Source organism: Somniosus microcephalus, chromosome 15 (assembly GCF_052327205.1).
Source record: "Somniosus microcephalus isolate GS21.2 chromosome 15, FLI_Smic_1.0, whole genome shotgun sequence".
Lineage (NCBI taxonomy): Eukaryota > Metazoa > Chordata > Chondrichthyes > Squaliformes > Somniosidae > Somniosus > Somniosus microcephalus.
This window is the reverse complement of record NC_141001.1, coordinates 71,751,048-71,895,226: the sequence shown is the minus strand read 5'-3', so window position 1 is coordinate 71,895,226 and position 144,179 is coordinate 71,751,048. Positions and strand designations below refer to the sequence as shown.

The window sequence follows — 144,179 nt, the reverse complement described above, 5'->3', positions numbered from 1 at the left end:
AACCATTACTTTAGCACCCCGATGGTCTGCTCGATGACGTTCCTCATGGCAGCGTATCCTGGCAAAGCCACGTGCGCGCTCCTCCTGCTTCTATGTTTAGAGAAAAGACAATGAAGCCCCCTCTTCGCGAGTACAGAGCCTCTGTGACCTCTCCGATGCGGCGATGGACGGCAAACTGTAATATGTTTGTTATGTTGCCTGTTCCAGCCTGGAAGGATCCACTAGCGAAAAAAGTTCAAGGCCACGGTCACCTTGAGGGCCATTGGCAAAGCTGTCATCGCCTTGCTCTGAGGCTTCAGGTTTGTTTCCAAGAGGTGGCAGAGTTCTGTGACCACCTCCTTGGTGAAGCGGAGCCACCGAACACACTGCTCCTGGCTTAGGTGCAGGTAGGAGAAGTGCTCCCTGAAGACCCTAGGTGTGTAAGGCCTCCTGCTGAGAGCCCATCTCCCCCTCCTCCTCCTCCCTCTGCGAGCAGCTTGTCTTCCTTGCTGCCTCTGCTCCATCTCCCTGTCATGCTGCAGAACTCACAGGCCTTCCAGTAGCAGCCAATGCCTTCTCAACGTCCAGCAGCACTCCCTTCACACTTTAACAACTTTTTAAATGTCTTCCAGCATCCCAGTACACCTACAAACTCTGCAAGAGCCAGTACAAAAACAATAATCAACTTACCTGCAAGTTGGATGTATCCCTTTAAATAGCTCTGGGATGGGGAGTCCCTCATGCAAACGAACGCGCGTTCAGCTGTGCGTGTATAGGAGAGGACATTGAATGGAACAGCGATGTTGAAAATGGCAGGTCGTGCATCAAGTCAGCGATACATGCTGACTGATGTCATGATCTGCCTACTCTGCATACCGCCGGCACACGCACGTACTACCCGCACTATCGCCCTCACCAAGATGGCGAACAGCGCAGGCCGTGCCAGAAGTGGTGGACGCCATTTTTTTTTAAACGGCCATAACTACCAGCCCTATGGTGCCGAATTTCATGGCCCTGGAGTACTGTGAACAGTTCTGGTCTCCATATTATAAAACGCACAAGGTGCAAAAAGATTTACTAGATTGATATCAGAACTGAGAGGTTATACCTATCAGGAAAGATTGAACAGGCTGTGGCTCTTTTCTCTAGAAAAGTGAAGACTGAGTGGTGACCTGATAGTGGTCTTTAAGATTATGAAAGGGTTTGATAGGGAGGACAGAGAGAAGAAGTTTCCACTTGTGGGTGAGACCAAAATTAGGGGCCAAAAATAAAGATAGTCACTAATAAATCCAATAGGGAATTCAGAAGAAACTTCTTTACCCAGAGAGTGGTTAGAATGTGGAGCATAAGAAATAGGAGCAGGAGTAGGCCATTCGGCCCCTTGAGCCTACTCCGCCATTCAATAAGATCATGGCTGATCTTCTACCTCATCTCCACTTCCCTGCATGATCCCCATATTCCTTGATTCCCTTAATATCCAAAAATCTATCGATCTCTGATTTAATATACTCAACGACTGAGCCTCCACATCCCTCTGGGGTAGAGAATTCCAAAGATTCACCACCCTCTGAGTGAAGAAATTTCTCCTCAGCTCAGTCCTAAATGGCCGACTCATTATTCTGAGACTGTGACCCCTGGTTTTAGACTCCCCAGCCAGGGGAAACATCCTCCCTGCATCTACCCTGTCAAGCCCTGTAAGAATTTTGTATCTTTCAATGAGGTCATCTCTCATTCTTCTAAAAGCCAGAGACTATAGGCCTAGTCTACTCAATCTCTCCTCATAGGACAACCCCCCCCATTCCAGGAATCAGTCTGGTGAACCTTTGTTGCACTCCCTCTATGGCAAGTATATCCTTCCTTAGGAAAGGAGAACAAAACTGTACACAATACTCCAGGAGTAGTCTCACCAGGGCCCTATATAATTGCAGTAAGACATCTTTGCTCTTATACTCAAATCCTCTTGTAATAAAGGCCAACATACCATTTGCTTTCTTATTTGCTTGCTGTACCTGCAAGTTAACTTTCAGTGATTCGTGTACAATGACACCCAGGTCCCTCTGAACACCAACATTTCCCAATCTCTCACTATTTAAAAAATACTCTGCTTTTCTATTTTTCCTACCAAAGTGGATAACTTCACATTTCTTCACATTAGCCATGTTCTTGCCCACTCACTTAGCCTGTCTATATCCCCTTGAAGCCTCTTTGCATCCTCCTCACAACTTATATTCCCACCTAGCTTTGTATCATCAGCAAACTTGGATATATTACATTTGGTCCCCTCATTCAAATCATTGATATAGATTGTGAATAGCTGAGGCTCAAGCACTGATCCTTGTGGTATCCCACTAGTTACAGCCTGCCAACCCGAAAATGACCCGTTTATTCCTACTCTCTGTTTTCAGTCCATTAACCAATCCTCAATCCATGCTAGTATATTACTCCCAATCCCATGAGCCCTAATTTTGTTTAGTAACCACTTGTTTGGCACCTTATCGAATATCTTCTGAAAATCCAAATACACCACATCCACTGGTTCCACCTTATCTATTTTGCTAGTTACAACCTAAGAAGACTCTAACAGATTCGTCAAACATGATTTCCCTTTCACAAATCCGTGTTGACCCTGCCCAATCCTATTATTATTTTCTAAGTGCCCTGTTACTACTCCTGCTCTCTACACCTTTTTCTAATGAATTATTAAATATGTGTAGTAATGCCTCTGCTATCTCTTCCCTAGATGCTTTGAAAATGCGTGGATGCAATCCATCCGGACCAGGGGTTTTATCCTCTTTGAGTTTGATTAGTTTATTTAATATATTCCCTTTTTTTATTTTAAATGCACTTATCTCATTACTAATCTCATCATCCAATGTCCTGTCCACCTGTTCTATCTTCCTGGCAAATACTGAAGCAAAATAATTATTTATTATTTCTGCCATCTCTCTATCGTTACCTGTGGTATTATCCTGTCTATCCCTTAATGTCCCTATTCCCATCCCAACCTTCCTTTTTTTATTGATGTGTTTATAAAATATTTTACTATTTTGTTTTATGTTCCTTGATAATTTAATTTCATAGTTCCTCTTTGCCTCCCTAATTGTTTTTTGACTTCTCTCCTAATCTTTTCGTATTCTCCCTTATCATGCACGCCCCTGCTGTCTACACTTAATGTATGCCTCTTTCCTTACCCTCAATTGTTCCCTTATGGTTTTATTCACCCATGGAGTCTCATTAGTGTTTAGTTTGTTCTTTCCTTTTAGCGGAATATATTTTTCCTGCACTCTGTTGAACACCATTTTAAATGTTTCCCATTGCTGTTCTACATCGTTTTGTGCCAATATTATTGCCTTTTTTTCCCCCAAGTCCTATTCTCAGCCCCTCAAATCCCCTCAAAATCATTACTAGACCCAATAGCGCATCCTCCCTTGTTGGGCTTTTTACATATTGGGTTAGAAAGGAGTCCTGTACACATTGTAGGAACTCCATTCCCATATCCCCTTTACCTACCTCTTCTGTCCAATTAATATCAGGGTAGTTGAAATCCCCCATGATTATTATTCTATGTTTTTTACTCATTTCCCTAATTTGTCTGCATATTTATTTCTCCATCTCCCTTCCACTATTAGGTGGTCTGTAGACTACACCTATTAGTGTGATTGATCCTTTATTATTTTTTATCTCTATCCATATGAATTCAATTTTTCTTACATGCGACTCTGCGTCACTTCTTTCTACTGCCATTATGTTATCCCTAATAAGTACAGCTACTCCACCTCCCCTTTCCCCGCACCCCCCCATCTTTGCTAAATATGTTATACCCTGCAATGTTTTATTCCCAGTCCAGATTTTACTGTAGCCATGTCTCAGTAATCCCTACTATGTCTGGTTCCTCGCAACGCATGATTGCCTACACCCCTGCTACCCGTCTCCCTAACAGTCACACCCTTCCTTTCCTGAACCTATGCTTTCCTCTGGGGTGTGACTGTATTATGGATAAAACTGTCCAGAAATTCCTCCCCCTTCCTTATGTGTCGGAGTGTCTCCAAGTCACACTCCAGCTCAATGACTCTGAGCCGGAGTGATTCGAGATGGAGACATCTCTTGCAGACGTGTTTGTTCAGGACAGTCTCGCTGTCCACAAACGCCCACATACTGCAGTCCAGACACACAACTTGCCCTGACATATCTTAGTCTAGCCTTATTTTATTTATTTAATTAGTTAAAGTCTTTACTAAATGATTATTTATAGATACATTAATTAGTTTAACTAGTTAAGCTATAAATGTAATACAGTATGTTATAGTTTCCTGCTACAAGTTTAAACCACTGTCTTAGTTTAGAGAGAAAAAAATACCTTAATACTCACCAACCAATCACCTACCTGCTGTCCTGTGACATCACACCTTTTTTTTGGAATTCGTGGAAGTTTGGCTGCCGCAGATGCCGCCTCCGATTAGGTCCGCGCTGTTCCTCCGCTCTCTCCTTTATCTCCTTTATCTCCCCCCCGCCGCCTCCGATTAGGTCCGCGCTGTTCCTCCGCTCTCTCCTTTATCTCCCCCCGCCGCCTCCGATTGGGTCCGTGCTGTTCCTCCGCTCTCTCCTTTATCTCCCCCCGCCGCCTCCGATTGGGTCCACGTTGTTCCTCCGCTTGTTGCGTTTGCAAAGATAATCCAGAGGCCGTATGCAGAGCTCAGTTCATGTTGCTTTTAATGGCTGATCCAAAAACACTCTCCAGGCAAAAGCAATCGAATACCTATATCCAATGTCAGACACAATACAACGATAACAGCACTATCAAACTCCATGTGCTCAGGCCAAGGCAATCGAGTACCTATCACCAATGTCAGACATAACATTTCCTCCCCCCTCACAGAATTTCAAACATGAAATGTAGTGACAAAGACCTGTAGGTGGCCAGGGCGAGAACGTGTACGAACAGGCCGAGGTGCGGACTGGTGAAGAGCAGGCCGAAGTGGGGACTGGTGAGGGGCAGGCTGAGGCACAATATCTGCTTGAGGGTTGGCTGGCTGAGCCACATGTGCATCCCGCCACTCTGGGGGTAAGGCTTGGGGATTAGGTCCGTATAATCCCGCATCAGGGGGTGCTGGCACCTTCCGAAGGCGGCTGGCATGCCACCGAGAGCCGTCAGTGAGGCAGAAAGTGGCTGGTCCAAGTTGGCGGCTGATTTGGAGAGGGGAGGACCAGAATGAGGCCATCTTATTGTTGCGGTGAGGCCTGCGGACTCTGACCCAATCGGAGGCTGAGATGTTGGGTGCCTTGGCCCTCTTCGACTGGTCAAAGTGGAGTTTCATCTTCTCCTGCTGTCTAGAGACTGTGGCTTGAGCCCGTGGAGCAGGGGTCTGAGCTAGCGAGGGGCGGAGCCTGCCAAGGGGCAGCATGAGCTCACAGCCTAGCATGAGGGATGCGGGTGAGACCCCTGTAGTGGAATGCTGGGAGGCTCTGTAGTGCAGCAGTGTGTGGAGGAGGGCCTTGTCAAATGCACACCTCTGGGATAGGTGTGCTCTGAGGCCATTTTTCAGTGCCTGGTTAAAATGCTCCACCCCCCCCCATTTGACTCGGGGTGGTAGTATGCTGTATGTGACTGATGCCCTTGCTCTCAAGGTAAGAGGAGAGTTCCAAAGAGACAATTTGGGGGCCATTGTCTGTGGTGAAGGCCTTTGGATGCCCCCAGCGGGAGAAGAGGGACTCAAGGATATCGATGATGACCCGAGAGGTGACGGAGCCCATGGCAGTGACCTCTGGCCATTTTGAGTGCAGGTCATAGGTCACCACTAGGAACCGTTGATGGTGGGGGACACCATGGATCTCCCTGCAGACGTCCAGCTGCAGGTGCTCCCAGGGCTGAGAGGGCCAGGCAAGGGGTTGCAGGGGTGGAGGAGCTTGGTGGCCAGTCTTGCCACTTACAAGGCAGGCTGCACAGTCCTTGACCAGGGCCTCGATTTCCCTGTCGATACCCGGCCACCACACTAGGTCTCGGCATCGTTGTTTGAGCTTCACTATGCCCAAGTGGCCCTCGTGCGCCATGGATAAAACACGCGCACGAAGGGCACTTGGGACCACAGTGCAGAGCCCACGTGCAACACAGGAGTCATTCCAGCAGGAGAGCTCCTCTTTAACTCTGGAGTAGGCAGACAGTTCCTCAGGCACCTTGCGAGGCCAGCCATCTCTGATGAAGGTGCACAGCTGGGAGAGGGCCGGATCCTGGTCAGAGGCGTCTTTGAGCTCCTGGAGAGAGACTGTGGTTTGGAGAGGCGTGTGCAGCTTCTGGACGATATCCTGTTCCACATGTTCAGACCTGACGAGTGGGGCTGGGGCAGAGACAGTGTGGGAGAGCAGATCTGCAACAACATTGTCACGTCCTGGTGTGAACTGGAGACTGTATTGGCGGAGGCGGTCAGACCAGCGGTGTAGACGCAGTAGTCTGTGGCCCGTGCCGGATGTCGACAGCAGGGCAGTGAGAGCCTGGTGATCGCTTCACAGGGTGAAGGCACGGCCATACATGTACAGATGCCACCGCTCAAATGCCCAGACGCACGCCAGCGCCTCACGCTCGCCTACTGAGTACTTCTGTTCAGTGGGGCTAAGGGCTCGGGAGGCAAAGGCGAATGGTTTCTCCACTCCATTCTGTATCTGCGATAACACTGCCCCCATAGCTGCAGCAGACGCGTCGCAGGTGACGAGGGTGGGGCTGGCGACGTCAAAGTGAGCCAACACTGGAGGCGACGTGAGCTGCGATTTGAGGAGGCGAACAGCTTCCATACACGCTTGTGACCACACCCAGGGCTCATCCTTTCGCAGGAGCTGGCGCAGTGGGGCTGTGGTGGCTGAGTACTGGGGCAAAAACTTCAGGTAGTACCCAGTCATGCCAAGGAAGGAGGCAACCTGTGCTGCAGAGCTGGGTTCTGGGATGCTGTGAGTGGCATCCACGTTTGACTGGAGTGGGGATATACCGTCAGCCGACAACTGAAACCCCACAAATTCGATCTCTGAAACAGCAAAGACACACTTTTCTCCATTCAGTGTGAACTTGTGTTTTGCTAGAGCCGTGAAAACTCTGTGAAGGCGTTCGTCGTGAGTGGAGGTCGAGGGCCCATGCACGATGATGTCATCCAGGTAGATGGCTACCCCAGGAATGCCCGCGAGCACAGAGGACATCACCTTTTGGAAGCAGCTGGGTGCAGAGCTAAGTCCAAACGGCATCCTGGTGTACCGAAAGACGCCAGCATGTGTCACAAAAGAAGTGAGGTCCCTGCTGCTGGGGTGGAGGGGAACCTGTAGATAGCCCTGTCCAAGGTCCAGTTTCGAGAACAGGATGGAACCATAGAACTGCGCTGTGAGTTCCTCTGACGTGGGCAGTGGATATTTGTCAGGGATTACGGCCTTATTCACTGCTCGAAGATCGACACAGACGCGTAGACCACCTGACTTTTTTGTTGCGATCACCAGGTTGGAGACCCATGGGGAGGCATCAACTGGTTCGATGATGCCAGCTTCCAGTAGCTGCTTTAGTTCAGCTGTGACCCCGTCACGGAGAGCAAGCGGGATGCGGTGCAGTGGCTGAATGACAGGGGTAACGGTGGAGTCAACCATGGGCTGGTGGGTGAAGGCAGTCAGGCAGCCCAGACCCTCGAAGAGTGCTGGCCATGTTTGGCGCCACGGTGAGGCGACGTGCAGAATCGCAGACCCGCCGGTCCAAGAGAGAAAAACCCAGGTCAGTGAAAAGATCCAGTCCCATCAGGTTAGCTCCTTGGCGTGCCACATGAAAACAAAAATCTGGCAAAACTTTTGTTCCATAGCGTACAGTGAGGTTGACTGAGCCCACTAGTCCAATTTTCGAATTACCATACCCGCAAAGGTCAGTGGAGGGCGCAGAGAGTGGCAGGGAGCTGAAAAAACGTTTGAATGTGTCCATATTCAGCAGTGAGATGCTGGCGCCGGTATCCAACAACAGTGGGATGCACACATCATTCAGGTTAATTGTGCATGACTTGAAAGCCACTACTGGCCCAGAGCTCACGTTGTGAATTATAGTGCTTGAGGACTGAGAGTGTTCATTTGTAGCAACCGGGGCAGAGCGGCAGACATTGGCAAAATGATTTTGCTTTCCACAATTGCGACAGGCTTGGCCGCGCATGGGGCAATTCTGCGCTCTGGTAGCATGTGAATGAGAGCCACAGTTTCCACACTGTTGCCGCGGTAGTGCGCGTTGCTGCCGTCACGCGAGCATTACAGTGTCAGGGCTGTTGGGGCTGAGGGCGCCGTCACTGGGTGTGTGTGCTAATTTCGCTGCAGATTCGGCTGCAGACTCCACTTGAAAGGCAATGTTAACTGCCTGTGACAACGACAGATCATCGGACTCGAGTAACAGTCTTTCACGCACTCTCACATTGTTGGTGTGCTCTATTAGTTGATCACGCACCATCTCGTCTTGTAGTGCACCGAACTTGCACGAGCTAGCTACCCCCTCAAATTCGCCACGTATTGATGCACAGACTCGCCGGGAAGTTGGTGACGCTGTCTAAAAATGACTCGCCGCAGGAGGGCACTTTGTGGGGCAGTGAAGTGTGTGCTTAACAGAGCCACAGCCACATCATATGTTTGAATTGAGTCTGCTGTGCCTAATGTCCCAAGAACACGCTGGCCCTCCGCTCCCAAGCAATGGGATAACAGTGCCTTTTTCCGTGCTGTACTCACATTTTCTAGTCCGAGAGCGGTGAGGTAGGTTTCAAAGGACTGTAACCAGTGAACCCATGTGTAGTGTATGTAACGTTCCACCTTTAAGAGAACTATTTTAAGGGTTGCACTACTTTATCTTGGCTACTGTATACTGTAATACCGGTGGTGACCACACCGGTATATAAGTGCTGTGTAAGGATTTATTGGGCAGATTCGCCCTGACCTTCGAATAGTAAAGTCCTGTTAAAGTTACTCTTGTAGTCTGTGTATTAATTCACCATATAACCCACAGACTTTACACCATGGGATCGGGGGCTCAACGGGTAGTGCGAGGAAGGGAGGAGGTGGTGGAAGAGAGATTTCAGCCATCCTCGTCGCCAAATGTTGCGTTTGCAAAGATAATCCAGAGGCCGTATGCAGAGCTCAGTTCATGTTGCTTTTAATGGCTGATCCAAAAACACTCTCCAGGCAAAAGCAATCAAATACCTATATCCAATGTCAGACACAATACAACAATAACAGCACTATCAAACTCCATGTGCTCAGGCCAAGGCAATCGAGTACCTATCACTAATGTCAGACATAACACCGCTCTCTCCTTTATCTCCCCCCGCCGCCTCCGATTGGGTCCGTGCTGTTCCTCCGCTCTCTCCTTTATGTCCCCCCGCCGCCTCCGATTGGGTCCGCGCTGTTCCTCCGCTCTCTTCTTTATCTCCCCCCGCCGCCTCCGATTGGGTCCGCGCTGTTCCTCCGCTCTCTCCTTTATCTCCCCCCACCGTCTCCGATTGGGTCCGCGCTGTTCCTCCGCTCTCTCCTTTATGTCCCCCCGCCGCCTCCGATTGGGTCCGTGCTGTTCCTCCGCTCTCTCCTTTATCTCCCCCCGCCGTCTCCGATTGGGTCCGCGCTGTTCCTCCGCTCTCTCCTTTATGTCCCCCCGCCGCCTCCGATTGGGTCCGTGCTGTTCCTCCGCTCTCTCCTTTATGTCCCCCCGCCGCCTCCGATTGGGTCCGCGCTGTTCCTCCGATCTCTCCTTTATCTCCCCCCGCTGTCTCCGATTAGGTCCGCGCTGTTCCTCCACTCTCTCCTTTATGTCCCCCCGCCACCTCCAATTAGGTCCGTGCTGCTCCTCCGCTCTCTCCTTTATGTCCCCCCGCCACTTCTGATTGGGTCCGCGCCGTTCCTCCGCTCTCTCCTTTATGTCCCCCCCGCCGCCTCCGATTGGGTCCGTGCTGTTCCTCCGCGCTCTCCTTTATGTCCCCCCCGCCGCCTCCGATTAGGTCTGTGCTGTTCCTCCGCTCTCTCCTTTATGTCCCCCCGCTGTCTCCGATTAGGTCCGCGCTGTTCCTCCGCTCTCTCCTTTATCTCCCCCCGCTGTCTCCGATTGGGTCCGCGCTGTTCCTCCGCTCTCTCCTTTATGTCCTGCGCTGCCTCCGATTAGGGAAAGCTAGATAAGCAGATGAGCGAGAAAGGAATAGAGAATATGTTGATGGGGTTAGATGTAGAAGGGTGGGAGGAGGCTCGTGTGGAGCACAAACTCCGGCATGGATCTATTGGGCCGAATGGCCTGTTTCTGTGCTGTAAATACTTCGTAATACTTTGTAAGATCAACTAAATCATCAAAGACCAGTGATTGGATTTGTAACCTGTATGATTTAACTGCACATTTACACATTGAGTGATTGGATGAACTAGTAGTCACTTCAGACATAAAAATCAGCACCGCCTTGGGCTCTGATGCAATGTTGTCATCCAAGTCACTCCTGACTCATAAACTTTAGAATGCCTCACAGTTCCCGAAAACCAGCTGTATTGAAATGTAAATTATTCCCACTAACATCTATTGTCCCTCAATATTACTCACATGAAAAAACCCATCCTTTGTCCCAATTGCAGCTAACTAAAAAATATCTTAGTCTGTCAAAGCAACAGCAAAATCACTCTGAGCTAGTTCATTATCGGAAGAGAATGTTGGATTATGCAGTGGTTAAACTGGAATTTGATGAGCTATGCCACTCCCAGCCTCATAATCTTTGACTGCATAACTTTTAGTTGCCAACTCACATGACTTTGACCCAGTGACTCATGAGTGATCATATAGCCACACAAGGTCAGGACAAGTAGCATCTCATTAAGGTGAACCTGTGATTAGCCTGCTTTTAATAATGTTGGTAGATTAGACCATAGGCTGCTCTCCTGCAAGCAATCTCCAGGACACCACTGCTGTGATGAAGAAAAATATAGATTAAATTGGAAGATGGAAATATTTATATGTTGTGTAAGTTTTAATCACCGTAATAGTTTACACATAGAAAAGGACATAGCTGTCCACCACAGCTTCTTATAAAACGACTAAATTTTTATACAGAACTGCTGCTTATTTTGTACAAAAGTAATTAACAGCTACTGTGAAGTCCACAAGTTAGTAAAAATATTATTCAATGTTAATTACTGCTTTACTGGCAGCCATTAACTTGATTTAACAAAAATGTCAATGCTCAAACATGTAAGAAGCTTTCATTAGCCCATGAATCACATTCCAATTACACGATGTAAGCACAGGTCGCCAAATCTGCAAATAAAAGCTGTTGACATTTTTGAGCTTTGGTTGAATTTTAAGGCCCATGTTGGCTGATATTTTCCATGTTTTACATACATCTTGCAAGCAGGGACCTCAGATTTTACTTTACACTCAAAACCTTAATCTTATCGAATCATAGAATGATACAGCACAGAAAGAGGCCATTCTGTCCATCATGCTTGTGCTGGCTCTTTGATGGAGCTATCCAATTAGTCCCAATACCCTGCTCTTTCCCCATAGCCCTGTACATTTTTCCCTTCAAGTATTTATCCAATTCCCTTTTGAAAGTTACTATTGAATCTGCTTCCACCACCCTTTCAAGCAGTGCATTCCAGATCACTACAACTCGCTGTGTAAAATAATTTTTCCTCACGTCACCTCTGATTTTTTTGGCAATCACCTTAAATCTGTGTCCTCTGGTTACCGACCCTTCTGTCACTGGAAACAGTTTCTCCTTATTTTCTCTATCAAAACTATTCATGATTTTGAACACCTCTATCAAATCTCCTCTTTACCTTCTCTACTCTAAGGAGAACAACCAGTCCCTCCACATAACTGAAGTCCCTCATTCCTGATCTTTAGGTGTTGAACTGTCTATGAGGACTCTGAATGGCCTCCATCCCAGGAAACGAGACTGGAGTTGGGGAGACAGGGATACGTTCTACTCCGACCCTATACAAGTGGTAAGAGGGAAATCCAGCCCTTGGTGTCTCCCTCACTTACCTTCTCAGTTAGTGCCTGTAGGGCCAGCTATTGTTATTCCTCACAGGTCCAGGATTGTTGCTGATTCTCAGCTCACATTAGAGTTAGTCTGCCTTTTCGTGGGATATGTGGAACATTCTTTGTTCCAGTCCTACTCAGTTCCCCTCCCTCACCTCTTTTTCCGGTACATTGATGACTGTATCGGTGCTGTTTCCTGCTCTCGCCCTGAACTAGAAAATTTCATTCACTTTGCTTTCAATTTCCACCCTTCCCTCACCTTCACATGATTCATCTCCAATTCTTCCCTTCCCTTCCTCAACTTCTCTGTCTCCATCTCTGGGGATAGGCTATTGACAAACATTCATTACAAGCCCACTGACTCCCACAGCTACCTGGACTACACTTCCTCCCACCCCGCCTCCTGTAAGGACTCTAGTCCATTCTCCCAGTTTCTTCGTCTCCGCCGCATCTGCTCCGACGATGCCACCTTCCACACCAGTGCTTCCGACATGTCTTCCTTTTTCCGCAACCGAGGATTCCCCTCTACCGTGGTCGACACGGCCCTCGACCGTGTCCGTTCTATCTCCCGCACTTCTGCTCTCACCCGTTCCCCATCCTCCCGGAACCACGATAGGGTTCCCCTTGTCCTCACCTTTCACCCCACCAGCCTCCACATTCAACGGATCATCCTCCGCCATTTCCGCCACCTCCAGCGTGATCTCACCACCAGCCACATCATCCCCTCACCTCCCCTTTCAGCATTCCGAAGGGACTGCTCCCTCCGCGACACCCTGGTCCACTCCTCTATCACCCTCAACACCCCTTCCCCTTCGCCCAGCACCTTCCCGTGCAAGTGCAGGAGATGCAATACATGCCCTTTTACCTCCTCCCTTCCCACTGTCCAGGGCCCCAAACACTCCTTCCAGGTGAAACAGAGATTTACTTGTACTTCTTGCAATCTAGTATACTGTATTCGCTGCTCACGATGCGGTCTCCTCTACATTGGGGAGACCAAATGCAGATTGGGTGACCGCTTTGCGGAACACCTCCGTTCAGTCTGTAAGGGTGATCCTGAGCTTCCGGTCGCCCGTCACTTTAATTCACCGCTCCACTCCCACTCGGACATCACCGTCCTCGGCCTCTTACATTGTTCCACTGAAGCTCAACGTAATCTCGAGGAACAGCACCTCATCTTTCGATTAGGCACTTTACATCGATTTCAACAATTTCAGACCATAACCTCTGCCCCTATCTTTTTTTCCCATTTTTTTCTCTCTCTCACATGGCAGCTGTCTTTCATTCTGCCATTGCCATTTACACTTCATCGAGAGCCATCTTTTGTTTCTTAACTTGTCTCATTACCATCTCCTTTTGCCTTGCACCATCGTCCCTTTTGTCTCTTAATCTTTCCTGCCTTTCATCCTATCACAGACCTTCCTCTTTGTTCTTTCCTCCCCTCCCCCCTTTCCCTGCCCCTGCACTTGCTTAAAAATCTGTTTCATCGCCAGCCTTTTCCAGTTCTGACGAAGCGTCATCGACCTGAAACATTAACTCTGTTTCTCCCTCCACAGATGCTGCCTGACCTGCTGAGTATTTCCAGCATTTTCTGTTTTTTATCTGGAGAACTCCCCTGCTCTTCTTTGAATAATGTCGTAGGATCTTTTACGTCCACCTGAAAGGGCAGACCTCACTGCACTGAAGTGCCAGTCTGGATCATGTGCAGAAATCGACTGCAGCATTCACGGTTATTCGTAATCCATTTTGTCAAAGGTGCATTCGGCTAGGTTTGTAAACCCTCCAGGATTGTCCTGGAATCTCCAGGAATTGAAGATTAATCTCCGGGAATCTGCTGCTCGCAACCCAGGAGAAAATCACAGGAGCGTTAAAGAAATTTTCTTTGAAGACTTTTGTTTCTTTGTTATAAAAAGAGAAGAGTTGGTATAAAAGGCTGTTTGACAATCAAGAATCATCCAAGTGAGTCAGGGGGAGTCTGTTTACTTTCCAATTGGTGTGGGAAGGCAGTGTGTCATGAGGATGGACGTGTTGGGTGACCAATGACGGGAGCGTGGGGGCGGGGTTGCGGGAGGTGAGAAGTCCTGTAATGAAACCGAAAGGAATACATTCAACCAGAGTTGGCAACCCAATTTGCATATGCAGTGGGCCCAATGCCAGTTTCAGGTGCACACCCTGGAGGTCTACTGAGCAGCCCTAACCACTGCTCCAGCTCCTCCTGGCCCCACACAAATCATTTTTCGGGCCTCTCGGGCTCTAATGTCAGTAAAGCCGGTCAGAGCACACACAGTGCACGCTCCAAACAGTGCTATCTTAAAATGGCAATTGGGTTCCTATGAGTGTCAAAAATGTACCTGAAACAGGTAGGCCTCTGTAAAAGTGGGAGCATCTATTGACCCAACATCTGAGGAACCATACCCAGCAAGAGTCAACACCTTGACAAGAGAAAGGGAGACAAATGGAGGGACAAATTAAAGGTTCCGCTAACCCAGTTTAGATTGCTGAAATCCATAGCTCTCATAAAAATAAGTAACCACAGCTTGAACTGAATTCAAAGCAATCATCTTTTATTTGCTTGCTTATCTTCTCCAGCCTTTGAACATGCTGTCCACGCCAGTGAGTCAGAACTAAAATCCACGAATATTTTTTAAATTGAGGACAGGTGACATATTCTGCATTTTTTCTGTGATCTCTCTACATGGAAAATTAGAGGAAATTAAAATCGTTCCTTCTGTTTATGTTGGAATATTCTTATAGTGGCTTTAATAAATTATGGTTATCATGTGGTTTTAACAGATTATTTTGCTCTAATTAGCAAGCTTTGACGACTCATAAATCACTAGTACCATCAATGATATAGTATTCCAATAATCTATTTATGTTACATCAATTATCAGTTAAACTAATATCATATTATATTTTTTAAATGTGAACCTTAATTAAACTATTTTCATGGGAGCAGTGAGGTTAATTTTCTTAATTGAATTTTTTGAAGATAAAGAAAATGCTGTGGATGTGGACTTATAAAAAGCATTTGATAAGGTGCAACAATAGAAACTTATGGCAAATTAAAGGGGATGGTGTGCAGAGTCACATTTCATTAAAAAATGACACAAGTAGAGAAGGCCATAAAAATGTTTTGTACCCAGAGCGATAAGCTGTGATGAAATAACTCTGTGTTCTGGCATTTGTATTGTTGTTGTTGTTGTTGTTGTACTTGTTAATGTCTGGAATATTCCACCGGTGTAACCACTAATGCTCCTCCCTAGCCCCGCCCCTCTTCTGGAATGTTCTACCAAGGGCTAGGTCGGTGATGACTGTGTTAAGTTGATGCCATGTTCTTACTTAATAAAAGCCTTTAGTCTTAAGCTTTAACCTCATGGATTCAGGCAGTTATTTGGCACATCAATTTTATTAAGTAACAACTTTTGGAAGATGGATCGATTTTTGAAACCAGAGCGTCTGGATATCGATCCCCATTCGGCAGACGCATCGAAGAAATTTACGCATTGGCTTCGATGTTTTGAACACTTCACCGCATCGGTCGATTCGACGGTTAACAAGTTGGGTCTTCTAACCAACTTGGTAAGTCATCAAACTTACTCGATAATTGAAGATATTACTACATATGAAGAGGCCCTCGCAGCCCTTAAGGCCCAATACCTTAAGTCAGTTAACGAAGTATACGCCAGGTATCTTTTGTCTACTTGCAGGCAATTACCTGAGGAATCTCTGGACGATTTCCTGCAAGACCTTAAGGCTTTGGCTAAGGATTGCAACTACAAGGCTGTCTCTGCCATAGTATATCAGGAAGAAGCCATCCGCGATTCTTTCATATCTGGCCTCCGATCTAATTATATTAGACAGAGACTCCTCGAGAACGGCTCGTTAGTTTTAAAAACGGTCGTCGCTACTGCTCGATCGTTAGATGTAGCCCAGAAGAATTTAGAAGTGTATGCATCAGCCCATGCGTCTCTCTCAGCCTCGTGTGTTCCGAGTATGGAGGCATCCATAACACCAATGGAGCCTCCACTTTATCCTATTGTTGCGGCTGTACCCCATGGGTCTAAGTGTTATTTTTGTGGCCAATCTAAACACCCCAGGCAAAGATGCCCAGCCAGAGAGGCTACCTGTTTTAAATGTAAGAAACGGGGACATTTTAGTAAAGCATGTAAGGGTAATCCTGTACCCGATGTCTTCTCTGCTGCCGCCCATCGTTTTACTCTAGCCTCGGCTACGGTTGACCAGACCATACCGTGTTCCTTGTCGAAATCTATGATGGACATCAAGATTAATGGTCGTCCTACTGGGTGTTTGATAGACTGTGGCAGTACTGAAAGTTTTATACACCCCAACCTTGTTAACTCCTGTTCATTGAAGGTGTATCCTACTCGAAGTGAAATTGTGATGGCGTCCAAGTCACTTACTTCGGAGGTAACTGGATATTGTAAAGTCACATTAACCATTAAGGATACGGAGTATAAGGACTTTAAACTCCTCATATTACCTCAGTTGTGTGTGAACTTAATTTTAGGCTTGGACTTCCAGTGTCAGCATGAGAGCGTTACCCTTAAGTATGGTGGATCTCAGCCTCCACTCACAGTCTGCGGCCTTTCTACTTTAAAAGTAAGTCCGCCTTCTTTGTTCCCGAACCTTGCTCCTAATTGTAGACCTATAGCGACTAAGAGTCGACGGTATAGTTCAGAAGATAAAACATTTATAAAAGAGGAAGTGGACAGGCTTCAACGGGAGGGAATCATCGAAAACAGTAATAGCCCATGGCATGCCCAGGTGGTGGTGGTTAAAACTAATGAAAAGAAAAGACTTGTGGCCGATTATAGCCAGACTATAAACTTGTATACCCAATTAGACGCCTATCCTTTGCCTCGTATTTCTGAGATGGTGAACCAGATAGCTCAGTACCGCGTGTTCTCCACCATTGATTTAAAGTCTGCCTACCATCAACTCCCCATTAAAATAGAAGACCGACCTTATACGGCCTTCGAAGCTGATGGGCGCCTGTACCAATTCCTTAGGGTGCCCTTTGGAGTGACTTATGGGGTATCCGTCTTCCAACGGGAGATGGATCGTATGGTGGATGAATACGCGTTGGAAGCAACATTCCCGTACCTGGACAATGTTACTATCTGTGGGCGTGACCAACGGGAGCATGATCAAAATCTCGCGAAGTTCCTAGAGACTGCAAAGAGGTTAAACCTGACCTACAATGAAAACAAGTGTACCTTCAATACTACACATTTGTGTATTCTTGGTTGCGTTGTGGAGAATGGGGTAATTGGGCCAGATCCTGAAAGATTACGCCCACTTAAGGAATTACCTTTACCTCACACTGTAAAAGCTTTAAGAAGGTGTCTGGGATTCTTCTCATACTATGCCCAGTGGGTGGCTAACTACTCAGATAAAGTCCGACCTCTTATTAAGTCGACGTCTTTTCCGCTATCGGCGGAAGCTCAGGAGACTTTCTTTAATATCAAACGGGACATTGAGAAGGCAGTGGTATGTGCCATGGATGAGAAGATCCCTTTTCAAGTGGAAAGTGATGCATCTGATTTTGCATTGGCAGCAACTCTTAACCAAACAGGTAGACAAGTAGCTTTCTTCTCTCATACATTGCAAGGACCAGAAGTTCGACATTCTTCAGTGGAAAAGGAGGCACAGGCGATTATCGAAGCAGTCAGGTATTGGAGACATTATCTCGCTGGCCAACGTTTTACGCTCATTACTGACCAGCGGTCCGTGGCCTTTATGTTCAACACTAAGCAGAGAGGCAAGATCAAAAATGATAAGATTTTAAGATGGCGAATAGAACTGTCAACATATGACTATGATATTCAGTACAGGCCTGGAGTATTTAATGAGCCATCGGATGCTTTGTCACGAGGAGTATGTGCTAGTCTAGGTATAGATAAGCTTCAAAGTCTCCACGACGCACTCTGCCACCCTGGGGTTACCAGAATGAACCACTTCATTAAGTCCCACAATCTACCCTACTCTATTGAGGAGGTCCGGACTGTTAACCCCTCGCTTCTGTGAGGAGGATCAACCCCAAACTTGGGGAATCAAGGTTCGCTGCTTTTGGAGACTCAACACGCCGGTCAGTCTATTGTCACTTTCTCAGTAATACACAAAGTCAGAAACTGTAAAATAAGTAAAGTTTTATTCCGGTAACCGGTACTGGACTTCACTCTGAGAAACCCCTTGTGTTTGCACACAAGGAAGTCTCCTCTAGAGTGCGCCCTTAGACTCACGGGGCTACAATATTTATACATTTTCATAAATTGCAAGTCATCATGAGAATACAGAAAACTAGGCGATCACACGCTGTACAAGTCATTTGTTTCTTTTTACAGAGTTCTGTTTAAGATTCACTTTTGCTTTCAACAAAATTCGACCATGAGACTGTCTCCAACAGTTATCTAAACATTCTGTTCCTGTCCTTTCTTATCTATGTGTACTGCATTCCCACAGTCCTGCATCAGTTTTTACATTTAAACTATTCACTGCATGTCAAGTAGTCCATCATGCCTTGCGAATCATTGGTACAGCAATATTGAATTAACACCTAGCTTAACAGGACAATGACCAGAACCTGTCGTGTTTGTGCTGAATGCAAACCCCGCTTCTATAAGCCGTCTGAGCCAGCTCATCTTATTAAAGCAACTCGACCATTTGAGCGTTTGAGTCTCGATTTTAAAGGTCCCCTTCCATCAAGCGACCGTATTGTCTATTTTCTTAATATTATAGACGAGTACTCTCGGTTCCCTTTTGTTATCCCCTGTCCGGATGTGACTAGTGCTGTTGTAATTAAATGCCTCTGCCAACTGTTTTCCTTGTTTGGCATGCCTAACTATATACATAGTGATAGGGGTTCTTCCTTTATGAGCGAAGAATTGCGACAGTTTTTGCTATCGAAAGGGATTGCAACGAGTAGAGCTACCAGCTATAACTCTCGTGGTAATGGGCAGGTCGAGAAAGAAAATGCGACAGTGTGGAAGGCTATCATACTGTCTCTGAAGTCGCAAGGCCTGCCGACCTCTTGCTGGCAGGATGTCCTGCCAGACGTGCTGCATTCCATAAGGTCTCTTTTGTGTACAGCGACGAATGCCACCCCTCATGAAAGGATGTTTAGTTTTCCAAGAAAAGCTACTAACGGAGTAATGTTACCCACATGGTTGACGACCACGGGCCCTGTGTTGTTGCGCAGACATTTGAGAGGCCACAAGACTGATCCACTGGTGGAGGAAGTACAACTCCTCCATGCTAATCCCCAGTATGCGTATATTCAATGGGTGAGAGGATACGGTCTCTATTAAAGATCTTGCACCTGCTGGAGCTCGAAAAGAGTTCGACTCTGCGAGTAGAGTTTTCAATCGTGGTATTGGACCTTCAGAGACACAAACCCTCAGTGTGGAAAATACTGATGATTCTGGGAATTCGAATGAACCGGAGTTAGTACTCCGGGAAGAGCCTCAGCAAGAGTTACGTTGTTCCCAGAAGATTATCAGACCTCCTGACAGACTGAATCTATAGCAGGGGGTGAATGTGATGAAATAACTCTGTGTTCTGGCATTTGTATTGTTGTTGTTGTTGTTGTTGTACTTGTTAATGTCTGGAATGTTCCACTGGTGTAACCACTAATGCTCCTCCCTAGCCCCGCCCCTCTTCTGGAATGTTCTACCAAGGGCTGGGTCGGTGATGACTGTGTTAACTTGATGCCATGTTCTTACTTAATAAAAGCCTTTAGTCTTAAGCTTTAACCTCATGGATTCAGGCAGTTATTTGGCACATCGTAAGACCTGAAATTCTGATTGGGGGCCAAGGCAGAATCCTGGCAGAGCTCTAGAACACTGGCTGTATATTGGGCATGGGCTACCCTGCTCCAGAGCAACTCTAAATGCCAGGCCCACTCCTTGTACCCAGCATTACTAGGGTGCAGATGATGGGAAATACGTTGGACGATGTATTTTGGATCTCATTAGAATGTGCCTGCCGATGGTCGAGTGGACATGTGCAATGTCTGCTATCACCTCTGGTGGAAATTCCTTGAAGTGCGGGGTGGAGCTGGCATAATTCCAGCAGAAAATCCTGCCCAGGGTACCGAGCTGGTGGAAGACTATACAGGCTCATTTTGCTACAAAAAAAAGCCATTACTGTTGGCCTTCCTGATCCCATTAATACAAATGACAACACCCCAGCTGCCAGCATCCCTGCCAGGCTATGCATTGAAGTCTCCCATGATGTGATTAGTTTGCATGCAAATGGTGATGAAATAATCATAGCATCCAGATCTCTGCTGCTTCACCTTTTGTTTGCCATTGTTGTTACATAGGCACAAATGAAAGTGGTGCTTTTGTTTCAGTGGTAGTCTCGCAGGCATCAGATGTACATTGATGGCTTTTGGCAGGCAATCCTAACTTTGTAGTAATGTCATTGCAAATCGCAACTCCTACCCCAGCACCTCATTTGCTTGGCCACACCACAAAGTATTGCCAGCACCATCGCCACCATTTGTCCCTCTAAAGTAAACCTGGTTCTCCTCAGTGCAATAATATCAATATCATAGTGAGTCAACTCTTGTACTACCAGAGTAGTTCTCTATTCGTGCTTTTCTGCATCTGAAACACAGTAGTGTACACATACTGTCAGTTAATGAGTGAAATTTTCCAACAATTTGAACTTACATAATAAAAAAAGTGCTCAAAATGCAATTAAGCATTGGATAATGATAGGTTGCAGGGCATTCAATTTGCTTATCAACTGAAGATTTTTCAAGATGGCCACGATGATCTTGGAAGGTTTAAACTTTTTTCACCTTTAAATGGTAAGTCTGTTCTAATCTTAATGATAACATTAAAGTAACCAGGAGATGGCAGCAGCAAGCCTGCTAAATTATATTCTTAAAACACAGAAAAGGCATCAAACGAGGAATACTGGTTAGGCCCCAACTCGAGTATTGTGTCTAATTCTGGCCGCCACACTTTAGGAAGGATGTCAAGGCCTTAAAGAGTGTGCAGAGGAGAATTACTAGAATGGTACCAGGGATGTGGGATCAGTTACATGGAGAGACTAGAGAAGCTGGGGTTGTTCTCCTTAGAGCAGAGAAGGTTGAGGAGAGATTTAATAGGGAAATCAGGAAGGGTTTTGATAAAGTAAATAAAGAGAAACTGTTTCTAGTGGCAGCAGGGTCAGTAATCAGAGGACACAGATTTAAGATAATTGGCAAAATAACCAGAGGCGAGATGAGAATCTTTTTTTAAAATGAGAGGAGTTGTGATCTGGAATGCACCACTTGAAAGGGGTGGAAGCAGATTCAATAATAACTTTCAAAAGGGAATTGGATAAATACTTGAAGGGGAAAATTTTGCAGGGCTATGGGGAAAGGGCAGGGGTGTGGGACTAACTGGATAGCTCTACCAAAGAGCCGGCACAGGCACAATGGGTCGAATGGCCTCCTTCTGTGCTGTATCATTCTATGATCCTAATAAAATGTTGTTTGGTCTCAAAAATAGCTGGGCCCCAAAATCTGATGATTTGATAAGGTATAAACCCTGCAAAACTATTGGTGGGGGTGGGGGGTTGGAATTTGAGGAGACGACAGGATCCATCAGTTTTACACCATTTAAATTCTACCCCAAGTTCCATCAGAAGGGAGGGTATAAAACGTGTCCTCGATAGCAAGGGTGCAGCCACACAAATGATGGGCTTAGGCAAAAATAGCATCATCAATCCTAACTTCTGTCATATCTGCCCTAGGACCCACCCATCTTAACTTATTCAACTATTAAAAAGAGAGAACCAAGAACCGCAGCTAATGAAGGCTGATGCTGGAATCTTTAAAGATGAATTGTTGGTTCGAGACTCGTAACTTTACTTTTGATAGAAATACAAAAGCCAAATACTGCAGATGCTGGAAACTTTAGCTAGGTCTTTTGTCAATTTTTTTTCTATTCATTTTGGAGGCTCCAAGAAAAATGGACAGCTCTTATGCTATTGCCAATTGTGCATGGGGAAAGAGTTAAAGCTGCTTGCTCTGGCAAACAATGTCAGTCACCTGATTAATAACCTGTGGATTGAGTGACATTGCAGATCTATTTATTCTAGGACAGCCTGGAGTCAAAAGCAAAAACAAAAATGTTCAGGGTTGAACTGAAGTTATGCCTGCCCTGGAGTTATCTAAGTCATCTTGAAGCATGCAGCACAGCTTTGTCACCATTTCCTTACTAAATCTCAGTACTGCATGTGCAAGCATTGTCTGTCTGATTTTTTATTCATTCTTGCGATGCCCACATCCCAGGAATGAATAAAAAAAAGTCCACATAAATCCACCCTTGATTGATGCAGTTGACAAGGTAATGGCCAGTTACAGCCCTTCTCCTGTAAAGCAAGTTGGCTTACCTTGCCTGCATGCATGCATTCATCATCTTTCAAGTAAAACAAAAAGGATTTCCATAGGGACATTGATTTTTTAAGGGGTATGGTGATAACAAAGACTGACCCCTAAGCTGTGCCAATAAAACTCCTCGATCTACACATTTGAATGAGAAAAAAGGTTAAAAACTCACCCAGTTGAAAAAAAAACTGGGGCTTAATTTCCTGTCTACTGCAATGGTGACAGATGTTGCTGGGGTTGTCGGCTCATTTCCTGGGATCAGAAGCATTCAAATATTTTGGCCATGTGCCAGGACCATTTAGAGCACTGTTGGGTTACCCACCCTCAGGTAGGCAGCAAAAGGAAATTGCTGCTCCATTATTTGTCTGTAGACCCTCGATTTTGGACTTTCGCTTAATTAACTGTCCTTCAGCCTTTGTAAAGGCTGCTAATGGGCTGAGATGCCTTTTGAGAATCTCCAAGGTTTTTAGAATTTTTGTCCCCCCATTATGGCACTCCCTTTTAAATTGTCACAATCCTTTTAAATTTGACTTGCATCCAATTTTCATGCCCTCTTAGACCCATCTACATCTGCACATTATGAATAATTATGCAGAGTAGGACTAATTGAACAGCTCTTTCAAAGTGCTGGCACAGGCACGATGTGCCAAATGTGCATTGATTCTTAAGTTATAGCTATGCAAAATAAAGTCCTCACCCTCTCGCTGTTTCAACCACCCTGATACGAGTTTACACTGGGTGAGCTGAAGGTACTAATCTTTCAAGGTAGTAGCTCAAGATCTACAGCAACCATGGTATTGAAAGGTTGATCAATTTTTGTATGTTTCCCTCTCATATTTAATGCAGATTCAATATTTTCAGAGACATCCTATGGTATGCTATTATGGAATAGTTCCCTAGGGATTCTCTCCCCACAGGTACTTGAAAAGCAGACAATAGCCACTACAGGTATATGCATTCAAACTAAACCACAGCTTAAATTCGCACTAAGTAGTTCCTGCAAGAAGCTCAGTTGGGCCACTACACATCCTAAGAGTTTAAGTCCTGATCAAACTCCACATTGTGAGCCTTTTTTCTATATGGAAATGTTCTACCCAGATGGCATTATCTGGAAGCCTCACCAATGGTTGTGAATGCAACAATGGGGTAGAATTTCAATTTGCTACCTGGGCAAAAAATCAATGAAAATCAGGCAGTTAGGTGGGAAAATGAGAATCTACTCCAATAGTTGAAGGGGCAGCATCTGAGATTAGTTTGAACCAGCCCAGTTGACAAGCTGACTAGAGGCAAATATTTTCATGCTTCCCCAAGATAACAGGTCCATTTGACAGTGAAAATAGTCACCAGGAGGAACAAAAGATCTGAAAGCTATAGTTTACACAAATAGTAAAACTATATTATGGCTTTTCTAGCCTGGATTTGAAAATGAACTATGACTATCATTTTTGTTTTATTTTTTTTACATTTCCTATTTCACAGGGACTCGGCAACAAGGTCTGAACTGCTGTACCAGATGCTGTATATATATAATATATATATATATATATATATAAATAATATATGCCACACTGAATTGTGGGAATCACAATTTAAAAAAAGCAGTAAAGAACGAGATTGTATCCACTTTAGAGATGTTAGTTTAAATGCGCTGCACAGTACCAAATGGAACCATTTGCTTTCAGTAATGTTCATTACTTTTACAGGAATCCATGGCCATCTTTGAGACAGTAAAGTGCACACTCTTCAACTTGTATTTCCTTATGCCATTAGGAAAAAAGCTTTATTAAAAGATTTGATGTCAGTACATAAACTGTGCATACAATGACATTTTACAAAAATACAACTGATTTGGCATTAACATAATAAACATAATGCACCACATCACTGCATTAAAAAATTAAAATCATTCATCACATTTTTACAGCAATAAACAAATCAATACCTCAACATACAAGGTAAATTCTGATTGCTTATACTGCAATTCCACGAGTGCAATTACTCTGTCTTACCAAAAAGGCCAGCATTAGGGTGGCCACATACCTTCCCCAGCACCTGACCAGTAAAGCAGAAGTACTACACAAAAGTAACATTGTTGGCTATTGTCAAAAACAGTGCAACTGTTACACCAAGATTTATTCAGTGCCACCAAATGAAATGATGAACTAAAATTTTACATTTCAATCTTAGTTTTATTAGCATAGTTTGACTTGGAAAGAGCATTTTAAACAAACAAGTTATTACAAAACTTTTTTTTTTTTTTTTAAATGCAATTTAGAATTTTACTGGACAGTGGCTTTTATGATGTCTGCATCTTAGTAAGAAATTCAACTGGTACGATGAGTTAAAACCTAATCATCACCTACTTCAAAAAAAAATGTACAAACGTGTATGTACATATTAACTTGTATGTTAGTGGCAGCCGCATTAATATTTTGCTCAAGATACTTCAATAAGTAGCGTCAATGCAGACACATCATCACAAACCTTCTTAATTAATTTGGAAAGTACCTCGTTCCAATCAGTTTTGGCTTTGGTCTTAACTTCAGAGCTCAACCATACTATTTACAAAATATACCAGGTTTAACAAGACAAAGGAAATGGCTCAGGTGTTAGCTTATTTGCCTCCATGTGGGCACATCAATTGAGTTACAGACAATAAGCAATAGAATACAAAATTTTGAATAAATATTAGTCACTGTTGCTCTACCTCATGCGCAGCAAACTGACAACAGTAGTACTCAAAGTTCACAACGCAGTTGGCCTGGAAACTAAAAATTGCCAATGAAACTGCAGAATAGGTCATCCCAGAAAATGTTACAGTGACATGTTGGGGCTGAAATTTCAGTTTCGGAAAGAGCGCAGAACACGTGGTAGCGAATTGGCAGCCCGTTATACATTCTGCCTGATTTGTTTTGACTTAACGGAAAGGAAAGTCAGGCGGGGTATACAATATATTTGCTGAAGTTGAATTTCACCCCTGTTGCCTCTAGTTTTGAAGCAGAAGAGTATTTATGCCAATTCATTTCAGGGATTTGGCTGCAAATACTACAGGTTCCAAACGCTCAACCCATTACCAACTATTGAAAGTGTAAGCGCATATTACCTTGTTTATTTTACATTTATTATTTAGTATGAGGGAACAACAGTTAATGCAACTGTATTTTTTCTAAAGCAGAGGCTTAACTATGTAATGACATACAAACAAATCAGAAAGAAAAAGTCATAAAAACCACTACAACTTGATATCCTAAACTATGATTTTTTTTTACGTCAGCTGGCTGTCTGACATGTCAGAAACCATCGTCACACTTAACATTCTCCAAATCAATCTACTGAGAAATGTACATTAGTGGAATTTCTGTTTGCCAGATGTGGAGTGCACACTTTCTCCCCATAGCAACATACCCCATAAGATCAAAAAAATGTAGGCACAGGTTGGCACCAGCTAAGAACTAGAGATTACCCAAGTGTGTGTGGGAATCTCCTGGAGTTTAACTGGCTAAAACTGTGCAGATACCAGCACAGATCACCGAAAAACATTCTACAGCTTAAACAGCGAGGACCATCTTATTGCAAGGTTATCTGGAGACAACTGGGAAGATTCCAGTCCCCAGTGACAGGTCTATCCCTCTAGGTCCCATCAGTCAGCCAAGCTAACTGGTCAATCATCAACAGGGCCTTGGGTACTGCAGCCTGTCTGGCTTGGGTATCAGTCTGCTGTATTACAGCTTGGTTCCAATCTTCCTTCACTAGGTGTGTCATCATTACCAAATCAAAATTATATTGTATTGTCTATCCAAGCTTTTTAACTTCAGTAGTTATACTGTTTTCCACATTGTACTACATAAAGCAATTTATCTGTCTTTTAATCTAAATTTATAGGCAAGTATTTCAGAATTTAAATCAACATTTCTCTCACTTGTATTGTTACTTCACCTAAAAGTTGCTTTGCCAAAAAACAAAGCACCGTGTAAAAAGTATTTAAATAAGACATTTCCAGCTGGAGGAATATCTTGATGTACACTACCTAATACTTTGTTCACTGAACATCTACTTAACAAATGAAGCTACTCCAGTCAGAGAATTAATTAGCAATTTTGTACTGGATTAATGGTACATTACTGCATTTTCAAAGTTCTATTCTTAAAGCAATTTCTAAAAAGGTAAACATATCATAACTTTTGCAGTCCATGAATTTATATTATTTGTTTTTAACTCTACAAATCCGTATTCTAAACTTCTACCACATGAAACAAATCCACACACAGTCATCTCTGCTGGTCACTGCTGTGGTTTTCCATAGTTGGCCCTGGCACTTTTACTTATTGTCCTGTCTTTGTCTTTAGTTCACACCAATGGCTCCTCACACAGGGTTTCCAATCATCAAACATCCAGCTGCTTCTTCTGTTCAAAGTACGTTTCAAATCTTGCTAAAGCATAATCCTGTGGAAGGAATCCAGTACAATTAACAATTACAAATATTTCAGAATGGAAATTTATGTTTTGTTTATACTCTGCCTCATATTATTCAGAAAATGTTTTATTCCAAGAATCATAGAAATTTACGGACAGAAGTTGGGCGGCCGAAAAAGAGCTATCCAGACTAATCCCACTTTCCAGCTCTTGGTCCGTAGCCTTGTAGGTTATAGCACTTCAAGTACATATCCAAGTACTTTTTAAATGCAATGAGGGTTTCTGCCTCTACCACCCTTTCAGGCAGTGAGTTCCAGATCTACACCACCTTCTGGGTGAAAAAAGTTCTCCTCAACTGCCCTCTAAACCTTCTACCAATTACTTTAATTCTATGCCCCCTGGTTATTGATCTTGGCTAGGGGAAATAGGTCCTTCCTATCCACTCTATCTAGGCCCCTCATAATTTTATACACCTTAATCAAGTCCCCACTCAGCCTCCTCTGTTGCAAAGAAAACAACCCTAGCCTATCCAATCTTTTCTCATAGCTAAAATTCTCCGGTCCTGGCAACATTCTCGTAAATCTCCTCTGTACCCCCTCTAGTGCAATCACATCTTTCCTGTAACGTGGTGACCAAAACTGTACACAGTACTCTAGCTGTGGCCTAGTGTTTTATACAGTTCAAGCGTAACCTCCCTGCTCTTATATTCTATGCCTCGGCTAATAAAGGAAAGTATCCCATATGCCTTCTTAACCACCTTATCTACCTGTCCTGCTACCTTCAGGGATCTATGGACATGCGCTTCAAGGTCCCTCTGTTTCTCTACACTACTCAGTATCCTACCATTTATAGTGTATTCCCTTGCTTTGTTAGCCCTCGCCAAATGCATTAGCTCACACTTCTCAGCATTGAATTCCATTTGCCACTTTTCTGCCCACCTGACCAGTCCATTGCAATCTTCCTGCAGTCTACAGCTTTCTTCCTCACCATCAACCACATTTTTGTATCATCTGCAAACTTCTTAATCATGCCCCCTACATTAAAGTCTAAATCACTGATATATACCACAAAAAAGCAGGGGACCTAGTACTGAGCCCTGCGGAACCCCACTGGAAACAGTCTTCCAGTCACAAAAACATCCGTCGACCATTACCCTTTGCTTTCTGCCACTGAGCCAATTTTGGATCCAACTTGCCACTTTCTCTTGGATCCCATAGGCTTTTACTTTTCTGACCAGTCTGCCATGTGGACCTTGTCATAAGCCTTGCTAAAAATCCATGTAGACTACATCAAATGCGCTACCCTAATCAACCCTCCTTGTTACCACCTCAAAAAATTCAATCAAGTTAGTTAGACATAACCTTCCCTTAACAAATCCTGATTAATCAATGACTTTCTAAATGACAATTAATACTGTCACTCAGAATTTTTTCCAATAATTTGCCCACCACCGAGGTTAGGTGGACTGGTTTGTAATTACTTGATCTATACCGTTCTTCCCTTTTAAACAATGGTACAACGTTAGCAGTCCTCCGGCACCACACCTGTAGCCAGAGAGGGCTGGAAAATGATGGTCAGAGCCATCACTATGTCCTCCCTTGTTTCTCTTAACAGCCTGGGATACATTTCATCCAGGCCTGGTGATTTATCTACTTTCAAAGTTGCTAAACCCCTTAATACTGCCTCTTTCACTATGTTTATCTCAGCTAATATTTCACACTCCTCCTCCTTAAATATAATGTCTGCATCGTTCCTCTCTTTTGTGAAAACAGACGCAAAATATTCATAAAGAATCATACCCACGTCTTCCGCCTCCACACACAAGTTACCTTTTTGGTCTCGAATAGGCCCTACTGTTTGTTTAGTTATCCTCTTGCTCTGTATGCATTTATAAAACATCTTCGGTTTTTCCTTGATTTTATTTGCCAATATTTTTTCATGCCTTCTCTTTGCTGTCCTAATTTCCTTTTTAATTTCACCCTTGCACTTTCTATACGCCTCTAGACTTTCTGCAGTATTTAGAAATTGGTATCCGACACAAGCTTCCCTTTTCTGCCTTATCCTACCCTGTATGCCCCTTGAAATCCAGGGGGCTCTAGATTTAGGAATACCACCCTTTTTCTTAGTGGGAACATATTTTGCTCTGAACAGAAGGCAGTTGAGGCCAATTCATTAAATATATTCAAGAAGGAGTTAGATATATTTCTTAAGGCTAAAGGGATCAAGGGATATGGGGAGAAGGCAGGGACAGGGTACTGAGTTTGGACGATCAGCCATGATCTCATTGAATGGCGGAGCAGGCTCGAGGGGCCGAATGGCCTACTCCTGCTCCTATCTTCTATGTTTCTATGAGCCTTCACTATCTCCTTCTTGAATGCCTCCCACTGCTCTTGACACCGATTTACCTTCAAGTAGCTATTTTAAGTCCACTTTTGCTAAATCACATCTCAGCTTAGTAAAATTGGCATTTCCCCAGTTGAGAACTTTTACTCCTGATCTATCTTTGTCCTTTTCCATAACTATGCTAAATCTAACTAAAATTTGATCCCTACCACCGAAATGCTCTCCCACTGATACCCCGTCCACCTGCCCAGCTTAATTCCCTAAATCCAAGTCCAGAACTGCCCTCTCTCTTGTTGAGCTTGCTATGTACTGGCTAAAAAAGTTCTCCTGAATGCATTTCAAGAATTCTGCACCCTCTGTACCTTTTACACTGATTCTATCTCAGTTAATATTCAGGTAATTGAAATCCCCTACTATTACTGCCCTATTGTTTTTGTACTTCTCAGCAATTTGCCTACATAGAAGAGAACGGTAGCATAGTGGTTATATGTTAATAGGCTAGTAATCCAGAGGCCTGGACTAATGATCCGGAGACTTGAGTTCAAATCCCACCATGGCAGCTGGGAAATTTAAATTCAGTTAATTAAAAAAAAAGCTAGTATCAGTAATGGTGACCATGAAACTATCGGATTGTCGTAAAAACCCATCTGGTTCACTGATTTCCTTCCCTGAAGGACATCTGCCGTCCTTACCCGGTCTGGCCTATATGTGACTCCAGACCCACAGCAATGTGGTTGACTCTTAACTGCCCCCTGAAATGGCCTAGCAAGCCACTCAGTTGTAAAAAACCACTACGAGAAATAGTAATAAAACCAGACGGACCACCCGGCATTGACCTCGGCACCGGCTACAGACACGACAACGGCACACCCAGCCCAGTCCTCCTCAATAACATCTGGGGACTTGTGCCAAAATTGGGAGGGCTGTCACACAGACTAGTCAAGCAACAGCCTGACATACTCATACTCTCAGAATCATACCTTTCAGCCAATGTCCCAAGCTCCCCCATCACCATCCCTGGGTATGTCCTGTCCCACCGGCCAGGGGTGGCGACACAGTAGTATACAGTCCTCAACATTGATTCCGGACCCCATGGAATCTCATGACTTCAGGTCAAGCATGATCAGGTTACCTCCTGCAGATTACCACCTACCGCCCTCCCTCAGCTGATGAATCAGTACTCCTCCATGTTGAACACCACTTGGAAGAAGCACTGAGAGTAGCAAGGGCACAGAATGTACTCTGGGTGGGGGACTTCAATGTCCATCACCAAGAGTGGCTCAGTGGCACCGCTACAGACCGAGCCCTGAAGGACATAGCTGCCAGTCTGGGCCTGCGACAGGTGGTGAGAGAGCTATAACACTGGCATCTATCTGACAATGTGGAAAACTGTTATGTCCTGTCCACAAAAAGCAGGACAAATCCAATCTGGCCAATCACTGCCCCATCAGTCTACTCTCAATCATCAGCCAAGTGATGGAAGATGTCGTCGACAGTGCTATCAAGCAGCACTTACTCGCCAATAACCTACTCACTGATGCCCAGTTTGGGTTCTGCCAGGACTACTCGGCTCCAGACCTCATTACAGCCTTGGGTCTTTGGACAAAAGAGCTGAATTCCAGAGGTGAGATGGGAGTGACTGCCCTTGACATCGAGGCAGCATTTGACCAAATGTGGCATCAAGGAGCCCTAGTAAAACTGAAGTCAATGGGAATCAGGGGGGAAACTCTCCACTAGCTGGAGTCATACCTTGCACAAAGGAAAATGGTTGTGGTGGTTGGACGTCAATCATCACAGCCCCAGGACATCGCTGCAGGAGTTCCTCAGGGCAGTGTCCTAGGCGCAATCATCTTCAGCTGCTTCATCAATGACCTTCCCTCCATCATAAGGTCAGAAGTGGAGATGTTTGCTGATGATTGCAGTGTTCAATGCCATTCACAACTCCTCAGATAATGAAGCAGTCCGTGCCCGCATGCAGCAAGACCTGGATGACATTCAGGCTTGGGCTGATAAGTGGCAGGTAACATTCGCACCACACAAATGCCAGGCAATGACCATCTCCAACAAGCAAGCGTCTAACCACCGCCCCTTGACATTCAACGGTATTACCATCACCGAATCCCCCACCATCAACATCCTGGGGGGGTCACCAATGACCAGAAACTTAGCTGGACCAGGCACATAAATACTGTGGCAACAAGAGCGGGTTAGAGGCTGGGTATTCTGCAGTGAGTGTCTCACCTCCTGACTCCCCAAGGCCTTTCCACCATCTAAATGGCACAAGTAAGGAGTGTGATGGAATACTTTCCACTTGCCTGGATGAGTGCAGCTCCAAAAACACTCAAGAAGCTCAACACCATCCAGGACAAAGCAGCCCGCTTGATTGGCACCCTATCCACCACCTTAAACATTCACTCCCTCCACCACTAACGTACCGTGGCTGCAGTGTGTACCATCTACAAGATGCACTGCATCTTGTAGAAGCCAAGGCTTCTTCGACAGCACCTCCCAAACCCGTGACCTCTACCATCTAGAAAGAAAGACAAGTGCAGCAGGCGCATGGGAATACCACCACCTCCAAGTTCCCCTCCAAGTCACACACCACCCTGACTTGGAAATATATCGCTGTTCCTTCATAGTTGCTGGGTCAAAATCCTGGAACTCCCTCCCCAACAGCAGCACTGTGGGAGTACCTTCATCACATGGACTGCAGTGGTTCAAGGCGGCAGCTCACCACCACCTTCTCACGGGCAACTAGGGATGGGCAATAAATGCTGGCCTTGCCAGCGACGCCCACATCCCATGAACGAATAAAACAAATTTGCTCTTCTATTCCCCACTGACTATTTGGGGGTCTATAGTACACTCCCAGCAGTGTGATTGCCCCTTTTTTGTTCTTCAGTTCAACCCATATGGTCTCATTTGATGATCCTTCTAACATATCATCCCTCCGCACAGCTGTAACTGTTTCTTTAAAACCAAAATTGCGATCCCCGCTCCTTTTTTATCCCTCTCTCTATCTCGTCTGAAAACCCTGTAGCCAGCAATGTTGGGCTGCCATTCCTGCCATGTTTCAGCAATAGCCATGATGATATACTTCCACGGGTCTCTGTGCCCTCAGCTCATCTGCTTTATTTACTAGACTCCTTGCATTGAAGTATATACCATTAAGCACTGCCAAACACCTTTGCTGTCTCTTTTCTAGCCTTTGTTGCCTCTGCCTTCCAAATTCACTTACTAATTTACGGACTTCCATTTCCAGCTTTGTTTCTCTCCCCCTTCTGAATCTACCCTCAGGTTCCCATCCCCCTGCCAAGAACAAAAACTACTACTTGCTTGTATATAAGTATATAAAAGTAAATGAAAGCCACATGCATCTTCTTTTCACCAAAAGATGACTGTTAACCGTTATATTTCACTCACCAAATATCCAAATTCAATTGCTGAAATTCGAGCCTGAATAATGGACCACAGACCCCAAAAGAAATGTGATGCGAGTGCATATCTGCAAATTTTAAATACATATATCAACACATGTGCACAGCTGAATTAACAAATCACAAAGGAACAGCTTTACTTAACACGGCAACATAGGAAAGTACAGGACCGGAAAGGATCATGACAGGCCATTTCACTGGTCCCAAAGTTCAAAAAATACCATGCCATACACTCTCCCATTACCCTTGCTTGTATTTTTTTGTCACCAAAAAACTATCCTAATTTGTCAACACTATCCATCGCCACAAGCTTATTTCAAAAGCAGATATGCATTTAAATATTTTTTAAAAAACAATGTGCCATAAGTATCCCAGATACAACTTATTGGCTAATTAAGTGATTAATGGTTAAATGTATTGCAATAAAAAATAAAATCCCAATTCTTACTAGTAATATTTTAGTTGTTAAAATATCACTTAAAAGCTTGCTAGAATCACTTTCTATTCTGCAGGAGGAATGATGGAAGCTTGTAAAATGCAGCAATTGCTATGTTGCTTTTGCTGCCTATTGCTTTATCTCCATATAGCCTACATTCCTTGTGCGTTAAGCAAAGCATAGGACAGATATTTAAAAAATTATTTGGAAGCAACAGAATTTAAAGAAATTTTTACTCAGGAGAAAATAGCTAAATTCATATACTTTGACACAGAGGATGCTTTGAATGACGGATAACAGTGTGCCAGAGGACTGGAGATTACAGTGGGTTCGAGTACTGTCCTTACAGCACTAGAAGCTGGGTTTGAATCCAACTGGATCTAATGGGATGAAAATCAACTTTGTCTCTGTTGACTATAACAGTCTTAAGCGACCTCAAGACAGTTCCAAATTGATTGGTACATGGCACAAAGCTGGTCATAATTCAGCACAGATGATCACCAATTAATTTAAAAATCAGAACCCTGAAAGGGATATGGAGTGTGGGAAATGGATTCTCTTCTGAAGCCGACTTAACATCTATTGTTGGAGGAGGAGCTTTATTGTGTATCTGGCCATATGGTACCCAAGCAAGGAGTGCTTGAGGTCCGGTTAATTAGATAAATTTCCACATCTAACATTAATCAGGCAGTGCATTATTGGCACTCACCCAATCATTAGTGCATTGATCCTGCTCGACGTTGTGGGGGCAATTACACTTGCATACTGTGGTTGCGCTCCAAGCACATGTTGGGCCTGGTATTGGTAACACATAATTGCACGTTGTGGCTGCTTACAAGGGGTCCAGCCTCCTAAAAATAACTAGCTACATATGAGATATTAATTTCAGTAATATTTAATGGATATTTCAGCCTCTGCAAAGATTATTTGGGTAACAAGAATAACTCTCAAAAACCAGTGGCTGGCACAATAAATGTTGGGGCAGGAACCAGAGTCTGTGGCAGGGCAACACTCAAATCCCCTGTTTGATGGCTGGCAAAGTAGAGATAATGCAGATTGAGGTGGTAGCAAGGAGGGAAGTCCCGCTTGCTACTCAGGGAACCTGCTCAATAGTACGGCATTGAAGCATACTTGGAAGGAAGGGGAGAAAAAGGCCGAAAGGGTGCAACTGACTCAAATGGTACTGGCATGTTGCAATGCTGTCCTATAGTCATTTCGCCTGCACCTGCAAACTTAAATGGCTGGGTATCAGCAGGCAGCCAGAGTCAACTTTTAGTGCTGTCTGACCTGCCTAGCATTTTCCATTCATCCTCCTCCTCTTCCTCTTCCAAAAAAGTGAGCAAACAGGCATTCCCATTTGCAAACCCATTATACCATTACTGTAGACATACAAGTGCAGATTTTAATTCAGGGCAGGAGTTGTGTGGCTGCAGTGGGAGAGGCGAGGTGGACGGCAAACTTTCTGGACTTCTACAGCTTGATGACTAAACACTATCATTAAGTAGCTTGAAATCTGGTGCAACAACTCTCTCCTCATAGTTCTGATCAGTTATGTGCACTTTATGCTCAGTAATTTGGCGTAACCAATCAGAAAATCTACAGAAATGTTCAATTTCCCTAATACTGGCACCTAGATCAGCATAAAAATTCCGAATAAGTGGGTAGTAGGTTCACTTTAACAGGAATGTTATTGCATCCAGTTATTTGTTAAGTGAATTGATTCATTTGAATGTTTTCTCATTTTGAAATTTGGTTTTACCATACAAGTTCATAATAAGCAGGTTGTACTTTTTAACCATATACGTGTGGTTACTTGCAGTGGATAAGTAAAGGTTATTTTTAAGCAAAGTATCACCAATTATAATAATTACCTATTTATTTCTTCTAGCATTTGGTCCTCCATTTTTGCCATCTGTTTGTCATCTAAGTCGTCAAATTCATTCTGGCACTCAGCATTGTAAACTCTGATAAAACGGAGCTGTCATGGAATGCAACATTATCATTAAGATTTTTTCTGATGATAAATTAGTCTGGTACACTTTATTATATGGTCTGCAACAAGGTTATCCAAATTAAACAAAGCCCATGCAACTCAGTTCTATCTGTATATTTTTTTTATTTGTTGGTTGGACCCCATTGATAGATAAATTCCGTATCAGATCTAACCCTTAGATCTGTTAATAACTGCAGCTTGATATATGTGCAAATTAGGCAGAATAGAAAAGATTAATCCCAAGCGCTATTTTGTGTTAAACCACAACTGCAAGGTAAAGGGATGTAGGTACAGACTGGCAAAAAGCAAGTTCAGGACTGATGTTAGGAAGCATTTCTTCAGACAAAGTGTAATTACTACCCAGAATGATTTTCCAAGTGGAAAGATAGAGGTAAAAACGCAAGTTGAATATTTAAGAAACAACTGGATGTTTTGATGCATGGAATTGTAGGTTTTAATGGGGGATGAAGTAGATGACGTCAATGCCTCCCTCATCTTTACTTAGCTTTCTGATTTGTGTGCAATAAAACATCCAATCTGCACTGCTTTGTATTAAGCATAGAAATTTCTGCAGCATTTTTGGATCATGTAAATAAAAGCTTTCTTTAGTGACATTTTATGGACCTCCATCAACAAAATGGTCTAATACAATGAGACTTATTTTCCATCACTGAAGTGCCAGGAGCTTCACTCACCCAAATTGGGAAGGGTTAACCCGGTTGGATCTTTCGGGGTCAAAATTCACTTAACTGTGCAAGGTGAGCTCCCACCTACAGACCCAATCCAGGTCAACTGCTACTTAATTCCCAATTTGCGTGGCTGAAAAGGGAGAGGGCAGAAAATAGCGTGCCTCATTATTTGACCCGAATTCTTTTGCAGTCTTTTCAAAAAGCGTATAGAGCAAAAGAATCGAATGGCAAAAAAAGTGGAAGATAGAATGAATGTAGAGACAGGAAACGGTGTTTGTGAGCAAGTGATGTTATGGTGCAGCACTAAGGAGGATGCTCAGATAGCCACATGGCTGAATTCAATGACTTTTACTGACCATGTACTCTGGAAAATAAAATAGTAGTGACATTCGACAGCCAGGTCATGCTTCTGTTGCTCTTTAGACATCTCATTTTCCATTCTAATGCTAAAATCATCTGTTTGGTGTGTTTTCATAGAAGGTTGCCATTAACCTTCACATGAAAACCAGCATTGAGGGGTAGACCACCTAACCTCCCGGTAACCGCCTCAACTGACAGGTGGAGCAGGTCCTCTGAATAATTGGTGTGGAGGGTATTGAGGAAGTGGGCGAAGGAGTGCTTGGTGGCTTTACGCCAGCCAAAAAGGTTAAGTACTCACTTTGACTTGGAGGTCTCCAGTGTTTGTTTAATATGGGTGCTCAATGAATAAAAAGCTGTTCTGCAATGGGCCATGCAGAATTCATTGTGGGACCAATTTGCATTAACTAAAATTATTTTATAGCAGTAATGAGAATAGTTCATATATGTAGCATGACCTCAAAAACTTATAAAAACTTCTTCAACTTTGGAATCAGGAATCCAGTGCTAAGTGTGCTGGAACCCACCGCCCCAATTCCATAAACATTCCCTACATGGAAACCCATCCCCACCTGCAACCTCAGATGTGCAATGCCAGGCGATTCATCCAGAGTTGCTTTGTGTACCTTCTCATAAATGAGTGAGCATGAGAATGTTCAGCTCATTTCAATATTTAAATGTTGTTCCCAGCACTTTGTTCATAGCGTGCAGAGATGTCATGGGGCAGGATTTCCTGCATCAGCAGCCTGCAAAGATCTGATGGCCCCTTTGCGGTTGCAGATGGTGATGATGTCACCATGTCGACCATTTGAGGCCAAACTGCTACGGTGCAGCTAAATTTGGTGGCCTTAGCAGGGAGTCAAGGCCACTTACATAAAAATGTCTCCCTTTGCCTCCCTTCCAGTGCTGATTTTTACTGATTGGTTGGCAGCTTTCTCATGCAGGCCAGATGTATTACGGAGGGCAGAGCCCATTTGATGAGACTTACACATAGTAGGTGCATAAGCTCCTGGTGCTCCACACACCTCCTGTGATCAATACATTTAGTGGGGAGTAGGCTTCAGATGGGTCCCAGAATATGCAATGTAATCCATTAACTATCTTAAAACTCCATTTGAAGAGATCTTACATTTACCTATTAAACTGTTAAATGTGACAATCTAGAAATAAAGTACAAGGGCCGAGAGTTTATGATCATAATACCTACAGTAACCCAATAAAATGAATGATTTACCATCAGTATTATGATTGAAAACTTTAGGCTAAGATGTAGAATAATTGCAGATTGTGCTTTGGAATAAAATGAAAATAAATCCTTTGATTTTATGCACTTCTAAATTGGATTAAGGACTCGCTTGAAATGTTAGTACTCAAAGAACATACCTGCTGCATTTTGGTGGGGTATTTCTTGATATCAGCTTTGAAAAATGGATACTCGTCACAATTGTAGTCATACATCCATTCACAGAAGTGATTCCCAAAATCAAACCCTCTATAATACAAAAAAAAAATGGCAACTGGAGTGCTTTATTTATTCAGCATCACATCCATTACTGCATGCAGCAAAAGATCCAAGAACTGTCACAGCTGAATATTTATGGTGATCCAGCATTGATGTTATCTCTTGTGAGCATTTCCTGGTTTCTATAAGTGAGGTTACCTTTTACTACAATACTGACGTTATACATAGTTCACATTCCTCCCCATCAGAAAACCCATTTAACGTACTTCTCTAATGTACTTTGTGATATTCTGGTTTGGAACCAAGTGGCGAGTGGTGTTCCACAAAGTGTGTGTTCTTATTTACTTTATATACCTAATGGACTCATGAATTGAGGGCACAATTATCAAAATTTGCAGAAGACATCAAATTGGTTGGGGGTGTGGTCTAGAAAACAGTGAAACACTGCAGGAGGAAAAAGATATTCTAGCTGCCGGGCAGATAGGTATAGTTCAAGGTAGAAAAATGTAAAGTAAATCATTTTGCATGTAATGATAGGGAAAGAAAGTGCACCTTAAATGGCTAGATTTTAAATGGAGTAGAGGGACTGTGGTGTAGATAACGAGGTCATTAAAAGGTGGTAGTGTAAGTGAATAAGACCACATAGAGCCAAATAGAACATTTAGTTTTGTATTTAAAGGCATAGAATGTATAGGCACAGTGGTGATGTTGAATTTGTGCAAGGCCTCAGGCCAAAATTAATTGTATGCAGTTTTGGGCACACAATATTAGAAAGGATATAAAAGCAATGGAAAAGATGTAGAACAGCTTTGCTAGGATGGTACCAGCAATGAGAGTTACAGTTATAGAGAGAGACTCATGCAGTTTAGTTTTCTTTTCACAGGAGCCGAGAAGGTTAAACAACAGCTTGCATTTATATAGCACCTTTAACATAGTAAAACATGTCAAGGCACTTCACAGGAGCATTATCAAACAAAATTTGACACCAAGCCACAGAGATGGAGGAGATTAGAGAGATAGGGAGGGGCGAGGCCATCGAGGGATATGAACACAAGGGGCTCGATTTTAACTCAGCCGTCAGGCGGGCTTTAAGGCGCGTGGGGGGTTAAAAATCGCAAAACCCGAGGGTCGGGACCCCCCCACCCCCGCCTGGTTCCCGACACCTAGCCATTTTAACCCAGGCGTGTCCGATGGCCCCGAATCAGTCCCGCCTGCAACAGGCGGAACTGGTCTTTAGGGCCCTTAAACAGCACTCATTGGCCTTTATAATCCCATTTTAACGGGCCCTTGCTGGTTTAACCCTTTTCCCACGTAAAACACGCCTGGTGGGGATCACGCCTGTGAAACCTGGCGTGAACACTATTGGATTGCTGACTATCAGCTGCAGGTCAACCATTAAAGGAGATTTGATCAGCCATGATTTGCAGGTGGCAGGACTTTGTTGTTTCAGGCCTGGGGCAACTTTTACCAGGCTTAACCACATCTGTGGAAGGTTGGAGCCTCACACACTTCTCCAGTGTGACCTCCTACGAAACTCCTCTCGCCAGCCTCACTCAGCGCTTCCTCAACTGAGGCATCTACCAGAAGCATGGGAGGCCTTTTTTTCCTTCCCTTCTTGGCATTATGATCATCTTCCAACATTCAATGGAATCTGGAACAGTACCCATGGATTGGAGGGTAGCTAATGTTACCCCACTATTCAAAAAAGGTGGTAGAGAGAAAACGGGGAATTACAGACTGGCAAGCCTGACATCGGTAGTGGGAAAAATGCTAGAGTCCATTTTAAAAGATGTAATAGCAGAGCACTTGGAAAACAGTGACAGGATCGGACAAAGTCAACAGGGATTTACAAAAGGTAAATCATGCTTGACTAATCTACTGGAATTTTTTGAGGATGTAACTGGTAAAATAGATAAGGGAGAACCAGTGGATGTGGTGTATTCGGACTTTCAGAAGGCTTGCGATAAGGTCCCGCGTAAGAGATTAGCGTGTAAAGTTAAGGCACATGGGATTGGGGGCAAGGTATTGACTTGGATAGAGAACTGGTTGGCAGACAGAAAGCAAAGAGTTGGAATAAACGGGTCTTTTTCCGAGTGGCAGGCAGTGACTAGTGGGGTACCGCAGGGATCGGTCCTTGGACCCCAGCTATTCACAGTACATATTAATGATCTAGACAAGGGAACTAGATGTAATATCTCCAAGTTTGCAGACGACACAAAGCTGGGTGGGTGTGTGTGCTGTGAGGAGGATGCCGAGAAACTCCAGAATGATTTGGACAGGTTGGGTGATTGGGCAGAAGCATGGCAGATGCAATATAACGTGGATAAATGCGAGGTTATCCACTTTGGTGGCAAAAACAAGGCGGCAGATTATTATCTGAATGGCAATAGATTGGGAGAAGGGGAAGTGCAACGAGACCTGGGTGTCCTTGTGCACCAGTCGCTGAAGGTAAGCATGCAGGTGCAGCAGGCGGTTAAGAAGGCAAATGGTATGTTGGCCTTCGTAGCGAGAGAGTTTGAGTACAGGAACAAGGATGTCTTGCTGCAGTTGTACAGGGCCTTGGTGAGACCACATCTCGAGTATTGTGTGCAGTTTTGGTCGCCTTATCTGAAGAAGGATGTTCTTGCCATGGAAGGAGTTCAGCGAAGATTCACCAGGCTGATACCTGGGATGGCAGGAATGACATATGAGGAGAGATTGGGTCGATTGGGCCTATACTCGCTGGAGTTTAGAAGAATGAGAGGGGAGCTCATTGAAACTTATAAAATTCTGACAGGACTGGACAGACTAGATGCAGGAAGGATGTTCCCGATGGTCGGGGAGTCCAGAACCAGGGGTCACAGTCTAAGGATAAGGGGTAAGCCATTTAGGACAGAAATGAGGAGGAATTTCTTCACCCAGAGAGTAGTGAACCTGTGGAATTCTCTACCACAGAAGGCAGTAGAGGCCAATTTATTAAATATATTCAAGAAGGAGTTGGATATATTTCTTAAGGCTAACGGGATCAAGGGGTATGGGGAGAAAGCAGGGTCAGGGTACTGAATTTGGATGATCAGCCATGATCGCATTGAATGGCGGAGCAGGCTCGAGGGGCCGAATGGCTTACTCCTGCTCCTACTCCTATCTTCTATGTTTCTATTAGAGGACCTCCAGCCCCATTCGCGAAATGACACACACCACAACTGCAGAAGTTGCCATCAGAACTTTTATGCAAAACAAACAACTGATGGCATTTTTACAGAATACACAACATTTCACCCAAGTGACAACCCTTGACTACTTGTGCTTTATTTTCCTCTTATGCGTGCTCCTACGTAGTGATTCCCCTGTGGCTTCAGCAGATGTGAAGGCCCCTTGCTCACTTTCCTGCTGATCCTGTCTCGACACCTTTGCGGGGCATCCTCTGGGGTGGCGAGCCGGTGAGTGCTCGTCAGCAGTCTGCTGCTCTTGCGGCTCTGCAGGAGTGGAGATGTCTATCTCAGTTGGGTATGGACTCCAGCGGGGCTCTGACCAAGGGCTCTGCAGTGGCATGGAAGTGTGAGCGCTTGGAGAGGAACCCCACTTCCTTCAGGTCTGCCACCAACCTTCCTCACATGGGTCAGGTCCCCCTCAGTGCCTGCAAGTGGCTGGAGAGCACCTTGCTGCACATCAGGGGGGTCATGGGGACCCATATCTGCAATGGCAGTCCTACTCAGAAGGACTTCCATGAAGGTCTGGTTTCTCTGTTCAATAGATGCCCATCGCTCCTCAAGAGATGTCATTCTATTCTGAACACTCACCATGTTTTCCATACCCTGGCGACTAACCTACTCCATAGCCGTAGCCCTCCTCTCCTCTACCGTAGCCAGCTTTACCACGGAGGCAGCAATCATTTCCACGTAGGTAGTCATCCTTTCCGTGTTGATGCGTTCATGCGCCAATGACTCCACAAAGGCTCTGCTCATGCTCGCTATGGACTCCTCCATTCGCTCCACACTCGCAACAACCCTGGAGACAAAACCTGTCAGAGACTCCTGCATCTGTGCATGGAGTTCCATCACCTCTGATCTTACGGATGGACGCAGAGGCTCGACATGCAGCTGAGCCGAGCTGGCAGAGTCCTGCGCCCTCCGACGAGGACTCTCCACTGCTGTCCCCGTCTCCACAATCTGCTGATGCTCACTTGTGAGCTGTGATACACCAGGTGACAACTCTACTCTATGTCCCGAAGGTCCCACTGAGGTGAGTGTCTGCGCTGGTGCGGGGTGCGCTTATTTCTGCTGACGCTGCGCCCTCAGAGGTTGCAGATTCCTCTGAGGAGTCTGGCTGCTCAGTCTCTTCCTCCTGCACAGTGGGGACGGGGGCTCTCGATGGTCCTGTGGGAGAGTCAAGGAAAGTGATGCCAAGGTTACATGCACATTGCAATTTGCAGATGATCCTAAGTCCATATGATGTAGCTTCAGAATCATTATCAGCGACTCATGCAATGCCAATGAGATGGAAAAGTATTCTGTCACCAGCTTGCGGGGATGCACCTGTCTCGCCTTCCCCAACTCCTGCAGCTAGGTCAGCCCCCAAAATCTCCAGGACGCCTTCCTCCCAGGGGGTGAGCTGGGCTCATGAGGGCAGCCCTCCTCCTGTCCTGGCTCGCTCTCTGCTGTTGTGAGCTCTCTTTTCCTGCAATGACGGAGACAAGTGGAGGTTGAGTGAGAATGAAGGAGTGAATGCAGAGATTGCATAGCATAGATACTTCGAAGGAGACAAAGATGGAGTGAGGTTGCAAGACCAAGGGCCCTCCCTGTGTGTTGTCAGTTGTGTACAAAGCATCAGAGTGAGAGGGAGTGTGAGGGCTGGATGGTGGAATAGTTATGTGAATGTGAGCAGAGAGAGAGAGAGAGGGGGAATGGGTAAGGGTGCATGGATGTGAGTATCAAGTGGGATGTGGAGGAAGAGATTGCTAAAGCTGAGTGCTGATGAGGAAAGGCAATGGGGATCAGATTGAGGGTGATGGAAACTTCATACAGTACTTACTTTTCCAGTGCGATGAAGGTCATGGAATCTTTTTCTGCACTGCATCCAGGTGCGCCGTGTGAGCCCCAAGGAGTTGACTTCCCCAGCCACCTGTAGCCACATAGCCTTGGTCTGACTGGGTGGCCTCTTCCTCCCTGAAGAAGGGAACAGGACCTCCCTGTGGACCCTAGCACCATCCAGCAATGCCTGGAGTGAAGCCTCATCAAATTTGGGGGAAGCACTTGCCCTCCCACTGGCCGTTGCTCCTGCAGGCTCCTGTGCCATCTCAATGGTGAAGTTTGGAAGCCTGCAGAAGAAGCAAGGCTTGCTGTGGACCTTAAAAGCAGCAGCAATGAAGTCATATTCTGCGACTTTCTGACTGGAAATACTCAATTGCCAAGGGTTCCCACACGTTGGAAATCAATTGGCCAATTGAGTGAAAATTGCATCAATCTCACAGACCCATTTAGATTTGTGTGAGAAACACCAAATTCGGGGAACCCGACAATTCCCCGCACCCGAGTTAAAATTGAGCCCAAGGACTTTAAAATAGAGGTGTTGACAGACTGGAAGCCAATGTCAACAAGCACAGGGGTGATGGGTGAGCGGGACTTGGCGCTCGTTAGGATATGGGCAGAGGTGTGGATCGGCTCAAGTTTAAGGAAGGTGGTAGGTGGGAGTCCGACCAGGAGTGCACTGTAATTGTCTAGTCTAGAGGTAATAAAGGCATGGATGAGGGCTTCAGCAGCAGAGGAGCTGAGGCAGAGGTGGAGATGAGCAATATTAGGGAGGTAGAAGTACAGTCTTGGTAATGTTAAGGATATGGGGTCAGCAGCTCAGCTCAATCAAACAGGATGGCGAGGTTGCGAACAGCCTGGTTCAGCCTGAGACACTGGCCAGGGAGGGCAAGAGATGATACGATAGAACTTAAGATTAAGAAAGGTTATGATCAGGTAACTAGCAATAGATCATTTCCACTGGTCAGCAAGATAGCAATAAGAGGGCATAAGCTTAAGATGAAGCACCAAAAGAATTAATGGGGAAGTTTCCACAGCGGTAGTTAGAATGTAGAATGCTGCGTCACGGAGCAGAGCCAATAAATTCTTTTAAAAGGAAATGCTTGAAAAAAAAAGGATTATTAAAAGGTATGGGAAGCAAGCAGGTGAGTCAGATTAGAGTAGGCGGCTCATGTGGAGAAAAATAAACATTGGCATAGACCCGATAGACCTACTGGCTTGTTTTCTGGCTACATTTCATGACTCCCTGAAGGATACGCTTACAAAAACGGTCTATTATAAAGACAACAGCAGCACACCTTCTAAATGGTGCAAGGCAGGGGTGTCCAAATAGGCCTGTGGGCCACACGTAGCCCCAAGTCATGGTAATCTGGCCTTTAGAGCCTAGGCAACACTATATGTGCTTTTATTTTTATTTGGTTGTTTGTCCTGTATGAATTTTGTGGGCCTATAGGTTTGAAAAGGGCCTTGGTACTGTTGCCTTGTTGATAAATCCTAAATCAGAACACTATTACCTGTTAACATAAGCAAGTTGAGATGTATGCAAGTTAATGGGAAATTTGATTTAAACATTATGGCCTAGAAATTCAGTTTGCACAGTTTTGGGGCGCTAAAGTCGGGCGTTCGGTAAATTTAGCGCCCACCGGAAACTGCAGGCAACCGCGCCGAAATTCAGTGGATTTGGCCAAGAGTTTTGGCGAGCGCTGAAACCGGCGTTGCAATGCTCGGTTCCGGCGCTAAACCGGCGCTGCGGCCTGATAACGCCGATGCCGGGCGCAGCGCAGGTGCGGTCATGTGTTGCTTGACAGCAGACACCCTGACGCCGGCCTGCTCTTAAAGGGGGAAGGGTCAACTTTGACTGCTGCCACGCCCTGCACACTGGAGCCCTGCTGCTAGGCCTCAACAGTGCTGGTGGGACAAAATAGCGCCAGAACAGATGGAGATGGCCCGTGAAAGAGCCCAGCGCTTCTCAGACCATGCACTGAGGGTGCTGATTGATGCTGTCCAGGAGAGAAGACCCATCTTGTGCCCGGACAATGGCAGAAAGGCTCCCAGGAGAGTGTTCAGGAAAGCCTGGAGGAGCATCGCACGCAGGGTCTCCTCAAACTCAGATGTGCCCAGGACTGCGGACCAGTGCCGCAAAAAGTTCAATGACCTCTGTCGGCTGGTGAAGGTGAGTACCCTTTCCACTGTCCTCCTCATCCTTGCATGTGAGCCTCACACTATGGGCAAAGGGACCTCAAAGGCATAATGGGCAGCCCTCCTCACGCAGCAATGCCACTGGCATGATCATCATCAGCACTTTCTGCACTGACCACACTGGCCAGGCTATTCCACCATGGGAGGCAATACACACAGCAAAAGGGCACCACACTGTACTTAGAGTCCGTCCTTTCTCTTGCAGGCCAAGCTGGCAAGAAATGCGCGCAGCCGGTGGACGGCCCCACTACCAGGCTCTAAGTGCTCTGGAGGAGAGCGTCGCTGGACTCCTGCGTCCCCGGGTGACTGGCCCTGTAGCCATCGGGGATGCGGACCCTGTGCTGGAAGCCACTGGTAAGGAGATGACCGCTTGCAGCTCTCTCGTTGCCCTAGTGCTTCCGATCTAAATCCTTTCCCACTGACGGACAAATGCGCATAATGCCACCGCTCAGGCGTCCCTCGCTGACGCCCTGTCCTCACTTTAAAGCTACTCTTGTGCCTTCCTGCTTTCAGCTGCTGAGGAGGAGGTGGTCCCTGAGGCGCCGGGTGCCAGGCCCTTGGAGGAGGAGGACGTCCAGGACGAGGAGGAAGCTGGGCCATCGGGCGAGCCCTCAGCCGTGCCAGGGGATGGCAATGAAGGGGGGACGTCTGGCATGCAGGAGAGCCAGGGGGAGGTGTTGCAGGGGAGGGCAGATCCTGCTTGCAGTGGGGTCCAGGCAGGCGGCAGGGGTCGGCCAGCTTCTCCCCAGCTGCAGAGTCCTCTCTCCAGTCCGGAGAGTGGCCTCGGCCAGGAGGTGCGCCTCCTGCAAGAGATCTCGGTGGCGTCTGACCGGCGCCACCATGAGTTCATGGGGGTTGTGCAGCAGATGCCGCACGCCATCGAGTCCCTGGCTCAGAGTGTGGCAGCATTCGGCCAATCACAGGCCAGGGGGGTGGAGCAACTGGCCGCAGCGCACGCCAGGGGGGTCGAACTACTCGCGGCACTGCAGGAGGAGAGTCGCCAGAGAAGTGGTTCCTTCGACACACTGTCACAGCAGCTGGAGGCACATACCCGGGCAGTGCGGTCACTGACTTCTGCCACACTCGCTTTGACGCAGAGGCATCGCACCCGCCGCCCTGCTGCAACACAGCGGGCTGGCCTCCAGCACATAGCTGCGCCAGCTGAACTGCCAGGCCGGACGACTGCCACTGTGTCTGCTGAGCCTCGCGCGCCTGGCAGCAGCCAGCTTGCCCCCCTTGGAGCATCCGACACTGCCACTCCCCCAGCCAGGGTGAGAGGAGCTGCTGCTGCCACTGATGCTGGCCAGCCACAGCCGAAGCAGTCAGCAGCCGGCCCCTCCCGGGTCGTGTGTCGTGTTGGCCGACCCCCAAGGGCATCTGTCGCGACGCATGGGGGCCCTCATGAGCCTTCCCCCAGCCTTGAGGCCGCCACAGGGCCCACGTTGAGGCGGAGCAGCAGGCCGGGCAGGGGCAGGCTCTCTAAGGACTCGCCCTCTCGGCACAGCCGCTAGAGTGTGGTCTCTGCGGCATTGGGGGGGATTGTGTTTTGGGGGCTGATTTTTGTGGATGGCCGAAATTGAAGGCATTTTTTGTTTTTATGGGGGTCTTTCTGTTGGCGAGGGGGGCCCTTTCTTTGTTACGGCCAATGTTGAAGGCCATGTGGATGGCCAACTTTTGTTAGTCCTCCCCAGGTTGGGGGAGTGACATATGTTTGTGACTGTTTTTTGGGTGTGTTCTGTGTTTTTGAGTTTCATGTGGGAAGGGGACTCAGTTTGTTAAATAAAGGTTTTTATTTATTCAGCTTGTCCAGGTGTCATGTTTCAAGTGTTTGCTGCGTTAACCGGCTGACGGCTTCCGGAGTGGCTGCCTTCAGGTGCGCTCATTCCCACAGGCCATTCCCTCACAGCGGGCCTAGAAGTGTCGAGCAATAAGCCCCCGGCGTACGGCCCTTGGGCCTTCTGGCCCCCTCCTGGCCTGCTCCTCCTCCTCCTGATGGTCCTCCTGCTCGTCCTCCTCAGGTGGTGGTGCAATGTCAGGTGGCAGTGCCTGCGTCCGGCGGATAGCCAGGTTGTGCAGCATGCAGCACACGACGACGAACTGGGACACTCTATCCGGCGAATACTGTAGAGAGCCGCCGGAGCGATCCAGGCAGCGGAAGCGTTGCTTGAGGACGCCTATGGTTTGCTCTATGACGTTCCTTGTTGCTTGATGGCTTTCGTTGTATGAGTCCTCCGCTGGGGTCCTGGGCGCGCGGAGCGGGGTCATGAGCCATGTGCACAAAGGGTAGCCCTTGTCCCCGATAAGCCATCCCCTTGGTGGAGGCTGTGCCTGGAACATGTCAGCCACAGTAGTCTGGCGCAGGATAAAAGCATCGTGGCTGCTTCCTGGGAAGCGGGCATTTACAGCTAGGATGCGCTGCCTGTGGTCACACACCAGCTGCACATTGAGGGAATGGTAGCCCTTGCGGTTGCGGTAAACCTCGGGATTGTCTATAGGTGCCCGCATAGCCACATGCGTGCAGTCAATGGCGCCCTGCACCATGGGGAAGCCCGCGATCCTGCCAAATCCCACTGCACGCTGCTGCTGCCTCTGTTGGGTCATGGGGAAGGAGATGAACTGGTGTCTCCTCGCGAACAGTGCATCGGTGACCTGCCGGATGCAGCGATGTACGGCGAACTGGGAGATGTTCGCATGTCCCCAGCAGCGGCTTGGAACGAGCCGCTTGCATAAAAGCTGAGAGCCACCGTGACCTTCACTTCCACCGAGAGAGACGTCCTGGACATGAGCTGTGGCTGCAAATCTGCGTGAAGCAGCTGGCAGATCTCTCCAACCACCTCCCTTCTGAAGCGCAGCCTCTTTACACAAAGTGCCGCAGACATGGTGACATAGGACACCTGCTGCCGGTATTGCCTGGGTGCGTAAGGCCTACGTTGGCGACGCCTGATGGCCCTTCTGTGTCTACGCATGGCTGCCCGTCTCTCACAGCGTCTGCGAGCCCTCCGCACATAATGCTGCAACTCAATGTTGGCCCCCCATGCAGCCCCCATAATCAAGGTCGCAACAGTGAAATCAGCAAGAGTCAAATGTCAAAGCACTGGCCAGAAGCCAGAAAGACCTCTCCTATCTTGTCCCAAATCTGGAATCTCTGTCCCTTGGTCTCTGTGTAGAAATCCAAAGCAGTGAAGTCATTGCAGCAAAATGGCTGGGCTTTATAGGTCAGTGGAGGTGCCCTTTAATTTGCGCTCCCCGAGGCCCACTGCAACGTTCCATTTTACAATTCCTAATAGCGCCACGCCCACATTGGGCGGGCGCCACTCAATTTCCGGGTTGGGGCGCTAAAACAGCGTTGCGCAAGGATATGACGTCATAAGCTGCGCGCGCACCCGAGCGGGCGCTAACACTTTGCGCCAGCGCTAAATCTCAAATGAATTTGGGCGTCGGCGCAGATCGGTCTGCATTCCGGCGCGAAGGCTTTATCGACGGAAATATAGCCCTTTTTTGGCGTTAGCGCCTGGCGCAGCCAACTGAATTTCTAGGCCTATATTTGGCCCTTAATGCTCCATGCCGAAGCAGCCTTCATAATAGAAAACTGCTACACTTCTGGTATAAGGAATTAAGTCCGTTTGTTAACCCTCAGAGTCATGGTATTTCATTTTTCCCACATGCGCATCTTTCTTTGAGAAAACAAAAAAAGATTAGATTCACAAAAAAAATTATTAGATGCACAAATTATTATATTGCCTCTGAATTTGAAATTTAAATTGAAAGAATCATTTCCACTTAGAATGGTGTTGTCATACACTACTAATAGTTGAAAATAGGGGGATACTACAACCTAGATTTTTTACAACATAACTAAAAATTGTGGTGTTGCTTAATAACTTCATACGGTATGACCAAAGGCTCCACGGTTTGTCTTCGCTCAGGAATACCAGCCCCATTAATAAGCACACCTGTTCTGTTTGGAGCATAGCAACTTTGTGCTCGTTTACTTGTGTAATTGGAAAAAGATTTCTTCAAGTGTGACAGGTTGTAGAAAAGGTACAAAAAAATTAAATATTAATAAAATGTTTTTTTTTTTTAAAGGTTACAGTATACTAGCTTCCAATTAAGTCTTATATAGGTACATATCAATTAGCAGCTAGCATTTCAACAATTTTAATTTTATACAGTAGGGCTTAAATAGTTTGCAAGTGACAGGGGAACCTACTTCAAATTAATTCAACTTCCACATGCAAATCATATCTAATTTAACAGAACTATATAATTAAGTTTTACTTTTTCCATAGAGATAGAACTTACAGTTTGAGATCAATGGAAATGTCTGTTTTCTAATTATCCTCATTTGTGTATACAATTACAACCCAATTTTCATCAAAATAAAAGAAAACTGCAAATACTGTCAAATTTGATACAAAAACAGAAAATGCTGGAAACACAGCTGGTCTGTCAGCAACTGATGTTTTGGGTATGTAACCTTCATATTAGACCGATACTCAAGAAATATCAGAAGGCATTTTAGTAAGGTTGGAAAAACAGGGAAAGGGGGAGGAGCGGTGAAGAGAACAAATTGAAACATCAATCACAGACAGACAGCTAATGCATTAAACGACTTGCAACCTGCCAATATGTAACATAAAACATGCATCAGATAATGCAGGCATATAGAAAGGACAAAAGAATGCACAAATAGTGAGCGGATATCTTGTGTCTTTTCAACCGGTCACCCAGCTCCCCACTATTTGCACATTCTTTTTTCTTTCTAGAGGAACATAAGAAAATAAGAAATAGGAGCAGGAGTAGGCCATACGGTTCCTTGAGCCTACTCCTCCATTCAATAAGATCATGGCTGATCTTCGACCTCAACTCCACTTTCCTGCCCGATCCCGAGATTTCCTTAGTGCCCAAAAATCTATCGATCTCAGCCTTGAATATACTTAACGACTGAGCATCCACAGTCCTCTGGGGTAGAGAATTCCAAAGATTCACAACCCTTTGAGTGAAGAAATTTCCCCTCGTCTCAGTCCTAAATGGCCGACCTATTATCTTGAGACCATGGCCCTTAGTTCTAGCCTCTCCAGCCAGGGGAAACAACATCTCAACATCTACCCTGTCAATCCCTCCTCAGAATCTTGTAAGTTTCAATGAGATCACCTTTCATTCTTCTGAACTCCCGAGAATATAGGCCCATTCGACTCAATCTCTCTTCATAAGACAGCGCTCTCATCCCAGGAATCAATCTAGTGAACCTTCATTGCACCCCACTCTCAGGCAAGTATATCCTTCCTTAGGTAAGGAGACCAAAACTGTATACAGTACTGCAAGGTGTGGTCTCATCAAAGCCCTATATAATTGCAGCAAGATTTTCTTACTCTTATACACCAACTCCCTTGCAATAAATATATGCCTGTATCATCTCACTGATCTTTTATATCACCTGCTTTCTATCAGCAGTTTGCAGATCATTTAAGGCTCTTTGCAATTGGTGTACTTATTGATTTCTTCCCTTCACCCTTTTGCTCCTTTTCCTCCATTTTTCTAACCTCACTAAAATGTTTGTTATCTCTTGGCCTTCAGTATGCTGAAACATTGTAACCAATCTACTGCAGACTGATCTGGTGTGTATCTTCAGCATTTTCTGTTTCTTTTTCCAATCAACCCGAATAGATTATTGCCAGTAGCCTATTAACTGTAGTCCCCTATTAACTGTAGTCCCCAAATTTCATAAAAATAAGGCACATGTTTGAGTTAGTCATGTAAAGTCAAAGGGGAAAAATTGGGTGCCCCTAATTTTAGCGGCCCTCTGCCGGAAATTCAGTAGTAGCGCCCCAAGCAGGAGGTGGGGCGCTACTACTGAAGCTCACGGCGGCACGTAGTTATGAGTCATTGCAGGCCTCCTCCCCTGATTAAAGGAGGGGCCGAGCGTTGCGCGCACTGGGGCCCTGCTGGACCACCAGGGAGCGGGGTGCTGTGAAAACAGCCCGGCGCAAAGGGAAAGGGGGCAGGTGCTGGCAGTCGGCCAAGATAAAATTGGCCGCCCAACACCTGCCCTTTAAGTAGCGCCGCCGCCACAAAAACGCCCCCTGATCCGGTCGGACATATCATCCGGCGATAGGTCAGGGGGCGCAAGGGAAGTTTGCGGCCGGGGCACAAGCGGGGTGCCGGTCACCGGCGGCGGCGCAGCACCGCGGGGCGCTACCAGTTACCGTTAACCTCCTGCTGAATTTCACGGGAGGAGTTAGCAGCGGCGCACCCGGGTATTTGCGACCAGTTAGCACCCCCCCGGGGGCTCCAACGAGAGCTGCAAATCAACCCAATTTTCCCCCCCAAAGTGTTTCTGCCAAAGTGGACACCATCTCTGAAACCACAACATTTCCTGCAGTATTACTCTCAGCCCAATTACCTGAAGTGATGAAAAGCCCAGTCAATCATTTGGGACTTAATAACCAGGAGACTGAATTCTAAATCCAAGATCCAAAAATAAACGCCATAAATACTCAAATTTCATGGATTAATGGGATCGGCAGAAAAGGTTGAGCAAATCATTCTAAAAGTTAAGATTTCATAAGACGATATGAATGTTGCATCTGGTTATCTGCTCAACTGTCCAGTGACGGTTGGTTATCAAACACTGTAGAAAGGCTCCAAGTAGCCAATCATATATTTAGAGTTACAGCTTCCTTCCATTAATCTCATCTGCATTTAAAACAGTACTGCAATTACCTGAAGTTGTAGCTGCTGTATTCAAAGTCAATGAGCATCAGCTTCTGATCATCAGAGTTCTCAGTGTTTTTCAATAGCAGGAGATTACCTGGGATGAAAAGTAAAAGTCAACTCGTGTATTAGGTACAGGATGCACTGCTCAACAATCTACCATGACCCAATCTGTACTTCCATTTTCCACACCAGTTATCCTTATGGTGCGGAGATATGAATTTAAAGTGAGGAATTTACACTTTGGCCTAATTGGGCACTACAAATATTTTCAAATTAAAATAACTACCAAAAGAGATTAAACATTATGGTGCAGCAAATGAAACAACTTTGAACTTAATGCATAAAATACAAACTATCTTACCTTCCTGACAGTCATTGTGACAGAAAACAATTGGTGAAGGAGTTGCTTGAAGCAAAGACCTGAGCAGAATGAAAGAATGACATTTAATAACATGGTAAAGGTTGCGCTTCCAATGTTGGATTCTCAAAAAAAGATACCACTTCCTTGGAAGACTTGCTGTTCTGTCTGAAAATAACGATACTTCTCCTTGGCCAGTGGAGAGAGTGTAATGGCATACCAGTTAATTTGAGGGATTGGTAGTAAAACACGTACAAATCTTGCTATTTAAAAGTTGTGCTTGCAAGAAGTATTTTTGCAATTTAAAACATTCAAGCCATCTCCCCCATAAGGTAGATTAAGATGGGTTATTCAAGGGAAGAGCAATTAGGGATGGGCAATGAATGCTGGTCTTGCCAGCGACGCCCACATCCCATGAACGAATTTAAAAAAAAATTCTGCCAGCGGTAGCTGCAGCATACTCAGTAAATAGCAACATTGCACATGTATAAACAGAGCTTTCATTACTAATTTATTTGATCTGGAATAAAATATTGCTCAGACCTTCCCGGTTCTGTCCAGTTTGAGTGTTTTTCCATATATTTGAAGCAGCATTAGGAATTTTATTCATGGCCTAAGTATTTTACTGGTACAGCTACTAGAGCATACTCTAATTTCGTGAGCATGCACTGCTGGTGTGATGCCTCAACTGCTGGGGGTGCAGATCAGGAAATCGCAGGGACATCCCCACAATTGTCTCTCCATTCACGGATGAAAAATATTGAGGAATTCGTCTGCGATTATTCTTAGTGAGCAAGGCTCGATGCCAGTAACACACATTCAAAAAATGTACCCTACCCTACTAAGCCAGGTGACGCCTAATGTTGCACAGTTTCAGTTGGGATAGGCTAACCCCAGAAGGTAAGAGTTACACAGCTTCTGAAATTTAACCAAGATACTATAAAACACTCACCTCTGCAGATAAGTACCGGAGAGCTTCTGAAAAGAAGGCAGCCTATCTCTGGAGTGAATACTTGTTTATGTGGGAGCACTACCCTCTGTGTGCCAAGCAACAGCATAGGCATCATTAGTTTTGTTCTCCCCAAGAAACAGCCTCTACTGACCTAACTAAAGGAAAGCTTCAAAATTCAACCTAATAGTCACAATATTAGATGTTTTTAAGTTTTCTTCTTTGCAGTTAACTATATATGTTAGTTTTTTTTTTAAACTGGAATAATTATTCACATTGTCTTCTGGAAGATTTGGCCTGAAAGCCAGAATTTCCTACAAAATCATTAAAATACTCCATGTCACTCTTGGGAACTTGTTAAATTTTCAAAAATCCAAATGATGGTGACGTTTAAAAGGAGGCAGTTATGCAGCTGTGAATAGTGATGAAGGATAGATTGAATCCAAGTTCCAACATCTAGGTGCTATGCCAATACACCCTGTGTACTGTCTCTGCTATTTGTAGAATGTAGGTGTGATATTATTTATATAATAAATATAAAACCATATTGTTGGGGGAAACCAAACAATGAGGCCACTTGGTACAGCTGATCTGCAAAATTCAAAGAATGAACTGAATAAACTAGATTTAAGTCAGTGGGCACATAAAATCTAGCCTTATTGTAGCATTTTGGTATTTTGTATTCATTTGTTTTATGATATTTCTACAAGATGCAATTCAGTTTATAAAAGGTTTATTCTCAGGGACACAGCATGTTTTGACTTAACATTTAAAGTCAGCAGACATGGGACTAGCATGACTTGATGCACAATTGAGCTTTCCAAAGTGAGAGAGGCATCCATTTTTGCAAGTTACTTTAGCTTTGAGACCATTAGGATTGTTAGTTTTAATTCTCAGTACTTCTCACAATTGATATAGATTGGTTTTTATTCAAAACGTCTGGTAGGGGTCTTATCTGATCACATACACAGGCGCTGCTAGCACCTACATCAACTGGGAGACAGGCCATTCAAAGTGGCAACTTTAATTGACAGCTCAGCAGACCAATATGGTCGGCATGCAGAGTCAAGAGAAGGGTCAGGGGCTGATTTTGTGTCTCAATCTGTCTCTCTAGGACACAGAGTGGGTGAAATTGGTCTTTGGCAAAAATCGCTAAACAGGAGATAGCAAAATTGGCAGCCCGTTTTACACCATGCCCACTTTTACTTTTCATTTTTGTTCCATAAAATTAGGAGAACACATGTAGCAACACATGCGAGATTACCAGCCACTACACACAATAAGGATCCTGTTACAATCACTGCGTCACACTACTTTTTTAACTAGATATTGGTCTGTAAAAGTGTACTACAGATCATAGGAGATACAAGATCTGCTGATGAGAGTGACTGCAGACACGGAACCTATATAGTGTCAGACCTGTTAAATTTGTGTTTATAACAGTCAAGCTCCACTCAACATGAATTTATCAGTTTCCTTTGTTAAAATATGAAAGTTGGTACAATATTTTAGATTTTAAAAGCACAAATGTAAATGTTACTAATTCATTAAAGCCCTACCTCAGCTTCTCAAGTTCCTGTGGCAGGTTGTAACTGAGAAGTTTGTGGAATGCTACAATGTGAGCCTCTCTTGTGAAGCTGATTCGCATCACTTGCTGTAAGTACCTGTCATTAACGATAAACAATAAATAAGCACAACATTGAGATAAAAAACTATAGATGAGACATACAAATGCTTTGTTTCTACACAAGTAATTTTTTGCTTGAATTGCAGAAAACAATATAAGCATTGAGCTTCCCAGTATATAATTCTAAAATATAAATCCATAATTCTCAAGACATGCTTTAATAGAGTGAGGCTTTCAAGAATTTTGAAGGTTTATGGAGTGCAAAATATCATTTGTCTCAAACAGGAATACATGAATAACTCGAGTGTTGTTTTTGGATGTGGATTGTGCCCCTGGGGTTAGAATTCCTCTGGTTGCTATTTGTGAGAAAGCCACATGGAACAATGAACCACTGATTTCAGGAGAGGAGGGCATGGGAAGAAAATCAAAGAAAATTGGTGAAGGGAAAGTAAATCTGAAGGCAAGTACTGTAAAATCTAATGTCTAAAGCCGTATCTTAAAGACGCTTTTGTGACTGACAATCCTAGGATACAACTTATGCATAACATTTCCACGAATGTCAATGGCAATACATTCCAACCACTTATTGTAGACGCGATGGTGTTAAAACAATTTGCCTGCTATAAGTGGTGGACGATAAAACTATAATTTCTAAACTTATATAAAAGCGGATATATACACAGATGGGTTCACTGGGTGAGTGCCCAAAGTACATAAAATCAACAAAACATAAATGAAATAAAAACAAATAAACCTGTTCATGACAAAGTATCTACTTTGGGTGTGCGATACCTCTTGCAATTTGAATACATGACTGGTATTTGACCTAGTTAGCAGTACAATTAAGATATGTGACTTCAAGAAAGGCGTGGAATTAACTGATCCATTGATGTCAAAATGCTTGTTCTTTTTGCTGCAAGTACAGATGATTATTGTATACAGAGCACCCCTTTTATTGCGATTTCTGTGAAATAAATAAATGGTTCTTTTGGTTTGTTTAATTCTCCCTCCCCTCCCAGAGTGGAAATGTCAGGATATTTGGGAGGATTTCAATTGACAAGGAAATCTTGTCAGTGTCTTCAAAGTTAATTTATTCCTTTCAACCTGTAAAGATCAGAGCCATTAAACAGTAGGTACAGAAGATTAAGTAACCGCACTTTAACAAGGTGCGAAGATCTTATTGAACTGTCGAAAGTAGCCAGCGCCGTTGTAAAATGGTGATTGTTAATTGCCGGTTATAAATGTGGGCGGTATAAGTGGTGGGGACTGTACTTACCTAATTGCCGGTTATAAATGTGGGCGGTATAAGTGGTGGGGACTGTATTTACCTGGTTACTTTCTACTTTTAATTCTCTAAAATTTATACACATACATTTAACCATGTCAATTTAAATTTTCCTTCAAAAATGTGATTTCTTTATCCGTAAAACATAGTCATACTTAAATATTTTGTACAGGTTATGCAGAAGTTAAATGTGCTAGTTAAGTACTCACTTCTCCATAGTACAAAACAACCATTTTGGTTCTTTGTTAAATGGCATCGTCATTCTATGGAATGTGGCCAACTTTTTTGCTATTTCTGCTGAAATACTTGGAATAGCCAATTCTCTGGTCTCCAATTTCCGACTCTAAAAGGAAAGGGATACAATATTCATGTAATAAGTCAAATACTTACAATATGCTGAATTCTAGCTGTTATGTTACAATATACAGCATTTATATACAGTAAATGTCTATGTATGCAAACTGACAGCGTACAGTCTGAAAACATTCCTTACTTTCACGTTCACACTTTTTCCATACATTTAAATGCAAAACGCTTTTTGTAATTAACACTAGTCACTACTTCCGTTAACTGTACTCTCATACCTACATGTATATCGTAGATAAAAGACTGGGAGGTGTGATCTCAAACCTGGAGAAAAGGGCAAGCAGTCTTTACCATTCCTGCATGTTCATTTAAACATCAGGTACCTCTGGCACATATACTCATTATTATATACTGCCTGATGAATGTTACTAGATATTGTCTGCAATCAATTTGTTGGTATGCACCAAACTGGTACCAAGTCAGGAGACTAAGCAACCCTGAATCAATTAAAAGGCCAAATAGCTGAACATAATCATTCCCGAATAAAAACAGAAAATGCTGGAAATACTCAGCAGGTCAGTCAGCATCTGTGGAGAGAGAAACAGAGTTAATGTTCCAGTTCTGTCGAAAAGTCATCATCCTGAAACATTAATGTTTCTCTCTTCACAGATGCTGCCTGACCTGCGGAGTATTTCCAGCATTTTCTGTTTTTATTTCAGATCTCCAGCATCCGCAGTATTTTACTTTTTTTTAATGATCATTCCCAACTAATGTTGCTATTTGGAAACATTTGCAGCACACTGGCAAACCCATGAAATTCTAGTTATTTGCACTAAGGAGATCTAATTGAATTGGGCTTCTTATGCAAATCCCATGAAATTTAACTCAGCAAATATCTAAATATCTTGTTGACTACAAATTATTTTCTAATTAAAAGGTGTTCACAAGCTTTTAACTATTTATTTTAGGATGTACATGTTTATATTCATTGTACTGCTCCATAGTTCAGCACAAAAAACAAAATTTGTTACTTCGAGATTGGAAGCAATTTCTGTTTTGCGGTGGGCGGGGATTTCTTCCTCTGTGCAGGCAGGTGTTACTGCCTTAGTAAAATCTAACTGTTTTTTGTTTAATTGTGCTCCATTAAGATTGTTCTTTTGGAAGAGATGCAGAATTTTTACTGCGCAACATCTAATAATAGCAACACTAACAGCACACAAATAATGGCTGGTTGCCAAAATATTCCCCCCCCCCACAAGCAGCAGTAGCCTAGTGAAAGCTCAAAGGCAACAGAACACAATCAATGATTCACACTATCAGAGATAATCAGACTTACTGCAATGAACTGTTCCAAACGACCCTGAGGAAAGATTCCATATAGCTTCGGACCAAGTGATCGTTCTGCCAAGATAGCAAACATAACACTTTCCAACACCATGGCTTCGGTTCCCTATGTAAGAGACAAGTGAATACCACATAATTTAATTTTTAATCACCTAAAAATATACTCCTTTTAGTGAACATTGAGATATTTTGAAATGAGTTGTGGATCTAACTAAACCCTTTAATTCTCTTATTAAAAAATGACATTAAAACTAAATGTGGGAGCTTTTATGCTCACGAAGATGATGCAACATGGGCTGGAATGGCAGGGTATGACCTCTTTCTGTAACACCTGAACACTGTATTTGATCCCAATCTCAAGAACAGACTGTCCTACCACCACATCACTGGGACATTACCACTGATCAAGTTCTCTGAATGATGACCATCCTTTGAGGGGGAAGCTAGACTCTTATGAAGTCGAAGTGACTCCAAGGTAACATGGCTGGTGATGGGCAATTGGGACCAAGTTGATGCTGTGTGTCAGATTTGGCAATCCAATAGCCGAGCCAGGCAGGTCCTCAGCACTCCAACGCATTGCTGATGATTGACCGGTTAGCTTGGTTTATTGATAAGATGTGAGAAATAGACCAATGATAGGGCATTGGAATAAGAACATAAGAAATAGGAGCAGGAGTAGGCCAATCGGCCCCTCGAGCCTGCTCCGCCATTCAATAAGATCATGGTTGATCTGATCCTAACCACCAATCCACTATCACAGAACCATCTCCTGAATCTAACAGAATTAGACACGAAATAGGAGCAGGATCAGGCTATACGGCCCCTGGGCCCGCTCCACTACCCACAGGGCCATGTCCGATCCGAACCTAGACTCATGTCCAAATTCCTGCCCGCTCCCCATAACCCTTAATTCCCTTAAGTCCCCAGCCATCGCTTTTAGGCTGGTCCTAACTGGACAAGCAGCAAGACGTTTACCAGTACTCCCCAATTGTAAAATGTGTGGTTTTAGTTAGTTAAACTTCAACAATATTCATGCACACATGGCAATTCCTAAACCTTGGCACTTGCTAACCTGTGTCTAATTTTAGGTTACTAGAGAACTTCCCTATGGTGATAAAGTGTGCACAACATATCAGCCAAACAGAAACTCTAGTTACATGAATTTCACAATGGTTTGATTTGAAGACTCAAACATCAGACACACAGAATACCACAACTCCCTTTCTTGTAGGCTGGAATCCTCCTTGTTACACACTTAAATGCATCAGAAGAAATGGAAGCCATTGCAAGTTTATGAGAGGGGAGTTATGTCTAACAATCATTCAGTTTGAGGAAGTAATAATTAATGAATGATAACAAAGCAGCCATTATATAACTGACTTTTTTCCACAAGGTCCCCAACAAAAGAAATGATAAAAGCTAAAATGAAATCTCAAGGCATAAAAGGAAGTGGCAAAATGCATACAAGAATGGCTTCATAGAAACCAGATAGTAATTATAAATAATAGCTATTGAAATTGGCAAGTTGTGATAAGCAGAGTCCCACAGAGATCATTCAGTGTGTCTTGGCTATTCTCATTTTTTCTCAATGGCCTTTAAGAGAACATAGTAAACAGAACGTTTAAATTTTAGCCAGCATTAAATATATGATTTTATTTAAATGGTCTACAAAATTGAAATGACTGCATGATGAAGTTATACAAAAGCTTAAACGAGTTAATGCTCCAGTAAAATAGCGGAGAAGGGAAATTGATACATGCACATCGCGGAAAATGTAATTTCAAACCATAAGTATCTAGGTAGACATCAGATACAATTCCAAATAAAAATATGGGGAACTTGCAATTCATTAACAAAACCATATTTAGAGTAAGACTGCTGGGAATTTCCTTGGAGCTGCACCCTCTCTGCCGCTGTAACATTGATGCAAGTTCGGCAAAAACACTGCTTAGTCTACCATTATGTTGCCCATTTACAATTATACAACTCCTTTTGTAGGTCCCGGACAGTTTCCTCCAACATGACTACCAGCCTAGTTTAGCATAGAGTTAAACAGAATAAGCTAGATTGGGCTGAATGGGATTGTCTTCTCACGAGGAGTAATTTGTCATTGTAATGTCGTTGCTAAATCTTAGCATTTCCCACAATTCAAGGTCACAAATATGATTTAAGTTGTAGCCACATGTGCCATTTTATTTAACTTAAACCTTATGTCATTAACATTTCTGGAACTATGAAGTCATTAAGTTTAGTGTAGCTCCAGTTATCCGATTTTAAGCCATTCACAAATACGAAAAGGTACATCTGCTTTCAAACACAATTTAAAAATTAACAGGGTACAAATTCCTTCTGGCAAATTGTTCCAAAATGCACATGCATGGACACACCATTACACATTGTACTGTGCTCCTTCAAATAATTTTCCAATGGGTCAACCTGACATTTGGCACTGGTTTGAAGTAAACAGTATCCCACAAACAAGGGTATTACGGAATGGGACCCATAGCAATTGGTCATGTTCCTTTTCTCAATAAGGTAAGTTTGGACCTGATAAAGGGTATCGATCATAATGCAGACCTCAGGGCTGATTCCTTGATTTTAGGTAAAAGCATCCAGGATCGTGGCTTTTGGATGTGCTCCCATGTTGCCAGACTGATGTGCAGACCTCTGTGCATTAGGCAAGATAATGCAACTTAAATATTTTAAATGCTCTCTGCATTTCCCAGGTACGCAGGGAGCGCTACGGCAATATTTGAAAAGTAAGGGCTAGAAATTCATTATAGCCCAGGAATGGGCAGTATCTTCAGAAAAGTTTGAGAATTAGCATCAGGCGCTAATGCTTTAGACTGAACGCAAAATTCATTCTCATTCGAAATGATCGGGGTACTAAATCAAGTCTTAAGGGCTTAGCTCAGTGGCGTTACTCAAAGGGTGGAACAGTATCGGGTGCAGTCTAATCGCAACTCATCATTGGCACAGGCTGTTCCCAGTACTTAAAGAGGAGGTTCATTGATACTGCAGCACCTCATTCTCAGCATTGCTGGTTGTGCAGCCGCCTCAGCAAGGAGGAGGAGTCAGGACTGAAGCAGGTGTGCTGATGGCAGATCCACCTCAGTCGAGTGGTCAGGGTGATTGAATGCTTCAACAAATGCTACAAACCACCAAGCTTCACACACTGCCGAAAGGACTACACCTAGTGTTCACCCAACAATCTCTACCTACCAACACTCTCACCCACATCTCACACCTTGCACACAATGACAGCTATTCAACTATGGCAGGTACAAAGGTCATTAGTTATTCGAATGAATGTGATGTGTGATACGTTTATGCATAAATTTAGTAATGGAGTTTGCAATATTTTGTGGTCTCTCTCATTTCAACTTTGCGCCCAGGAGGACGCTGTGATATGGCATGACACTGGGATGGTATGATGGGCATGTGGTGAGCAAAAGGGATCTGGGGTTTAAGTCATCCTGGTGTGAGGCTGGAGGTCTGTTTGGATGAGGTGGCAGAGTTCTGTGACCACCACCTTGGTGATGCGGAGCCATCTAATATGCTGCTCCTCATTTAATTGAAGGCAGAAGGAGCGCTGTCGGACTACCCTCAGAGGGCAAGGCCTCCTGGTGAGAGCCCTGATGTCCCTCCTCATCCCTCTACGCACATGTTCCCGTATTTCTGGCTGCCTACACTCCCCTCCGCCGTTAATCCTGTAATAACTTGCACAGCAGTGGGCAGGGCTATCCACGTGTTAGATCTCGTCTGCAGATCAGGCTCCAGTAGACAGCATAACTCGGTCACCATGTCTCTTGTGAAGCAGAGAAGGCCAATTGGTGTGCCAGAGTCCAAAAACATAGCTCCTGGGCCAAATGCAAGTGGGCGCCAGGTGCCTGAGGTGCAAGCCTTTTTCTTGCCTCTGCCTGTACTCTTTCAAAATCTACGATAGCCATTAACAGGCTGAATGGATTCGCAGGCTGAATGGAATGCCAATACTGAGCACTGTGGTTGGAACCGAGGTGGACAGCTAGTGGCAGCAACAATACTGAGGCTGGAGCTCTGTACAAAGGGAGCCTTGTATTACAAAAATTCAGCAGCAAACAGCTGAAATAACTTGTGAAACTAATAATGCAGAAACAGCTGTGTGGCAGGTCGAAAAAAAGCAAAGAACAACTCTCCCCAAAACAGTCGATTCTACCTTTAAGATTGGGTGATCCCAAGCGAATAGTATGGAAATCGTCACGCACCCATTTCAAACAAGCGAGCAGTACACATAGGGGTTTAGAGGCCAGGAATTGGCTTTTTCAATTTCTCTTAAAATGCAATAGGGTAGATTTTCCTGTCCTTGCATCTGAGAGTACTGAATCACTTGGGCACAGCACAAGGATTAAAAATTGGGGGGGAGGGCCACACACCCATGAAGAAACCAGCACAATTTTCTGTCCATTTAAATGAATGGATGGGAAATTGGCTGGCTCCCTCATGGACATGTGATCCTCCCCACCCGATTTTTCTCTTATGCACTGCACCTAGGCGATTCAGTATGTCCAAGCGAGGAACAGGAAAATCTGCACCAATTTTTTTAAAATTCAATAATGAGAATATATAGATCATGTTCTGTCTAATCTCAAATTCTGAGTGGCAAATTTTTTATGGTACATCAGTTTTTCCATAGTTAGCAAGCTTTACAGATCATTACATCCCTGCAGGCAGTGGGAGAGCCACAAATAGCATACCAATGTGCCATTCTTGTCATTATAATCTCAGACAGCATTTGAGACACATACTAGCACATCTAGGGAAACAGCACTAAAAATACCATGTTACAGCAGGGAATGCATAGAGCAAGTGCAAAGGCACAACGCTACCTTCTGAAAACCGAATCCAAATTACTTGCTAACTGAATCGTGTGTGTGTGTGTGTGTGTGTGTGTGTGTGTGTGTGTGTACTGGCATTACATAAAACAATTCATAAAAGGTTAAAACTGGGAATTTTACTATTATTAACAGCTGCTGAAGGATTATACATTGCTAACAAAACGTCAATTCTTTTCCAATAATTTGCAGTTTGCCATCCACTGCCAATTTTCCCCCCTTGATCCGTTTAACTGTGCCTACTTCTTTTCACATAGTCTACTCGCAGACAATGTTTTTCCACTGCGGTTTACTGAAGCAGACTAAATGAGATTCTACGCAAACATTATTCACTCCCCATGGTTTCACAGGCTCTTGACGCAAATGGGACCTGAACTGTTCCACAGAATATTGCTACCCTGAAGCACTTAAACTGACCAATTCTTAATTGAAATAATTCAAGGTTTTACCCTAGCCATAACACAGATATGACATAGTCTCACAGCAAGAGCATATAGTCTGTACAGATTCCAGAGACGTGTCTGAACACTGAATTCCAACATCTGTTGCCAAGCTTTGAATATGGCCTTGTTGAAAAATACAATAAAAACATTGTTAGCATGATAGGTCCGAACTATAGAAATCTTAACATCTCAGATGGACACCTTTAGCGCAGAGGGATTGCAAGTGACCCAGTTTTTTAACTGCCAGTCAAAAATTGCCATAGTAATTCAGACCTCTTATAAAGAATTTCTGGTAAAGACATTTATTTTTTAATGTAATCTATGGTTTAACAGCAAATATGAATTGCTGATAGTTGTCTAAAGAAAATTAGTACAGATCTTTTGCTGATTCTTCCGCACATGAATAATATTCTCTGTGGAGGCTGGTTAGGGCAGGCACCACACAGGGGAGTAAAATATGCATACTTTATATTTGAGGGGTTTCAAATAGCCACAGCATATTTTCTGTGTCAACATATTCTACAGAAGAGATTTTAAAATATAAGCAATTGATGTTTGAACAAACAGCGAGCTTCGAATTGAATCCAACAATTATAATCCTTCTGTTTTATCACAAAGTTTCTTTCAGAAGCCAGACTAAGAACATAGACTCTGGACTGCAATGCTGTATAAAATGGAGTTCATTGTAGACTCCTGTTCCAGTCAGCAAATAGTACAAATCTTTCTGCCATGAGAAACGAAGATCAGATATTGCTCATCATCTCGTACGCAATGCGCACTGCAGTTATTATTTACAAATGGATAATAAAACATCACAAGAGCATGAAAGCTCGTCAGTTGTTTTAAAAATATGCCAATCTACTCTAAAGATACCCACTTTCCCCATCATCCTAAGAGTTAGTGAATGTCACCAGAAGGCAGGGCAGCACTATCCCAGTATCTCCTGATTATGAATCTGGTTTACTCCCTGTTGCAAATAACCTACATGTACACATCCTGCTTCGAACAAAAAGAAATGGCTATTCAGACTGAGTGCTGCTAACTACATTGTGATCACATAAGAGATAGATTGGTAACTAATGGACAATCAGAATTCTCCACCTGTAAAGACAGACACCATTTCTATAAAGCTATTTATACAGTATTACTAAAGTATAAACCTTTAATATAAACATTAGGTTATATTACTGGTTAATGCCTCCACTGAACCACTAGTTATATTTTTCTGTAAAAGACCTCAAGGTGTATACTATTTACATGAGCGAGTTCAAACATTTGTTTTCTTTTTACTTTCGCCACCACCCCCCCCCCCCCCCCCACAAACACACCAAATTTAGTCCCCTTCACACATCACCATGCACGTCATGTGGCAGTGTTTCCATGTCTGCACTGGCACGTCTGATTGAATTTCAACTCTGTACAACAGATGTGATTTTTTATTTGTTTAAATAAAGTGTACATTAGGGACTGATATCCTTTGTAAAATTAACTGCTTAGGTCAGCAAGACCATAACTCATTGGTATCTGTGGCATTCTACCATAAAATGGTCCCTCCCACTTGTTGGACAAATGTCAATGTTTTTGGATTTCTGTTTCCTAAAAAAAAAAGTTCTTCGAATTACGATGATGGTACTGGTACAAAAGATCTTGCTAGCTCTTACACACAATGTTTCAATATTATGGAATAGCTGTGGTTTTAAGTATTTCAATTTTAGTAAAGTTCAACCTATCAGGTCAAACTCAGCCAGAGCAACCAACAAACAATTGCAAAGGATGTGAATAGTCAGAGAATGCAGAGTCAGGGGACAAATAGCAGAATGGATAGCTAGCTGGCTTCAAGACAGAAAGCCGAGAGTAGGGGTAAAAGGTAGCTATTCACAGTGGTAGAGGTGGGTAGTGGTGTTCCACAAGGATCAGTGCTGGGACCACTGCTATGCACAACTTATATTAACGATTTAGGCTTTCGAATCAAAAGCACAATTTCTAAATTTGCAGATGGTCTCCAAATTTTTTTTTGGGGGGGGGGGTGGGTACTCAATATTGAGGAGGACTGCAATAAATTACAGCAGGACAATAATAAACTTGCAGAATGGGCATATAATTGGCAAATGAAGTTCAACACAGATAAATGTGAGTTATTACATTTTGGTAGGAAGAATAGGGAGCTCACATTACTTGAAGGGAATAACAACAGGAAATGCTGGAAAAACTCAGCAGCCAGGCAACATCCATGGAGAGAGAAATAGAGTCAACGTTTCGGGTCGAAACCCTTCTGCAGAGCTTGGAGGGTGAGAGTCTAGGTGGGGTAGAGGAACAAAGGGATCTCGGAGTACAAATACACTAAAAGTTGCAACACAGGTTCGCAAGGCCATAAAAAAAAAGCACTGGGGTTTATTTCTAGAGGCACAGATTTGAAAAGTAGGGAAGTTATGCTAAACCTGTATCGAACCTTGGTTAGCCCACACTTGAAGTACTGCCTACAGTTCCGGTCGTCATATTATAAAAAGGATATAGAGGCACTGTAGAGGGTGCAGAGAAGATTTACAAGGGTGATACCAGAAATGCGAGGGTATACATATCAGGAAAGGATGAACAGGCTGGGTCGCTATCCTTGAAAAAAGGCTGAGGGGTGACCCAAGAAGTCTTTAAAATTATGAAAGGATTTGATTAGAGTGGATAGAGAGAGAATATTTCCACTTGTTGGGAAGAGCATAACTAGAGGCCATCAACAGAAGATAGTCACCAAGGAATCCAATAGGGAATTCAGAAGAAACTTCTTTCCCAAAGAGTGGTGAGAATGTGGAACTCGCTACCACAGGGAGTGGTTGAAGCAACAAGTATAGACGCATTTAAGGGGAGGCTGGACAAGCATATGAGGGAGAAGGGAATAGAGGGTTATGCTGATAGATTTAGATGAGGAAAGGCGGGAGGCTCGAGTGGAGCATAAATGCTAGCATGGACTGGTTGGGCTGAATGGCCTGTTTCTGTGCCGTATATCCGATGTAATCCTGTTAGCAATCCACATATTTTCCGTCCAGGATTTCATAAATCTGCTGATTCAATAAGTTGGTCAGCCTTAATACAATCAAAACAGCCTTTTCATAGTCCTTATTTCAGTTGTTCCTTCTTTATAAGAATGCGTAGTACTGTTCTCTATTCTGCCATTGCTCATTCTGCTTACATCACTGAACATTTAGAATCACCTTTGAGATTTCATCCACAACCATTTTGCTCAGCCCAAGTTTCTTTCAGATTGAGTTTTTTCCCTAAGTCTCTGGAACCTAGTAATCTTTGTACATTTTCTATCCTAATGCACCTTGTTCATAATTATGCCAAAATCCCAGCTTTGGAATGTGACTTGCAAACAATTCAACTCTCCTAGCCTCCTCTTCTGCCATTGTGCAGATAAAAATTAGAAAGCTGCTCACAACTTTTGGTTCAGAAACATCTGAATTGAAAATATACTGTGTCGGGGCTGAACTGCTATTATAGTATTCAAGATGGCTCCTGGGCTTGCAGCTCCTTTCTAAGCTCCTCTTCATTTCAACTGTGGTCATGCATTGCTGTCTTTTGCCCTTTCTTCCAGTGCTTAAGATACCCTGCCTCTGATAGTGAAGGCATTTCAGCCCAAACTACAAGTTTAAAGCTACCCCTGCAGAGTCCACTGCCCATCCCCCAGTATGTCTTTGTTCTCGCTGAGCTCTTTCAACTGTCAGAACTCTGCTGAAACTTGACTTCCAGCACTGGATTCCTCACGAACAGGACTTCATTAACTACGCAGTTTGACTCAGCAGCTGTGGCGCTGCTCTGCTTTTCAGTTGCTTCAAGTTTTATGCTGCTGACTTCTTTTGTCAAATGGTTTCCGATCTCCTTGACATCTAGACGGAGGGCTGGATTTTCCCTGCAGAGGCAGGATGGCGGCGGGAGAGCTGGTTGGCGGGTTCCGGTCCCGCTCCAGCCGCTCTCTGAAAATGATTGTAACATTTGCATATTGATTTATCATTGGCCTGCAGGCATCTGTAAGGACTGCTATTGTTTAGAAGACCCAGGGGCCCAGACTCCATCTTGTCCACACGGTGCTGGATGATTGAGAAAGCTTACAGACCTGATGCTTCATTAAAATAGTTTAAACTGTAATACTCCGTTGTCCTGCAATTTATTATTTTTGTACAAAGTGTGCAAAACAAGACATGGTGTCAGAACAGGGATTTGAAATGGACATCGTTGGAGCTCCCTTACCTCGAATGAATTGGGGATCTTTGAACTTACATAGAGAATGGTGCAAGTTCAAGCAACACGTGGAGTTAATGTTTTCGGGTCCACTGAAAAGAGAGGAAGAAAAATGCAGCTACCTACTCCTGTGGATCGAAGAAAAAGGGAGAGGATGAAGCAAAGGTACTGAAAAGTTATTTTGACCGTTTTGAAGCATATGTGATGCCCAAGACAAATACGATATTCGCTAGGTACAAGTTTCAGGAGAAAGTACAAGGAGCTAGTGAGTCGTTTGAACAGTTCGTGACGGAGTTAAAACTGCTGGTAAAAGACTGTGCATATGCAGATAAAGATGTGATGGTCAGAGACCGCATAGAGTCAGCTAAAGTGAGAGAGAAACTTTTGAATGTTGGGTCCGGGCTAACGCTGGACAAAGCTATAGACATAGCTAGATCGCACGAGATAGCCCAAGCACAGTTGAAAACCATAACCGGTGCCACAAGCAGCTCGAGTGAACAGACAGTGCACGCAGTTAATAGATACACAAAGAACACTGCCCAGAGAGCGTGTTTCAGAACAGAAAGAACAGCGAGAGTTCTAAAAATGGGCAACAGGCATAAAACGCTTCAAAAACTGTGGATATTGTGGAAACAACTGGCATAGAGAAAAGGTGCAATGCCCCGCCAAAGGAAGGCAACGTACTAAATGTGGTAAACGGAACCACTTCGCTAAATTTGCAAGACTGTTTTTGGAAAATCAGTACACAGTGAGTGACAGCCAAATGCCAGATAGAGAGCCAAATGCTGTTTATTGATTCTGTGTCACAGAAAAAACAGATTTCAGAGACTGAGCAAGCTTTTGCCGATATTGAGATAGGAAAACAGGGCAAAGAGCTTAAGTTTAAACGAGACACTGGATCTCAGGTTAAATGTAATTCCTCTGAGTATCACAGCTTGAAGGATGAGTGTGAGCTACAGCCCACCTCACGCAGACTGACCAGCTATGGGAGTGAGCAGCTCATTGTAAAAGGCACATGTGAGATGTAAAAGGCACATGTGAGATGTAAAAGGCACATGTGATGAAATGCAAGTACAAAGAAACGACATGATGTTGAACTTTTACATTGTTGACACTCAAGCACCTCCAGTGCTAGGTCTAAAGGTATGTTTAGACATGGACCTCGTCAAGCTAGTGCTATCATTGACAGCACCAGTTGAGAAGCAGACAGTCATGGAGGAGTTTGCTGACGTTTTCAAAGGAATCGGACTATTCCCAGGTGAATGCACTATTCACCTTGACCCAGCAGCAACCCCTGTGGTTTGCCCACCGAGAAGGATACCCCTTGCTCTACGTAGTCGCCTGAAGGAGGAGCTGCAGAGCATGGAGAATACAGAAATCATCGTCCGGGAAACAGAACCGACAGAGTGGGTCAACGTGTTAGTAGTGGTTGAGAAACCACGTACAGGCAAGCTCAGAGTCTGTCTCGACCCCAGAGATTTGAACAAGGCTATCAAACGCCCTCACTACCCTCTACCAACGCTAGATGACATCACACCCAAGCTAGTGGGAGCACGTTACTTCAGTGTAATGGAATATCAAGCTCACGGAAGAGTCATCTAAGCTAACAACGTTCAACACACCATTTGGACGCTACCGATTTCTGCGTTTACCATTTGGTATCTCAGCTCAGGATGAATTCCAGCAGAAGATCGATGAAACCTATGAAGGCCTCGACGTAGTCGCAATCGTAGACGACATCCTCATCTATGGCAGGAATAGAGAGGAACATGACAGGAACCTCCATATGCTGCTACAAAGATCACAGGAGAAAGGTATCCGGCTCAACCCCGAGAAAAGCATAATCGGATACACCGAGATCAGTTATTTCGGGCATCGCCTCTCAACTGATGGCATTAAGCCGGATCCAGAGAAAATCTCCGCCATCAAGAAGATGGAGCCGCCGAAGAACCGCGCAGAGCTAGAGACAGTACTAGGCATGGTTAACTGCTTAGCCAAGTTTGCCCCGAGCCTCTCCGAAATCAACGCACCCATGTGTCAGTTGCTCAAACAATCCAATGAGTTCCTGTGGGACAAACAACATGACACATGGAAAGACCTAATCACCAGAGAACCAGAACCAGTTCTTGCCTACTTCGACCCCAACAAAGAGCTCAGACTACAAGTGGATGCGTCAAAGTACGGACTAGGCGCAGTATTACTGCAAAAAGGAAAGCCCATCGGCTACACTTCCAGATCTCTCCGACAGTGAAATCAACTATGCTCAAATCGAGAAAGAGCTATATGCAATTCTGTTTGGATGTAAGCGTTTCCACCAGTACGTCTATGGCCGACAAGTCATTGTGGAATCCGACCACAAGCCCCTCGAGTCAATCATGAGGAAACCACTAGCCGCAGCCCCACCAAGGCCACAGAGAATGATCCTTCAGCTGCAGAAGTATGGCTTCACAATCATTCACCGTCCAGGCAAAGACATTCCTGTCGTAGACACGCTCTCCAGAAAGTCTCTTAGCTACCAGGACAGCAGCCTCAGTGAAGGCATGGATGTGCAGGTGCACATGGTGTACAACAGCTTACCTGTGAGTGACTCAAAACTGAAGGAGATGCGAGCAGAAACAGAGAAAGATGCACAACTCACACTGCTGAGCAAAGTCATACATGAAGGATGGCCTGAGGAAAGGAGGAAATGCCCTCAGAGCATATCTGAATTCTAGAACCACAGAGACGAAATGTCACAGATCAACGGAATTGTCTTCAAAGGGGAGAAAATCATCATTCCTGCCAGTCTCAAAGAGATGTTCACAAAACTTCATGCTGGACATATGGGCATGGAAAAATGCAAACAAAGAGCACGTGACATTATGTTTTGGCCCGGAATGTGCAAACACATTGAGGACGTTGTCGGAAAATGTTCCATTTGTCCAGAATGCCGCCCATCAAATGTCAAAGAGCCCATGATACCTCACCGTATCCCAGACAGGCCCTGGCAGGTCGTCAGCTGCAAGCAAGTGCATGCAAAACGTGTACAGAGACAGCAACACCAAAAGAGATACTATGACAGGTCAGCTAGACTACTGCCGCCGCTGCACAATGGAGAATCCGTCACAATCCAGGAGCATGACTACTGGAAGCCAGCAGTCGTCATCCAGCCAGCTGACACTGAGCGATTGTATCACGTCCGTACCCCAGAAGGACAGGTGTACTGCCACAATCGCAGGCATCTCCTGAACACCAAGGAACAACACCGCCATTCCGACGAGAGGTCAAGCCTAGAGTTATCCTTGACTTGTGAACTGTCAAAAGGGTGTAAGCGGATCGCTGCCCTAAAAAAAAAACTGTACATAGTTATTGAAATGTTGAGATGTTTTCAGTGCTTGAGAACATTATGTAGAAGGTTTAAAAGTAATGCATAACATTTTTCTTTTAAAAGGGGATGTAACATTTGCATATTGATTTATCATTGGCCCGCAGGCATCTGTAAGGAATACCTAGTATATTCACGTGATCACATGCCGAGTTGTCATTGGCCTGCAGGCATCTGTAAGGACTGCTATTGTTTAGAAGACCCAGGGGCCCGGACTCCATCTTGTCCACATGGTGCTGGATGATTGAGAAAGCTTACAGACCTGATGCTTCATTAAAATAGTTTAAACTGTAATACTCCGTTGTCCTGCAATTTATTATTTTTGTACAAAGTGTGCAAAACAAGACAATGATTTTCCTTAGATTGGCCTAATTAAGCCCACCCTGCGGGGTTCCTGGCCAATTAACAGGAAGTGGTTCTGATGTTGTCATTTGATGATGCGTCAGCCGGTTTCCTTAAAGGGACCACGGCCACATTGATTTTGACAGTTGTGCAGTCAGTGTTCTGCACCCAGGCTCACTCATGACTCCCTCCATATGCTTATGGAGGGAGTCACAGCACGCAGGGAGATTCTCTTACTTTCCCATGGACGGAAGAGACCTCCCCAGAAGATCAACGCAGTCTGGTTGCACATTGCAGAGGAGGACACAAGCAGGGATTTCGTCAGGAGTCCCTGGCTGCAGTGGTGCCAACCTTTCAATGATCTCAGTAGATCACAAAACATTACTGCAAAGCCACACTCAAACTCACACTGCTGTGTCACTCATCACATCCCAGCACTGCCTTCCATACCCTACTCCTGCACATCTTTACTCACACCAACTTACCTTGCACCTCCACCCATCCCTCTCTATCTACATTATCACTTCCCCATCTCACTAGCCACCCCTCACACTCGCCCTCATCCTACTGCAAGTATACCAACTAACACACAAGGGTAGGCACTTGAGAAGTTTAGCCAATGTTCATGTAAAGTTTCTGTTAGTGTGTTGTCATACATTGAAATCTATATTTTTAAACACGTCACGTTATAGATCTGTGCGCACCTTGAGAAGTGTCTTAGTAAATTCCAGTGAATGTTGAGACATAACTCTCTTGCCCCCCTTCCCCCTGCTATTGTGATGAGTGCGAAAAGAATGGCTTGGACATTATAGGGATGCTTTATGGTGCTGGTGTCAACCTGGCTCATCACGTGGCAGCCAGGGTGTATAGCGTCAAGTGAAGTAAATCTGGCCATGGTGATGCCATCGCTAGCCTCCCGGGTAGCAATGTTGTCGGGTGCTGATGCCGTGTCCTGTGCAGCATCAGGTTGGTGGTGTTGTTGGTGTGCCTGGTGATGTTGGTGTTGGGACTGATAGTGGAAGGATTCAGAAGACCAAGGTGTGATTTTATCAAGGACACCGATGTTGCTGGAATAGATGGTAGCTGCAGTTGAGATGACAGAAGCGATCGGTCAATAGTGAGAGGTTGTTCCAATGAGGTGCCACTGGATATTCAGATGGCTCTAAACATTTGCAAGCTAAAGAAATCTCTATATGTCTTACAAATGCAGTAACCAACAGTTTCTGAGCTCTTAAACTGAACAGCTGCAACCTGGTATCCTTTGTACCACTTCTGCAGCTGTCAGGTTCAGATAAATCAAAGCAGACTCAACTCACGCCAGTGTGAGCTGGCGTGTTCCCTGAGCAGCGGGTAACTCATGGGGGAAGCATGTAAAATGACATGGTAGGCTCAAAGTAGCATTAAATTGGCTGTTAACAAGCCAGTTAATGAGCTAAATTGTCTCCCCCGTCACTTGGTGTCGGGTCAGTTCTGTGCAGACAGACCAGATACCTGGGAAACTTGCGTGGTGGCGGGTTGACAGTGGGTTTCCTACCCGGTCAATCTTTGCTATTTTGACAGCGGACCCACCTCCAAACCTGCACTCTGAGCGCCGGCAAAATTCAGCCCCAAGTTTCTGCTTTGAACTACACTGGATTACACCACTACGTTTCTGCACTGGATTACACTAATACTTACCTGCTGTGTCTCTCTCTGCTGCAAAGAGATTTTTACCTTTTAAACTGCGGCTGTGTCTCTGCTGAACTGGTTTTTCAGCTCTGCTGGCTTCGATCTAAACTGCAGCTGTGTCTCTGCTGAACTGGTTTTTCAGCTCTGCTGGCTTCGATCTAAACTGCGGCTGTGTCTCTGCTGAACTGGTTTTTCAGCTCTGCTGGCTTCTATCTAGCAGCTGCTGCTTCACTTGCTGTCCGGTGACTCGTTCTACCGGTTTTCAGCTTTGCTGGACGTTGGCTTGTGGTTTTATTCCCCCCCCCCACCCCACCACTTTCATCTACGGTGACCTCCAACTTGTGTCAATTTAGCCATCATCTCTCTGCAGCGCTACCAACTCATTCCTGCGGCAACAAGCTCCATCCTCAAACTCTCTGCCCTTCAAATAGCTTCTGGACTTCCATTCGCCTGCTTTGGACAGCGGTTCATCGACCGTGCCGGCCCCATCCTGCTTACGTCAGCTTTGTCCTTCCATGGGAGCTCTGACTCTGATCCTGGTCTCCCTATTATTGTCTCCAACTTATTCTGTTACCAGGAAATATGTATCCCATTAATTACTACATCTAACCAGGCCTACTTAACCTGAGCTTTTCCCATGTCCATTTGTGTGCGCACTTTGGCTGCTGCTCCAGACCCAAGCCATTAACTTTTCCACTTCCCCCCCCCCCCCCCCCCACCTTTTCCTTTTCTCTCTATCCCTCCCTGATCGCTCTCTCCTGTCGTCATGCCTCCTTTCATCTCTCCTCTCGGATATTCTGCCCTCAAAAATCCCTACCCCAATCCTTCATTACTCTTCGACCTTCCTACTCTCCTGCCGACATCCCAGGCTTGACTCCCTCTTAGATAAGCCTACAGCTTCCCTCTGTGCCTCTCTTGGCATCCTACCAAGGGCCCATCGAGGCACATGTCGCTGCCTCCTTACGAGCAGCAACCCCAACTATCCCATTCTACTCTCGCCGACCTTCCCGCCCAGCGCGCCCACTGGGGGCAAATCTTGCCAATCTCCTCCCCATCCAACTCACCCCCTCCAGCGCTGAGCCTGTGGACGCTGGCAGTGGGTCAGCCATCACCGACCCTCTCCACACTTCCCTCCAGAATATCCGTTCACTTGCGAACAAGGCCCTTGCCATCCATGAGCTTATCGTGGATGAATGCATGGACATCATGGCCCTGTCGGAAACTTGGTTGAGGGGTGATGACACCTCACCCTTAAATGAAGCTTGGCTATACCTTCACCTCTTGTCCCGTTCAGGCCGCCGTAGCGGCGGTGTGGCTCTCATCACCAAATCACACCTTGGTCTGTCCCCCTACATCTCTGACACTTTCTCCTCCTTTGAGCACCTTACCTTATTCCACCCCTCTAAAATTCTCGGTCTCTACCGCCCAACCAAGTACCATAAAAATATTACTAAGATATCTTCACTGCTTTCCTCCCTCAGCCTCTGCACCAAACGACTTCTCATCCTCAGTGATTTCAACCTCCATCTCAGTTCATCATGCTCTCTCTCCTGCATTAACTAGCCTTCAAGCCTCCCTTAATCTCTCCCTCCATGTAAACTCCCCAACCTATATTCACAGTCACCCCCTCGACCTTGTCATCTCATGGCCTCGCTACTCCAATCATGTCAATCGTAGATAAGGCCATCTCTGACCACTTCCTCGTGTCGCTCTCCACCCACACCCACTGCACCCCACCCCCCCGTACCCCAATTTCCTTCCATGTCCGCCCCTGGAAAAAAAACTTTCCCAACTCTCTTACAACTGCACTTATGAAATCCCAACTATCCAGCCTTTGGTCCTCCATTCACCATGACATATCTGCAGCTACCGATCTGCTCAACCACACCCTTACCACCACCTTTGATGCCCTAGTCCCTATTAAAACAATTACTCGCTTACCCTGGCTGTTCCCCCTGGTACGGCCCTCATCTGTGCTCCCTTAAGTCCAAGGGACGCAGACTTCAATGGACATGGCGGACAACTGGTTTAGCCATTCACCGCCAGATCTGGCTGGACCACATAAAGCATTATCTGGTCCTACTCGTCTGCCAAAATTGCTCACTATTCCAGAATCATTCTGGAATGCAAAGATAAACCCCGGCTTCTATTCTCCACTGTCAACATTCATCTAAAACCCCTGTCTCCTCCACCCTTACCTCCGACAACAAGTGTGAGGAGCTCATGGACTTTGTCTCTAAGATTGAGACCATCCGATCAGACGCCTCTGCCACTTCCCTTCCTTCCCCTAGCCCATGGGCCAAACTTCCTCTAAGATTCCCCCCTGCCCTAGCCCTGAACTCACCTCTTTCTCTCCGATCTTCCCTCATGACCTCTCCGCGCTCATCTTGTCCATGAGACCCACTTCCTGCTCCCTTGACCCTATTCCCATCAAATTGCTGACCGCTCTACTTCCTTTTCTGGCTCCCATGTTAGCAGACATTGTTAACTGTTCTCTCTCCTCAGGTACTGTCCCCCTCCCTCAAATCTGCCATCATCACCCCTCTCCTAAAAAAAACAACCCTTGACCACCCCCCCCCCCCCCCCCCGCCTCTGTCCTTGCAAACCCCAGCTCCAACCTCGCTTTTAAAGTGTGGCTCAGTTGGTAGCACACTTGCCTCTGAGTCAGAAGGTTGTGGGTTCAAGTCCCACTCCAAGGACTGGAGCACATAAAGCTAGGCTGACACTCCAGTGCAGTGCTGAGGGGGTGCTGCACTGTCGGAGGTGCCGTCTTTCGGATAGACATTAAACCAAGGCCCCATCTGCTCTCTCAGGAGGACGTAAAAGATCCCATGGCACTATTTCGAAGCAGAGCAGGGGAGTTTTCCCTGGTGTCCTGGCCAATATTTATCCCTCAACCAACATAAAAAACAGATGATCCGGTCATTATCACATTGCTGTTTGTGGGAGCTTGCGGTGCGCAAATTGGCTGCCGCGTTTCCCACATTACAACAGTGACTCCACTTCAAAAGTACTTCATTGACTGTAAAGTGCTTTGAGACATCCGGTGGTCGTGAAAGGTGCTATATAAATGCAAGTCTTTCTTTTCTTTATTTCCTCTCCAAAGTCCTTGAACGTGTTGTTGCCTCCCAAATCCGTGCCTATCTTTCCTGCAATTCCATGTTTGAATCCCTCCAATCAAGTTTCCGCCCTTGCCACAGTACCGAAACGGCGCTCAGTCACAAATTACATCCTTTGGTGACTGCGACAAAGGTAAACTATCCCTCCTCGTTCTTCTGGACTTGTCTGTTGCCTTTGACATGGTTGACCACTCCATCCTTCAACACTTCTCCACCGTTGTCCAGCTGGGTGGGACTGCACTCGCCTGGTTCTATTCTTATCTATCTAATCGTAGCCAGAGAATCACTTGCAACGGCTCCTCTTCCCGCTCCTGTATCGTTACCTCTGGTGTCCCCCAAGGATCTACCCTTGGCCCCCTCCCATTTCTCATCTACATGTTGCCGCTTGGCGACATCATCCGAAAACACAGCGTCAGTTTCCACATGTACGCTGACGACACCCAGCTCTACCTCACTACCACTTCTCTCGACCCCTCCACTGTCTCTAAATTGTCAAAATGCTTGTCAGACATCTAGTTCTGGATTGTTTTCGGTCCCCGCCACTGACTCCATCCCTCTCCTTAACGTCTGTCTGAGTCTGAACCACACTGTTCGCAACTTTGGTGTCATACCTGACCCTGAAATGACTTCCAACCACATATCTTCAGCATAACTAAGACCGCCTATTTCCACCTCCATAACATCGGCCGTCTCTGTCCCTGCCTCAGCTCATCCACTGCTGAAACCCTCATCCATGCCTTTGTTACCTCTAGACTTGACGATTCCAACACACTCCTGGCTGGCCTTCCACATTCTATCCTACGTAAACTTGAGGTAATCAAAAACTCGGTTGCCCGTGTCCTAACTCGCACCAAGTCCCGTTCACCCATCACCCGTGCTCGCTGACCTACATTGGCTCCCAGTTAAGCAACGCCTCAAATTCAAAATTCTCATCCTTGTTTTCAAATCCCTCCATGGCCTCGCCCCTCCCTATCTCTAATTTCCTTCAGCCCCCTACCCCACCCCACCTTTTAATACACCTGTGAGGCGCCATGGGACATTTTACTACATTAAAGGCACTATATCAATGCAAGTTGTTGTTTAGGCTGCGATTTCACCAGCTGTGGCGAGTCCAGTGCAGCCGGAGTAGGCAGCGGCCTCAAACTCCGTACCCGTCTTCATCGCGCCTCCAAGTGATTTTGCCCTAATTGGGCGTGTTAAGCCCGCCCTGCGGGGTTCCCAGCCAATTAAAAGGAAGCGGGTCTGATGATGCGTCAGCCGGTTTCCTTAAAGGGGCAATGTCCACACTGATTTTGACAGTTGTTCTGTCAGTGTTCTACAGCACTGATGTGCTGCAAACACTGCACAAAGGTGCAAGGCTGCACCCAGTCTCTCCCATGACTCCCTCCATATGCTTATGGAGGAAGTCACAGCATGCAGGGAGGTTCTCTTCCCTTCCAGGCAGTAGAGACCTCCCCAGGAGATCAACGCAGCCTGGTTGCACATTGCACAGGATGACACAAGCAGGGATGCTGTCAAGTGGACCTGGCTGCAGTGGTGCAAACCTTTCAATGATCATGGTAGATCACGAAACGTTACTGCAAAGACACACTCAACTTCATCCTGCTCTGCCACTCATCACATCCCCATCACACTGCCTTTCCTACCCTACCCCTGCGCATCCTTACTCACACCAACTTACCTTGCACCTCCACCCATCCCTCTATCTATATTATCACTTCCCCATCTCACTAGCCACCCCTCATACGCACGCTCATCCTAGTCCAATCATACCAACTAACAACACACAAGGGTAGGCACTTGGGTGTTTTAGCCAATGTTCGTGTAAACTTTCTTTTAATGTGTTATCAAGCATTGAAATCCTGACTGTCACCACCCTGCCTTCTTGGACAGAGTTGTGTGCACCTTTGAAAGTGTCTTAGTGAGTTTCAGTGAATGGTGAGACATAACATTTCTCCCCCCCCCCCCCCCCCCCCGCCACAATGGTAAGGAGTGTGAAAGGAATGGCTTGGACATTGTAGGGATGCTTTATGGTGCTGGTGTGGGGTGGTGCCAAACTGGTGCATCATGTGGCAGCCAGGGTGTACAGTGTTAAGTGAAGCAAATATGGATATGGGGAGGCCATCGCTGGCATCCCGGGCAGCAATATGCACAAGTGATGATGCCGTGTGTCCAGTGCAGCATCAGTTGATTGCAGAAAAGGTTGGTGGATGTTGGTGCTGCTGATGTGCCCGGTGATGCTGATATTGGGATTCTGAGGACCAAGGTGAGATTTTTTCAAGGGCACCGATGCTGATGAAATAGATGGCAGGTGAGGCCGAGATGACAGAAGTAATCTGTCGATGTTGAGATATTGTTCCAAGGAGGGGACAGTGGATAGAAAGATAACTCCAAATACTTAAAGTGCATAAAGCTCAAAAGTGGGTTCTAAATCATTAATGCTCCAGCTTCTAAGATTGGGAAGTAAACAGCTGTGAAATGGTAGGTTTTAGGCCACTTTTGCAGCTTTCACCTATTCACAGCAATCCACAATCATTGAGAACCCGACATACTTACCTGACGTGATAGCCGCTCTCCGGGAGCCTCGTTGAAAACCTGGTAAAATGGTAAGTACATGGGAAAATAGTTCTTAACTACCTTTTAATAAGCTTTTAACTATCTAAATTGGCTGACCCGCCGTTTGGTGTCGGGTCTGTTCAGGGATGACAGACCCGACACTTGGGAAACTGACATGGGAGGTGGGTTTTACAGCGGGATACCGACCCACTGTCAATCTTTGCGTTTTTGACAGCGGACCCGCCTCCAAACCCGCACTCTGAGTGCCGGCAAAATTCAGCCCTTAAAATGCACGCGACGTAACTGGCACTTCAACTACTGATTATTTCACTATAACTTAAGCTGGGATTATTAAAAAATATATACTTAAGGGTGCCCGTCAACAACAACAAAAAAAAGGCTTACATTTTGATAAACTCAAAGTACCTATCTTCCCTAAATAATTTTATTTTCTGGATTAAAAAAAAAATAATCTCGCCTTGATGACAGTGAGTAAATTAACTGCAGGATGTAACACCAAAATGTACAGCCGGCAAGGTTCCAGGGTCGATCTCTGGTCTGTGCTAACGTAACTGATCTCAGCTAGGATGGCACGGGAGATACTCCAGTTACTCCGAGTTTGGGTCCGGGTTTGGGGGGGGGGGGGGGGGGGGGGGGTAATTAAAATTTTAAAAAGTAAATCCTTATCCATATCCCAATCACCCTTGCTGAAGGTTCATGTGTGTGAATATTGGATGAGAGCAGGTTTGGACTTTGCTGCATTGTCCCCTATAGTTAAATAGCTCACACACGAAAAACACCATTTGGCTTACATCCCTGCACAAGTCAGTATCTGCAGGAAAGGAGAAGAAAAACCAGCAATGAAGACATTTATATGGAGGTCCAATTTGTTCACATTTATCCTGTAATGCCGGTTCATGGCAGACTTGGCTCAGTGATAGTACTCTTGGCAGAGTCAAAAAGTAATGGGTTCAAGCCCCACTGCAGGACTTGAACCCTTACTCTATGCCAACACTTGAACGCAGTACAGAGACCCATTGTTCAGATCAAATGTTAAACGAAGGTCCCATCTGCCTTCTCGGGGGGATGCGAAACATCCTATGGTATTATTTGAAGAAAAGCAGGTGAGTTGCCCAGACAATATTCATTTAATATAGCAACTGCATAGTGGCCAACTGCTTGCATAAAGGCAGGCCAGTGTCATTGGGGTGTGGTTAGAACCCAGGAGGTATGGTAACACAGAATGCCACGCAGACAGCAATTATGCTGATCCCAAATGTTCTGCAAATTTCAGTGCAAATCAACTGCCTGGTAGCTATTACCAGTCAGATCAGGACGGTGTAGCAATTAATACAGCAAGTCACAACCATGTATTAGCTAGTAATTCTGTATGTTAGAATTACTGGCTCAATGGTCTTATCTGCACAAGTTCTTTGCATACCAAATTTGCTGGCAATGAATTTATCGGCCAGCTTTCTTGCTTCATTAACTTGTTCACTGTGATGGCAGATAGTGGTTTAATTCCTATTTAGCCACTAAGATCAGAGAACAAGAGTCAACAAATGGAAACTAGCTGTTACTGTTGTGCACATACAATAATGGATGAATCGCAGGGTAATGAGACAAATGCACAATCAAGGTAAAGCTAATGTTGTAATGGTACATCATCACCTAAACCTCAATGTTTGCATAACTCCACTGAATTTCTTTAAATATTTTATGTTTCTATAAAATACATTTAGCCTGATTGTTCACAGCCAGTTTTGCACTAGTATAGTGCATTATTTGTTATGAGACCCACACTCCTGAGCCACCTATTAAAATGTTGTTGCATGCAAAACATAACTGGTTTTTCCTCTAAACGTGTAACAGTAAAACTAAAAAAGTGCCCGCTCCCCATAAAAGTGCAGTTGATGTTTCCAAAGGCATCTATGTTTTAAATGAAGTATTATATTATTGGCTCTAAAATCGAAGAATCATCTTCTACTGCAATTTATTTGATTCTATCAATCGTACCTGAGCTAGCGGTTGGCTCTTCAAACCATTTCTCTACCCTTTCCTTAAATCCTCATTCTCCTTTCACATACTTATCCAATCCCCTTTTAAATGAGGTTATATCTTCTGCCTTATTGGCCACTTGCATGTTCTAATAATCCTGTATGAAACAAAAATTCTAATTTGCCAATTCACTATTCCAGTAATACTCTATACCCAAGTATCAATTATTCCCCAGCAGTGAAAATTATCTTTCACTATTTATCCTTGATTTTGTGTACCATGGTATTATACTTCATTTGTGTGCTTGTTTTTATAGGAAGTGGCTGGGTGTCATCCCATCAAGAGTTAAGGAGTATTGCTACATCTAAAAGGGTTGCCATCTTACATCATGTGAAAGCTATGCAGACATTTTCTCAACAAAATCAACTGATATTTGTTTACAAAATAGCAGAAATGTATTATCTAACAACCTTTTAATGAAATTATATTGCATGTTTTTGATGTGATGCATGAAGAGTAGACTAATCAGTAATAACAAACTTTTTGGGGGGGGGAAAAAACACTAAACAACTTGCATTTATATAGCGCCTTTAACGTAGTAAAACGTCCCACGGCGCTTCACAGGAGCGTTCCCAAAGAAAATTTGACACCGAGATACACAAGGAGATATTAGGGCAGATGTCCAAAAGCTTGGTCAAAAGAAACTGACTGAACTATGAATTCCGGAGGGGAAAATGTGAGGTATTCTTGTGTCCTTTATGAATGATTAGATTATTGAGCTCTTTAGAGTTTGTCCTATTGATTTGAGATGCTGCTGATCTAAAGCCTAGTCCAACTCCTCTTAGTTTGATCTGCTCTGAAGGAAAGCAGCTAAAATTAGCTATTCTAAATTACTATTCAAAGTATTGCAAACATTGATAGCTGCAGTTTTGGTTGCCATTTACAATAAACCTTTTATTCTGTAATATAGCATTTCCCAACCACTGCAAGGGCTAGGTATTGAATTTTGTGTTAATCTGATTTTACAACAGCAACAACTTGCATTTATATAGTACCTTTAATAATGTAGCAAAATTTGACCCAATACAAAAGGAGGCATTAGGACAGGTGACCAAAAAGGAAAGTTTTAAGGAGGGTCTTAAAGGAGGTGTTTAGGAAGGAAATTCCAGTGCTTAGGACTGAGACGGCTGAAGGCACAGCGCCAATGGCGTGGCGAAGGAAGTTTGGGATGGACAAGAGGCCAGAGTTGGAGCAAAAAGACAGCTGAGGGTTGTAGGGCTGAAGGAGGTTAGAGAGTTAGGGAGGGGCGAGGCCATGGGAGGGATTTGAACACGAGGATGAGAATTTTTAAATTGAGACACTCAGGGACTGAGAAGCAATGTTGGTCAGGGAGCACAGGAGTGATGGGTGAATGGGAATTGGTGCGAGTTAGGATAGGAGCAGAATTTGAGGTTATCAAGTTTATGGAGGGAGGGAAAAGGAAAGGAGGGAGAGAGGGAAAATGAAGGGAGGGAGAGAGGGAAAAGGAAGGGAGGAATTGCATTTATATACTGCCTTTCCCTACCACCGGACGTCCCAAAGCGCTTTACAGCCAATGTAGTACTTTTTGAAATGTAGGAAATGTGGCAGCCAATCTGCACACAGCAAGCTCCCACAAACAGCAATGTGATAATGACCAAATAATCTGCTTTAGCAGTGTTGGTGGAGGGATAAATATTGGCCAGGACACCATGGATAACACCCTTGCTCTTCAAAAGAGTGCCATGGGATCTTTCACACCCACCGGAGGGGGCAGACGGGGCCTCTATTCAATGTCTCAGCCGAAAGACAGTACTCCCTTGGTACTACACTGGAGTGTCAGTCTAGATTTTTGCGCTTAAGTCTTGGAGTGGGACTTGAACCCACAACCTTTTGACTTAGAGGTGAGGGTGCTACCAATTGAGCCATTGACCGACATGGAGGGGATATGGAGTCAGAAGCTCAGCTCAGGGTCAAACAGGACTCCGAGATTGTGAACAGTCTGGTTCAGCCTTAGACACTGGCCAGGGAGGGAACAGAGTTTGTGGCAGGGGCTGAAGACAATTGCTTTGGTCTTCTCAATGTAAGTACAGACAGAAATCTGCCATTTTCAGTTCTTAATAGTTTCAGTTTGGATGAGCTTGAAGATTACTTTTTGATATCAAGAGTCAATTGCAAATTGTAACTAATTGTTTTAAACATTTAATATATAACTATTATTACAGAACAAATTATTTGCTTCAAATGCTAAATCATAATACTCTTCAAAATGCAACAAAAAGTGTCAATCAAAATTTCTAGAGGAAGTATGACTCCAGACTTCCATAGGAAATATATTTTGCACCAGAGATGTTCATTTAAAAAAAAATTAATCCACCACAGCAAAAATAACACTGGTGTATTTTAGGTTTTATTTCCCACTAATAACAGCTGATAGCGTTCTAAGTAGTCACAAGTTCATGTCTCACTGCACTCCCATTCTTAACTACTTCCTTTCCTATATCATGCACAAGGCCATAGGGTTTCAGTATTTGTAGAAAAAACATAATTGTGGAATGTGATCTTAAAGCATGAATAAAAATCCTGAAATCTAATGTAATAAAAAGTAATTTAATTTATTCAATGACCTTGAAACAGTGACCTTGGTGACAGACCTTTATTCAGGGATACTTCTCGGTTATACATTGATTTTTGCGTGGTCAGCTTTTTAGGAGGCTGGGGTTTGTCAGCTTTTCGCTGACTTTTGTAGGTTGGCATAAAAACAACTGCACTGACTGGCAATGTGAAATAAACAAATGGCAGTGGCAGGATCAATCTTATTTTATCAACATTTTTAGATTTTCTTTTAAATCAGATACAAAAGCAATTGCAGTAGAATATTCTGGTTCACAGGCTTTCAAATTTCTAAAAATATAGGCAACTGGAACCAAATTCTGTAACAGATGTGCCAATTGATAAGGGAATAGTGTCATAAAAATAAGACCACCATGAAGGAGAACAGCCATTTACTATCGCCAACCGTTTTGAATGTGCATCAGGTAATAAAACCGAACCATTTTAATTGTGCCAACATGATACTTAACAACATTTACAGCTGCAATGGAGCCTGCAGACTATACTACTATTGACTGTAGAGTGAAAGCGAATTAAGCATGGTTCCTGTGTTTAGAATTATTGATGACTTCATGAGATAGTGTTACTGTGGCAACAGCTTAGCCTGTTCCAGTGTGCTACCACACCAATATTAACCCTGTCTCTTCCCTTTCACAACCCAGTTGAAATACCTGCAATTTCTGATGATGGCTTTCTGAAATAGTAAGTGACTTTCTATCTCATCCACAATTATAATAGTGTAATGACCAACATTTAGCCCTGAGTCAGCATCACCAAAATAGATGAACTGATCAATATGCCATTACTGTTTATGGGACCTTGATGTGCCAAATTTGCCTACCTAATGGTCAACTACACTTAAAAAAATAATTCCTTGGGACATCCTGAGGATGTGAAAGGTGCTATATAAATGATTTTTTTTGTTTCCAAGAATAGCAATTGCCTGCCTGCCACTTCACCATTGTGGTTCTTGCATGTTTGTCAAAGATGGTGGATCAGTACTGAAATTTAATGACAGATGTAAATTATATTCTGTGACAGATATAGCTAGGCATTGTGTGTCTAGTCTGTAATCAACAACGGATTCTGATATTTTACCTTTGTTCCTGATGTTTGTGCTCATCAACACAAGGGATATTAGTGCTGAGGACTGGAACCTCTAGTTCAAGCATTCAGTCTCCACTTCAAGCAATCCCAGATAAAATATAGCATATGTTAAGCTCCTTCTGCTCTGCCCCAGCAATATGCCTCAACTCTAACCTCAAAGGCACTTCCCACGACACCACTTTTACATTTCCTGTGGCTTCTGAGTGAGATGGCCAATTTAATACAAATTAGGTGTAGTTTTGTGCTGTGGACCAATGCCCACTAGGAACTGGATTGAGACAGTCCAAATTCATTTCACAGAAATCCCCTACAGCCACCAGACAGATGAGATGGTCATCCTAATTTCAATACTTTTTAAAATATACGAGTTATAGCGCACATCAAGTACTACAACAACAACTTGCATTCATATAGCGCCTTTAACGTAGTAAAACATCCCAACGTGCTTCACAGGAGCATTCTCAAACAAAATTTGACACCGAGCCACATTAAGAGATATTAGGGCAGATGACCAAAAGCTTGGTCAGAGGTAGATTTTAAGGAGCGTCTTAAAGGAGAAAAGGGAAGTAGAGAAGTGGAGAGGTTTAGGGAGGGAATTCCAGAGCTTAGATCCTCGGCTGAAAGCATGGCCACCAATGGTAGCGCAATTAAAATCAGGAATGTGCAAGAGACCAGAATTGGAGGAGCACAGATATCTCGTGAGGGTTGTAGGGCTGGAGGAGGTGACAGAGAAAGGGAGGGGCAAAGCCATGGAGGGATTTGAAAACAAGGATGAGAATTTTTAAATTGAAGCATTGCTCAACTGGGAGTCAATGTAGGTCAGCGAGCACAGGGGTGATGGCTGTACGGAACTTGGAGAGAGTTAGGATACAGGCAGCAAAGCTTTGGATGAGCTTAAGTTTATGGAGGGTGGAAGATGGGTGTCTGACCAGGAGTGCATTAGAATAGTCAAGTCTAGAGGTAACAAAGACATGAATGAGGATTTCAGCAGATGAGCTGAGGCAGGGGTGGAGTCTGGAGATGTTACGGAGGTGGAAGTAGACAGTCTTGGTGATGGTGCAGATATGTGGTCGGCAGCTCATCTCGGGGTCAAATATGACACAACCAGTCTGGTTCAGCCTCAGACAATTGCCAGGGAGAGGGATGGAGTCGGTGGTTAGGAAATGGAGTTTGTGGCGGACAAGACAATATCTTCGGTCTTCCCAATATTTAGTTGGAGGAAATTTTTGCTCATCCAGTACTGGATGGCGGACAAGCAGTCTGACAAGTTAGAGACAGTGGAAATGTCGAGAGAGGTGGTGGCGAGATAGAGCTGGGTGGGTTTTGTCAGTGTACACATGAAACCTGATGTCATGTTTTCGGATGATGTCACCAAGGGGCAGCATGTAGATGAGAAATGGAAGAAGTCAAGGGTAGATCCTTGGGAGACACCAGAGGCAACGGTGCGGGAGTGGGACGAGAAACCACTGCAGGTGATTCTCTGGCTCTGACTGGATAGATACAAATGGGACCGGGCGAGTGCAGTCCCACCCAGTTGGACAACGGAGGAGTGGCATTGGAAGAGGATGGTGTGGTCAATCGTGTCAAAGGCTGCATGCAGACAGGTTGAGAAGGATGAGGAGGGACAGTTTACCACGGTCAGTCACATAGGATGTCATTTGTGACTTTGGTAAGAGCTGTTTCGGCAGAGGCGGAAACCTGACTGGAGGGATTCAAACATGGAGTTCTGGGAAAGATGGGCACAGATTTGGGAGGCGACAGCACGTTGAAGGACTTGAGAGGAAAGGGAGGTTGGAGATGGGGCAGTAGTCTGCAAGGACAGAGGGGTCATGGGTTGCTTTTTTGAGAGGGGCAATGACCATAGATTTGAAGGGGAGAGGGACAATACCTGAGGAGATAGAACCATTAACAGTATCAGCTAACGTGGGGGCCAGAAAGGAAAGTTGAGTGGTCAGCAGTTTAGCGGGAATAAGGTTGGGGAGCAGGAGGTGGGTCGCATGGGCTAGATGAGCTCAGAGAGGGCATGAGGGGAGATAGGAGAGAAAGAGAAAGATGCAAGTTCGGGGCTAGGGCAGAGGGGAACCTTAGAGGAAGTTTGACCCGGTGGGCTAGGGGAAGGAAGGGAAGCAGCAGAGGCAGCTGAACAAGTACAACTTGAGAGTTTGAGGAAAAAGGCTCCCTTACAAATGTGTACAAAAATGTATTAATCCCTGAAGGCAATTTCAAATAAAGACGAACTTACCCGAATATCAAATCTGTCCTGGTTATTCTGTTTGGACTCCCCTTTATTACAGGTCATCTATCAACAAGACAGAAAGCAACTCATTTTAAAAAAAAATAAAGTGTAAAGCAAGCCTAAGTTCCATTTATATTAGCTGCTCCTCTCCTTCCCCCAGAAAATCCACTAGTATCTTGATTAAAACTGATCTGAGATCCAAAATCTAACATTCTAATGCTAGGGCACATATACAATGCTGTGCCATTAAACATAACTGTTTAATTTGGTTACTGTAAATTTTGTAAAAAGTAGTGCCATCTGGGTTTGAGCTGGGTCCTTTGGAGAAAAAAGTACACCGTCTTACTATTTCACTGTCATATTACTTGCATTATGTTACACTCCCCCAGAATCTTATGGTAGCACTTGCTTTCAAAAATGGAATCTTTGGCAAGAATAACATTTGAAAAAGCATAGAGAGGGAGAGAGAGACACACACAGTATGCAAAAGAAATGCATACATTACTGATTTTTAAGTTTAGAATTTTAAAGGTAAATAAAAGGCATCCATATAAAATCTTTATGTTACAGCAAGATCAACATACACAAATACCTATAGAGATAGATAAACAAGTGAGAGGTAAAGACAGACACACATACAGAGCAAGTGCACAAAAGAGATACACATGCAGAGGGGCAGGGAACCATACTGCTAATTTGTAGTAACATTTTAATTTTTTATATATGAGTAAATATTAATTCAAAAAATTAAGACTTTTTTAACCATGGGAAAAACAACATATTTCAAATAGTCTTTCAACTAACATCCATAGGAACAAAGCTTTTTTGAAAGAGTATGAGCATTTTAATGAAATAAGTATGAGTGGAATGCCACATAAATTCTTACTCATTTTATCACTTCACAAGGAGACAGTTATAGGTTTGGGTTATAAAGTAGAAAGTGAAAGCTATTATGATGATACGTCAGCCATGTTGAGATGTTTTAAAGCAGATTTGATGTCAGAATTTTGACTAAATTCACGTAATTATCAGTATAAACAATTGGATACAGCAGTTACCTATGGACTCCATTGACCTTACTAGCAATACTGGTTCCCATTAGATAGAGAGGAATTTAAGTGCAAGAATCACTAGGAGCATATTCATGGTTAATATTTTGCCAAATATTCAGCATTATTGAAATTTTAGGCTAGTTTTTTTTTGTTTTCCAAGATATACAAACAATAAAACTATATTTAATTCAACCAGTCACCCATTATTATTTACATGTATAATGCTTCATCAGGTTTAGCTTTTCCCTAGGTGGCACGTAGCTTTTTACACAAAAAAATCTTTAATTCATTCTTCTCTTTTCCTTACAAAAGATCATTTTTCTCTATCTTTCTGTCCCCTTGCATTATTCTCTGACTGAGGGCAATCGAGCACCCTGCTCTGTCCCCTTGCATTATTCTCTGGCTGAGGGCAATCGAGCACCCTGCTCCCAGGGCTCTAGCAATGCCACCGTTGGTCAGCTAAAGGAGCTGTATGAGAGCAGGTCAGGGGGACTTGCTCTCCAACTTTATTTCCGTGAAGGACATGTTTTTCATTCACTTGGCAGTGCTCCCCTCGAGATTGGGAACTCACAAGGTGAGGAATCACAGGTTATGGCCCTGTATCCGACCACTCTAACACTATCCTTTAATAAGTCAATGAATTGTACTACATGGCCATTTTATGTTTGAAGTTTCAGAACAGAAAGACATTCTTTGTGCTAAGCTGTCTACTGTACTGTCTGCCAACAAGCACATTACAAAACTATGTAAACCAGTTATACAAAAGCCTATGTAGAAATTACTTCAGAAAGTAAAGAAAAACTCATTACAGTTGAGCAAAATATTTTACAATGAACTTAAAGGTCCAATTTAAATAGAGACAAAAATTAATAAAGTAGGATTTGTTTACAACTGTAGAAGATGCTGCAACGTCAGATACTGTACCGTGAATCGTGTCTGTCACCTGGAAACCAGAGTGCTCAAGGCACGATCGCAAAGGCACGATCGCATGGGCAAGCCTGCAGCAGAGAACATATGCAAGTACAGCCAAGGTGGTATAGAACCCCCACAACATACTCAACTCCACACAACAGACATTACTGGAAAGACTCATCACAGATTGAGGTCTGAGATCTGGTTTCTTTCACAAAGATAATTTTAAATGATGTCATATTTACAAGATATGTTAAAAACTGTCACCAATAAATTAACCAGCTGCTTTTGCCTAGTCAGATTTCACCTGGTCATATTTCAATTCTTGAGGGATGGCCCATCATGTTAGATAAGGCTACCTCAGTCTTATATATGGGTCCAGATGGTTTTTCCTAGGCAAATTAACGAAATCCAAGTTACACAATTTGTTTTAAAAATGCATTACTAATGTAAGCAGATAAAACCAAGTATAATTCTGGACATCATGAAGTTTTCTTGAAAAACGTCCAATTTGTTGAAATATAAATATTTACGACCTTATACACAGAATTGCAGCCTCAGTGTTTTGTTAGTTGTCATACTGTTCTTGTTTATATTTTGTTATTTTCTAAGCTGTTATTATGTAAGCAGATTTAATTTATGTTTTTTCAAGTACTTTTACAGTTTAACTTGAAAAAGAAACAGTGCATACTACACAACTGTAGCTGGTTTGAATGGTGGAACACAAGGTTTAAAGCTGTAAAAGATATGGCAACAGCAAAAGATTTACTGAGTCATCCAATCTTCTCCATTGTGTTTCAGCCTTTTAACTCACTACACAAACAGCAATTTACACATCAATCTTCCATTTTGCTATCCAAAGACGTTATGTTCAGCACACGCCATGTTCTGTTATTTGGACGTGAAACTTCTTACAAGCCACTGCAACTTTCACATTCACTATGTGACATTTTATAACAGCAAGATGGAGGCGAGACAAATTTATGCTCACCATGTTCCATAAGTTTCTATTAGTTAAAAATCTGTAATGAAATTCGTTTTGCAATCTATTTTAACTTCCTGCCATCAGAAGGCGGCTAGATTTACTTACCAGTGCCTTTAAAGTTACAACTATACTTCATATTTCAGTATACTTGGCTGCTGATCTCCAATTAATGCAAATTTAACAAGTTTTTTTCCTGCACAAGTATAATTAGGTGATAGACCTGTGCTAGAATTTGAAATATTTATGCTATCACAGATATCCTAAGTTATTTGCTCTGGATTATGCAACTCAGAAGTAAAAGTTTATGTCACATGATTTCAGGTCATGTAACCATCATTTACTTTTTTTTTTTAATTCCAATCTTTTGTCTTGCCAAATTTTCTCCCATTATGTTCCCACAGGCACCAGTCTCCCTCCAATACCTTACCCAAGTGGCCATTCATCATGTGTGAACCTAGCCATGAGTGTCAGCAGGCTATTCGGTTGTGGGGGGAGCATCACAGTTGAGCTGATCCTGTCATCAACTGATGTTCAAATTCATACACTTACAGCAGGGAAGACTAGATTGTGGTCAGGAACAGGAACCATTCAGGAACACCAACCTAACCGAGTGGATCCAAGGTCAATTGCTCCCTACCTGAAATCAGCTAACTATGCATAGATTTGAGATCGAGCTGGTGATCTTCTGCTTTGCAGCTTGCTATTCACTGGATGATAAACTCGCTGAGCCTTTAGGAGTGTCACTTATTTTATTACTTGTAATATTATTCTTTTATGCAGAATAACTTTGGGGTTACAATAAAATTACCAACTTGAGAGTTGCGATCTACTGGAAACAAATTCAACTCATGACATCAGGAACAACATAACTCACTCACCCTTTGGAATTGTGGATTAAGTCTCATCACACCTCTTCCCCAATCAGAAATCCTCTGCAAGTGCTCAACAAAAAAATGGCTTTTTCATCCGAAACAAAGACTGTAAGCACCGAGAGCTTGTATAGAACTCCTACAACTAGCCCCATTTTAAATTTTAACAATTAAATAAAAAGATAAAAACGATTGTGACTACTGTGTGCGTTACATGCCAGCACAAGGATATATACTTTTGAAGGTGAAGTATACTCTATTAAATTGCCTGACAAATCCAAATCTTAAAAAGGGAGCTAACTATATACTTAGCCACATCTCTCAACAGCCCTTGTTACCACATTTTATGTTTGATGGCAGCCTAGAAGGAGACATGCTGTACCGAACGATCCTTCAGGCAAAATTACAAAATTCTGCTCCAGTAAAATCAGGAACATTGCCCACTATCCATTGTAGTTAATAGGAGGGGTAGTTCTACACAAATTGTCTGCTTCCAGGTGGCTTTGAGCCAGCAGTTGTAAAGCATTAAACAAGGGAACAAGAAGTTGCGAGAGACACTGAGAATTTGTACCGATATCTGCAACATTGATGATTATGAGACAACTCAATAGAATGCACTTACTATTTATTTCTTTGGTGCCATAACATTAACTTAACCAGACACAGCACACAATAAAACTGATGATCACCTTTCATACTGTGAGGTCATAGATTTCAATACCAACTTGTACTATAGCATATCCACAAAGTAAAATCACCAACATATATACCTATGATGATGATGATTTTCATTAATCAGTTGCCCTTTTTAGTCATTAGTTGCATGCATAATGTAGCATGACGTTAAGGTGACTATTATCACAATTTCACACAACAATGCTTTTTTCAATTTACTTTTAAACCTTTATTATTGTTACTGGAGGTATTAGGATTTTGCACGTATTATCTGGATATACAAAAATCATGTACACAGCAAATGAAATATATTTCAAATCAAACTTGGTTGTTAGAAAATGGGTTCGTATAGTCAGAACTGAAATTCTGCACAAGTCATAGACGAGCATGATCCTTTGAGAATATAAACAAAATTATTTTCTCTAAAGCAGTTCTGAAGATTAACTTCGTTTATGAAAGTTATAAAAACTCATTTTACAGCTTTACAACAATTTATTTTCAAAAACAATTGATAGTCCATTTAAATAATAAAACTGGCATGTTGCACTGAAGACTCAATGGGTACATGCAACATCAGGTGTTTTATTGAGACATACGCTCAAGGAAGATTCCAGGTTAAATCCCACTCTCTGCGGAGTTAGTTGATCTAATCCCAAATGGTTAAAGGGCATTGCAGTTGGCCAGTGTGAGGGGGGGGGGGGGAAGAAAGACAGCAGAGAGGCAGAAATCAACCAAGGATCCTGCTCCTAATCATTATCCAGAAATCCTATTGGAAAACATGTGCATTTGGGCAATGGTGAAGGTCAGAATCAGACTCCATTATAATTCCATCCCATCCCAGCACCCAGGGCAAACAGCCTGCAACATTAACTGTTTAGGTGCATACCTGAATGAGCCACTGGAGGGCTGCCAGCACACATGGAACTACCACCTACATGAATCAGCACATTCAGGAGGCGGGTGAGAAAACTGATGAAAAAAGTTGCATTTTTTATGCCTTGTAATTCTGAAACCTCAGAATTAAAAAGTTGGCATGGATGCTCACAACACTAGTTAAAGAAAAAAAATCTATTTTTGATATTTCCAATAGAAGTTATTTCCAAATCAAAACCTAAACCTTAAGTTTGACTGTAAAACAAGTATTAGATGAAGTCTAAAGCTCATTTTAAGTCTTCAATAATGGATTACTTATTGGCTTCAAGGGGGAAAGGGAATATGATTATTCAGTTTGTGGAGGTGGCCATGTGACATTAATTTGAAATCAGTGAACTTTGCCTCTTCATTTATAATGCCTGATGACAGGGTAACTGGCATCTTAACTGAAATATTTAACTTGAACCTTCCAAGCCCAATTTGAAATAAGTTATAGTACGTTGTGCATCATCCTATTCAGTACATGCTCTAAAATTGCAAGCACGTATTATATATAATTTACCATTTTTATTCAATTTTCATTTGGAAAAAAATTGATCATTTTTTTAAAAAACATACGGTGGTCATTTTTCTCTGCCTCTTATATCCATCCACACCATTCAATGAGTAAAAGGACAGACAGGTACTTCGATCCCATGCCTCTTCCACAATCAGATTGGGTGAGAAGTAATGTACAAGAGATTGTGGGGCCAGGGTGGGAGGCAAGGGTTTGGTCACAGACCTCTTAAATTTTCTGTTCCTCTGGACAATCATCTTGTTTCCAATTTAAACCTCCCTAAACACAGCAACTAAGATTAAATATTTACTGAAATGAAATATGGAGAAAGCATAAATCTTAATAAAAGGCTGTATCATACAGCAATCAACATGGTTGCAATACTGCATTATACAAGTAAACAAAGTGTGTGCTCTTGTACAGTTAGAACTGCAAGCATACATGTGGCATGTCATGTCAGCTTTGGCACATGAAGTTCTGATACTATCCGGAATTTCTGTAGAAAGATAAAAATAGGAAAAAAGATATATTGTAGAATACTTACTGCATCATTCTGTAGAGAATGCAATCAGAAGTATCAACATAAAATAGAATCTAGAGCTGCAATTACAAAGTTTGGGCGCGTTGACTTTTACCGTCAATGTTTCATTTGATTACAGCAAACATTTACAAAATTGAAAGTCGATATGTTAAAGAATTATTAAAAACTGAACGTTGGTTTTGAGACCTTTAACATTACAAAAACTGATTTCCTAACTACTCAATAATTGAATTGTAGGTTTACAAAATTTAATTCACTCCAATGGTACAGTTTCAGTATCTAAGTATTGTCATCAATTTTGTGTTTAATTTCTACAGAATTTATAATCCAGTTGTCGTTTACCAGGAAAGCCTTCTTAAAGTTTCCACAAATATCACTAAAACTTAACTTCTATCTAACTAATCATTCAGAAGTGCTATAGCATAAATATTTAGCTAACTGTCCTGGAGAACTTTTCCCCAAATACTTCCAAGTACTACAAACTGGATGTGCAATGCAAGTACAGAAAGCCAGAAAAATGCATTTTCTGTTCCCTCCCCCAACATTGTGTGGTGCATGACTGAGGTTCCCTTTTGATAGTACTTCAATAGATAACGTCGAGTTGAGAGTATAACCGCTCGAGTTACTGGTCATCCTTGATCTTGAATTTTTAACAGTGACATGATAAATTTGTCCGTCACATTTGTTTGCAGCAATTTGGAGTAAATTTTAAATGGTTCATTACATTCTTGCCAACTAAAATGCCACTTAAAATTTTTGGGGTATAATGTACATAAGTTAATTTCTGGTTTCTTATTAATAATGTCTTGCACAACAATGTAATCTACTTGTAACAAAGCTTCAGGGTTATAGCAACTTCACTTGGTCATATGATTCACTCCCTCTGCCTCCTCCCCCATAGAAAGAAGTGTTTTCTCGAGTACATATCTGTTTTTGTTGGCAAGGTCCATTCCAAATGGCAAATAGGAGCTCTGTGTTCAAACGAATTAAGCTGCAGCAGTCTTGTAAATTAATGTTAGGTCCTAATAAAAAAACTCAGTGCTTATTCAACTTTTCTCTGAGTGTGAAGATACTGAACAAATTAAGCTTCCCACTGAACAGGCCTGTTATTTCAAACATAAAATTCATACACATTGCTGGGAATGTTTTTGAAGGAAATTAACAGTACAATTTTTACAAAGATACAGAATGAATAGATAAGTAGCAGTGGGCATACAAATCTGGTACTTTGAATTGAACTGATGAAAATGTTGACACTGACACGATTAGAAAGACAGTCCAACTCGCTTTTTAAAATATCAAAAGCTGTATTACAAAAAAGAGTAAACATTTAAACTGCTACAGCATAGCTAGTACTGTAACACCAGAAAAGAGCCACAGATTTCTCTTATTGTTGGGGAAAATGTGTGAGCTATGCAAGTCCTCACCTAGAGAGAATGAAGTGGAACAATTAAGCTAGTAAATGCCATAGGCATTTCTTTCAAGCTAATTATTAAACCCCATGCATTCTTACAGATGGAATTGGTAAGAATTACAAGATACAATTGTTTGACTTTCAACTTGTAATTTACAACAAGAATGTCTTATGTTACCTTACCATTTTGCTTTGTGGCCTACTTAAATCTTTGTGAACTAAATAAAGCATTGGCTAGAATCTCAGAGAAAGAAAACTCTATAGACATATTATCAGGAACAGTAGACAGTTGGCAACACATTAGAATTGCCCATTACTATTCGGTTTTCTCAAATTATCATAGAAAATAAGAATTGTCAGCAAAGAATAGCCACCTTCGCTTTATTCTGTAAAAAAGCTTTAACAAAAGGAACAAACTTTGTTCAATTTACAGTGTTCAACATACTTAAACAAAGCATTAAGATATCAAAAAATATCAACTGTATTACATAAAGATAGAAATACAGGACTTCAGCTCTCTTAAATAAAGACTGTAGTTTACTTAAAAGCTTAAGCTTACTGAAAAATGCTAACCAATTAGCAAACTGCTAATTACTTTTGTTTGGCATTTTTTGGCACTTTCCTGCAAACAACCCCTATAACATTGCAGTCTGAAGTCTATTGTGTACAATTGAAGTTAAAGTTGAGACATGGCAGTGAACAAACCAGATTCATAGAATCAATTTAAGGTCTGCCTATAAGTTTAATTGCCTTCAAAACAAAATATTAAGTTAACCCCAACTCAATAAAGCAACCCTTGGATCCAAGCTATATTGAACTTCCACAAGTTTATGCTAATAAACGGCATTCAGTTCAGGGCACTACAGCTCAGGAAGGATATACTGGCCTTGGAGGTGGGTGCAGCGCAAATTCACCAGAATGCTATCGGGGATAAAAGGGTTAAATTACGAGAACAGGTTGCATAGGCTAGGCTTGTATTCTTTGGAGTATAGCAGATTAAGGGATCTAATTGAGGTGTTAAGATGATTAAAAGATTTGATACGGTAGAGAGAGAAACTATTTCCTCTGGTGGGGGAGTCCAGAACAAGGGAGCATAACATTAAAATTAGAGCTAGGCTATTCAGGGATGATTTCAGCAAGCAGTTCTGCACAAAGGGTAGTGGAAATCTGGAACACTCCCCCCAAAAACGGTTGAGGCTAGGCCAATTAAAAATTTCAAAACTGAGATGAATAGATTTTTGTTAGGCAAGGGTATTAAGGGATATGGAACGAAGGCGAGTAAAGTGTTGAGATACAGATCAGCTATGATAACTGAATGGCGGAATAGGCTCGAAGGGCTGAATGCCCAACTCCTGTTCCTATATTTGGTGAGACTGTTACCTTTGCTTGCTGATGAGAGTTGCAGACCAGATACTGTAAATAACCAATCATGAATCACACTGAAATTCTGACAGAGAGATTTTAAAATGGGTGAGCAGGTGGGTGTGGGTAGGCAGGTTAAAGTGGAAAAAATTCAAAACGTGTCAGGAAGCCGGCTCCAACCCACCCACTGGGTTTTACTAAGGCGGGACAAGGGGCAGGCAGCCAACCCGCTCCCAAGAGGCTGGAAGCCTCTGATTTAACCTGTTTTGCAGGTTTTACTGCGGCCGGCTCAGTTTCCCAGGAAACCTGGCAGCTGCAGCGAGGCGAGGACAGCCTCTGGGAGCACTCCTCGTGGGCTAGGAGGAGCAGGATTACTTTCTCCTTGCCCAAACTCCCCACCATCAGACACCCTCCTTGCCAGGATCGGGCTGACTTCAAGACAGGGAACCCATCAGGGCTAAGAGTCGCACGCTGTGGCGTTAAATCTCCACAGCATGCGGAGAAACCCAGGCTTCCGGGTTTCCTGTCCGAAACTCCGCCCCTTTGTGTAGATAAAATGCGGACTTAAACATTTCACAATGTCATAAAGCATCAGTGGAAAACGTTCTGTTCTGAATCTACATCATCAGATTAAAATAACAGTTTACAAAAACACACTTTCCACTCACATCAATGAATAAACTGTTAAAACTGAAAGAAAACTTACTGCGCTTGTGATCAACAAGACTGTTCTACACAATGGTATAAGGAATACATGCTCGTATTTTGAAATTACTGAAGAAAGGTTTGTTACAGATTGCTACATTTCATTATGTGCCACTAAAAATATTTTTCTACTTCATAATTTGGAATATAGAATTCTTACCTCAGTTCTACTGCAATAAATATTGTGGTGCCATAAATGTTTTTAAAGACAAGATTTGTTTTATCAAAAGTGCAGGTGCAGCTGTATGTCCATAGGCATACTCCCAGTCCCACTGCTTTATTTGAAGGTTGAAATCGAGCAGCTTTGCTCACCCTCCTCCCCCACCCCCCTTCAATTTTTCTTCTTTTGCATGATGTTGATAACTTTGGTTTTTATAACATTTAATGCTCTACAATTTCAACAAGCCACTATTTTGTGATGAATGGGTTAGTCCAATTGCTTCACAAGTTAATTTTATCTTTTTAAATATTGCTCCAACATATATTTGAAACATCCCATTTAATGAATCATACTACAATCGTCTGTAAAATAATTTTTTCTAACTTTTTTGTGCTACAAAATGGACGATGTGATGATTGACAGAAAGAAAGACTCGACAATTTTGACTTTTAACTGGACGCCTCAATTTTTTTGATCCTGTGCACAGGCCCACTCCATATTTTGAAGAACTGATCCTTTAATTGTTTCACCACTTCTTTGGAACCATTAATTTCATCTGCCATCTAATTATGTATGTCATAATGTTTAGGGAATCAAAACAGAGGAACATGCAGTCACCAAAATATAAGCCCCATACATACATATTAAAGCACTATGGTAACTTAAGAAAAAAAAAATCAAGTTTAATTTGCCACAAACAAAAAATCTCTACTGCAAGGGGAAATCTGTAATTGTCTCCCCTAAATGGCTGCAGATGCAGAGTCAATTGAAATTTTCATGGCTGGGATTGATAGATTTTTGATAGGTAATGGTATCAAGGAATATGGAGTAAAGGTGGATAAATGGAGTTGAGGCGTAGATCAACCATGATCTAACTGAATGGCGGAACAGGCTCGAGGGGCTGAATGACCTATTCCTCCTCCTATTTTCCTAAGGAACCTATTCACTGCCAAAAACAATTGACATTAATGTGCAATGAGGATTGGGGTCATCAGACTATGAAACTGCAATTGTATGATGTTGTAAAATGTAACTTCCATTTCTGTAAATCATATGGCAACACAGTCTTGTGGATGTAACAGATAATTGTTTTTGCAATGCACAAAAGTTAGATGTAATAGAACAGATAATAAAGTCGGATAGCCAACTTCTGATGGTCAGTCAGTAAACTCTTGAGGTAAATCTTTGTCTTCACATTGGCAGAGTTTTGCAGGCTGGAAGTACATTTCAGAGGGGTTGAATTCCCATTATGCACTCCCAACATGGAAGCTCTGCCCCAGGACATTAAAGGTGAAAATGTACCATATGGTATAGGTCTCAGCCATACGCAGAAAGAAGACCTCTGTGCTACATCAAATCATCAGAAAATTAGGAGTGCCATGACTCGGGGACACACTGGACTTTGCGCCCGATTTCCAATCTGCCCTTGTCAAGTGAGGCTCGAGTGGAGTGTAACCAAATTTATGCTTATATCTCAGCATCAGTCAACAAGTTCAGGAAAAGAGGGATAGGGAGAAAATTGAGAAGAAAAAGTTGGATGGTATATTCCAAGATGATCATTTTTATGAAGACTAGTGCGAAGTTCATCCAATCAATATTTGAAAATATTTTTCAGTCAACAATCAGTGTTTTCATTTTAGTCATTTCATGGCATTTCTGTGACATGTCAATTAAAACTGCTACAAATTGTTCAATGCATTATATTTAGAGGTATTTATAAATAATGCAATAGTTCCATTATCATTGTTTCCATCGGTAATATGTAGGGATCAGTAGGATCTGTGTGCATTATCATTAGGATTTTAAGGCTTGAATGTGTGGTGGCCTACAGATCATTTTAATCTACAAGAGGAACATTCAAAATTCTCAAATTGAATCTGTTCCCATTAGTTGCCAATTGTACGACAAACACTGCAAGTCAATTGGCAATTTGCACTTCTTGTAATGATTAACTACCATAGCAATACACAAGGTAAATGAACCATCTTTGCTGTTTTCAATCTTCCATGTAGCCAATAAGCGCACGACTATCACAAATTTTTAGAACACTCAGCATGAAGTTCAACACAGATGTGACTGTATAAATGTAGAATCCTACCTTTCGATCATTTGTAACAGGTGTCTCTCCTAAACTCTTAAAAAGATTTGTTTATGGGTCTTTATTCTAAAGAACATGAACTAAGCCAAACAGTTCTGTCATAACGACCTGAAGTTTGCAAAGCCAATCAATCAGTGACATGCCTAGCAGTTTACAGTATTCAAAATGAAATAAAAAAAGCTTTTTCCTTTATATGCATTTCCATGATTAATGTTTCAGTAATCTGCAGGGTAAGTGGTCATTTTCACTTGCACATTTTCTGAAAAGAAGCAAATTTCTTATTAGCTACTATATTTCTCAAATCCTGTGAACTATTAAATATTTCATTAAGCTTTACATCAATCGAGATTGCCATTTACTCTATTCTACACCTTCACCAGTTATTGGATATTAAAATGTTCCATGTCTCAAAATGACTAATCTGCCTTATTTTTCTATACACTTCTCTGCAAACTGGATAATATAAATCTTTAATTTAATTATAAAGGCATTTTCTAATTTTATCCAGCATCTCAATCTATTATGTGGGCCATTTTCTGTTTCTGCTCATATTGTAGATTAACACTAGAACTGTAGATCAGAGTATATTGTTTTAAAACTAAAGGTGCTTCAACAATGAGAAACATTTGTTCCAATATTTTGGGTAAACGTCATTTACTCTTGCTTAGAGCAAAGCAAAAGATTAGTTTGTGCAATTTTAACACTACAACATTTTAAAACTTCATTGTTGATACAGAATGACTTTGATTCACATGTAGACACAAATAAAAATTCTTAATTAACAAAAATGGTTATCAAAATGAAAATTGATTATTCAAACAAATCATTTACTCCACTACAATTTCCCACTAGTTTCTAATACTCAATGGAAACAACTTTAGCTCTTAGACAGACACACATCATAAATGAACATGCCACCTCCAGAAATCCAATCTCACCTGAAGAATCGCACCATACAATCGAAGGAGAACACATCGTGGTTCATCCTTTACACAGCTTTTAGTATCAGGTAATGAGCACAGAAAAAGCAGATTACTAAGGCCACCCCTGCAAAAGTAGAAGAAAAGTAGAATATTAAACAAGACCAGTGCATTTATTAAAAATGGAATGGTTGAAGATTCCTCGTCAAATTAGCTACAAAATCATAAGCAAGACAAAAAAATTATATTATATAGTTGTTACAAATTCAGATCTTGCTTTAGATGTTCTCATAGGTACTCCCAAGTGGTCTAAGCATCATGGGGTGGTTTCTGCTTGGTTGCACTAGTTTTTTTGGTGCAATTTGCCCAAGATCGACGTAACCCGTGCAAAAGATGGTGGAATTTAAGTGCAAATTATGTTGTGTACAAAATGAATTTCTGCCATTTTTTGCGCTAGTCTAAAAATAAATCACGCTAGAAGCTGGCCCTGCCCACAAAACTAGCTGCAGCCCCAGGCTGAATTAATCACCATTGGCAGTTTCTGCTAATTGCACTCTTTTGCAGGCCTTTGATGAGGCTCTAAAAAAATTAAGCTGGTTCTTTTGGGCGCAAGGACACCAGTTGGCACATTTTATAACCTTTACAATGTAATTTTTTTTCAATTTACTAAAAAACTGACTACTGTACCCCAATACAACTAGCAAATGGTTCTGTATATTTTTTTTGAAGTAATTTTCAGTCATTTAAAATCGGGTTACTCGCAGGTGGTGGATTGACAGTGATTAAAAATGCTTATTTTTTGTGATAACCCATTTTCAGTTGTATTAATCAAACTGCACCAAGCTACACTCTTAAATATACCAAGGAATATTTTTTAAAGCAAATTTTTTTTAAAGTTACATTTTAAAATGTTGCCCAATTTATGGCAGATTTTTCATTTGGTGATATGCAAATGATGAGAAAAAACACTTCTCAAAACTAGCATAATTTGGGGCGCAGTGTGCCCAGATCGCCGATTGCGCCCCCTTATGTTTAAGACTATGCCCATACTGCCCAGTATCTAATTAAATATGGTGTCAACCAAGGGGTGTAACAATAGGACCATTGTGATCTGAACTGAACATTTGTATCTTTCACAAAGAGCAGGAATTTTGTATCTCGCCATTTAGTTTCACATTTCAAATCAAAGTTCTAATCACATGGCTGAATTTTGTTCCCAGTCATTGCAACTTTTTAAAAGAGTTGAAGAAACTGCAAATTCAGGGAATACAAAATAAGGCAGAAAATGCTGGCAACAGGAAGTCAGACAGCATCAGAAAATGGGATGAATAATTTGGGTAACAAAGTTCCGCATGCAAAACATTAACTTGTTTCTTACCTTTCAACAACAACTTGTATTTATATAGCGCCTTTAACGTAGTAAAACATCCCAAGGTGCTGCACAGGAGTATTTTAAGACAAAAAACTTGACACCGATCCACAAAAGGAGAAACTAGGGCAGATGACCGAAAGCTTGGTCAAAGAGGTAGGTTTTAAGGAGCGTCTTAAAAGGAGGAATGAGAGGTAACGAGGCGGAGAGGTTTAGGGAGGGAATTCCAGAGCTTAGGGCCTAGGCAACAGAAGGCACGGCCACCAAAGGTTGAGCGGTTATAATCAGGGATGATCAAGAGGGCAGAATTAGAGGAGCGCAGATATCTCGGGGGGGGGGGGGGGTGTGTTTGTGGGGCTGAAGGAGATTACAGAGATAGGGAGGGGCGAGGCCATGGAGGGATTTGAAAACAAGGTGCTGATGGACTTTCTGTATAATTTCCGTTTTCCTGTTTCTATTTTATAGAACATTTTAGGTTTTGCAGGAACTAGAATAACCCTACAATTGTACAACATAAGAGAAAAACAAATCAGAGATACTGTTTGGATTTGTTTGTTCTTGGGACATAGGTCACCCGAGCAAGGTCACATCTACTGCCCATAGAAGTTCTGGTGGGTCATAGTAATTACTAAGATAATTCAGAGAGACTCAAGAGTCCCATTCAGTAGTTTTGAATCTGTGTAGATCGGATCAGGTAAGGATGGATGGCTCCCTTCCGTGAAGGACATTATTAAATCAACTGGGTCTTTACAACAGTCCAGTTGTAACTCACAATTTACCAGATTTATTGAATTTAATTTTCCAATTTGCTACGACAGGACTTGGAACTCACAATCTCGGTGTTTCTGGCCCAGTATGATAACCACTACACCAATGTACCCCTTTTTTGTAATTAATGGCGTCTTGAAATAAAGTTTATTTTTAATATGCTCCTGTGTCGACCATGATGGCTCCACAAATTTTACTAGCGAGTAGCCAACCCCTCCCAAGCTTAATCCCCAATCTTTACCGAGTCAGCTGCTATCGGACCGGGTGGCAGTAGTGGTGCTACAACTAAACTCAGTGCCTGAGTTAGGGCAGGGACATCAACCTACAGTTCCCATTCCTTGTTGATATCCAGTGAGCCCTGCTGGAATTGCACATGTGCATGTTGAATGGGGACAAGATCGGGCTCAGCTGTGATGTTCCCAAAAGTTGAATAGCTTGCCAAATCTCACTGTTACATGTTAATAAAAAAAAGGCTAACTGGATAGATGCGAGAAAGCACTCGTTGCCAATTTAACCATATATCAGCAAGAAGCCAACACCTTCAGGCGATGGTGGCAGACAGAAAATTTATAAGAAAAAAAATCTTTAAAAAATGCTACTGCCACTGTTAGCCAGTTAAATAGGATTGGACGATGGTTTACCAAATTGCCTGCCAAAATATTTCCCACATTTGACTGTGATGAAGGCAGAAGTTTTTTTTTCCTCCTGCATTAGAGGGAACATTCCTGGATTGCATTTTTTATGTTTTTAGATAGGTGGGATAAATGTTATTTAAAATCTGGTTTCAGCTATGAAAAGTAACTCCTCTGACACTGCCGGGGACAGGGTAGGGATGAGGGGGGTTATCCAATACACAAAACGAGCAGATCCATCCACTGAATTAGAGAGTCACCTAACCTTCCTTAAACATAGCAAGTTTCAGCCAGGAGAAGACTTTCAGCCCATCTCGTCCACCTATCCATGGTATTCCCTTGGTACTTTTCCTATTACCCTGAATCCATGCCAGTGCTTAGTTCCAATTACCACCCCTTTAATAAAAAAGACTAATCCTGTATTTCCTAGGTTGCCCTTAATTTGTAAATATAACCATTTGTGCTTAAATTCTTACTTCGATCAAATTTGTCCAAACCATTCATGATTTTAAACACTTCTATCATATCTCTGAAGTCTTCTCTTTTCAAGAGAGTAAAGACCCTGGGTAGTTAATCTTTCCTCATACATCATTCCCTCAAGTTCTGGGATCAACCATGCAGCCCCTCAAAATAACTGAATATTCTTTGAAATAATAAGATCAAAACTGCATGCAGTACTCCAGATGTAGTCTCACCAGGGCTAAATGCCTTCTTAAAATGACCTCTCAGGATTTATATGTTTATACCCCTTGCAATGCAACCTCAAATTTTACTGCTTTTTAAAAAAAAAACTGGGAACATTGTGCTGATGGTTTTGGTAACCTGCCCACTAAAACAGCAAGATCTCTCTCCAGCGCTGATACCACAAGTATATTCCCATTTAGCGCATAATAGACATCAACCTTCCCTCTACCGAACCTCAACCTTTCGGCCCATCAATTTAGCTTGTCAAGATCCTTTTGAATTTGTGTGCACTGATGCTCATCATTTGACACTGCTCCCAATTTGGTATTGTCCTAAAAATCATTAATAAAATTAATAAGTAACAGTGGCTCCAACACTGAGTTTTGTGGCACTCCACCAAAAACTGGCTGCCAATCAGATACCTGCCCATGCACTACTACTCGTTGTCTACCAACCATTTGCCAATCCATTTTAATACACTCCCATCTATCCCAGGAGTTTGGACCTCATGTAGTAGCCTATTTGGTGTGATGTCAAATGGCTTCTTGAAATCCAGGTACATAACCTCTCCCCTATCTACCAAGTCTGTCATCTCCTAAAAGAAATCCAATAAATAAGTCAGTCAATCATGATCTCCCACTCCTAAAACCATACTGACTGTCTGATTAGCTCATGCCCCTCAAGATACTCCCTTATATTATCCCTCATAATACTTTCAAACACTTTTCCAACAATGGAATTAAGGCTAACAAATTTATAATTTGATGGCTCATCCCTTGCCCCTTTTTGAACACGAGAATCACATTTGCTATTTTCGAACCTTCTGGGATTTGGCCCGCGAGAGAAATTGCAATTGTTTGAGCTAATTCCTTTGGTTAAGCAACATCTCAATTTCAAAATTCTCATCCTTGTTTTCAAATCCCTCCATGGCCTCACCCCTCCCCATCTCTAATCTCCTTCAGACCGCTCCCCAGCCGAGATATCTGCGCTTCTCTAATTCTGCCCTCTTGAGCATCCCCGATTATAATTTCTCAACCATTGGTGGCCGTGCCTTCTGTTGCCTAGGCCCTAAGCTCCGAAATCCCTGCCTAAACCTCGCCACCTCTCTTTCCTCCTTTAAGACGCTCCTTAAAACCTACCTCTTCGACCAAGCTTTTGGTCACCTGCCCTAATTTCTCCTTATGTGGCTCGGTGTCAAATTTTGTCGTATAACACTCCTGTGAAGCGCCTTGGGACGTTTTACTACGTTAAATGCGCTATAAAAATACAAGTTGTTGTTGTAACCCAGGGATGAAAGGTTTTTTTGGGCACCACAGATAGCACTCAACAACTTAATTAGATCAAAGTTTGCTTGCTGGCTGCACAACCCTTCTTTGAAATGCTAACAGATAGAAGTCCAAAGACTGGAGACATGGACAACATTTATTATCTTCAATATTGAACCATCAAGGGAAATTTGTTCCAAGAGCAAGGGCAGATACTTAAGAACTGGACAAGACACAATTTCACATGTTGGCAGTTGTTAAAAACAAATGGACCACATATGGCAGGAAATGACTGTTCATACCTTCTATCTCAATTACACTTCCCATTGAGAAGAATTCATTTGATAGTCCAGTGCACTTGCTTCAACATCAAAATAACAGACATATAATTGGGGAGCAGCCCTGTGGTCCACATATTCCATGCTTCCCACTGTCTATACCATGTGAAAAAGTGAACAGGGGACCACTGGATGTTATATCCCTCGTAAAGGGCAGGAGACTCGTTAAAAAAAAGTTTTGGGACTCTCCTTTTGAAACAGTTTACATATGTATTTAAGTCTATTATGATACTGTTTTAGTTTATTACTGCTTCTGTGTATAATCTTACTTGTAAATCTGGATACAATGGTCTGATAATGTGGTACTTGGCTCCTTTAATAAACAAGAGAATGTAATGGGCATCCACAGTGTTTTACCAGAATCAAGGAGTAATTGTTGGTTCTGTGGCACACAGCATGCATAAGATTGCAGGTTTCAAGTCATAGGAGACTTGGCCTTCTTATGGAAACTATCGCTACTGTGACCGCAAGGAAAAAAGCAGTGGAAGAAAATCTCAACTGTAAACAATGTCCAAACATGATTTTTGACCTCCAAAAGAACTTCTGTTTAGAGTTTTAACAAGTTAATGTGAATGCTATACTACTGAAAACAAACATCTGGCAAATACGTCACAACCTGATGCAATTTTTTATGACCTGCAAACCTGGCAATGTAATTTATGCATTGGTAAAATTGATGTTTTACAACATATACAACAACTAATTATAATATTTTCTCAAACTTAATCTGCCATACATTTAGAGCCACACATTGAAGAATTCTACATTTGTTTATTCCCAGTGTTGCATATTACTACAATGTATTCTGCATAACACAAAGGTTTTAAGCTCTAATCATGCCATATAACTTTCCAGAGCAAATGCTCAGCATTTCCACTTACCTGTGCAGTGATTTAGTTTTGTCAGTTGGCAGAAAATTACTGGGGCTTAAAGGGTTAAATTAGGAGGACAAGTTGCATAAACTTGGTTTGTATTCCCTTGAGTATAGGAGATTGAGGGCTGATCTGATCGAACATGGAGACATAATTTTAAAATTAGAGCTAGGCCATTCAGGAACAAAAAGCAGAAGTAATTTTTCCACAAAAAGGGTAGTAGAAATGTGAAACTCTAGCCCCCGAAAGGCTGTGAATGCTAGGACAATTTGGAGCTTTCAAGACAGAGGTAGATAGATTTTTTTTTAGGTAAGGGTATCAAGGGATGTGGAACAAAGGTGGGAAAATGGAGTTGAGTTGCAGATCAGCCATGATCTAATTGAAAAGCGCAGCAGGCCCGAGGGGCTGAATGGCCTACTCCTGTTCCTGTATTCCAGGCTGATGCATCTGTTAAGTATTTACTTGCTGCAAAAACAATAGCAAGAGTTTTACATAATATAGTTATTCTATTTATACCCCAAATTCTTGCTGCGTAATACCATCTAGCCCAAAACCCATGTGGAACTTTATATTCCAAATTAGAATGAGACTAATTAACTCTACATTAATTGTATTTGGAATTATATTAAAGATAAACTTCAAATTCCCATCAAGTAAGCATTTACAAGTTCAATAGAAATAGGTTTCAAATGGAATGCATTCGGAGCATGATATTTGGGAGAACGTGCTACATGAATGCTTAAGAGGATCAAATTCACCTCAAGTCAACCCTATCTTGGAAAATGCGCATTTAATTACTTCCATAATCTTTTCAATCCTCCCCTCCACCATTACAAACACTTAACATTTGGACTGTCAGTGATTTTTAAATAATCCAAAGTTATTCCCCCACCCCTAATATTTCATCATCTCCTTCACCATTTAAACATAATGCAAAACGTTAAGCAGATCGTGTTACCATGGAGTTAACTGAAGCCATTTCGATCAGTCACGGTTTCCTTTTTTTCTGCATGTCTCATTGACAGTTCCGGTTGAAAAATCATAACTATGCATATAGAGATATCGAATAAAGCAAAATTATTGGTCCGGATTATACTCGGTTAACAACCTCCATCTCATTTGGGATCCTTTAGCCCTTCTAGAGGGTGTCGCGTAGGCTCCATTTTTAATCAACTCGTCAATTTTTTTCTCCTTTTTCTTCCCCCGTCACGAATTCATTCAGATACCAAGGCTACTCCATTTTAAAAATCACAAACACTTCGGGCAGCATAAAATCCCCCAAATCTGATGATTTTTTTTTTTTTTTTTTTAAAAGGCACACAGACATACAAACCTTATAATACTAATTTGAAATTCGTCCTCTGACAAGGTTTTCCAAGCACCTCGAAGGAACTCTTTGCACCAAAGATAAGCTTTATGCTTGGTTTGCTGGTCGGGTGCGTCCTGTCTTCCCGCTTTGTATTCTGTGCCTTCTTCATGCTGAACACGGAGCCCATTCTGTGCGATCAGCAGCCCCATCCCTGGAGTGTCCACTGCGCTGGAGAATTTGGTTTTCATTTATATTGACGCGGTATCGGAAAAGAATGAAATTGCAATTATAACTTGAGGGGAGAAAGAGAGAGAGAGAGAGGGGGAAGAGAGAGAGAGGGGGTGGGGGAAGACTCCAAACGGTTGAAATAAATCCTCGTCACTCTTACTCCGGCAATGTCAAGGTGCTCAAAGCAGAAAGACAAAAGATAGAAAAAAATCAAACCTTATTGAAACAACCACACCTAACGAAAGAAAGGCAGTATCTCTGCGGGGGGAAGAGAGAGAAAAAAAAACCCTCACTATTTTAAAATTATTCTTTTTGAACTATGTCAAAAAGTAGCTTTAAAATCTATAATTAAGTGTAAACGTCGGCAGAGAAAAATAAAAAAAACAATCTGCAGCTCCTTGAAAGGATGACTTGGTCAACGTTTCATCAAGCTAACGGCTGTAAGTAGTAACTCTAAATTTTCGGTTGTTTTCTTTTCCCACACACACAAGCTGCCCTGCACTCTCGGTTAGCGCAGATCCCGCTGTGCTGCGCCCGAGGATGTGCGGTAAATATATAAGACTCTGGTCACGTGGCTTTCACCAATCAGCATCAGGAATGTGATTGGAAGCTCAGCCCGCCCGACCCCGCCCCCACACCACCCAATCCATCCACAGCCTTCATTTTCATGTTGCTCTTACCTCAGCCGCCTGGTACATAGAAACATAGAAGATAGGAGCAGGAGTAGGCCATTCGGCCCCTTGAGCCTGCTCCGCCATTCAATGTGATCATGGCTGATCATCCAAATTCAGTACCCTGTCCCTGCTTTCTCCCCATATCCCTTTAGCCTTAAGAAATATATCTAACTCCTTCTTGAATATATTTAATGAATTGGCCTCTACTGCCTTCTGTGGTAGAGAATTCCACAGGTTCACCACTCTCTGGGTGAAGAAATTCCTCCTCATTTCTGTCCGAAATGGCCTACCCCTTATCCTCAGAGTACGGTTGTGACTTATCTATTTTTTTCCTCCCCCCGGCCACTCGATTTCCTTTGCCAATCATTTTTGAAAAGATCTTCCAAAAAAATGCAGCTAACCCAAGTGCCCGGTTACCGAAGGACTGAAAAGTTTAATCCCAGCAGCAAGGAGCCTTTGGTTTTATTTCCTTCCCCACCCCACCAAAAATATAGACTTGTGGGTTATTGCAGTACAAACATAAAAAAGGCAACAACAACAAAAACCCCAAGATCTGCAATTGGAAATTTGGAATACAAATGCTGGAGGAAAAAAAACATTAGTAGGTGAAGAGAAAAGACAGATGTAGAACCGATTGGGATTCTGATGAAGAGTCTACATTTAAAACGTTTCTCTTTACAGATGCTGGAGGACCTGCTGCGATTGCTAGCATTTTCCATTTTTACTTTTGGTTATTACAGTGCTGTGCTAAATGGATTGATGGAACAGCCAGAATATTGAGAGTCTTGATTGCAATATTAGGGTTCTAGCAATGTTAAAGAAAGATAGATCAATAAAACAGATTTTTTGAAAATAACCTGCTGAAAAATATAAACAGGAAGGTGTGGACATCAATGCTGCTTTATATGCACTGCCAGATTAAGGCACTTTAAACATTTTTGCAGTTACCTCTGAACCAGTTGTACTACCTTACAGGTTCCATAAAGTTTTAACATATTAAGTCACTAATTAGTACAGACCAACAACAATCCTTGTTAAGCATCTCTACAAGCAAGAAACAAGGCTGTTGAACCCATGAGTATCTGCGTGGTAACAACAACAAGTATTTATATAGCGCCTTTAACGTAAAACATCCCAAGGCGCTTCACATGAGTATTATAAGACAAAAAATGTGACACTGAGCCACATAAGGAGAAATTAAGGCAGATGACCAAAAACTTGGTCAAAGAGGTAGGTTTTAAGGAGTGTCTTAAAGGAGGAAAGAGAGGTAGAGAGGCGGAGAGTTTTAGGCGGGGAATTCCAGAACTCAGGGCCTAGGCACGGCCACCAATGGTTGAGCGATTATAATCAGGGATGCTCAAGAGGGCAGAATTAGAGGAGCGCAAATATCTCGGGGGTGTTGTGGGGCTGCAGAAGTTTACCGAGATAGGGAGGGGCGAGGCCATGGAGGGATTTGAAAACAAGGAAGAGAACTTTGAAATCGGGAGCAAATGTAGGTCAGTGAGCACAGGGGTGATGGGTAAACGGGACTTGGTGTGAGTTAGGACACGGGCAGCCGAGTTTTGGATGACCTCAAGTTTACGTAGGGTAGAATGTGGGAGGCCAGCCAGGAGTGCATTGGAATAGTCAAGTCTAGAGGTAACAAAGGCATGGTTGAGGGTTCCAGCAGCGGATGAGCTGAAGCAAGGGTGGCAACGGGTGATGTTACAGAGGTGGAAATAGGCGGTCTTAGTTATGCCGCAGATATGTGGTCGGAAGCTCATTTCAGGGTCAAATATGACACCAAGGTTGCGAACAGTGTGGTTCAGCCTCAGACAGATGTTAGGGAGAGGGATGGAGTCAGCGGCTAGGGAACGGAGTTTGTGGCAGGGACCAAAAACAATGGCTTCGGTCTTCCCAATAGCTAAGACTGCTAATGGAGCCAATCAGAAAGTGTCATATCAAACTAAATCCTAAAAGCCATAGCTAGAAGGTAAAGGTAATAGTGGAACAGATGATGGCATAGAGTGCAGCAACCGAGAAGGAAGATCTACCCAATCCCAGAATCGCTGTCAAGAAGTTGCTTGGGGTTAAACATAGTTGAAGAAATTCTCAGAGCCTCTCCCCCACTGACTGCTGGAGACCATTCCCATGGGTCTTTGGCTGCGGCCTCCTGCCGCTAAATTTCCGCTCCCGGCAATCTGTCAGTATGTCACAGAATTATTTAAATGAGGCCCTGCCATTAATATCGGCACAACCTCCATGTCCCCTGCCTTGTTAGGTTTGTCACCGGGCTCCCTCGCACACTTCCTATCACCCCGTTAATATCTGGGCCCTTATTTCCGCACATAAGGAGGTTTACGGTTGCACCTCTGGTGAAGTAACGTTGGCCGAGAGGGAGCAGCTCCGAGGAATTTCCTGGCAATAATCTCCAGAAGTAAAAAGACCCGTAAGAAGTTGGGAAGGGATTCAATGAAATTGTATTTAATACCAAACCAGAAAAATAACTCGGCATGAACCAACAAATCTGAGATGGTTGACATTGGCAGAACCAAGCATTATACATAGCAGTACATAAAAGCTACAACACAGAAACAGGCCATTCAGCCCAACCAGTTTGTGTCATAGAAACATAGAAGATAGGAGCAGGAGTAGGCCATTCGGCCCCTCGAGCCTACTCCACCATTTAATGAGATCATGGCTCATCATGCAAACTCAGTACCCTGTCCCTGCCTTCTCCCCATATCCCTTGATACCTTTAGCCATAAGAAATATATCTAACTCCTTCTTGAATATATTTAATGAATTGGCCTCAACTGCCTTTTGTTGTAGAGAATTCCACAGGTTCTCCACTCTCTGGGTGAAGAAATTCCTCCTCATCTCTGTCCAAAATGGCTTACCCCTTATCCTTAGACTGTGACCCCTAGTTCTGGACTCCCCCACCATCGGGAACATCCTTCCTGCATCTAGTCTGTCTAGTCCTGTTAGAATTTTATAAGTTTCAATGAGATCCCCTCTCATTCTTCTAAATTCCAGTGAGTATAAGCCCAATCGACCCAATCTCTCCTCATACATAATTCCTGCCATCCCAGGTATCAGTCTGGTGAATCTTCGCTGCACTCCCTCCATGGCAAGAACACCGTTCCTCAGATAAGGCGACCAAAACTGCACACAATACTCAAGGTGTGGTCTCACCAAGGGCCTGCACAACTGCAGCAAGGCATCCTTGTTCCTGTACTTAAACCCTCTCGCTACAAAGGCCAACATACCATTTGCCTTCTTAACCGCCTGCTGCACCTGCATGCTTACCTTCAGCGACTGGTGCACAAGGACACCCAGGTCTCATTGCACTTCCCCTTCTCCCAATCTACTGCCGTTCAGATAATAATCTGCCTTCCTGTTTTTGCCACCAAAGTGGATAACCTCGCATTTATCCACATTATACTGCATCTGCCATGCTTCTGCCCAATCACCCAACCTGACCAAATCATACTGGAGTTTCTCGGCATCCTCCTCACAGCACACACGCCCACCCAGCTTTGTGTCGTCTGCAAACTTGGAGATATTACATCTAGTTCCCTCATCTAGATCATGAATATATATTGTGAATAGCTGGGGTCCTAGGACCGATCCCTGCGGTACCCCACTAGTCACTGCCTGCCACTCGGAAAAAGACCCGTTTATTCCAACTCTTTGCTTCCTGTCTGCCAACCAGTTCTCTATCCAAGTCAGTACCTTGCCCCCAAACCCATGTTCCTTAACTTTACATGCTAATCTCTTATGCGGGACCTTATCAAAAGCCTTCTGAAAGTCCAAATACACCAGTGGTTCTCCCTTATCTATTCTACCAGTTACATCCTCAAAAAATTCCAGTAGATTAGTCAAGCAGGATTTACCTTTTGTAAATCCATGTTGACTTTGTCCGATCATGTCACTGCTTTCCAAGTGCTCTGCTACTACATCTTTTATAATGGACTCTAGCATTTTCCCCACTACTGATGTCAGGCTTATCGGTCTATAATTCCCCGTTTTCTCTCTACCACCTTTTTTGAATAGTGGGGTAACATTAGCTACCCTCCAATCCATGGGAACTGTTCCAGAGTCTATAGAATTTTGGAAGATGACCAGCAATGCATCTATTATTTCGAAGGCCACTTCCTTAAGTACCCTAGTGTTACATAGTTATGTTGGGACTACATTGTACAAGTGTACTAACACTCAAATCAAGTGTAGCAGCACTACGATGCTGGGAAAGTAGTGCGCAGGCGCCGCACAGCACTTCGAAAATATCACCCCGCATCATGCGGCAGGCAGCCATTACAACACAAATAAAACAGTAGTTATAATTACAAACTACCAAGTCCAGAGTCGTCTTTACAAAGCACTACGAGCGCTAGAAGACATAACACCTAGGATGTAGATTATCAGGCCCTGGGGATTTATCAGTCTTCAATACCGTCAATTTCCCTAACACCATTTCCCTAAAAATATTGATTTCATTCAGTTCCTCCCTCTCATTAGACCCTATGTTCCCCGACATCTCTGGGAGGTTATTTGTGTCCTCCTTTGTGAAGATAGAACCAAAGTATGTATTTCATTGGTCTGCCATTTCTTTGTTCCCCATTATAAATTCCCCTGATTCTGACTGCAAGGGACCTATGCTTGACTTCACCAATCTTTTTCTCTTCACATATCTTTTTTCTCTTCTCTTCTATGTTTGCCATTGCCTATCCACCGTCAACCCTTTGAGTAACATTCCTCAATCAATCCTACCCAACTCGTGCCTCAGATTTAACGCTTCATGTGAGCTAATAGTTCTAATCGCATTTAGCCACCCTGTTCTTATATCCCTTCAATCCCTTATCCTTCATCCACCTATTCAATCTAATCTTGAATTTGACATCGTTTCTACCTCAACCACCTTCCCTGGAAGCGAATTCCACAGCCTCGCAAATCTCAGAGAAGAAGTTTCTGCTGCTCTCTGTTCTAAATCTCTTACATCAAGTCTCTTATCTATGGCACCTTGTTCCTGACCCTTCAACTACAGTGGGTTGTGCTCCAGATCTTTTAGGCAACCTGGACTCTGGCAGAGGCCAATAATGATTTTGGAGGAACTGACATTGTATCTGTTAAGCACCAGCCCAATGTATACTGCCTCTACATACAATGTGTATGTAATAGAAACTGCCAGACAACATTCAAGTCTCGCATATGAACCTGCTATGCCACATGTGGCCTATTCTGCAAGGCTTTCTGTGCTGCATGACACTAGACAACAGAATAAGTCCACTTGAAAAACTTCTGCTACCAATGATTCCTATCCAGAAATTACCGTCTCTTTTTATGCTTGTTGCCGTCTTTCTTCTCTTGATTTTCCCATAGGTTTAAGCCCTTTGCAGGACAAAGCAGGCAACAACAATAACTTGGATTTATATAGCATCTTCACGTAGTAAAATGTCCCAAGGCGCGTCACAGGAGCATTATCAAACAAAATTTGACACTGAGCCACATGAGGAGATATTAAGACAGGTGACCAAATGCTTGGTCAAAGAGGTAGGTTTTAAGGAGCGTCGTAAAGGAGAAGAGAGGTAGAGAGGTGGAGAGGTTTAGGAAGGGAATTCCAGAGCTTAGGGCCTAGGCAGCTGAAAGCACAGCCGCAAATGTTGGAGCGATGAAAATCGGGGACACGCAAGAGGCTAGAATTGGAGAAGTGCAGAGATCTCAGAGGGTTTTAGGGCTGGAGGAGGTTAGAGAGATAGGGAGGGGCAAGGCCATGGAGGGACTTGAAACAAGGATAAGATTTTTTTAAATCAAGATATTGCCAGAATGGGAGCCAATGTAGGTTAGCATGCACAGGGGTGATGAGTGAAAGGGACTTGGTGCAAGTTAAGATACGGGCAGCAAAGTTTTGAATGAGCTCAAGTTTATGGATGGTGCAAGGTGGGAGCCCGACCAGGAGAGCGTTGGAATAGTTGAGTCTAGTGGTAATAAAGGCATGGATGAGGGTTTCAGCAGCAAATGAGCTGAGGCAGGGGCAGAGAAGGCCAATGTTAGAGGTAGAAGTAGGCAGTCTTGGTGATGGAGAGGATAGGTGGTCAGCAGCTCAGCTCAGGATCAAATAGGATGCCAGGGTTGTGAATGATCTGGTTCAGCCTCCGACAGTGGCCAGGGAGGGTGATGGAGTAAATGGCTAGGTAACATAGTTTGTGGTGTACCATATTCTTGGACACCTTGGGTGAGTTGAGCTATATTGTAGTGTTCCCCCGCTTTGGCTAAGTAACCAAATGTATATTCTACTATGATCCTAATCATAGCTGGATTGTACCTCTCCTCAGGTTTTGGTCCTTTGTTCCTCAACAGCCAGCTCTGCAGCCTTCTCGCCCCTTCAAACAATACTGCCACCATCAACTCCCTGAGAACAAAGGAATCATTGGAGCTGTAGGGTAATGAGCATAGATGTGCATAATGCTATTCCTGTTTGTATACCAGCTGCATACTCAAAGTGGTAGCCCTTTCTACTCATGGATGGAGTTGCATTGGAGGATAATAGCTCATATGACTTCAGTCACTACTGCCCTGCATTTATGGGAATCCTGTCATATGGTATAAAGAAGGGAAAAAAAACTTGCATTTATACAGCGCAGTTTACAACCTCAGGACATCCCAAAGTGCTTTCCAGCCAATGAAGTACTTTTGAAGTGTAGTCACTGTAAAAATGTAGAAACCACTGCAGCCAGGTCCCACAAACAACATTGTGATAATGACCAGATAGTCGCTTTGCGTGATACTGGTTGAGGGATAAACATTGGCCAGGACACCAGGAAAAATTTCCCTGCTCTTTGAAATAGTGCCGTGGGATCTTTTACGTCCACCAGAGGGCAGACGGGGCCTCGGTTTAACATCTCATCCAAGAAAGGGCTCCTCGGACAGTGCAGCACTCCCTCAGTACTGCACTGGAAAGTGGAGGACATTTTCTTGCTGTTGCTTTCCAGGCGAAAATTGATGAAATCACTAGTCCTGACCAACAATGCCTTAGTGATCTCTTGGTGCAGGTGTGACTGAGATTGGGAGATGCGACCAAAAACTCTTGATATACGTAGAAGGAGCCTACGCATCAAAGTTCAATGCAGCTCTAACTTTGACAGCCACTGACTGAGCGGTCTCGGTGCTGGAGCTGTTTTGCAAGTCTCACTGTAAAAGCATACATGATTATGATGTCCTTTGGAATCTTAATCTGCACAAGAAAGTATCTTTGGACAGGGCCGATATGACAACCTGTACACGAGTGTTGGCATAAGGACATATTTGAAGGGAGTATCTAAGGTGCAAGCATACTTGGCCAATATGCCCCTCTGTTCTTCCTCCTCTCTCAGAACCTGCAACCGGCTACCGACCATAGAGCACATATACCAGAAACGCTGTCTACAGATGTCACGGTCCATCATCAAAGACCCTACCCACCCCAGCCACAGTCTGTTCGCCCTCCTGCCATCTGGGAGACGCTACAGATGCATTCGCACCCGTACGACCAGATTTAGGAACAGCTTCTTTCCCAGGGCTGTCATCCTACTGAACTCCACAAATAAACTCTAAAGCCTGCACATCTGCCAATGCACTTTATTATGGTTATATTTATGTTAATATACTACAAGCCAAATGTATGTTGAATGTTTAAATGTCTTAATCCAAATGTACACTCTCGGGAGCCGCAAGCCTACATTTCGTTGTACTGCACTTGTGCACTAACAATGACAATAAAAGTTGATTTGATTTGAAATAGAGGTAGCCATAGCCATAGCTCATGCAAATGAGTTCACCAACAGCTTCAGCTCTGCAGTCATAAAGAGGAGATGCAGTACTGCTTGAACTATCTGTCAGGAAGGTTTTAAGAAGCTCCTCTAATTTCCTTTGTCCAACAAAATCGAAATAGCACAGAAACAGAGTTACTAAAAGATAAGCAAAAACAGCAAGGTATCTTTAATAACAAGAATCACATTTAAGGGAACATGTCTCCCTTGTCACATGCATTTTATAAGGAAACTCAGCCCTAGAGGGCCATTGCTTCGCCCTCCAGATTACTTTATGGGGGATCTCCTCTCACTTCTGTTAAATTTGCCTCTTAATGAGCTTTGCACACAATGTGTGTGCAGGCTCTGAGGGTCTTTAAAACACTTAAACATTGCATTACCTTGAGCAGTGAACATGAGGTGTGGAGTAGGCCTCCGGGCCCGATAATATGGGACCCTGCGCATGGAATCACTGCAGTGCTTCAGGCACAGTCAGTCATATTATGAACTCCAACATATTGTAGATGATTTAGCATGGAAATCTATTTGTGTAATAGTGGATATGCTGAGTCCTGGAGAATTACTTCGTATTAAAATGTGTTTGTTATTTTGTCAGCAACATAAGGCATTAATTCTCTTTTGTAAATGTCAGCACACATTGAGGGTATGGGGATTGTGGACAGCCATCTCTAACACAAGAAAAACGATAATTTTTTTTTTTACAAATACATAAATAAACAAATTAGCACGTACTGTATGTCTCCTGAATCCTTCAAATTAGTTCACAGCCATAACAATTTGGGGTGACAAGTGACAGATAATAATTGTGCCACATAAATGCCAGGTAATGACTATCTTAAGCAAGAGAAAGTCCAGCCATCTTCCCATGACCTTCACTGGCTATACCATTGTTGAGTCCCACACCATCACCATCCTGTGGTCACCAATGACCGGAAGCTTAACAATCAGCTAAATCTACACCATATGTACAAGAGAAGGGCTGTGATGGGTGGTTCACCTTCTGACCACTGAAAGCCTCTCCCCCATCTCTTCTTAGGCAGTCCCTCAGAACCAAGGATGACTTGCTTCCACATTAAAAATTAGTTCTCAGGTGACATCCCCCATTTACAAGGCTCAAGTCAGGAGTTTATGGAATACTCACTACTTGCCTGGATAGGTGCAGCCACAACAACACTTAAGAAGGTTGACACCATCCAGAACAGGGCAATTTGCTTGACATGTGCCCCTGCCACTGGATTCCATATCACTGTTCCCGATAAAAAATTTTTGGGTGCCGCGGCCCATTCAAAATACGGTTTTCCCTATTTAAAAGCCGGTGAGCAGGCTGCGTGGGCGCTGCAGAACACCGTGTGGCTGCAAAGCTTAAAGGGAACGTTGCTCCATATCCACCTCCTCCATTACTGGCACACACTGGCTGCAGTATGTATGATCTACAGGATGCACTTCAAAAGAACCTCTCTAACCTGTGACCTCTACCACTGAGAAGGGCAAAAGCATCAATGTTGTGGGAACACCATCACCACCAAATTCTTCTCCAAGTCATACATCATCCTGACTTAGACATATACCGCCATTCCCTCATCATCGCTAGGTCAATATCTTAGCATTCCCTACCTAACATCATCATGTGAGAACCTACAGCACCAGGACTGCAGCAGTTTGAGGTGAATGCCTACACAGGGCAGTAAATATGGCCTTGCTAGCACCACCCACATCCCGAGAACAAATTAAAAAAAATAACAATTAGCAGAAGTGACATGCAAAGAGTTTTATACTGCCATGGAACATTCTAGAAATGTTCAATTTGCTACTTTAATTGCGTGTTCATTTTTTGATGAATTATTGCTGATTTTAGAAACAGTTAATTGTTACTGTATTCTGCAAACTGAAATATAAATTTCTTGAGGAATTATGCTAATTTTATGATAAAACCTTTTAAATATTTTGATTACAAAAGCAGCAAATACTTCAACCTTGATATCAGTTCTAAACTAAACAGAGGTCTGGTTCAGACACAGTTCCTTCACCAAGGAGCCCTTTATTTAAAAACACAGAAGTATGGAATGAAAATAGGCCACTGAGCTCACTGTCCAATGGACAGTTTTCAGTTTACAGAGAACTTTTGAATTGACTTAAACTCTTTGAGGGAAGGGAATAACCCAAGTCATACTCTAGAATAGCAAACTGTGTAATTTGTACCCGACAGAAAGCAGGATCAAAGCTTCCTCAGTTATGGTTGATGTCAGCCCAGTCCTCAAAGTGCTGTTACCTAGCAGCACAAGTCTCCCCCGCACACAGGAACAAGTAAGCACTAATTTAGCAGTCTTCCCCAGAAAGGTGATACTAGTGTGTAATTGGGAGGTTTATACAGACTGTTAGAAACATCTCAGAAGAGTCAGTTCAATTTCCCAGCATGGTCATCGCTCCTGATGATGAATATAAACACACAACTCCACAAAAAACTGAGAAATAATGATCAATAATTTTTTTAAATTTAAATGTGTATTTAGGTCAACACCCTTCACTTACTACTGTATATGTGATGATCAAAGATCATTGAGGACTTCTCCACAACAGCACATAGTACAGAGTACATGGCAGGGGATATGATTTTTACTATGCCACATGTGTAACAGGGCAAAGTGCAAGACTGGAATAAAAGTGGTGTGATCATACTTGGAACGATAACTCAGAAAACTTGGAGGTCTACAACTGTAAGGCTACACTAATAATCTGGAGACAGGAGTTCAAATCCCACCATGACAGTTTGTGAATTTGAATTCAGTTAATTAAATAAATGTGGAATAAAAATCTAGTATCAGTAATGGTGACCATGAAGCTATTGGGTTATCATAAAAGCCCAACTGGTTCACTAATGTCCTTTAGGGAAGAAAACTTGCCGTTCTTCCCTGATTTGGCCTATTTGTTACTCCAGACTAATGTTCCCTGTCATTTTTTTTGGGTGCGTGGCCCCTTTAAGGGACTGCACAGCCAATTCACAGTTTCGCACATCCGCAAACTTTAACATTGCAAAAGCCGGTCCCAGGCTGTGCGGGACTGGCAGAGAGCTGTGCGGCCTATAGGGAATGTTGCTCCAGACCCATAGCAATGACTCTTAACTGCCCTCTGAAATGACCTAGCAAGCCACTCAAATCGCAACAAAAAATTACAAGAATAATAAAACCTGATGGACCACCCGGCATCGACTTAGGAATTGGATTTCGACACGACAAAAGTACACCCAACCCAGTCGATCTTGTAAAGTCACTAGCATCTGGGGACTTGTGCAAAAATTGGGAGCGCTGTCCCACAGACTGACCAAGCAACAGCCTGACATATGTATGATTCTGTGAGAATGACTATCAGCCAACGTCCCATCACCATCTCTGGGTATGTCCTGTCCCACCGGCAGGACAGATTCACTAGAGGTGGCGGCACAGTGGTATATAATCGGGAGGGAGTAGCCTTGGGAGTCAACATTGACTCTGGACCCCATGATGTCTCATGGCTTCAGGGCAATGAAACCTCCTGTTGATTACCACCTGTCACCCTCCCTCAGCTCATGAACCAGTACTCCTCCATGTTGAATACTACTTGGAAGAGGCACAAGTGGGTGGGGGAATTCAATGTCCATCACCAAGAGTGGCTTGGTAGCACCACTACTGACCGAGCCCTGAAGGACAGAGCTGCCAGACTGAGTTTGCAACAGGTGGTGATAGAACCAACACAATAGAAAAACATACATGACCTCATCCTCAAAAACCTGCCTGTCGCATGACAGTACTGGTAGGAGTGACCACTGCACAGTCCTTGGAGACAAAGTCCCGTCTTCACACTGAGGACACACTCCATCATGTGGTGTGGCACCAGCATTGTGCTAAATGGGACAGATTCAGAACATATCTAGCAGCTCAAAACTGGGCCTCCATGGAGGTGCTGTGGGCCATCAGCAGCACCAGAATTTATTCCACAGAAATCTGTAACCTCATGGCTTAGCATATCCCTCACTCAACCAGACGTACCTGAAAATGAGGTGCCAGCCCAGCCTGGTGAAGCTACAACACAGGATGCTAAACAGCAGAAGCAATATACTAAAGACAGAGCTAAGCAATCCCACAAGCAACAGGTCAGATCAAAGCTCTGAAGTCTGTAATAATCAGTAACATGTCATTCTAGAATGGCACACTAGGTGGAGCTGTATGTTTAGTAGGTGGGCTACCCACAAGGCAGTAGTCAAGATGGATGCCTGTACACTAGTCCACATGGCTGAATAAATGACTAGCTCAAGCTAGCTGTTCATAATGAAAACGTCTATTTATTTATGAACATAACATGGTACCAGGATTGGTAATATCTGCTGAATATTGTGAAATGCGACATGGAGAATTTGAAGCAACAGGAGGGTTTGAAACTCACGGGGAATGTTGACTGCAATTGGCGGACTTTCAAACAACAATTCGAACTCTACATTGCTGCCATCGGGTTCGGTACGGTGCCAGACGCAAGGAAAATAGCGTTACTGCTCACGGTTGCAGGCCTGCAGGCGATAGAGGTATTTAATATGTTTGTATTTGATCAAGAGGAGGACAGAAAAAAAATGGACGATGTGCTAAAGAAGTTTGATACACATTGTTCTCCCAAAAAGAATGAGACCTATGAGAGGTACATGTTCCGTTCACGGACACAGCAGCAAAATGAGACTTTGGATAGCTTTGTGACGGATCTGAAACTGAAAACACAGACATGGATGATTTCAGTTCAGAGAAATTACATGATTCGTGACCAGATTGTGTTTGGCATTCATTATAAAAAAGTCAGGGAACGTTTGTTGAGAGAAACCGAACTAACATTGGAGGATGCTGTGAAAATATGCCATGCCAGTGAGCTAGCTCAACAGCATGCAAAGACTTTCAGTGAAATTAATAATGATGCGACTGTAATGAGTGACTGTGCTGCTGTCGGTGCTGTGTCCTACAAGGGAAAGAAACATGGGCAGAACAGAAATGCAAAGCAATCGGAGGATGGAATTTTTAATTGTAAATGCTGTGGTTACCAGCACCAGTCAAGACAATGCCCAGCGTTTGGAAAAACGTGCACAAAATGTAATGGAAAGAATCACTTTCCCAAACAATGCTTTTCAAAAGTAAAAACAAAGAAAGGGCAACAAGTCAATGTGATTGAGGACACTGATTTAAGTGAGACATTTTTTGTAGGAATGGTGTCATGTGACAATATCGAAAAGGATACAGAAAATGTGCAGCCCTCAGGAATGGACAATGCTGAACATAAAGTTAATGCAGTAAAAGAGGACAAATGGATGATGCCACTGCAGGTAAATGGAGCATTAGTTACATTGAAACTAGACACTGGGGCAAAAGCAAACTTAATCAGTATGAGTGACATTAAAAATATGAAAGAAAAGCCCAAAATACAGAAAAAGTCAGTACTACTGAAGAACTATAATGGACAGAAAATAGATAGCTTAGGTGTATGCACACTCAAAGTGACAGTCAAAGACAAAGTGCATCATCTCATGTTTTCTGTTGTGGCTGAAGGACTTGATTCACTACTAGGTGACAAAGCTTGTGAGGACTTAGAACTGGTCAAGAGAGTCTACCGTATAAACTGTGCCATAAGCAGACCAGATGACTCGGTGGATTCTGTAGTGAGTAATTTCCAGGATGTGTTCAAAGGATTTGGAGTTCTGCCATTCACTTACAAGATCCAGCTAAAGGAGGATGCTCAGCCAGTGGTACATGCTCCACGGAGAGTTCCAACACCCGTGTGTGACCGGCTCAAGAAAGAACTGGACAGAATGACCACACTAGGAGTCATTAGGAAAGTCCAAGAGCCAACAGACTGGGTTAACTCCATGGTATGTGTAAAGAAAAAGAACAATCATCTAAGAGTATGCATGGATCCAAAGGACTTACATGCAAACATAAAAAGTGAACACTACCAGATTCCCAAGCGAGAAGAAATCACCAGTGAAATGTCAGGTGCCAGGTACTTCACAAAGCTCGATGCCTCACAAGGATTTTGGCAACTAAAACTGGATGAAGAGTGCACCAAATACTGTACCTTCAACACACCATTTGGCAGGTATTGCTTCCTCAGAATGCCTTTCAGGATAATATCTGCATCTGAAATCTTTCATAGAGCAATGGAACACATAATTGAAGGTCTGGAAGGAGTTCAGGTCTATGTTGATGACATCATCATCTGGGGCTCCACACTGAGAGAACACAATGAGAGACTGACTAAAGTGCCACAGAGCATACGCCGGAATGGACTGAAGCTCAACAAAGCCAAGTGTCAGTTTGGCGTCCAGGAAGTCACTTTCCTAGGAGATAATCTATCTGGTAAAGGAAGAGAGCCAGATATGGAAAAAGTAAACGCCATACTCAACATGCCCCGACCTACTGACAAAAAAGGAATGCTACGCATCATGGGGATGATAAACTTCATTGGAAAGTTCATTCCTAACTTATCAGCAAAGACAGCCTGTCTGCGAGACCTGCTACATAAAACAAATGAGTTCACATGGACAGAAAGACATGAACAAGAGTGGATGAACCTCAAAACAGTGCTGACAACCACACCTGTACTCACCTTCTTTGACCCAACAAAGAGAATCAAAGTGTCAACGGATGCATCAAAAGATGGCCTAGGCGCAGTCTTGCTACAAGCAGAGGGTGAAGATTGGAAGCCTGTTGCCTATGCCTCCAGGTCTATGACTGATTCTGAGTGTCGATACGCCCAGATTGAAAAGGAATGTCTAGGCTTGGTAGTTGGACTAGAAAAGTTCCATGGCTACATATATGGACTTCCCACCTTCACAGTTGAGACAGACCACTGCCCACTGGTTGCTATCATAAAAAAAAACCTGAATGAGATGTTTCCAAGGATTCAACGACTCATGATGAAGCTGCAAAGATATGACTTTGAACTGATCTACACACCAGGCAAACACATAGTGTTAGCAGATGCACTATCCTGAGACCCACAATGAGTCATGTGAGCTCTACTGAGGAAGGCGTGAATGTTCATGTGAGTATGGTCACTGCTGCGCTGCCCATGTCAGACACAAAATCAAACCAAATAGCAGAAGAAACAGTAAAAAAAGTGTTACAAACAGTAATAGAGAACATTCATCATGGTTGGCCAAAAGGTTCCTGTCCAAAGTACTATCACATCAGGTCAGAGTTAAGTGTCACAAGTGGACTATTACTAAAACAGAACAGAATAGTAATTCCACAGGCTCTATGTCAAGACATGCTCAAAAGGATTCATGAGGGACACCTCGGAATTGAAAAATGCAAAAGGAGAGCAAGAGACACTGTTTATTGGCCTGGCATAAATAAGGACATTGAGAACATGATAGGCAAATGTGAGACATGTCAGAAACACCAAAACAAACAAGCAAAGGAACCAATGATAGTAGCTGACTTAACAACAGCACCATGGCAAAAGGTTGGTATGGACCTCTTTCATTTGAATGGTAAAGACTATCTAATAGTGATGGACTACTATTCTAACTATCCTGAGATGGCGCTGCTCTCAAGCAAATCAGCAAGCAATGTCATAATGCATGTTAAATCCATCTTCGCCAGACATGGAATTCCCAGGATTGTCGTTAGCGACAATGGTCCGTGCTTCAACTGTAAAGAGTGGCAACAGTTTGCAGCACATTATGACTTTCAACACATCACATCCAGTCCTCTGTATGCTCAGTCGAATGGTAAGGCAGAGAAAGGTGTTCAAGTTCTCAAACAGCTACTGAAGAAAGCAAGTCTGATCCTTATCTCACCCTGCTGAGCTACCGAGCCTCCCCTTTAGACTGTGGTTCTTCACCTGCTGAACTCCTAATGGGTCGCAAGTTGCGCACCATGCTACCCTGCTGTGCAAAAGAAAAGCAGAGTAAGGAACTAAGACAGAGACTTCAACTGTTAAAGCTGAAACAGAAATCACACTATGACAAGTCATCCAAAACTCTGAAACCATTGACAAGGGATGATGTAGTCAGGAGTGAGGATCCAAATGCATGGAACAGGAAAGCTACAGTTCTTGAGGAAGTAGGACCAAGGTCATACACTGTTAGAACTGAGGAAGGAAAGATTCTCAGGAGGAACCGCCGTTCCCTCCTGAAAACACAAGAAACTATCCAAGGGCAAATCGATGACAATGCCGCAACTGAATCTTGTCAATCACCACCAGAACAATCTAACACAAACACACATACAGGCTTTCATGAAAACACATCAGACTTACCTGTGCTGAGAAGATCCACACGTGAAGTAAAAAAGCCTGATAGACTTAATCTTTGAGCACAAAGAAAACTATAATAAAAGAATGAAAAGCTTAGAGTTCATAAAGTAAAGCTTTGAAAATGTGTTGACTGTTGTGAAGATGTTTATGTCGTTATGATTGATTGATATTGATTTTGTTTAACCTCTAAGGAAGGGGGATGTAATGATCAGTAACATGTCATTCTAGAATGGTACACTAGGTGGAGCTGTATGTTTAGTAGTGGTCTACCCACAAGGCAGTAGTCAAGATGGATGCCTGTACACTAGTCCACATGGCTGAATAAATGACTAGCTCAAGCTAGCTGTTCATAATGAAAACGTCTATTTATTTATGAACATAACAAAGTCCTGCCACATCCAGTTGTGAATGGTAGTGGACAATTAAATAACTAATGGGAAGAGGAAGCTCTATGAACAACTCCATCCTCAACGATGGTCGAGCCCAGCATGCACGTGCAAAAGACAAGGCTGAAGCATTCGCAACAGATGTTGTCGACAGTGCTATCAAGCGGCACTTACTCACCAATAACCTGCTCAGCGATGCTCAGTTTGAGTTCCACCAGGATCACTCAGCTCCAGACCTCATTATAGCCTTGGTCCAAACATGGACAAAAAAGCTGAATTTTAGTGGTGAGGCGAGAGTGGCTGTCCTTGACATCAAGGCAGCATTTGACTGAGTGTGGCATCAAGGAGCTCTAGTAAAATTGAAGTCAATGGGAATCAGGGGGAAAACTTTCCACTGGCTGGAGTCATATCTAGCACAAAGGAAGTTGGTTGTAGTGGTTGAAGGTCAATCATCACAGCCCCAAGACATCGTTGCAGGAGTTCCTCAGGGCAGTGTCCTAGGCCCAACCATCTCCAGCTGCTTCATCAATGACCTTCCCTCCAACATAAGGCCAGAAATGGGGATGTTTTCTGATGACTGCACAGTGTTCAGTGCCATTCACAACTCCTCAGATAATGAAGCTGTCCATGCCCGCATGCAACAAGACCTGGGCGACGTTCAGACTTGGGTTCACAGAATCACAGAAACCCCACAGTGCAGATAGAGGCCATTTCGGCCCATCGAGCCTGCACTGACACTTATCCCACCCGATCCCTGTAACCCCTGCACCAACACATATCCCACCCTATCCCCGTAACCCCACATATTTTAATCCCCCTAACACTAATGGTCAATTTATCATGGCCAATCAACCTAACCCGCACATCTTTGGACTGTGGGAGGAAACCGGAGCACCCGGAGAAAACCCACGCAAACATGGGGAGAATGTGCAAACTCCACACAGACAGTCACCAGAGGCTGGATTCGAACCCGGGTCCCTGGCGCTGTGAGGCAACAGTGCTAACCACTATGCCACCGTGGCAGGTAACATTCGCGCCATTGAAGTGCTAGGCAATGACTATCTCCAACAAGCGAGAGTCTAACCACCGCCACTTGACATTCAACAGCATTACCATCGCCGAATCCCCCGCCAACAACATCCTGGGGGTCACCATTGACCAGAAACTTAACTGGACCAGCAACATAAATACTGTGGCAACAAGAGCAGGTCAGAGGCTGGGTATTCTGCAGCGAGTGTCTCACCTCCTGACTCCCCAAAGCCTTTCCACCATCTACAAGGCAAAAGTAAGGAGTTTGATGGAATACTCTACACTTGCCTGGATGAGTGCAGCTCCAACAACACACAAGAAGCTCGACACTATCCAGGACAAAGCAGCTCGACACTATCCAGGACAAAGCAGCTCGCTTGATTGGCACCCCATCCACCACCTTAAACATTCACTCCCTCCACCACCGGCTGCAACTTCTCACTCCCATTGGTCAAACAATGGCAACCTATTAAGTACAGCCATTTGTAGCTGTTCTACTGTTGGAAAAAACTGCATGTGGAGTTTTTTCCCCATACATTACATGCATCAGTATAGTTACAGGCCAATACCATCAGAGCAATATTCTAAGGGGAAGTGGGACCATAACTTAAGGAATTATTCTTGCTAAAAGTCAAATATAATTTGCCGCAAATTTACAATCTGCCAAAACATCCAAATCTAATAATCGTATACCAACAAAACCACGCATCAGAAAGCCTGGATGTACCTTCTGCCTGCGTCAAAATGGTCAAGCAATCTCCAAGTGTACATGGACCCAAGGAACAGAGACAGGCAATTGCAAAATGCACTGGATCCATGTCTACGGATATGATATGATTGGGATTATGGAAACATGGCTCCAGAGTGACCAGGGCTGGGAACTCAACATCCAGGGGTATTCAATATTCAGGAAAGATAGGCAAAAAAAGAAAAGGAGGTGGGGTAGCATTGCTGGTTAAAGAGGGGATTAACACAATTGTAAGGAAAGATATTAGCTCTGATGATATGGAATCTGTATGGGTAGAACCGAGAAATACCAAGGGGCAGAAAACATTAGTGGGAGTGGTGTACAGACCTCTCAACAGTAATGCTGAGGTTGGGGATGGCATTAAATGGGAAATTAGAGACGTGTGCAATAAGGGCACAGCAGTTTTCATGGGTGACTTTAATCTACATATAGATTGGGCTAACCAAATTAGTAACAATACTGTGGAGGAGGAATTCCTGGAGTGTATACGAGATGGTTTCCTGGACGAATATGTCGAGGAACCAACTAGAGATTAGGCCATCTTAGACTGGGTATTATGTAATGAGAAAGGATTAATTAGCAATCTTGTTGTGCAAGACCCCTTGAGTAGGAGTGATCATAATATGATAGAATTCTTCATTAAGCTGGAGAGTGAAGTAGTTGATTCAGAGACTAGGGTCCTGAATTTAAATAAAATAAACTACGATGGTATGAGGTGCGAGTTGGGTAGGATTGATTGGGGAATGTCACTCAAAGGGTTGATGGTGGATAGGTAATGGCAAACATTCAAAGAGTGCATGGATGAACTGCAGAATTTGTTCATCCCTGTTTGGCATAAAAATAAAACAAAAAAGGTGACTCAACCATGGCTAACAAGGGAAATTAGGGATAGCATAAGATCCAAGAAGAAGACATATAAATTGGCCAGAAAAAGCAGTAAACCTGAGGACTGGGAGCAGTTTAGGATTCAGCAAAGGAGGACAAAGGGATTAATTAAGAGGGGGAAAATAGAGTATGAGAGTAAGCTTTCAGTGAACATAAAAACTGACTGTAAAAGCTTCTATAGATATGTGAAGACAAAAGGATTGGTGAAGTCAAGCGTAGGTTCCTTGCAGTCAGAATCAGGGGAATTTATAATGGGGAACAAAGAAATGGCAGACCAATTAAAGACATACTTTGGTTCTGTCTTCACAAAGGAGGACACAAATAACCTCCCAGAGATGTCGGGGAACATAGGGTCTAATGAGAGGGAAGAACTGAGAGAAATCAGTATTTGTAGGGAAATGGTGTTAGGGAAATTGACGGGATTGAAGGCCGATAAATCCCCAGGGCCTGATAATCTACATCCTAGGGTGCTTAAGGAAGTGGCCCTAGAAATAGTAGATGCATTGCTGGTCATCTTCCAAAATTCGATAGACTCTGGAACAGTTCCCATGGATTGGAGGGTAGCTACTGTTACCCTACTATTCAAAAAAGGTGGTAGAGAGAAAACGGGGAATTATAGCCTGACATCGGTAGTGGGGAAAATGCTAGAGTCCATTATAAAAGATGTAATAGCAGAGCACTTGGAAAACAGTGACAGGATCTGACAAAGTCAACATGGATTTACAAAAGGTAAATCGTGCTTGACTAACCTACTGGAATTTTTTTTGAGGATGTAACTGGTAGAATAGATAAGGGAGAACCAGTGGATGTGGTGTATTTAGACTTTCAGAAGGCTTTCGATAATGTCCCGCATAAGAGATTAGCGTGTAAAGTTAAGGCACATGGGATTGGGGGCAAGGTACTGACTTGGATAAAGAACTGGTTGGCAGACAGGAAGCAAAGAGTTGGAATAAATGGCTCTTTTTCCGAGTGGCAGGCAGTGACTAGTGGGGTACCACAGGGATCGGTCCTGGGACCCCAGCTATTCACAATATATATATATATATAAATGATCTAGACGAGGGAACTAGATGTAATATCTCCAAGTTTGCAGATGACACAAAGCTGGGTGGGCGTGTGTGCTGTGAGGAGGATGCCGAGAAACTCCAGTATGATTTGGACAGGTTGGGTGATTGGGCAGAAGCATGGCAGATGCAGTATAATGTTGATAAATGCGAGGTTATCCACTTTGGTGGCAAAAACAGGAAGGCAGATTATTATCTGAACGGCAATAGATTGGGAGAAGGGGAAGTGCAACGAGACCTGGGTGTCCTTGTGCACCAGTCGCTGAAGGTAAGCATGCAGGTGCAGCAGGCGGTTAAGAAGGCAAATGGTATGTTGGCCTTCATAGCGAGAGGGTTCAAGTACTAGAACAAGGATGTCTTGCTGCAGTTGTACAGGGCCTTGGTGAGACCAGACCTTGAGTATTGTGTGCAGTTTTGGTCGCCTTATCTGAGGAAGGATGTTTTTGCCATGGAAGGAGTGCAGCAAAGATTCACCAGGCTGATACCTGGGGTGGCAGGAATGACGTATGAGGAGAGATTGGGCTTATACTCGCTGGAGTTTAGAAGAATGAGAGGGGATCTCATTGAAACTTATAAAATTCTAACAGGACTGGACAGACTGGATGCAGGAATGGTGTTCCTGATGGCTGGGGAGTCCAGAACCAGGGGTCACAGTCTAAGGATAAGGAGTAAGCCATTTAGGACAGAGATGAGGAGGAATTTCTTCACCCAGAGAGTGGTGAACCTGTGGAATTCTCTACCACAGAAGGCAGTGGAGGCCAATTCATTAAATATATTCAAGAAGGAGTTGGATATATTTCTTAAGGCTAAAGTGATCAAGGGATATGGGGAGAAGGCAGGGACAGGGTACTGAAATTGGATGATCAGCAATGATCTCATTGACTGGCGGAGCAGGCTCGAGGGGCCAAATGCCTACTCCTGCACCTATCTTCTATGTTTCTATGTTACTAATGAAACGCCTTTGATGGATTTGATTTCTTGATGGATCAGATTAATTACCGAGCACTGCTTGAATAATGGACAGAACCAGAGGATGTGCAGCAGCTCCCCGTTATTAAAACTTATAGTGGCTTCCTTGTTGACCAGTATTGAAGAAGCATTACCAGAAGCTGACGGTCATGTTCAAGGATTTTCATAACAAAGGCTGTATTGACACACTATTATAGAGGAATTCAAGGAATTCTGCAAAGAGAGCTGAACTGAAAATATTAAGGCTGTTAAGCTAGAGGAATTAAACAAAATAGGATTAATGGTACATTTAACCCTACGGTGCTATTTCTGACTGCAGCACAGACTTCAGTGACAGGGTTTTGTATAAACAATGCTGTACTACCTTCAAAGATGCCAAAAGGTGAAAAGATGGTTTTCTCTAATGTCTCCAAACACAGCAGTAGAAGGGGGAGGGGCAATTTAAATGCTGCTTCTGGTGTGCCTGTTGTTAATTTTCAGTTACAGGCAGACTGAGCACTCAGCTTTCCCACCTCCTCCTCTCTATATACTAGCAATGTGTTTTCCCAGTTGCTAGGCTATGGTGATTTTCTCCAACCATTGACTGAGGTCTTTAAGCCAAATAATCAAGTTAATTGTTACTCCAGTGCTATGGAATACGCCCGCCAATGTAAATAGAGTGGATTCCACAGCACCGTTATGAAGCGTATTATTATATTACCTCTTCCACTTGAAGGAGTAAATTGAGTTAAAGAGGGATGTAGGGAAGAAGTTGAGATGTAGGAAATGCATGATATTTACATTCAGGTTGAAGCAGGCAAGAGACAATAGAGTTTGGGAAGTAAGAGGTTGAAAGTCTAAATGAAAGCAGGCAGAACAGTTAAAATTATGCCCGAATGGCAGGAATGTAAAGATTGAACAATATGTGCAAAGGAATCATGCATGATTCCATTCCTACTGTTCAAATGTGGGCAGGCATCTCTGGCAATATCTCTCTGGCTTCTCTTCTCTTCTGTCCCACACCATCACCTCTCAGGTCCCTCAAGCATATACCCTCAGCCCCTCCCCTTCCTCATCTACACGCTACTCGTTGGCAACATTATCAGCAGGCACAGGATCAGCTTTCACATTACACTGATGGTACACAGCTCTACCTGCCCGTCACTTCTCTCAACACCATGACTGCCTCCAGATAGTCCTGTTAGACTATCTGTCCAACATCAAGTCTTGGATGAGTCACAACTTCCTCTAGCTCAACATCAGGAAAACTGAAGTCATCATCTTTGGTTCCTGCCACAAACTGCATTCTCTTGCAACCAATTCCATTCCCCTTGCTGGCTACTCTCTCAGACTGAAACAGACCATTCGCTGTCTTGAAACTGGCTTGATTCGGAGCTGAGCTTTAAACTCCACATCCTATCCATCACTAAAATTGTTTACTGCAGGGAAGATGGGGCCTTGGTTTAACGCCTCATCTGAAAGATGGGCCAGGAAATAACTCATTTGGAATAAAAGGTCTGCACATATACCAACTAGACATTAAGTGCTTGTCTCAAATATGGAGAGCGCAATTTTCATTCAGTTAACTAGATTGGACAAATAAGGGTCAAGAAGCTTAAATGTTTTTATATAAAGTATTAAGAATAAACTATTAGAATTAAAGGCATACATGGCTATCAGAATTACTGGGATCATTGGCATTACAGAAGCAGGGCTACAAGCAGCAGATGAACAAAAGAAAGAGCCAAGAAGTTATAGAATATTTTGCAAAGACTTTTATATGACATTATTGATTTGGGATGATATAACAGCTCGTGAAAAGGTGGAACCAGAGGAGAAAGAGAGATGTAATGTAGGCATTAATGAGTAATGATGAAGGTAACAAAGTAACTGGCAACTGCCATTGACTGCCAGATCAAGGTGAACATGTAGATAAAAGCTGTTTAAGCAAGAGAGAGGCTGCAGGGAACCATAATGTAACAATCATGAAGATTTAAATATCACCGAGGTAAAATGAACAGATCAGAGACAACTAAAGAATAAAAGCACAAACTGTTTCATAGAGGTTGTAGTGACTGTTTAACACCAGGTGTGAAGCACAATGCTAATCCACCAGAAATTATTAAAAATCTTAGATATTTGGATCCTCATGATCATTGTGCAGTTACATTTATCATAAAGTCTTCAGCATCCTTAATCAATCATTATAGTCTTGATCTTTCTGTTTATTCCTTTATTGAAACTTCTCCCCACAATTAAAGTAGCCTTTGTTTTGCCTCTAAACTCTATTTTCTTGTGTTATTTATTTTCTAGTTCTGCCTCCCACCTAATCCTCCCTAAAATTCTTTTCATTCCTGAAAAGATTGCTCCTCTATATGTCTTTATATTCATGTAAAATTTGAGTTAGAAACCATTCCAAATGCAAATGGTGTAATTGTTCTTTTTATCATAGTTTTTACCTCGTCAAAAATAACCCAAAAGCTGAGAAATATTTGTACAAGAGACAAGGAGTCAAAAATCAGCATGTACTGAAAACTATACAAAATCAGTTGAGAATAACAAATGCCCTTTTATATTACTGACCTGTAATGTGTGTCCGTCATTGCACTGAATCCACCCCAGTAAATGTAGTTTCTCTTTAATACTACTCGATGTGTACAAACCTCACAGTTAATGCAAAGGCACATTCACAACTTTGCTATTCTGGCCACGGACCTTCCCTTCTATGCTGTAAACTTCTTTGGCTCTAGCTTCCTGTTCAGTGGGTTTAAAGGAAGCTCTCCTGCAATAGAAAATATACTCAAATCACAAATTTTCAGCAGGAATGGTTATGCACTAAAAGTTGTCAATACCTCCCATATCATGCCATTCTGTCAGCCCTTCTTAAGCCAGCGCTGTGCCTTGCCTTAATAAACATGTACAGATCTTTAGTAAAACCACCAGTCACGTTCAAGATTTTTTGCCGCATTTATTCTTTGCACAACCTGTACAAGACTAGCGATTCATTATTCTCTCTTTCTGGCTTGTATTCTTATATTTAAAAAAGCAGGAGCATCCATAAACCAATTTTCTGAATATTGTACTCTCAGTACGCTTATGACCTCTGATTCTGTCACTTCAGTTTTACAGTCTGGAACCCTCCATTAACACGGTCATGTGATGTTACAGCCACCTATAACTAGTAAATGTCTGCACTATGTACACTTTTTCTTCCTCCTTACATCACTTCAATTCCATGGAATTTATAATCTGCACTTGCCATAGTCATAGAGCATAGAGCTGTGCGGCAATGAGGGAAGATCACAAAACAAAATTCTGTTAAGTCCCAATTGGTTTGGTAAACTTCATCCAGGCGGTATTATGAAGCTATGAATCCCAGGATTTCAGAGCCTTAAATTGGGCCGGCAATCCAGATCCAGGTGTTACAAGTTGGACTTTCTTCCAACATTTTTGTGTTGTACTTAGACAAGAAAGGCAGTTTTCATAGGAAACATCCTTGTCCACTGAAGTCTCCAGTCTTCTTGAAAAAGTGGTAAGTACCATATCATCAGACTAATGTGTTCTGGCCAGATTTATTTTCAGGTTGAGTAATACACATGAGCAGAAATACACCACAAGATACTGGAAGTACAATACTTAAAAAGAGAATGAATTGATAAGGGGTTAAAGTACATTTTTAAATGTATTCCTTACACAACTTTATAATTAAGGACTTCTGGCTGAAGCAGCCTTTTGTAAAATTTTATGATGCAAATGTTATAAAGGGCAATGTGATTCTCCAGCAATCCACGGAGATCAAATTCTCCAGTCAAAAGTAATGACATGAGCAACCTGTGCAATGATTTATGTCATGAAAATTCTTTCATGTCACAGTCAGACCTTTAAACTCCACCATCACACCTTGTGAAATGGGGTGTTAAAGTGTAGGTGATAGGTGATTTTAATATAGTCTCTATGCTTTGATACTCAACAGCCTGGATTGGGAAAAATTACACCATCTATTGTCCACATAACAATAGCAACGGCACTTCAAAAATCGATAAGGGGTTAAAGTACATTTTTAAATGTATTCCTTACACAATTTTATAATTGTCAGGACCTTTGGATGAGTGAGCTTTGTGAGGTTTCTCAGAGATATAAGGTGCTATATAAATGCAAATCTTTTTTGATGAGCAAGAGAAGGATCTGTTCTCCATTTTGAAATTTACTTCGGAAAGACAGCTTCCAGCTATTGCAAAGTATTAATTGAAATGCAGGCATTTCCAAGTAGTGTGGGAAAATAGAATGTTTGGATGGGATAAAATTTAAAATTTAAAAAAGAACAATGGGGAAGAACAATCTTTAATCAAGTTTAATATGGAGAAATTTGAAATAATGGCCCGTAATTACCGATAGGAGGCTTCCTGCGTGCAGTTGCCTCCTATCGGGAAAAAAATCTACACCCTTACCCGAGGGCTCCCAAGGTCCAGCCATTTCCGATCCTGGATCTGTCCTGCTGCGCGTACACACACACACAGAGAGGCCCAGGAATCCCAGGCGGTTCGCAAGCGTCTCTGGGATCACGTGGGCCAGGCGAGCCAATGGGAGAAGGGAATCCCCCTTCATACTTTTGACAAGTAGACCCATCAAAAGTATGAATGGGGATCATGAAAAAAGACATCAAAAAATTAAATAATTTTTTTTTTTTAAACCATCACATTTTTTAAATGAGTTAAAATTACATTAAATTAAATATTTTAAACAAAAATTTAATTTTGAAAAAAATAATTCAAGTTTTTTACAGGCTAAAAATAAACTTACTTTTTAAAAAAAAAAAGTATTTTAAAATTGTAAATGAGTGAAAAAAAATTTTTTTTACTTTTTTAAACTCTTATGCTGGTAAAAGCAGGCCTTCCTGCTTTTACCAGGCATAAGATTTCGAAGGTTTTCAGCGGGCGGAGGTTCTGCAGAAAGCGGAACTCTCCACCCGCAGAGGCCCTTCTCCAGGGCAGGCGTGCGATCTGTCAAGAGCTCTCTTGACAGATTGGAAGTGCCGGTTTTCAGCGTATGCGCTTCGCATGCCTGAAACCGGCACTTGCGAGGCCCCTACGGGTGTGTACACAGCTCATACACACCCATAGGGATCGGAAAATACGGGCCAATACATATTGATTCTAACAATAAATGATTACAAAATGACACGTATATTGTTAAAAGTGGAGAGTCATGTTAAAAATGTAATCACAGCATTATGCATCCGAGAAAAATTTAACTACAAGGAAAATACCCAGTATCTTGCAAAACATTATTGAAATCATATATAGAGTACTGTATGAGGATGTTTTCACCATTCTTACAAAAATACATAAAGGCCGTGGAATGCATTAGGAAAAGGACACAGATTATTCCAGGTTCCAGATCCTTGAGCCATCAATAAAAGGTTAAAGAAGCTTCTTTCATTGGAAAATCAGACTAAAGGGCAAAATAATATATAAATATTTTATTCATTCCTGGGATGTGAGTGTCTCTGGCAAGACCAGCATTTACTGCCCATTCCTAATTGCCCTCGAGAAAGTGGTGGTGAACCTCCTTCTTGAACCGCTGCAGTCCGTGTGGTGAAGGTACTCCCACAGTGCTGTTAGGTAGGGAGTTCCAGGGTTTTGACACAGCGACGATGAAGGAACAGCGATATATTGCCAAGTCAGGATGGTGTGTGACTTGGCGGGGAACTTGGAGGTGATGGTGTTCCCATGCGCCTGCTGCCCTTGCCTTCTAGGTGGTAGAGGTCGCGGGTTTGGGAGGTGCTGCCAAAGAATCTTTGGCGAGTTGTTGCAGTGCATCTTGTTTTTTCACCATACTAAACAAATTGATAACAGAGGGGCGTTTTGTGTAAAATTAGGATAGGAGAACCAGATAATGAGATCGTGAGCCAATGAAGCCATTAGTTAAACCTAAGGAATGTTTCTTCACATTTAGTCTGACTTTCCAAATAGACACTTGGCCAACATCTAATGTACCAAGTTAAAGCATTCAAGGGGAACTGGCTCAATTCTTGATTCAGGTTAAAGTAGAGCAATATGGATTACAGGTTAGGAAAAACATGAAAAAGTCAGGCAGTGCCCTGAAACAAGAATGGATCTCAGAGCAAACTTTATCTCCATTCCAACATTCATGTTTTTTGTTTTGCAGAGGTAAACTGATTATTTAACTTAAACTGGGATTGCAGAATGAGAGGCTATAAGTGCAAAGTTAGCAAATAAGATTGGTATTTTTTTCTTGTAGTTGTGGATATGTAGAACATGTTCTTATATCTAATTTACTAACATTTATAGTAAGAGCGACAGTGATGTGCAGTTCCTGCAGAACATGGGGGTTTCGTTTAGCAGATGTTGACTTGGACAAACACATCTGCAGATACTGTCTCCAACTGAAATTACTTGAGATCAACATCTCAGAACTTCAGGTAGAGTTGGAGACAATTTGATACATCAGAGAGGGAGGGAGGCTTTTGTTTTAAGAGTTTGATGATAGTCACTCTACTCAACAATTGGAAGCTGGCAGTGGTAGAGGCAGAAGTGATTACTATACACAAGTCAAGGAAAGCAAGGAGGGGCAGGCTAGAGAAGGAAGCCCCAGAGCAAATGATCCTCTCCTACAAGTTTGCATGCTGGCTTCATATATGGAACATGATGATCATTCTGGGCAAGATTGCTGCAGTTACAATAGCACCAAAAACATGAGATGGCTCGGGGTTGGAGCAAGTTTAGAGTTCTCCTGACTGCATTGTGTGTGGCTGGAATCTAGGGCTTGTAGCTCCCCAGGCTCGTTAGTCAGACACACATTGTCTTCGTTCACAATTTCACAGGAGGCTTCTACAACTGTGCTCATGCTTCCTTCTGAGGAACTCCGACAAGAATTCAGGGAATCTTTGAGATAATTGCGGGTGATGTCTGAAGACTAAAAGCCAGAATCAAGAAATTTTTGCAATGAAGACTCCAAGTATGAGGAGGTTGTAAAGAAGGCACCAGAAGAATTGCCACACAATGAGTTTCCATCATCCTACACACCAACGTAATTTACAATGGCCAAATGTGAACATTTGTATGTTAAGTACCTATCAAAATGTTAACATGCAGTATTGTACTAAGCAACATACTGAGCTTTAGAAGCAACACGCCATTTGCAATTTTTATGGAAGCCCTGTGAATGGATTTTATAACTGTTACACGTGATTATCCTCTCCAACAATTTTGAATGCTGGTGTAGGAATAGGTGTATTCCTAACAAATAACGGAGCTTGACTCGGAAGAACAACAAACAGGATTTTAATGTTGGATAAGATGAAATACAGCAAACAACGTAGATCGATGCTGGAGAGACGTGGAACAGGTCTTTCCCCAGTGGGGACGCCACGAGGACTGACTCGGCAGTCCCGTGGATTACGTGATGACGTCATCGCGTTTTCCCGCGCTTGGGCAGTCACGTGAATGGCACGATGACGTCATCGCGTTCTCCCGGCACTGCAGCCGGCCGTCGCGGCCGAAGTTGCGGGAGCGGGAGGCCGAGCTGAGCCGGCGATTGCCGCAGGAGCGGGAGGCCGAGCTGGGCCGGCTCGCGTTTAGGTGAGTCACGTGATGCGCGACGTGACGTCATCGCGTTAGCCTGCGTTTGGGTGAGTCACGTGATGCGTGACGTGATGTCATTGCGTTAGGTCGCGTTCTTAAAGGGGTAATGCCCCGTACAGGTAAACTATATACATACATCGTTAAGTTAAAGGGAATTATGTATAATAAATAAGGGACACTCGGTGGTACCACTACACTGGCTTCATATATGGAACATGATAATTCTGGGCAAGATTGCTACAGTTACAATGGCACCAAAAACATGAGATGGCTCGGGTTTGGAGGAAATTTAGCCATTCTGTTTGGAGTGCAGTAGTAAGACGCGATAGAGGTAGACATTCTTTGGTGTTCTAAACAGAGTCCCAGATGCTTTATTGTTTCTGAGGTTCTAGGGTAAGCGACATTTCAGAAAGACTGGAAAAGATTATGAAGGGGAGGGAGGGCATTAGTCATTGTGGCTAACATGGGAACCAATAATATGGGGAAAAAAAGGCTTGAGCTCCTACAAAAGGAATTTAGGAAGTAGGCTTAGAAGCAGGACTTCCAAGGGCCGTTATCTCTGGGTTACTCACGCAACCATGTGCTACAATAGGGAAGGGAAGTAAGTTTAGGAAGCTAAGCAAGTGGCTAAAGGGGTGGTGTCAGGTAGAGGGTTTCCATTTTATGGGGCATTGGCACCAATTCTGGGGAAGATATGAGCTACAGTGTATTAGCAAACAGATAAATAGGTAAGGGAAACGGCATTTAAACTCTGAAGGAAGAAAGGGGACAGTGAAAATAAAAGCAATCAGAAAGAACGAGTAGAGAAGGTAGAACTAGATGAGGTTAATATACAAATAAACATAAATAGAATTTAGCATGCAGAAGGAACTAAGGGGGGATAGGAGGAAAATCAAATTGACCAGTTATAAGCAGAGAAAAGAGAGATAAAAGAACAGGATGTTAGCTTGGACCAAAAAAAGAGAAAAGTAGCAGCATTAAATACGAGCAAAAAATAATAAAATGCATGTATTGCATTTCTCAGTGTGGGGAATAAACTGGAGGAATTAGAAGCAATTATGTCACAGAGAAATAGATTTAATAACACCAACAGAAACTTGGCTGTAAACTGGGCAGAAGTAGAATATAAACACATCATTATCATGGACAGAATAAGTAAGAAATGAAAAGGAGTGGCAGTATTGGTGAAAGAGGGAATACATGCTGTAGAGATAACTGACGCACACAAAAATGATGTTCGCAGAGAGACTCAAAATGGTTAGAGATCCAAGATAATAAAAGGGATTATTACATTACTTGGATTGTACTATAGGCCCCTAATCGTGAGAGGAAAATGGAAGAGGAAATCGGTAGACAGAACAGAGAAACAAGTAGGAATTTAAAAAAATGAATGTTCTGAGAGATTTTAATTGCATACTCATTGATTAGAACAGGGAGGGAATAATTGGAGAAAAGGGAATGAAATTCCTAAAATGTGTACTGGACTACTTCCTCAAGCAATATGTTCTTATATCAACAGGGAAGAGGCGTTACTATATCTAGTTATGAGTAATGAAAAAGATCATGTAGATGAATTAATTGCAGGTGAGCAACTTAATATGATAAGGTTTAAGGTCCAAGTATAAAGGGTGGAAGTTAGCACAAAAACAAATGCATCAGAATGTATAGGGCAGATTTTGACTAATCTACCTTAGCCAACTCACCCCTCATACCTACATAATTGGCTTTGTTTAAATTTAAGACCCTAGTTTTGGACTTAACCACATCACTCTCAAACTCAATATGAAATTCTATCATATTATGATCACTCTTCCCTAGATGATCATTTACTACAAGATTACTAATTAACCCAATCTCATTACACAATACTAGATCTAAAATAGCCTGTTACCTCATTGATTCCTCGACATATTGTTCCAATTGTTCCAAGAGGGATTATGGGGAATATTGGGATGATAAAAATGTTTTATTTTTGCAAAATGCTGGTGGAATAACAGCTGGTTAAGAATAGCATATTAGCTTAGTATAGATTTAGATGGTCAAAGGAAACATCGTTCCTTTTAGATTGAGATGATGAAAGTGACTCCTGTGGAATGTAACCAGCTATAATTGATTAAGTCACAACTTTTAAATATTTTATGACTTTGTTGCAAATTCTGAAAGCATGATCAATAATTCCAGAACTATTTAATCCATAACAAGAAAACAAATACCATTCTAAAATAGAAGGCGAATTGTATATTTCATCACAGAGCTGTTGAGAACAATTTTAATAAAAGATATTTGGTTGGATTGTTAAGCCCTTATTATCACAAACATGCCACTGAAGCCCAGAAGGTAGTTCTGGTGCCACTCCCCAATATGAAAAGGGCTTTTGATTGTTTTTTTGGGGGGGTTCAATCATCAATTCTCTGCTGAAGTATGGTGAATCAGATGAAACATGCACCTCATGGTGACTCTGTTCATCTGAAAGCCATTGGTTAGCGATGAAGGAATACAGCCTCCTGCCTGGTCTGTCTGCTTTTTCTTTAATCAACAAGAGGGTGCATTCTAAGACTTAGAAGCATCCATTGGTTAAGTGTAAATTTGTGGCTTGGAATGTTACATGTTTAACTTTAAGTGTTTCCATTGATATGGAGATTCCTGTATTTTACTGGATTCTCAACTTGAACATGGGAAGGAATTTGTAATTCCACCCACCCCCCCCACCAGATTTTTAGTACACAACTTCAAAACTGTAGCACCACAGGACAAGAGGAGACAATTCTAAAAAAGAGAAACCGGTGATGCCAATTGTCAAATTGAAAATGACACCAACCATAGGTACTCTATACCACAGAATATTCAGACAGCATAATTATTTTGTCAATAAATTCAGCCAGATGGCATCAGGCAACTTCTTACTGATTGAAGAGTACCAAAAGGGCATGGATCATAGCCTATAAACTGCAGAGGAAGCTCATTGCTTAACGAGAATAAAAAGCAGAGATAGACACAGAGCGAGATGGAGAGAAATAATTCAGAGCAGGCGAGAAGGAGAAAAAAGATTTAGAAGCAAAATGTGGAAAAGCAGAGACAGCAAGAATAAAAGCAAATAAGAACAGCAAAGACGAGGAGTAATATAATGCATATCACAATCTTCAAAAAATATTATTCCTGTACCTTGTGTAAGCACACCAAAGAACACGAGATGCATGTAATGTGTTAAAGCAGCAAGGTGGAACAGTGAATTGGCACCTTAGCAGATTACGTCAGAGAACAATAACACTCACATGCTGAGTGTCCGGTCTCAGCTGGATTCATCTGAGGACACAGTAAGAGTCAGCTGACAGAATGGCAATGCTGAAACAACAAAAACAAATATTTATATAGCGTCTTTAACGTAATAAAACATCCCAAGGCGTTTCACAGGAGTGTTAGCAAAAAAAAAAATTCTTTGCAGGAGGTGACTTCATGGTGCTGGGGTCTTTATACCAGGGAAGAATCATTTGAAACCAGGAAAAACCTTTCCTGTTATATTTCATTTATTCCAATATAAGGAATTTAGGAAAAACTTCTTTTCCCATATAGTGGTGAGAATGTGGAACTCACTGCAACATGGAGTGGTTGAGGTGAATATCATAGATGCCTTTAAGGGGAAGCTAGGTAATTACTTGAGGAAAAGGAATAAAAGGATATGCTGATGGGGTTAAACAAAGTAGGATGGAAGGAGGCTCGTGTGGAGCATAAACACTGGCGTGGACCAAATGACCTGTTCCTTTGCTGTAAATTCTATGTCTTTCTATGTAATGTTACCAACATAGAGATACAGTTCAACTGGTTCTGTATTTTTTTCTGGGATGTGCACCCTTTTTTAGTACGCAAGTAAATCAAATACTAATACTGGAGTCTACATGAAAAGCCTGGTCATAATATTGAAGCTCTTGATCTTTTGGCATCCCTCAGATGACCTTTGTCTTTAATGCATCATCTTTTTTTTCTGGGATTTGGACTCTGCTTTAATCGTGCAAACTGGACAAGCAATTTCTACTGCTATTCTTCCATCTTTTATTTCATACTCACTCACTCTTCTGGAATTTGTTTTGAATAATAATCACATGGAGACTCAGGCAGCTTCATAATTCGACAGCATTTCTATTGGCATGTATCCAGAGACCACTGTGAAACTCAAAGATACGTGGGAGAAAGATTGTCACTAACCCATCGCAGATAATGAGTGTGAGAAATGGTTTTCTGTAAAGTCAAAAGCCCTCTGTATCAAAACCAGAGACCCTGAAAGTTTGTGTGTCAAATCTTTTGTGTGGCAGAGGGACTAAATGAAAGGAATCCTCAGAGTTCAGCCAAGTGTTGAGCAGGTCGCAGGGTGTATGGACGTCTCCTATTGGACTTATCAGCAAGATTCTTTTTGAAAAACATTAAATGTGAGCTGTGTATTCAGACACACTGCTTACTGTTTCAATTTTTCCTGAGATTGCCTCTGGCCAATGTAAGTAATTTAGGGACCAAAACAAATGGATCACACTATTCTAGGTACTCAGGAATTCTATTTTCTGCCTTTTGAATCAACAACTTGATGTTTTGACTACTCTATTTTGTTTTGTAAAAAATAATCAATTCACCACAACCTCCTTAAAAATATGCACCAATATTTTAGAGCAGGAAAAAATATATTTAACAAATGTTATCAATCCACCTAGCAAAGTAGAAAAGAATATAGCTGACATTTATTTCCTTCCATGATTAATATTCAATTAATATTTTTTTTTTGATCAGATGGTGTCGGATATGCAGGAAAACCCATCGCCATATTTAAGAGTCTCAGAACCAAGCTACTGTGAAATCTAGACAAGTATTGTTTCTGATACACCCCACTTACCTAATTTCAGAGGGCTTGATTTTAACTTTTGGGTGCGCTACCAGCGGGGTTTGAGCTACAAGGTAAACAGTAGGTATCATGAGTGACATGGGGAGCAACACAATTCACCATAAAATGTGAATGCATTGCCACCATCCTCATGACCATAACACGGACACACAACAGAACCAGTTGGAGAAGTGGAAATTCAGCAGAGTCAGTTAGCCGCTCTGCAACCTAATTATGGTAGGCACAGACCCAGGATATATAAAAGCTCTCATCATTGCTGCCCTTCAGCAGCCGTCACATTAAATTTGAGTTTCTCGCAATCTATACAATGGACTGGCTGTTAAATCTATATGCTTGAGCAAGAGACTTTGGAAAAGAAATGTGCCTATGTGAGGATGACCGCTTTTCCAAGGTGCTCAGTGACAGAACAGTGTAGGTCAGAGTCCTCCCTGAAAACATTTCCTCCTTTCCCAACAAATCTACCTCATAGCATGATCCTGGATCTAACACACAGCCCAGAGAAAGCCCTTCCATTGTATGCCTAGGAGTTCTGAATTGTGAGGGAGAACTGTTTCTACACATATCTTGCATGCCATAAGTTACAGAAGTGCTGAAGCACAGTCCCAGGAGAGTAGCCTTGGCGCCATGGGAGAGGCTCCTGCTGTCCCCGCTCAGGATAACAGCATGCCTGCTCCCCTGCCACTCCACTAGTGCCCTCGTTAGTGTCACAGCCAGCTAGGCCAGACTGCCCTGTCCAACGGGGAGATGCTGCAGTCTGGAGACGGGCCCTTAAAATCCAGATCTGCTTGAGGTCACCCATCACAACCATCTGAAGTGTCATCAATAGCTCAGCGGCCTACCACCACACAGCTGTAGCCACTTGGGAAACATTTTGTAGGAGCACTAGGATAGCTAAATGAGCAAACAAGGCAAGCACTAAGGGGTTTCATGAGGATTATTCTTAATTATTCGTGTTAGATTATATGGAATTGAGGTGTTAGATTCAATTTTCTATGGATGCGGTGCAGCGTTAACATTTGTAGCGAGTGAAGGCAAGGTCCATATAGCTGGATTGAAGGAATGCAATCAGACGGTGGTGATAAGGATTGTGGGACTGTTGGTGTATTGAGGATATGAGGGATGGCTGACGTGAAATGCTCTTGGATGATTTGTTCTTTAAGAGCTCTGGCAGCTAAGGGTGCTGGATGTCAATGTTGCTCCTGCTCTTCCTCCTCTTCCTGCTGCTTTTCCTCCTCTTCCTGCAGCCCAGGTGGTGGTAAGGGCTGGTCCCTCATTATTGCACAGAGCATGACCACAAATCTGGGTGCACAATCATGGCTGTACGACAAAACTCTTCCCAAACATCCCAGGCAGCGGAAACATTGCTTGAGCAGGCCGACTGTCTGCTCAATGATATTTCTGGTGGCAGCATGACTCGCATGGTAGCCCACCTCAGCAGCTGTGCCCAGGTTCCTGACAGGAGTCAGGAGCCATGTTTGCCCAGTAGCCAGCCTGTGAAGTCACAGCCGGTTGGAATAAAGGCGGCACAGAGGACTGGCTCAGAATGAATGAATCAGGTCTGCTGCCAGGAAACCGGGCACAGACCTGCATGATGCGCATCCTGTGGTCGCAAACAAGCTGGACATTGAGGGAGTGGAATCCTTTTCTATTCAGAAATATGCCAGGATGGTGATGTGGAGCACACAAGGCAATGTAAATGCAGTCTATGGCACCTTGCACCCTGGGGAAGACTGCAATGCAAGAAAAGCCTAGTGCTCGCTCATCCTGCTCCACTCTGTCCATTGCGACAGTGATGTAGATGTACCTCCTGCCATAGGTAGCCTCGGACATCCCTGATGAAGCAGTGCACAACAAAAGATGTCACCTGCTGCAGCCTGGAATGAGCCTGTTGCATAAAAGGTAAATGCCACTGTGACGTTGACAGCCACAGGCAGTGCTGTCTGGCCCTGTTTTGAGGCTTGAGTTGTGGCTCCAACAGGTGATAAAACTCGGTGACACCCTCCTTTGTGAAGCAAAGATGCCCGACAGTAGCTTCACTGAGCTAAGGTAGGAGAAGTGCTCCCTGAAGACACACTGAGTATGGCCTCCTGCGCTGTGCCCTCCTTCTCCCAGTTGCTCCTGCTCTCTCCTTCACTACTTCCCCATATCCTCCAACCCCAAAAGGCACAGCTAACAGACACCCATGACTGCAATAAAACTTTTTTGATAGCAGACAAAAGCAGTCCAGCACTAGCAAAATGTGATGACCACAATCAGAATTAAGTTGTAAAAGGCAAAAATAGGCCCAAAACACTCAGAAGTTAACCAACAGCCTGAAAGGGCAAACAAGCAATTAACCTGTATGGAGGGATAAGCCCTTTAAATAGCACTGCTGCTGGGTCCTTGCTGCCCATTGGTGCCATGATTTGTTGAGCGAGTATCACATGGTGCATCAGGTGTTGATGCAGCCCATTTTCACAAAAGTATCCTACAACAAGCATGAGCCCCTTACTTCAATATATTGACTTGGATTTTGCATTCAGAACAACGGTGAGGTTATCAGCGTTCATCGTTATTATGGAGTAAATCAGACAGCAACTTCCGGAGTATGGACATGCCACAGTTAAACGTGAAAATCTGCAAGTTTTAGTCCGATTTACCATGCTCCTCCGCAGGCTGTGTTATAACAGTACCTCACTGATATCCTCAGCAATGAAGTCCATGTAAGGGCGTGAAGTTACAGTACTTACCCACTAAACAAGGCAGTAAAGGTTAGGGCTGGTGCATTCAGGTGTAAGTAAATTTTCAATGGAGTGATAAGTCAGAATTACTGCCAAACAAACTCTCCAGCACTCAAAATTTTAATTTACAAGTGTGGAGTCTCAGTCCTTCAGGATTTAATTAGCGTTGGAGATATTAAACAAAATTTAAAAAACATTTTAAACTTTTTCTGTCTGTTTCTTATCTCTCTCTTCTATCCCTTGCTTTTTTTGCTTTCTATACATGATTTAAATCTAATTTATACTTCCTGGATTCTTCAATCTGATTGGTTGAAGAGCCACGCTGTTGCTTGTCCTACTGTAGAGGGCGCCGTGCTGGATCCGACACCCGAAGACAGCAACAAGTCTCCACGCAAAAGCCCACGAGAACTCTGTAGGCAGCTGTCTGTGTAGTGAATGGCGAGCGCTGTTCCTTCACCATTGACTGCAAAATCTGGGCCAATGAGCCTTTTACATGCTTCTGGCATGCAACCTTGATGCTTACAAAGAAGCCTGATCCAGTCTAGTGGGCAGTGCACTTCTAGTGTGGAATGAGCACTCACGCCGCCTGCCATATTAGACACTTAGGAGCCCCTTTGACGCCTGTAAAACCGGCAGAGAGAGATCGAATATCGAGTCCATGATGTTTAGCTTCCAATTTCGTCTGACTCTAAGCCCACTGGCCAGGTGCTCACCGCGGTCAATTAA

General features: G+C 43.1%; 1 protein-coding gene across 2 annotated transcripts; it reads right to left on the bottom strand.

The window, feature by feature from the left end:
* Nucleotides 1-24,124: 24,124 nt before the first annotated feature.
* On the bottom strand, nt 24,125-106,986 carry chka (choline kinase alpha). 2 transcript variants are annotated; one of them, XM_086008004.1, is made up of 12 exons: nt 106,252-106,986; nt 99,009-99,117; nt 85,875-85,931; nt 57,296-57,409; nt 55,863-55,996; nt 54,301-54,405; nt 51,796-51,854; nt 51,441-51,528; nt 37,434-37,542; nt 34,883-34,989; nt 32,562-32,643; nt 24,125-26,825 (listed from the first exon to the last, which is right to left on the bottom strand). In XM_086008004.1, the coding sequence occupies exons 1-12, from the start codon at nt 106,473-106,475 to the stop codon at nt 26,766-26,768; spliced, it is 1,248 nt and encodes a 415-aa protein (XP_085864130.1). In that variant the 5' UTR covers nt 106,476-106,986; the 3' UTR covers nt 24,125-26,765. The 2 variants fall into 2 exon arrangements, with proteins under 2 accessions (XP_085864130.1, XP_085864131.1); XM_086008005.1 differs by lacking the exon at nt 85,875-85,931.
* Nucleotides 106,987-144,179: the final 37,193 nt, after the last annotated feature.

What these genes read in the sequence shown, in the direction of transcription:
- chka (XM_086008004.1), bottom strand. Translation starts at nt 106,475, where the DNA reads ATGAAAACCAAATTCTCCAGCGCAGTGGACACTCCAGGGATGGGGCTG. An exon ending in TTGTTTTGTACTATGGAGAA is followed by an intron (nt 54,406 to 55,862) that starts GTGAGTACTTAA and finishes CGTTAATGACAG; the next exon opens with GTACTTACAGCAAGTGATGC. An exon ending in CAATTGAATTTGGATATTTG is followed by an intron (nt 26,826 to 32,561) that starts GTGAGTGAAATA and finishes TTCCTTCCACAG; the next exon opens with GATTATGCTTTAGCAAGATT.